The 144,179-nt window shown below is 38.4% G+C and overlaps 4 protein-coding genes and 1 pseudogene across 10 annotated transcripts in view; 3 read left to right on the top strand and 2 right to left on the bottom strand.

Moving 5' to 3' along the window:
- Window positions 1–1,511: 1,511 nt before the first annotated feature.
- On the bottom strand, window positions 1,512–35,793 carry ST13 (ST13 Hsp70 interacting protein). Its single transcript, XM_079140814.1, is given in 14 exon segments — window positions 1,512–2,959; window positions 3,420–3,553; window positions 4,834–4,882; window positions 6,521–6,637; window positions 7,862–7,964; window positions 10,329–10,390; window positions 10,392–10,440; window positions 10,578–10,595; window positions 10,597–10,660; window positions 13,733–13,799; window positions 24,622–24,692; window positions 27,370–27,445; window positions 29,531–29,588; window positions 35,566–35,793. Coding segments are annotated over 14 exon segments (1,107 nt in total). The 5' UTR covers window positions 35,676–35,793; the 3' UTR covers window positions 1,512–2,830.
- Window positions 35,794–36,145: 352 nt separating this feature from the next.
- XPNPEP3 (X-prolyl aminopeptidase 3) lies at window positions 36,146–97,032 on the top strand. Of its 3 annotated transcripts, none has more exons than XM_079140791.1 (10): window positions 36,146–36,355; window positions 53,132–53,248; window positions 65,165–65,572; window positions 69,234–69,436; window positions 80,597–80,659; window positions 81,501–81,614; window positions 82,902–82,987; window positions 92,807–92,987; window positions 94,505–94,625; window positions 96,585–97,032. In XM_079140791.1, exons 1-10 carry the CDS (start codon window positions 36,292–36,294, stop codon window positions 96,749–96,751), a joined length of 1,524 nt encoding a protein of 507 aa, XP_078996917.1. In that variant the 5' UTR covers window positions 36,146–36,291; the 3' UTR covers window positions 96,752–97,032. The 3 variants fall into 3 exon arrangements, with proteins under 3 accessions (XP_078996917.1, XP_078996918.1, XP_078996919.1); XM_079140792.1 differs by lacking the exon at window positions 36,146–36,355 and adding an exon at window positions 36,358–36,525; XM_079140793.1 differs by lacking the exons at window positions 36,146–36,355; window positions 53,132–53,248 and adding an exon at window positions 54,385–54,523.
- Window positions 40,277–60,407, bottom strand: DNAJB7 (DnaJ heat shock protein family (Hsp40) member B7). Of its 3 annotated transcripts, none has more exons than XM_079140806.1 (3): window positions 60,273–60,407; window positions 49,733–49,868; window positions 40,277–42,453 (listed from the first exon to the last, which is right to left on the bottom strand). In XM_079140806.1, exon 3 carries the CDS (start codon window positions 42,359–42,361, stop codon window positions 41,426–41,428), a length of 936 nt encoding a protein of 311 aa, XP_078996932.1. In that variant the 5' UTR covers window positions 42,362–42,453; window positions 49,733–49,868; window positions 60,273–60,407; the 3' UTR covers window positions 40,277–41,425. The 3 variants fall into 3 exon arrangements, with proteins under 3 accessions (XP_078996932.1, XP_078996931.1, XP_078996933.1); XM_079140805.1 differs by lacking the exon at window positions 60,273–60,407 and adding an exon at window positions 52,873–53,125 and having other exon boundaries at window positions 49,187–49,868; XM_079140807.1 differs by lacking the exon at window positions 49,733–49,868 and having other exon boundaries at window positions 60,273–60,398.
- Window positions 63,242–65,158, top strand: LOC306661694 (proteasome subunit alpha type-3-like; annotated as a pseudogene). Its single transcript has one exon. The product of its transcript is annotated as a proteasome subunit alpha type-3-like (transcript).
- A 29,929-nt stretch (window positions 97,033–126,961) lies between the features above and the next one.
- RBX1 (ring-box 1) overlaps window positions 126,962–144,179 on the top strand; it is a gene marked incomplete at its 3' end in the record, with an annotated part of 17,675 nt that continues 457 nt past the window's right edge. The window contains exons 1-5 of one of the 2 annotated variants that reach the window (XM_079140808.1): window positions 126,962–127,102; window positions 129,012–129,090; window positions 135,618–135,688; window positions 138,836–138,921; window positions 143,167–144,179. The exon at window positions 143,167–144,179 is cut by the window's right edge and continues 457 nt beyond it. In XM_079140808.1, the coding sequence (XP_078996934.1) occupies window positions 127,025–127,102; window positions 129,012–129,090; window positions 135,618–135,688; window positions 138,836–138,921; window positions 143,167–143,179 (327 nt within the window). In that variant the 5' untranslated portion in view covers window positions 126,962–127,024. Of the gene's footprint in view, window positions 127,103–129,011; window positions 129,091–135,617; window positions 135,689–138,835; window positions 138,926–143,166 lie in introns of those variants that run through there. The other variant, XM_079140809.1, reaches the window with a different exon arrangement.

Here is a 144,179-nt window from a genome sequence, read left to right on the forward strand (position 1 = left end):
TCACCAAGTTGCTGCTATGGCCACTGAGAATACACAGGGTGTGCACCACCATGCCTGGCTTTGTTTTCAATTTCTGGGGGAAATAAACAATTCTGTTAAGAACTGTTAACTTTGCACACTGGAGCAGCAGAGTAGAGAATTTAAAAGGAACATGTCCGAAATTACAAGACGGTATTATTTGAGAATCCCAGCTTCACAAGCAAGCATGGGTATTATCCTCAGTAATTAAATGCTTGTTTCCTTATCTATAAAATGGTAAAGAGAAAAGTGAAAGTACTTAACTATGCTCAGTATCAGAGCTGAGCCAATATGGACAAACGGATTACAAGAGTGCCTGGTACAGAGTACAATCAATACTTACCTAATGTGTGTCTAATTCGGAGAGATTAATTTTAGGTGTTATTGAATTCTGAAATGAACAATGCTTCTCTTTTCCCCTACCAAGTTAGTGTTCCCCAGTGTGGCAAAAGGCAAGTTGGCATCAAGCCTTTCCCGTATCTTCTGTAATTTGTTGCTGTTAGCTATATAAACCACACAGCTATGGGCTACACACGTTCCATCTTTCTGCAGTTAAATATGGCCTAAACTAGCAAAATATACCCAACCAATGATATGTGAGGTATGACACTAATTCCTTTTGTTAACTTCAGCATCTCAGTGTGAATTTCTCTGACCACCCCTCCCCATTTCCTCAGGGTGTTAGATGATCACCAAGGCAACCCTACTGGACCACAAACAGAAGCTACCTGCCCAAGTACAAAGCTGCTGATCTGATCTGGACAGCTACCAGAAAAAACATACACCGCTGCACAACTTTGGTGAATGTATTTTTTAAAGTTCTAATTAACAGCATTTAATGATCTACACCCTATTATGCCCAGCAAATAACTTCAGATGATGAGAGACAAAATATGTGCTCACAAAGGTAGTGGGGAGTCAATATTCAGTTTGAAACCATATTTTATTTTTAACATTGCTAGAAATATCCAATAACTATATATTTTTAAGCAGAAAACCTTCTTTTCCTTCTTATAGCATCATTAGCAGAAAAAAAGAACTTTTCAGGTTTTGAAATTAAGAAAATGAAGACTATTTGTTATATTTGTGGAACTTAAAAAGTCTAAAAGCACAAGACACATTTTCAGAAGAGCGATTTACTTTTACCCATTTATGGTAATATTCGTAATATTTGAGTACAGTTAGGTCATGTATAATTAAAGTCAATCAAATAAGGAATCCAAGAAGAAAATGTTCTTGAGTTAAGCACAGCACACATGAGATTTTTGAGAACACACATGAACAAAAAGAACACTGGCAAGCCCAAATCTAAGTATAAATGGTGTGTCTTTTTCAAGGATTTCAAAAGCATGCTCTATTAGCATACGACTTTTTCTCATTTTTATAACGGATGCATTTCTGTCTACTCACATACAGCAAAGGGTTAGAACCTGTATAAATATATGATATCAGAAATATGCTACTTTATAAATGTATTTCAAGGAATTTTACCATTTCCTTTATCTTTGCAGGGACAAGAGGGAAAGAAACGTGGGGGCATGGTTGTCGTATTTAAGGAAGAGCTGAATACAATAATGACTCTTCATGGTGCCAGCAACTCCATAATGCATAACCATGGCTCTCATCTATTTTATAATTCATGTTAGATCAAACAGTTAGTTCCTTGTATGGTTATCAATTAACAAACCATTTACTCTTCAAAGTACAAAGATCAATAGGTGTAGAACACGAAACACTAAAAGGAATTCCCTCCTTCCAATGTTTTTTAATATTACAAAATTTCACCAGTGGAAGTCTAATAACATTTAAATAAGCAATCTCATGGCTAAGAAAGAATGGGTATTATTATTATGGGTATTATTCCACAGTTAGGATATGTATTACATTTTAAATTAAGCCCAGCATTAAATATGCTTGCACAATTATGCTATAAATGATGATAGCAATGATGATGCTAGAGAGAAAAGATTATCTTTAGTTCAAGAAGGGGGGATACAACAAGCAGAAAGCAGACACAGTTGGTCATTTTCTGATGAGGAAAGGTAAATTTTAAACATAGAAATATAAAAAGAAAACTACTCCCTTATTTCCCCATGGTGGAAATAATATGAAACATTTATTTGAAATATTGAACAACAACAGAGCTAAGTAATCCAACTCTACTGCGGCATAACAAAAAAACCATCCCTCAACACAGTTTAAGATTTAAATGCAACCTGCATAAAGGTGCATGTCATATAAAATAGTAAGACTGCTGCTGCCTTACCAAATACTTCCAGTCCCTACCCAGGTTTAGAGTGAAATACTGGTGGTCCCAATAGTTTTATTGAAATAAATCACTTAAAAAATATTTTAAAAGAAATCAAAACGCCTCAGTAACCATATATTCAACTGAAATTTTATCTATGTAAATGAGATTTATTTACTTCCCACTAGTAAGTATTTCACTCACACTAGGGCTATGTATTTTCCATACTTAGTATCTGCCTTGCCCAATATCAAAGAAAAAATTCAAAATGATTAGTAAAGAAAAATGTAGGAAATAACACCCCCTTTTGTTTTAAATATTTTTAAGGTTTAAAAAGTGTTTAAAGTTTGTAATTCCTAGTAGGAAAACATTATCTGAATGAATACCCTAATGGCAAACCATTGTAAAATGCTTCAATTGCATTTGCTGCAGAGGGGTAAGGATTATCTTCAAAGCACCCCAGCTCTCCTGATGAGGTCAGAGGTACACTGGTTTGTATTATTGCGACATCCATTAAATGATCTAGGTTGCTTTTCCTTCAGCAAGGGTTTTGTCAGGTGGGCATTATGCTTGACCTCCAAATTTGGCTGACAATTTACTGATAAGATTCATAACCTTCGGGTTGCTTTGATATTTTGACATATTTGCTGGGTTCTGGGCCACATCCTGGAAAGCCACCATAACTTCTGGATCCTGCAAAGAAAGGGTTTGGTTTATTTATTTATGTATGTATGCAGGTACATATGTATTTAATAAGTGTCCTATTTTATCAGCAACTTTAGTATCTTAAATCTCATCTACTTATTAGACCTATAATTCTGCCATGGTCAAATTAATTGTGGATAAGTCCCTGAAATAAAATATTAACGTGCAACCTCCTCTAAGTCAAGCTCAACCATGTTGAGCTTAAAAAAAAAAAAAACAAAAAAAAAAACCCACCCAACTTTAAGGGAAAAAGAAGACATGCTATTAATTGTCAACTACTACAAAGTATTTCCTATAACCAATTCTTAAAAACATACTCACTTCAAATGTCCAACTACAAAATTAGCTCTTTGCTAACTAAGATAAATGGCTAAGAGTAACCTTATCACCACACAGAATTAAAGAAATGCCTCAATGATTAAAGTCCAATTTTCCTCTTAAGTCTTACCTGCATGGCTGCAAGAACCTCTGGATCACTAAGAATTTCATTGAGCCCAGGCATCCCTGCCATTCCAGGCATGCCCCCTCCCATTCCAGGCATTCCTCCAGGAAAATTACCAGGCATTCCCCCAGGAAAGCCACCTGTAAGAATAAAGCAAATAATTTTACAGACACCAAGTATACTACCAACAAGTCTTAAAAAAAACTTTCAACTGAAAAATAACACAAAAGTATGCATATAAAAACCAAGGTTACCACTAAACACAAAGCAATGTCAACATTCTAATCTGAACAAGACATAAATTGCAACTTCTAATTTTCTCTTAAACTTAAAGCTGAAGTTAGGTGTGGTGACTCCAAGACTTTGAGAACTTAGCTCTTACCCATAAAAAAATTAAAGGTCGAAGGCTTGTCAAATTTAGAAAATAAAATGCATGTAACAAAATTATATCTTATAATAGTTCACATCAGCAGTCATTTTCCCTTTGTTCTCAACTTCGGTAATCTTCTAAGATGAAGGTACATGACATTAAATAATGACCTAAAACTGAATTTTTAAAAAATTGTTTTTAAAATTTGTTGAGCACACCACCTTTCAAAATTAAAGATTTTATTTTCTAGCGGTGAACCAAATAACTAAGTTCCAGTCAGTGCTACACTGATTATAGACAGACTTTACAAATCTTTCCTAAAATAAAACTAGTTAACATAAAACGGTTTTAAAATAAAAAATTTCCAAGTATCCACCTGGTCTTTAAATAAATTTCATACCACCTCATGCAGGAAGCATTTGATAATTACTTTGTAAGCATCATTTCTCACTCTTTTATCTGCATTTTTGGTCTTTGGGTATCATTCAAAACTTTGCCTTGTTTCTGATCATATAAAATTTGCAAGAAAAAGAAGAGTTTGTTATTTTTATGGCAGTACCCAGGACTGACTACCCCAACTCGTTACTTTATTTTCAGACAAGGTCTTGGTAAGTTGTACAGGCTAGCCTAAAATTGTGTTCACCTGCCTCAGCCTTCCCAGTAGCTAGGATTACAAGTGTGTACCACCGTACCCAGCTCAAATATTTCTGTGCCAAATAATTCCACAGTGTTTTTACTAGTATCCTCATGAGTACTACTGTATAATAACACAGTACTACTGTATAACAAAATCCCATTATGGCAATTTAAAAATATTTAATTATGTCATGATAAATTAATAAAGTATAATACTCGAAGTCCAATATATGCTAGTCATTTTTAAAAAGTATACTACTCAAACTGTGAGGAAATACACTATTTCTAATGTAAAAATTTTAAATATATTTAGCACATGTCAATCTCATTCTACACACACACACACTGAACACTCCAAATCAGAACATGTCTCAATTATTTACAGTATTAGTTTCAATTTTTCTCCAAATATACCTGGAAAAGAACCAAACTGAGCTCCTGCTTGTCGTCTGGCTTCTTCCTCCTTCAAATACAAAAAGGAAATAAATATATAACAGGAGTAGGGAGTATACAGCCTGCCCCAACATTATTAATACATGTAAATTTCCCACACAAAAAAATTATAAAATAAGCCATTAGCAGATTTAAAAAAACTGACAAATTTAAATGGCAATACTGGATTTAAAGGATACACTCCATCCCTCTTTTAAAACAAATTTTCCAACTCAATTATCATTAAGCATCATTATATTATTATTCTGTGGTACTGAGTATTGAACCCAGAGTCGCACTTGCAAGGCAAGTTGATTATTATTTTTGTAATGATTTTAATAGAATGTTTTACTTCTCTGAAAAACAACCCAGAAAAGCAATTGCTTATAAAAACTACAAATTCTTAACTGTTTTTAAAACTCCCAGATAAAAGGTATGACTAGATCAGTAAGATTGCCACAACACTTGTTTCCCAAGTCCACTTTCTTCATATTCTTCCTACAAAATTGATCACTACAAATAGATGTTTATGGCTATGTCATTTTATAAAGACAAAATGAAAAGATACATAAATTTTCCCTTATACCAGGTTAAAAAAAAAAAAAAATCAGATATAAGAATGTGAAAATTACGTTTAAAGATTATGTACTATGAGACTAAAAATCAATCATTACCTTAATATTAAATGACAAAAAATTAGGATTGTATTATGTAATTACACTATATAGCTTTATATCCTTTCATTCAACAATATCATAAGTGAAAATTGACAGAACCAATACAAAAGCTACAGAAAAAAATGATCCCACACACCCCCCAACCCAGGAGAAACCTAAAGAAAAGCTCAATAATACTGTGGATAAATTATGATTTTTCTTTTTTCGAAAACTTCCATGGCTTTATAACCTAAAATAAACAATCACCCCTGGCCCTGCCCCAGTTATTAACTCAATGTCGAACCGGATGAATCATGTAATAAGAAACAAGGGCAAGCACGTTCAAACAAACGAAACAAAAATATTGCCAAATTTTAATCATTTGATCATGAAAAATTTCTGACTTAAAAATTGGGGATGAGGGCTGGGGCTATATCTCAGTGGTCCAGTGCCTGCCTCACACATATGAGGCACTGGATTCATTCCTCAGCATCACATAAAAATGTACTGTATCCATTTACAACTTAAAAAAAAAAATTTGGGGATAGGGAGTTAAGCAAGGAGCGCTGGGTGTAGTACTCAGGCCCAGTGCATGACAGATAAGTGATCTACCACTGAGCTATACCTCCAGCCTAAAATTTTTGATTTTAGAAAAACATAAAAAAGAACACAACCTGGTGAAATACAAGCTAACTTAAAATTTCTTTTTTGATCTTTTTTTAAAATTTATTTTTATTGTAAACAAATGGGATACATCTTGTTTCTCTGTACATGAAGTAGAGGCATACCATTTGTATAATCATATATTTACCGAGGGTAACAGTTTTTTAACTTAAAATTTTTAAATATTCCCATGCATTGGACACAATGAAAGGAAAGGAGACTCCTTATTAAGTAATACCACTTCTATAGAACTGCAGCCAGCATCAAATAAAGTGGCTAGGAGTTAAAATGGTATCTCAAAATTCTGATCTACAGTATCTTCTGCTCAGGTTTAGCTATAAAAACTTTACCCTCTGGGCTCTCTCGTGCTCTTCTCGAGCCTTCTTAACCCTTTCTATTCTTTCTTTGATCTCTCGCTCTTCCCGTTTTCGCTCATATTTTCTCCGATGTTCAGCAATTTTCTGGGCCTAGAAATAAAAAGCCATAGGTAAATAAGTGTGCTCCAAATTTTGGCTAAGGGCAACACAGATTTGTTATTTTTCACTGTGGAGAGTTGTTTAATTCAATAGGTAGTTCACAAAAATGACACATTTACCTTATAGGAAAAGAGAACAAATTCAAGCTTTAACAAGACCAACCTCAACTGTACAAGACACTATGAAATTGAGGAGTCTGGAATGTATGATTAGAGAAAAATGTAATAATCTCAAACAATTAAATGATTATGCTCAAGGACAACAAATGGATTCAAATGTTAGAACTGTTCTTGCTTGATAATTTCTAACAGGTACACAGTGCTCAAAAGTTACACCTCAGTTAAGTAGAAAAATGTCTGTCATGGGAAAGCAAACACTGAAAACTCAAACCACAAGCGGGCCAATCTGTAAGTTTTTTCATTTATAAAATGGGGGAGGGGCCCAAAAACATTTAGTCTTGGGGCCAGGGATATAACTCAGTAGTAGAGCATATGCTTAATTAGGTCCTGGATTTGATTCCCAACACCATGAAAAAGGGAAAAAAAAAATTTTTTTAAGTCTTCCATCTCATCAAATTGCTTTGAGGATTAAGAAAAAAGAAAATCAAATGAAGTTTGGTTCTAGGTAAGTCAAATTCAATAAAACCTCTATTATCTTAAAACCTTTGGGAGTAAATTCTTAGAAGTGTACTTTCTTACAAAGTTGATAAGATATACCACATAAAATACATTAAATTTAACTAACAATTTTAAATAAGATAAAACTAACAATGTTTTTAGATTTTGGACTCAATATTCTTATTTAATAAAGGTGAAATTTTTCTTAACATCAACAACGACCTTCCTGCTTTGTTAAAGTGGCTATATACACCTATGATTATGTAAGGACAGATCAGACGTGATCCCAGGTCTCACACGTAGGCTTTCTATTTCTTGTCTCATTGTAAACTTGCTTTTTTTCCATTTCTGATTTTCCGGTTTTAATTCTATTGGTATTACAAACATGTTAATAGAGCTTATTCTAACAACGATGAGGAATGAAAAGCATTAAAACCTAATGAGATTTCCAGAGTTAAGTACGAACTTCAATGATTACAGATTATAACTTCCAAACATTTCTGTGCATCTATTTTTCAGGTAAATTATGGCTGCCTGGCCTAAGTACTACAGGCACAGAGTCTTACAGTAATAACTTTCCCTTTCTACTTTAACATACCCTTGGTTGAACTTCTTTCAGCATTGCACTAGCATCATCATCATAATCCAGTTTACAGGCAAGGGCAAGATCATGGGCTGCTTCTTCCCAGTGGCCCAGAAGTCTGAAATAAGTTTAAACTCATTACAAAGAACCTTTTATACATATTTGCTCTATATAGCACAGTATCTGTCTTCCTTATAGGAAAGGGATTTTCCTATAGAAGGCTTACGTTTTATTAATTTTCATCACCCAATTCAATAGTTTCACAGTTGTGTTAACTCCATAAATGTTTAGAGTTTAAAGTTCCTCCATGATAACTGTGAAGCTGCTCTATTAAAAAAAAAAGTTTAAAAACTAAATAAAAAATTAACTTCTTAATTCAGAATCACAAAGACATTTAAAAAAGTATGTAGAACAGAATCTTTCAACACATCAGAGGATTAACTTGATATATATTACTTAGCATGCTACCTTCTAGATGAAAATAAAAGGCACAACCATGAGTGTCTGCTTAAAACGATAAAACTGAAATAAGGTTGGTAAGGGTAGTTAAGAATGGGATGCAGGGGTTAGCAATGGAAATGAATGTCCTCTGGGTATAAATTTTAACAGACTTGGTTGGTTGGTTGTTTTGGGTACTGGGGATTTAACCCAGGGTCCTGTACTGCCTAGCTCTTTTTATTTTGAGACGAGTCTCACCAAATTGTCCAGGTAGCCCTCAAACTTGTGATTCTCCTGCTTCAGCCTCCCAAAACTGGTGGGATTACAGGAGTACAACACCATATCCAGCTAAGCCAGTTTTGACTCTTTGAACATGTAAATATTTTAAAGACTAAAATAAAACAAAGCCAGGTGCACTAGTGCACACCTGTGATCCCAACTCTTGGGAAACTCAGGCAGGAGGATCACAAGTTCAAGGCTAACCTAGGCAACTTATCAAGACCCTGTCTCACAATAAGATAAAAAAAATATAACACTAATTTTATAAAAAAGGTTGGGGATGTAGCTCAGCGGTAGAGGTGCTTGCCTGCATGTGGAAAACCTTTGGTAAGTCTCTATGGTACTACAAATCAATCAACCAGATTAGAAATAAAGCAAATTCTAAACCCGAATACAAACAGAAAAAGCTACGTGTGTATCATACTGAAAACACAGAAAAAATGAATTCAAGTAACTAACAGTTATTAGGGACTACTTATTTTAAGTAAGATGTATTTGAAGGATAAAGGAGGAACTACCAAAAATATTTTCAAACTTAACTTACAGGGTATATTGTTTTTAAGGCATATTATAAAACAATTTTACTTTAAATTATAAAATTACATCAATAAATATATATTAGGTACAAAAATTTTCAGTGTGGAGAAAAATGTCAAAAAACAAAATAAAAGGCAAAGGAAAACATTTAATGTTGAATTTTAAATGAACCTATCAGCAAAGAGGAATTTCATGAATTTTTCATTAGTTCCTAATTATGTTCTGTGAAATGCAGTTAATAACATACCAAAAGCAAGAATACTATTGCCTGAAACCATTCTACTAAAATGAACCATGATTTCTTGGAGAATGACTGATTCCAAGTCTGCAACAAGCAAAGTTCAAATCCATGTTATCTTGTACCAGAAATCAAATAAAAAGCATGAAGACTAGTGGGATTTCAAAAAGATCAACTGTAATGTATGAGCTTTTCCAAAACCAATCAATCTAACTGGTTCATTTCAACTTTTTACTTTTCTCTTTGACCTGTCTTCATAAAAATCACTAGAAGCCAGGAGCAGTGGTGCATGCCCATAATAATCCCAGCTACTCGGAGGCTTGAGGTAGGAGGATTAAAGTTTAGGGCAGCCTGAGCAATTTGCGCAAGGCCCTATCTCAAAATAAAAAACAAGATGGACTGGGGATGCAACAAAGTTATCACAAGAACATTCACCTCCATCTCCATCCATATTGAGGTACAGCAGCTTTTCAATCCAGTAAGATGCAAATTACATCCCCAAGACACAAATACTCATTTAACGTAGAATTACATTTTGCTACCACTAATTGTGAGTAGTAATCCAGGGTAATTCACCTTTTTATTTCCCTAACTTTTCAGGGGGCCTAAGTGAATAAAGTAGTTTCAGGCTAATATATAATATAGTCTTTCTTTCAGAATATAGAAGCTGCTAAGTTAAGTTGCAAAGTCTGAAATAGAAAATATGTATAAAGGACACAAAAAGTCACTCTTTTCCTGGAATCAATTTGAGAAAAAAGTCCAAACTTTATATGAGCCTATGTGGTCAATAATTATTAACAGTAGTTTTCTTTGAATGGAAGGAGTGAAAAAATATTTTATTTGCATTTGTTCTTTACTATATTCTCTTAATTCTTCATATTGAGCTCATTTTTACTTGGAAATTGAAGCACTTACACATTTTTTAAACAAAACACGTTAAACACAACTTTTTAATTTAGGAGTTCTGAAAATAATTATTCCATTATTTACCTGTGTGCTTTCCCCTCGCCACTTATAGGCTGAGCTGAATCAGGATTTATTTCAATGGCTCTGGTCACAGTCTCGAATGGCAGCATTTGGCTTCTGTAACTTGATAAAGACACTAAAAAATAAAGAGTGGTATTAAAAAAAAATTCATTTCAAACAATAAGACTTTTGGCATCACCACAGGAGCAATTCTATTTAAACATACAAGAAGAAATTATTCACTAAGGGGTGCTTTACTATTTCATATTCCACCTGGCTCTCTGGCATACAGATGGCCAAGAGAGGATTTAGCTTGATAGCATCTGTGAACAAGTCAATGGCTTTCTGTAGCTCACCTAAAGAAAAATAAAAGTTGAGAAATATTCAGAAGATAAAAATATTTTTAAAAGACTAGTGTTGGGGGGAAAGGAGCACTTCCTACCAACTGTGAGGCCCTACATTCAAACCCCAGATCCACAAAATACAATAAATATACACATACATAAATGACTATAGTGTCTATATTATATAAAAAACTGGCTGTTGAAAGCAAACTTTACCATACCTCTATGGTAACTCATTCAATACTGAAAATATGAGAATATACAAGAATGTAAGACCCCCAACAAAGAGTAGAATGCCACATTCTTAAATAATTCTTAAATAAGACCCTTAATTTTTTAATTACAAAAGGCAGATGGATAATATCAATTTTAAGGATAAAGCTAATTTTTTTCATTAATTTAATTTTCTTTTGTTAAATTAAAAGGATAAAACCAGATTGAAAGAGGAAAAGTGTCCAAACTGACTTCAAAGCATTGGAAGTATAGCTCAGTGTAGAACTGGCCTAGCATGTTCAAGATCCTGCATTCAATTAACAGCACCACAAAAAAAAAAAAAAAAAAAAACAACAACAAAGTATTTGAATTCAATTGAATTCAGATACAGGTACAAAAATTCAAGATAACCAGAACTCATACAAGACCATAATTCACATTTTAAATTATTCACTGGATTCCATTTTCATAGTTAGCTTCTTTATAATCTCTTCAGTGAGCTATTCAACAAATAAAACTATACCACAGAATTAGAACAGTTCTCTGCACAAGTCTAACTCTTGGGGAGGCAAGATAATTTAAAACAAATGTCACAATTCACTGAGAACAGTATTACAGTTAGTGAATGTATAAAGAACTTTAACAGAACTCATAAAAACAACAGAAACTTTCAATCATATTTTTATTACTACATTTATCTATGACAGGTATTGTATCTGAAAATCTAGTATACAACTCAGACCTACCAAGTTCAAAAGTGAGCTCTTACTTTCTATTCCAACTCCAAATCTACTCCCAATCCCTATTTTCCCAAGCATAAATGGCTCATCTAGTTCAGGACTTGATAAACTTCCTGGAAGGGCCATATGATATTATTTTATACTTTGCAGACCAATAGATCTGTTATAACTACTCAAAAATGACGATGCATTAGGAAGGCAATCACTGCTAAGTACCAGACCTGGATTCAAATCAGGGAATTCTGGTGTATGGTAGTCTTTTACAATACCAGCCTCTTCAAATCAAGTATCTTGCCATTGTGAGGTATGAACTCAAAATGCTTGAATCAGAATTCGAGTGTTCAGCATTTAGAATATACTATAAACTGCACAAAAACTAAAAGAACTGGGTCAATTTATACGACAGGGAGCATGGAAATAAAATGAAAACGTGACTTATTAGGCAGTGCTTCATTTTCATTGTTAAAAACTGCTGAGACAAATATGGAAAGAAAAAAAAAGGCAACTGATCAAACGAATGACAACAATAAACATATTAGGTGACAGTATGGCAAAGATCCTGGGTAAATCACAACTTCTGAGTCCCCCAGGTTTTACTCTGTAAAACAGGTGAGTATGAGGTTTAAATGAAATAATATACACAAAACAAAATAAAAGTTTCAGGCATGCAGGGTATTAACTGTTAAGTAGAAATCCCAGGTGGCAGGGAAAATTAAGATTATCATGGAACAGAAATGGTTAGGAAAGCACTGTTTAGGAACAACCGATGGGTATGGATTAAAGGTTGAAACAGGTAGTAGTAAAGCACATGTAAACGGAGACAGGTCTGACTAGAATGGAAAATTAATATTCAAAGAGGAGAAAACAAAATCAGGGAGGTAAAATATGGAATCTGATTCTATCTATTGATAGGCTATCACAAATCTTTAATACATACATAAGAAAAGTCACAGGTAACAAGCAGAAGAATAATATAATAGAAAGCAATTCTTAAGAATAACCTAGGGGCTGTGAACAGAAAGCAGTAAAGAAAACAATATTTCAGGTGGACAAACTTAACGCAGCCGCTGTACAAATTCTATGAGCATATACAGGAATCTACACCACAACCAGTGACAGGATTATTCTACCCAAAACAAAAACAATAAATAAGTTAAAAACCTGAATATATCTGCAAACTTGGAACAATATTGCACTCATTCTAAAAAATAAATAAAATTTTACTCATTATTTTAAATTTGCATGAAGTTCAAAATTCAAATGTACATCAGCACTGTAAGAGCATCTATTAACTACAACCTTGGGACACTCTATCACTCTTACAAAGAGGTTTCTATGACATATTACTGATAGTAGCCAGGCACAGTGGTGCACACCTGTAGTCCCAGAAATTCAGGAGACTGAAACAGGAGGACTGCAAGTTCAAGGTCAGTCTCAGCAATCTAGGTACCCTAAGAAACTTAGACTCTATTTGAAAATTAAAAAATAAAAAGGGCTGAGGATATAGCACAGTGATAGAACACCTGAGTTTTACTGGGTTCAATCAGCAGTATACAGGGGGAAAAAAACAAACACACACATGAATGCGGATATTTTAAAAAGTATATTTATATATAATATATAGCATTCACAGTACCCGAGTTGGTACTGACTTACTCTTACAAATTATACCTGATTGAGCATCACACTAAATACTATCAACCCTCTTTCATTTTGAGAGGAATTTTTCAAATGTGCAAGGATTTAAAACAAGTCATACACCTATGAACATCTACCAAGGGTGCTACTATATGAAATGATAAAGTGGTAAGGGTTTACCACTACTTTTTTTTTTTTGGGGGGGGGGGGGGGGGCGTCGGGGGAGACAGGGGTTCTTTCCTTTTTTAAAGCTTCTCATAAAATAAACACATGATACCCTCAAGAAAGCAGAGGCTGTGGCATACAATCAGGATGTGTCATGCTTCCAAGCACCATCTCTGACACTGAGTGTTTCTAGCATCTATCAATGAAGAAGGGTTGGATCTTCTCCAGTATAATAAATGTAAGTTCCCTTCAACTTTTCCACTATTTACAGTATGCAGTAGAAAATTCACACTTATTACAAAATATAGCAAGACTAAAAAGCACTTACCATCATTCAGGGCTTCAATGGCAGCCCCTTTCTTTTCATTTGCTTGATCCATCATCTCCTCGGTTATCTGAGGAAATGAAATGTTATCTTAGAAGTAGTAGAAGGAAAGCAAAAGGAGGAATCAAAATTTTTGGGAGATCTAAGATGGCGGACAGAGGGAGGCTGCATTCCTTGTCGCTCCTAACTCCGGTTTCAAGCAGAGGATATCTGTTTTTGCCGTTTACCCCTTTTGTCTGCTGTGACGACCTGCAGTCTGCCAGCATATCGACACCTTTTTTGAGTGCAGATTACTCACTGTCAGGTGCCTATAATCCACCATTTGCCTGCCTCTCACCTGTCCGTCGCCTGCCTTACACCTATCCATCATCCAACTCATGAAGTTCACCTCCCGATTGCCCTACAAGAGTCAGCAAACTGATCGCGGACCAACAGTGGAGCACCAGCTGCCTGCTGTTGCCTGGAAGTTCTCTGTCAAGTACCTGCCACCATTTTGAGACAACAGCCAGGCCCAGGAGGAACCCTGGCCAGACTGACTGAGCCCCGTCTCCAGGATCCTCCTGCAACCACACCAAACACACCCGACCTCCAGGACCTCCAGCTGACCACGGCCACACCCTGACCTGCAGCTCCCCATTTGCCAACACATTTGGAAGCCAGAGCGGCCATCTTGAATAATCCTGGAAGGCGGAGCTCAGATCTTTAGGTGGAGCAAATCCCATTCTGAGACCCCTGCTGGAAACTAGAAGCTCATTGTCAGGTACCTCTCATGCATCAGGCTATTGAACACTGGGAGGTTTCATTACTATATGACTTTTATACTGTAGATTTTGTTGTTTCTCCTTATTGAAAAAATTTAAGTTTTTATTTCTTTACTTTTCTTGCTTTCTTTTCCTTTTGTTTACCTATTCCCTCAGAGTCTCTTTCTCCCTTTTCCCATGCTAACAACCAACATCTTTGATTACACTCTCACCCTTTCTATTATGTAGAACTTCTGTATATTCTTTTCTTATTCCATTAACAGCCACATTCTACATCCCTCTGCATCCTCTTTGTCCTCCATTAGAAGCTGCAGACCTTATTGCAAATCTGTTTGTTTTACTGAAGATAATAATTGAACTCATTCTGTTTATTATGACAATTTTGTTATTGTCCTCATAGGGGCTAGTTGGTCTAGGATTGCATAGTGTCTGAATTGGGCACTGCTAATATTGATCTCCCCTTAAAGAAAGGGTTTTGGGGGCTGGGGATATAGCTCAATTGGTAGAGTGCTTGCCTCACAAGCACAAGGCCCTGGGTTCAAATCCCTAGCACCGCAAAAAAAAAAAAAAAAAAAAAAAAAAAGAAAGAAAGGGTTTTGGAGACCTATAGGGCCACTATAAGCCTATAGGGGGAAATCTGCAATACCCCAGATCTGCACTGCTAGAGAGGAAGATATATGAACAACATGAAAAAACAAGGAAAGAAAATGATCCAAACAAATCTAGATCCTATAATAATAGAATCCAATGACAGTATGTCATAAGAAATGTCAGAAAAGGACTAGATTATATATGATTAAGATGATTCCCAAAGCAAAGGATAAGATAATAGAGCAAATGTAGGCAATGAATGATAATACCAATAAGCTGAAAGAGCAACTGCAGGAAGCAAAAGATCATTTCAACAAAGAAATAGAGATTCTCAAAAAAAAAAAAAAAAAAAAAAAAAAACACAAATGGAAATCGTTGAAATGAAGGAAACAATAAACCAAACCAAATAAACTCAATGGAAAGCATCACCAACAGACTAGACCACTTGGAAGACAGAACCTCAGACATGAAGACAAAATATTTAATCTTGAAAATAAAGTCGCCCAAACAGAGAAGATGGTAACAAATCATGAACAGTATCTCCAGGAACTATGGGACACCATGCAAAGACCAAATTTAAGAATTACTGGGATTGAGGAAGACACAGAGATACAAACCAAAGGAATGAACAACCTAGTCAATGAAATAATATCAGAAAATTTTCCAAACCTGAAGAATGAAATGGAAAATCGTAAATAAAAGAGGCTTACAGAACACCAAATGCACAGAATCACAACAGATCCACACCAAGGCACATTATAATGAAAATGCCTAACATTCAAAATAAAGATAGGATTTTGAAGGCTGTAAGTAAAAAGTCTCAGATTACATATAGGGGGAGACCAATACAGATAGCAGCCAACTTCTCCATCCAGACTCTAAAAGCTAGAAGGGCCTGGACCAACATATTTCAAGCTCTGAAAGTACATGGTTGCCAACCAAGAATCTAATACCCAGCAAAACTAACCTTCAGATTTGAAGATGAAGTAAAATCCTTCCATGATAAACAAAAGTTAAAAGAATTTACAAATAGAAAGCCTGTGCTACAGAATGTTCTCAACAAAATATTCCATGAGGAAAAAAAAAAAAAAAAAAAAAAAAAAAAATTCCATGAGGAGGAAATGAAAAACAACAATGGAGGTCAGCATAGGGAGGAACTACCTGAGAGAAAAACCACTCAAAAGAGAAACCAAGCCAACTTAAAAATCAAAAATAAGCCAAATGACTGGGAATACAAATCATATCTCAATAATAACCCTGAACATTAATGGCCTAAACTCATCAATCAAAAGACATAGACTGGCAGAATGAATTAAAAAGAAAGACCCAACAATACGCTGCCTGCAAGAGACTCATCTCATAGAAAAAGATATCCGCAGACTAAAGGTGAAAGGATGGGAAAAAAACCTACCACGCACATGGACTCAAAAAAAAGGCGAGGGTTTCCATCCTTATATCAGATGTGGACTTCAAGCCAAAGTTAGTCAGAAGGGATAAAGAAGGACATTTCATACTGCTTAAGGGAACAAAAAACAAAAAGTTGGTTCTTTGAGAAAGTCAACAAAATAGACAAACCCTTAGGCACACTAACAAAGAGAAGGAGAGAGAAAACTCAAATTACTAAAATTCGTGATGAAAAAGGAAGTATCACGACAGACACCACTGAGATACAGAACATAATGAGAAGCTACTTTGAAAATCTGTATTCCAACAAAATAGAAACTACCGAAGACATTGACAAATTTCTAGAGACATGCTCCTCCCAAACTGAACCAGGAGGACATACACAATTTAAACAGATCAATATCAAGCAATGAAATAGAAGAAGCCATTAAAAACCTACCATCCAAGAAAAGCCCAGGACCAGACGGATTCTCAGCCGAGTTCTACAGACCTTCAAAGAAGAACTCATTCCAATACTTCTCAAAGTATTCCAGGAAATAGAAAAGGAGGGTACCCTACCAAACTCATTCTATGAAGCTAATATCACCCTCATACCCAAACCAGGAAAAGACACATCAAGGAAAGAAAATTTTAGACCAATATCCTTGATGAATATAGATGCAAAGATCCTTAACAAAATATTGGCAAACCGTATCCAAAAACGGTTTAAGAAAATCGTGCACCATGATCAAGTGGGGTTCATTCCTGGAATGCAAGGATGGTTCAACATTCGTAAATCAATAAACATAATCCATCATGTCAATAAACTTAAGGATTAAGAATCATATGGCAATTTCAATTGAGGCAGAAAAAGTGTTCGACAAAATACAACACCCCTTCATGCTCAAAACACTAGACAAAACAGGGATAGCAGGAACATACCTGAACATTTTAACGGCTATTTATGCTAAGCCATGGCCAACATCATTCTTAATGGAGAAAAACTGAAACCATTCCCTTTAAAAACGGGAACAAGACAGGGATGTCCTCTTTCACCACTTCTATTCAACATTGTCCTCGAAACTCTAGCCAGAGCAATTAGGCAGACTAAAGAAATTAAAGGGATACGAATAGGAAAAGAGGAACCTAAGCTGTCACTATTTGTGGATGACATGATTCTATATTTAGAGGATCCAAAAACCTCCTCCAGAAAGCTTCTAGACCTCATCAATGAATTCAGCAAAATAGCAGGCTATAAAATCAACACGCATAAATCTACAGCATTTTTATACGCAAGCGATGAAACAGCTGAAAGGGAAATGAGGAAAACAACTCCATTTGCAATAGCCTCAAAAAAAAATAAAATACTTAGAAATCAATCTAACCAAAGAGGTAAAAGATCTCTACAATGAAAACTACAAAACACTGAAGAAAGAAATTAAGGAAGACCTTAGAAGATGGAAAGATCTCCCATGTTCTTGATAGGCAGAATTAATATTGTCAAAATGGCCATACTACCAAAAGTGCTATACAGATTCAACGCAATTCCAATTAAAATTCCAATGACGTACCTTACAGAAATAGAGCAAGCAATCATGAAATTCATCTGGAAGATTAAGAAATCCAGAATAGCTAAAGCAATCCTTAGTGGAAGAATGAAATAGGGGTTATTGCAATACCAGAACTTCAACTATACTACCAAAGCAATAGTAACAAAAACGGCATGGTATTGGCATCAAAATAGACAGGTAGATCAATGGTACAGAATAGAGGACATGGACACAAACCCAAATAAATACAATTTTCTCATACTAGACAAAGGTGCCAAAAATATGCAATGGAGAAAAGATAGCCTCTTCAACAAATGGTGCTGGGAAAACTGGAAATCCATATGCAACAGAATGAAACTAAACCCTTATCTCTCACCCTGCACAAAAATCAACTCACAATGGATCAAGGACCTTGAAATCAAACCAGAGACCCTGTATCTTATAGAAGAAAAAGTAGGTCCAAATCTTCACCTTGTTAGCTTAGGATCAGACTTCCTTAACAGGACTCCCATAGCACAAGAAATAAAAGCAAGAATCGATAACTGGGACAGATTCAAACTAAACAGCTTTCTCTCAGCAAAGGAAACTATCAGCAATGCGAAGAGAGAGCCTAGAGAGTGGGAGAATATATTTGCCACTCATACTTCAGATAGAGCACTAATTTCCAGAATATATAAAGAACTCAAAAAACTCTACACCAAGAATACAAATAACCCAATCAACAAATGGGCTAAGGAAATGAACAGACACTTCACAGAAGAAGATGTACAAGCAATCAACAGATATATGAAAAAATGTTCAACATCTTTAGTAATAAGAGAAATGCAAATCAAAACTACACTAAGATTCCATCTCACCCCAATTAGAATGGCGATTATCAAGAATACAAGCAACAATAGGTGTTGGAGAGGATGTGGGGAAAAAGGTACATTCATACATTGCTGGTGGGGATGCAAATTAGTGCAGCCACTCTGGAAAGCAGTGTGGAGATTCCTTAGAAAACTTGGAATGGACCCACCATTTGACCCAGCTATCCCACTCCTTGGCCTATACCCAAAGGACTTAAAATCAGCATACTACAGAGATACAGCCACATCAATGTTTATAGCTGCTCAATTCACAATAGCCAGACTGTGGAACCAACCTAGATGCCCTTCAATTGATGAATGGATAAAGAAACTGTGGTATATATATACAATGACTATTACTTGGCTATAAATAATAATAAATTATGGCATTTGCAGGCAAATGGATGAAATTGGAGAATATCATGCTAAGTGAGATAAGCCAATCTCAACCAAAGAACGAATGATCTCACTGATAAGCGGATGATGACACATAATGGGGGGTGGGAGGGGGGCAAGAATGGAGGAAGGAGGGACTGTATAGAGGGAAAAGGGGTGGAGGGAAGGAAAAAAATTTTTTTGGACTTTCTTGGTGATAAGGATGTTACAAACCATATTTTCATTCATTCTTCTCTAGTCTCCAGCACGCAAAGAGAATAATCACATTACGTGATTAGTAAGAAATTACAAAGAATGTATAATTTGTATATGAGGTGTTCCACAAAAGCTCCTCTGTTAATGAAGGATATTCAGAGGTGAAATAATTAACCTGTGAGAGCTGGAAGCCTGTCCTAGGTTAAAAGAACTGGGTGGTGATTGAAGACAGGTGGGGCACAGCTGTAGGAAGTAGTTCTGTGATGGTGTGCCCTGGAAGGGGATGTCTTTCCTGTAGCCCCTTTCTCCCTGTCTCTCCTTCCTAAGCCTTTCTGGCTGTCATGAAGTGTGCAGCTGTCCTCTAATGTGCCCTTCAGACATAATGTTCTGCCTCAATTTGGGCCCAGAGCAATGGAGTCAGCTGTCTGTGGACTGAGATCTTTGAAGCTGAGAGTCCCAAATAAATTCCTTCCACTAATTTGTTCTCAGGTATTTTGGTCACAGTGACACACAACTAACACAGTTTATGAGCTTTAAAACATTTTTTGGGGGGTGCGGGGAGTGGAGGGATTGAACCCAGAGGTACTTAACACTTGAGGGACATCCCCAGCCTGTTTACCTGAGCTATATCCCCAGCCCTGTTTTTTGTTTTTTGTTTTAATTTTTAATTGTAGGTAGACATAATACCTTTATTTTTATGTGGTGCTGAGGATCCAACCCAGGGCCTCAGGCATGCTAAGTGAGCACTTTACCACTAAGTCCAACCCCAGCACACTGCAAACCTTTTATACTAAATACATTTCACTTTCTACACTCTGCTCTAGACATGACCTGTTCTGCTCCATCCCGACTGAAGCATGTTGTTCTGCCCTCATTTCACCACCTCCTACATAACTACACATAAATATTAAACTTAATCTCTTCACAAAGAGATATAACTAGTTCCCTTTACACATGAATCCTCATGCTTCATTTATTGCCATAAAAATATATTGAGCACCTACACTAAGTAGAATAAAAGATGTTGTCAGTACAAAGGTTAAAAGAACAAAACTTAAATAATCCAAAGAAACTGACTCATTATTAGATATAGTAAGACAATTCAATTGCAGGTTCAAGAGCAATATAAAAAAAACAAAAGTCAGAGTTCCTCCATACCTGCAAAAGTCATTTATAAAATGTTACAGAACAAGATAATGGGGCTGAGGATGTGGCTGAGTGGTAGAGTACCTGCCTGGTGTGAGTGAGGCCCTGAATTTCATAGGCAGCACAGCCCCCAAAAAGTAACAAACAAGATAATCATCACAATATAAACTAAATCTAGGAAACAGAGTTTATAAGATCACACAAAAAGTTCCAGAAGAGGAAAAAATAAAATTCTATTAAAAAACGTGAAAGAACTAAGAAACTTTGATGGTGTTCACTGAATGATGATTCTGAATATTTCAATCTACCTCCAAGTTACTTAATAAATTCAAAGTAATTCCAACAAAAATTCCTTTGACTATTAAAAAAAAAAAAAGTTGTTGGGCTGGAGATGTGGCACAATGGTAGAGCACTTATGTAGCATGCACAAGGTCCTGGGTTTAATCCTCAGTACCCGCCCCCCACACACACACAAAAGTAAAGAAAAAAATATAATAAACACTTCACTAAATAATCCTACACAAATCCAGAGTAATTTTATTTTTGCAGTACTAGGGATTGAACACAGGGCACTTTACCACTAAGCTACATCTCGAGCCCTTTTTATTATTTTGAGACATGGGTCTCACTCCCAAATTGCAAAAGGTGGCCTTGAACTTGCAAACCTCCTGCTTCAGTCTCCCCAAGTCACTGGGATCACTAGGCTGTGCCACCACACCCAGCTATGCCTGAGTAATTTCACAAAAATCATTAGCAAAAAAGAAAAAATTCAGTTCATGACAATATGGTAAACACAGTATCCTAAGAAAGTCTAAAATCAACCAAGCTTTGTCCCAAGAATGTAAAAAGCCTAAATGAAGGCTGGACTTCAGTGATATAACCAAATATTCAATCTGTTTTCACCCTTGTGGCAGGTGTCAATCCTGGTACATTCCAATAACACTGTTTCTGATGGTAATACAGGACACCAGATGATGAGAATATATGTCATCCGACTAGACAATGCCCAAAATAAACCTCGAACTCCAAATATCTACACAGGTAGGCATAATGGTAAACCAAAAATAAACCTGTCCCACACAAAGGGACATTCAAGTAGAGACAGGAGAGGAAAACAAACAAACAAACAAAAAACCCTCTCCTGAGAAGTCAAAAGTAAAAGCTGGTCTGGTCTGGAATTCCACATTACCTGTGTAGTTAAAACAAACATGTTTATAGTGCCGAGTCAGAGCCATTTTTTTTTGTTGTTGTTGTCGTTGCAGTACTGGGGATTGAACCCAGGGCCTTGTGCTTATGAGGCAAGCACTCTACCAACTGAGCTACATCCCCAGCCCGAAGTCAGAGGTTTAATGGAAGCAAATATACTCTTCTATAGAGGAACACACCTTCTACCCAGGCCTCAAAATTTTTCCAAAGGCAAGGCCCAAAAAAACCAAAGAACTCATGGTCAAAATAAAACGCACACACAAACACCAACACACAGGGCACAAGTAAACAAGTCACCTCAATAAGTAAGAACCCGAAAAAATAAGAGAATAAGACCAACGAAAGTTCCTCAGAACTTAATGTGTTTAATAAAAGCAAAAGACTTATCAAAAACCAAGTGGACTTTAAAAAGAAGCAAAGTGGGGCTAGGGATATAGCTCAGTTGGTAGAGTGCTTGCCTTGCATGTACTAAGGCCCTGCGTTCAATCCCCAGCACCAAAAAAAATCAGAAGAATCAAAGAGAAAGTAAAGTATCAAAATGAAAAACATTCCCCCAACACACACACTGGAGACTGAACCCAGGGGCACTTTATCACTGAGAAACACCCTAGACCGTTTTTATAAATTTGAGACCGGAATCTTGCTAAAATGCAAAGGCTGGCCTCAAACTTGTGATGCTCCTATGTCAGCCTCCCAGGTAACTGGGATTACATGCATGTGCTACCACACTCAGCTGCAAACAGAACATCAACAGGAGGCTAGGGCTGTAGGTCAGTGGCAGAGTGCTTGCCTAGCACATGTGAGGCACTGGATTCAATCCTTAGCACTACATAAAAAAATAAAATAAAATAAAGGTATGATATACAACTACAAAAAAATTAAAATCAACAGAACTGATTAGACTAGAAAATAAACATAATTCATAATAAAAAGATGAAGCTTAATAGTGAAAAAACCTTACATACATATCTAATCAGTTTCCAGAATAAGGGAGAAGAGAGGTGGAGGACTCAATATTTTAAAGAAATAAGTGGAAGATGTTCCAGTGCTAAAAAACATTAACAACCTTAGAATTTAAGATGCCCCATGTATCCCAAAGAGAAGACAAAAAGTTACTAAAAACCTAGACACACTGAAGTCGAAGAATCCCATCAATAAATAGGTCATACAATTTTTAAGGATTTCAAATGGTGACAAAAAGTGCTTGCATCTGTTTTTGACAAACATGCATGTGACTTATAGGAAAATGTTAGGAGTTACTGAAAGACATTTTAAAAAGAATTAAAAGTTAGATAAAACATTCACAGATAGTTAATCTCAAGAGAGGAGATATGTTCTCTCTCTAACTTTATTTCGACTTAATGTAATTCTAATGGGAGAAGCCTAATCTAGAGGAAAGGGAGACTTCACCACCTGATTCTGAAATTTATATGGAAAAACAAAGGGCCAAAACCAGCCAAAATACTACTGAAGGTTTGGGGGTTCCTGTCCTACCAAGTGACAAAGCGTAAAAGAAAGCTATATTAAAGACAATGTGGCATCAGTGCACAGAAAAAATTAGGCAAATACAACAAAAGACCACTGACCCAGACACATATGGAATAAGTATTATTTTATCATTAGTGAGAAAAGGAATTCTTCAATAGTGACACTGACAGGTAAACTAATTGCTAGTATCCAAAAATACTAAAATGAGCTAGAAATTAGTAAAAACAAGAGAGGAACAACCTAGTAGAAAAATTGGGAAAGGGTCTGGACAGAATTTACAAATAACTGAATAAATGAAAGACATTAGAATGTACAACCTTGTAAGAAATCAGGAAAATGCAAATTAAAAACTAGGAGGGGGGCTGGAGTTGTAGCTCAGAGGTAGAGCGCTTGCCTGGCATGTGTGAGGCCCTGGGTTTGAAACTCAGCACTGCATATAAATAAATAAAATAAAAGATCCATTGACAATTAAAAAAAAAATTTTTTTAAATAAAAAATAAATAAAAACAAGGACATATTAGTTCACATAAGACTGGCAAAGATGAACTCTGACAGTATCAAGTGTTGAGGATATAAACCAATATTTTAAGTTGCTATACTTGAGTGCTTCTAAGCATTTCCTCCCTCATCAGTCACCAGGAAGCTTTTTTACAGTTTTTCCTAATTTCTACTCCTTACTACAAAGATAATAAATGCTCAGGTGCTAAAACCTTTTGGAACACCACAAATCTAAAACTTTTTCAAGTCATCCTTTCAGGAATTAAATCTCCTGATCTTTGAGGACTCCTTAGACAAAAGCATTTTGGAAAACAATGTGGCATTAGATATCCCACTAAGACACAATTCTATTTCTTTTTTTTTTTTTAATTTATCTTTTAATTTTTTACAGAGTGTATTTTGATTTATTGTACACAAATGGGGTACATCATTTCGTTTCTATGGTTGTACACGATGTAGATTCATACCATTCATGTAATCCTACATATACATAGGGTAATGATGTCTGTCTCATTCCACCATTTTTCATACCCCCCTCCCTCTCGTTTCCTTCTACATAATCTAAAGTTCACAATTCTATTTCTAAGTACATACTTTAGGTGAATGTTATTAACTTTACAGAGTAATTAAACCAGATACAAACTTAGAGACCAAGTAAGCAGGAGCTTTTCACAAATCAGGTATATAAGTAGTAAAATAAAATGCCTGGCTAAATGCCTTAAGCAAAAGATTTATGAAATGCTTTTCTCCAAGTCATATCATAAAATAATTCCAACAGTGAGGAAACTTCACATTCCTTATAATAGCAGAGAATGAGATAGTGAACTTACCTCTGCATTTTCATCTCCCATTTCTTGAGGGGCATCAGTGTCTGGTTCAATTACACCTTCATTGTCAATTTCTGCCAAACATGAGAAAACAGTATTAAGACCTGTATTGTACAATGTAGATTCACTATTCTTATTGAAGTATTAAAAATGGATGAACTATGGCCAACATAACTGAGTTATTTGTATATTCAGTTTGTATTCATAGTTGCATATTCATATTGGTATATTCAGTTATGGCCAGCATCACTGAGTTGAGCATTTTAATTCTAATACCTGTTAATACCTGTCTAATAATTTTACTGTTTTACTTCAACTGCTATATCATACTAGATAGTTATAATTGGATTTGTAGTGGGAATGCTGGTGTGTACAGTTTCTAGTATTATACATAAACGATAATGATTTACTCGTGTCAAAGCAATGCAGATCAAATTTTTTCTACACAATGATTTACTACAATATATTTTATTTAATTTATTGATTTGCTTGTGGTGCTGGGGGATTGAAGCCAGGGCCTTGTGCATGTGAAGCAAGCACTCTACCAACTGAGCTCTCTCCCCAGCCCATAAAATGTATTTTTAAAAAATAAGTCAGGCACGTGGTCTACACCTATAATTCCAGCAACTCTGGAAGCTGAGACAGGAGTATCACAAGTTCATGATCAGAATCAGCAATTTAGCCAGAACGTAAGCAATTTAGCAAGACTGTCTCAAAAAAAAAGGACTGGGGATGTAGTTCAGTGGTACAGCACCCCTGGGTTCAATCTCCAGTACCGAAAAATAGATATTTTAAGCCAGGTATAGTGGTATACACCTATAATTCCAGCAACTTGGGAGGCTGAAGCAGGAGGATTGCAAATTCAAGGGCAGTCTCAGCAACTTAGTTTAAGAGACCCGCCCCCTCCCCAAAAACAATTGGGGTTGTAGCTCATTGGTAATGTGCTCTAGAGTTCAATACTCAGCAACCCCCCCCAATTAAAAAATATTTATGCAGATAACACTAGTAAATAGTGATATAGGAATTTCCAAAAATGAAATGCTAATTACCTTTACTGTAATTATTATACTGAAATATAGTATGGACAAATTTCAATTTTAACATAGACTATTTTTACATACTATTTTATTTTAAAATAAAATTTTATTAAATTTATTTAAAAATAGCATTTTAACATACTATTTTTACAGAATCAAGTCCTAAGGCTAGTACTGTAACCAAAACAGTAAAACATAAAAAGAGGCATGACAAATTTTGGGTGGAAGGACAAGTACCACTTATACCAACAGAGCAAAACAACAACTTACATACAAAACATTTTCAAGTTACAAAGTGGCTGAGTGTGGTTGCATATGCCTATAATCCAGTAGTTGGGAGGCTGAGGCAGGAAGATCACAAGTTTGAGTCCAGCCTCAGCAACTAGTGAAGTCCTGAGCCCTATCTCAAAATAAAATATATAAAAGAGCTGGGAATGTGGCTCAGTTTTACACACCCCGGGTTCAATTCCCACCCCCCAAAAAATCGATGACATTGAAATTAGTCACCTGAAATCAGAATTAGCAATTCTCCAAAAATACTTTAAAACTGAGGTATGATTGACAATTAACACTGTATATATTTAAGGTTTACAAAACTTTGTTGGGGGAGGGGATAGATAGTTTCAGGGATAGATAGGCACACATGCTCTACCACTGCTACATCCCCAGCTGCCAATGTGGTATTTAATGACAGTATAGATGTGCATATAAAATGCTTTGGGGGGGAGGATTAATAAAAACTATTGTAGTGATCAAAATTGAGAAAGACTAAAAAAGACCCTTTATAATAAAGACTTTCAATTAAGCCACCAAACTGCACATAAAAGACAAGAAAATCTTTAACAGTATTGAATATCAACTGATTCAAAAGTTGAAAAACTGTATTTTTCTTTAGCTTTTAGATAGGTTCTGTGACATAAAAGACTGCCCAATTAATAATTGGAGTATATTTATAGTCTCAAAAGTTTTTGTCTGTGGCCTTAAAAACAAAACCAAAAAACACCCTCATGGCATGGATATTAATTCTTCTAATTATGAACCAGTTTTATCAACATGAATTCAAGTACTAAAGGAAAATTTGTTACTCAATTCAGTTACTGGAAAACTTTTAAACCATGTTAAATACAAAATTGAGTATGTGATCCAACTTTTCAAATACAAACATCAGAAGTCTGAATTATTTAATGAAAATGCAACATCTACACTGAGATGCTTCATGTGTAAAATAAACTATGGACTTTGACAATTTAGGAAAATAACTCAAAGTATTTTTTATATCACTATGTAGTTGTTCATTTTTTCTTTTTTTTCAATGGGCAGTCCTGGGACTGAACCCAGGAGCACTCTACTACTGAGCTACAATCCACTGCCATTTTGTTTATTTTTGACACAAGTTCCTGCTAATTTCCCAGAATGGCCTTGAACTCGCAATCCCTCCTACCTCTGCCTCCCAAGTAGCTGGGATTACAGATGTGTGCCACCATATTCAGCTTAGGCATTATTATTTTAACCAATACATCACTGGTTTAAGTAGAATTATATTTTGAGGATTTATTTAATCCCTTTCCTTTCACCTTTCAAAATATGGCTACTAGAAGACTTCTGAGTTTCATTTGTAGCTCATTAACAACCATTTCTATTAGTGCGGGTTTTGTTACTCCACTAGAAGTTGACTCAGAATCATAAGATTATCAAATACACACTGTCTCCTCACCCAGATCACTTTCCTCACTTGATGGCTCATCTCTCTTGATGTTTTCCTCCGTCTTCTTGCTATCTGTTTTTTCTTCCTAGCAAAGGGAATGAAAACGGTGCCATGTGAGTATTTAATAACACACCATGTATGTGATATATATGCACACCCACTTATAAAAATTAACATATACACTGTCCACATACATTGTATCTTAGTTACTAATGTTCCTTTATTTTGGCAACCTTCAGTTTTGTGTTTGTCCTTTTTAATTAACTATAGGTCCAGTCCCTCATTCAAACCTTTCAGGATAATGTGTTTGTGAACGTAAAAATTCTGGGATGCTAGAAATTGAATTCAATGCTTATACAATATATTATGTAATGCACTTAAAGGGTACCATAGCCTAAAACTCCCCACAATCAAATAATTATTACTTTTGCAAAATAAAGTTCAAATATTCATAATTCGTGGTATAAAGACTGTAATAGCCAGGCACAGTGGAATGCCTGAAGGCCCAGTTACTTGAGACTGAAGCAGGAGGATCACGAAAGTCCAAGAGTTTGAGGTCAGCCTGGACAACCTATCAAGAATCTGCCTTCAAAACAAAATGAGACTATGAACAGTCCATTCAGATAATATTTTACTACCAAATTTACTAAAACTTTTACTTTTCAATGGTCTTTCAGTTTGAGAATTGCAAATAAGGGCTTACAAAACTGTAAAGAACAATTAAAAATCAAAGAATTTAAACGTGTACAAGATGGAAACCAAATTTCCATTCCATTCTGTAACCAGTGTGATTTCTTGTACATCACATATAAAATACATTCTATGTGTATGATAACTCTGCACTTTGCCTTTTCCATTTAATAATGCTGTATATCTTAAGAGAATACACTGCAAGCAGCCCACTGCATCTATTCATTCATCTGTGTTAGTATGTCAGAATTATCTAAGTTCCTTCTGCCTTTGCTTTTTAAAAATTAAAATCAAAATCCCAGCATCATACAAAATATTTTTTGAGTCTCTACCAAACATGAAAATCTGCTAAACACATTAGTTAGCATATACTTAAGACCAGTTATTAAGTCTAAATTAGATAATTTTGTTTCCATACATTTTTATCAAATGCAAAGTACCAAGGGCTCTGAAAATACCAAACTGGTAAAAGGACACCTAAAAAGGGTTAACGACTTTTTGAGTTTTTGCTTATTAACCTTTCTCATTACAAGGTTCATATCAGAAGTTCACAGATAAAAATTTCTTTTTCCACATCTAAATAGATAAAAACCATATTAATGGTTCTAAATAAAATAGCAAATTAATTTAAGATACCTAATCAAGGCCGGACACACAGTGTCACATGCCTGTAACCCAGTAGCTCAGAAGAGTGGGAAGGAGGATCAAAAGTTCAGGCCAGCCTCAGCAACCTGGCAAGGCCCTAATAACTTGGTGAGACCCTGTCTCAAAAAAGGGCTGAGGATGTGGCTCAGAGGTTAAGTACCCCTGGGTAAAGAAAAAATAACAATTTAAAAATCAAATTAAAAAAAGATAGCTAATCAGAAAACTTGGGAAAAAATCTTTCAAACATGAAGGCACAAAATAGGAGGAAAAAAATACTGAAGCGAGTGTTTTAAAAAATACTGCAGAGTACATTTACTCCCTCATTTTCAAACTTTAGCTACTGGAAATCCCACCTGATCTTACGCATCTTTTTGAAGAATATGCCAAATAAGCACACTGATTCATACTCAGAAACACCCTCAGGTAATAAGAAAAAATTTAAAAATTACTGATTTGCGATCCTTGTTCATTTATTTTGCAAATAAAGGACCTACAATGCATAACACAGTAAGCGAGGTATTAAACAGACAATTATGAAGACTGCAGATACACACCATCTCAGAGCTTACCACTTACAGGCCATGAATACAACATATGAATAACATTAATTTTAAAACCGAGTGATTATTCAACCTCAAATTCTCAGTTTTAAATCAACTTTCATAGATTTGGTCTAAAAACAAATTTTATAAAGACAAACAAATGTCTTAAAGATCTTATTTCCAAGTGATCTTGGGGAAAATTGGGAATGCTAACTTGAAAGCAGTAGTTAAAAAACACTCCCTAAGAAATTTTACATTTTACCATTAAACACATGAATAAAATTAAAACTTACCTTGATATTTTCTTCTGATTTAGGTTTATGAGTAGCAGGTGGTACTTTACCCCCCATGCTTGAAGATGAGGAAAAAAAATTTAGAAAATTAAATTTCACTAAGTCAAGCAACATGTCTATGCCTAAAAGATGTTTAGATGGCTACCCTTTCAAAACTAAGGAGTGTTTTCAATTATTTTGAATACCTTGGTATTATTATGATCAATTTTTTTTCAGTTTCAAATTTTATTAGTATCCTGGTTAATGAAACCCTTTCCCTGTCTCTATAAATTTAATAAACCTAACTATATAACTTCTCTGTGCCTAATCCCAGAGGAAAAATAAGAGAAGTCAACATGCAATGACAAAATCATTCATACAAGTTGATAGCTTAAAATTCAGTAGGTAATTATAAACTCAAATCTTAGACTAACATTTAGCAAGTATTTCAATTCAAACAGGCAACTTATGAAATAATTATGTAGTCACAATTATTCAAAATGTTTGTTTCACCTCAGTCCTACAAGGATCTTTCTTATATATATTCACATGTTCCTCACATTACACATTTTCTCCTCCTTATCACCTCTAAACTTCACCCATTAAGACTTCCTCTAAGGCCTTGTAAATCCTCCTTCCCCAAAGAATCCAGAGCAACACTATGAATTACATGCACACAACAAAAACAAAGAAAAATGACCAAAGAATGTTCTATGCTCCATTTGATATAGACCCTAGAGCACGTGGGCTGCATGCCAACAGCACAGTGACTAAAATGTTTGATGAATTTAAGGTCAAAAACAAACAACAAAGCAGGTACAATTAAAAAAAGAAGTTATTAACTTCTACATAAAAAAGGATTCATTAATTTGGAAAACAGGCACCTATTCCAAGATACCACACTAAAGTGCTGATTTTAACTAGACTGAGGTTTCTACGGTTACATTCATTTCGGTTGGGTAGAATCTGTGGACACAGGATAGGCTGAATTTAAGTGGATATCAGTTTTCTAAAAAAACTTGTTTTTGGAAACAGGGATTTAAACCAGAGGTACAATATCACTGAGCTACATTCCCACTGCTTTATTTTGAGACAGGGTCTTGCTAAATTGCTAAGGCTAGCCTTGAACTTCTGTAATCCCAGCTACTCAGCACACTGAGGCAGGAGGATTGTACATTTGAGGCCAGCCTGGACAATTTAGTGAGACCCTATCTCAAAATTGAAAAGAAATAAAGGGCTAAGCATACACCTCAGTGGCAGAGCACCCCTGAGTTTAATTCTCAGTACCAAAAAACAAAAACAGAAAAGGGAGAGCATTCCAGCTGTTCTAAATCTTGTACAACACTTGGCTTAGCCTTCTAGCCAGGTGTGGTGACACATGCCCATAATCCTAGATACTTGGAAGTCTGAGGCAGGAGGATCACTCATTCAAGGCCCATCTACACAATTTAGCAAGACTTTGTCTCAAAATTGAGAATAGAGTAAGGCTGAGACATAGATTACTAGTATAGCACTTGCTTCATTATGTGTGCAGCTGAGTTTAATCTCCAGTGCAGCGAATAATTTTTAGCCTTTTTTTTTTTTTTTTTTTAACACTGGGAATTGAACCCAGGGGGTGCTTAACCATTGAGTCACATCCCCAGCCCTTTATATTTTGAGACTGAGTCTCACTAAGTTGCTTAGGTCCTTGCTAAATTGCTGAGGCTGGTTTTGAACTTGGGATTCTCCTGCCTCAGCCTCCCAAGCCACTGGGATTACAGGTATGCACCACCAACCTGGCATGTTTTAGCCTTTCTGATAAGTGTGTAGTAGCATCTCATTGTGTTGCATCCATTTTAAATATTTATTGACTGTTCAAATATAGTCTTTTTGTGAAGTTCAACTCAAACCCAGCCTTCCTTTAGGCTATCTTTATTCGTAGGCATTCTTTTTATATTCTGCACATGAGCCCTTTGTCAGTTGTATGTGTTGCAAGTATCTTCTCACTTGTAGTTTGCCTTTCTACTATCTTAATCTCTTGATGAACCCAACGTGAAACAAAAGTAAAAATGCAAAGTAGCAAATGGAACAGAAACAAAAATTGGAATTTCTTATAAGCATCAGTCACTCAAGAAAAATTGCACTTTTTCTGTTTAATGTGATAGTTACAAAAAAAATCAATTACTCAGCACCCTTAAAAAGGAATGCTTCCTGAATGACAAAAATAAGTAACATCTTAATCCAAGACATTTATATTTTTAGTTCAGCAACATAAAATGATTCAGTGGTAAGGAGCAGGCATATAAACACCACTAACTTATTTCTATAGGAAAAGCTACTTTTCAAAAGGGCACAGTAATCAAACACTAGCTCTTTGTAGTTGAATTTTAACCAAGTCACAGGCTTCTTAGCTGTTTTTTTTCCTAAGTTTCAAAATGCAGCTCAGGAATGTATTTAGGGTAACATTCAAACAGTCTCAGCACTGTAACTCTGGGAAGTGATATTCCTGCCAAGAAATGTATTAAGTTAAATCTAATTCTAAGAAAAATAATCAGGCAAATTCACATTGAGGAAAATCTACAAAAATAACTGAGTTGTAATATTCAAACTTCAACATCAATATTCATGGTCATTAGAGTCGAGGTAAGATGGAAAAACTGTTTCACAATGAAGGAGATAAGAGACATGACAACTAAGTTTAACACTGTAATTCTGAGATTTAGATAGTATTAATGTATCCATCTTAGTTTCCTGAGTTTGATGGTTTTATTTTCAAGACTATTCTTGTTTACAGGAAACAAAAATTCTATGGTATTGAGGGGCATATGCTGAAAGCTTACTCTCACATCACTTGGCAAAAAATACTTCTTTGTAATGTTTTTCTATTCTTCTTTCAGTCAGAAATTGTTCAGAAATATTTTAAAAATTAAGCAAAAGAAAGTATATTCATAAACTAGGTTGAGAGTTTCTCACATTCCAAGTTCTAGTTCCTTACTGGAAGTTAACACCAATTTATAGCTACAAAGAGTTCAATTAATGCAGCGGAAATCTAGAACAAATTAGTTTCCAGCAAAATATTGCCATGTGGACTTTGCTGGTATAGGATTTTATGTCATAGCCTTAATTAGGTAGGGCTAGTACAAAGGCATTCCTCAAATAGGGTCACACAAGATAATTCATAATTCTCTTACATGAATTAAAATCTTCAATCCATGCTATAGGCAGATGTTAAAAAAATGGGGTGTTATATTTTAAATTCTACATTTAAGATAGAAATGCATTATTTGCTACTCTTTAAAATATTTACGGGGCTGGGGAGATAGCTCAGTTGGTAGAGTGCTTGCCTGTCAAGCACAAGGCCCTGGGTTCGATCCCCAGCACCGCAAAAAAAAAAAAAATTTACGAAAAGTCATGTACCATGCTCTGTGCCAGGAGTGGGGATGGATACAAAGACACTCCCCTTAATTAAATTACCATGAAATAAACTAATAAAAACACAAGATATAAAATTATTATTAAATGGGAGAAACAGGGTCAGACAACACCTCCCCCTCAATAAAGAGTAAAATGAAAATACCTCAAAATATACTTGGTGAAAAGAACAGTCTTCCTGGATTCCCACTGACCACTAGTTCAGATTTTTCTCATTTTATGTGTTACATGAGAATTTCTATTGTGTTCTCTCTGTATAATTTAAGAGGTTAAGCTAATAAATTTCTTACATCAAATAAAATTGTAAGCTATAAACTGAGAGCAATCATAGCAGATAAAATGTTCTTCAACATCTAGAAAAGCACCTGAGAGAGAACTCTGGCAAGGTTTCAACTCAAGGAATCCTAGTAGTACAATTGATATTCCTGGATTTGGAAGTCTCCACATTCAGTCTAATTTGCTAAAATACTGGACTGCTTTATGACTAATATGAATGCAAAGAAGGAAACTGATACAAACCCAATAGTCTTAAAAGCCTATAAAAATGAAAGTTTAAATTAAGACAGCAAAAGCTTCTGTTAAAATTCCAATTTAAGTTCAAAGAACTCTACACATGCCAAGATATTTCACCCCATATTCAAAACATACAATTTAGAATTCCACAAGAAAAATATACGTGGAATCAAAAAAGAAAAACGGAATTACCCATGGAATTACCTATAAGAAATATTAAAGAAAAATGCATGATTATTTTGGGGAACAGTAATGCTAAGCAAATATCTTGCAGACCTCAAATTGGGACTCTCTAACATAGTCATAATCTAATTTCTCCAGCACAAGTTTCAACATTGGTCTTAGGTATGTTTTAACTTTTCTTCATGGTCCTCTCCTCCTCTCTAGTGATAAACAAACAAAAAAACAGTGTTCACTCAGTAAAATGTTCACTCTTGGTGCCAGTCATTTCTTCCCATGGTGTACCTGTTTTACCTGGAATTTTAGGAACAATTTATTAATTAAAGTACAGAAATATCTTAAGTGAGGCTTTTGGAACAAGTTTTTCAACAGAGAAAAGGATTAAAATTTAGTCAATTCCTACTCCTTGCATTTATCCAACAGCAACTTGTGAGTTGGTTTTGTTTTTGAGGAGGAATTTAGAAAATAGGATTCTTCTTAACCATTAATAATAGCTATAAAGTTAGTATAATAATTTTAAATGTTCTGAGTAAAAATCAGGGCTAGAAAACTGTTGGCGAGAAAAAACTGAAAAACTTCTTAAAGGAAAAAAATCAAACCCTCATACCCGGCAATGATAGATTTTTAACATAGTTTCTCCCTTATAACAAGACTGCTCAAAGAAATGCTCATCCAAATATTTGATAATCATGAGTTCACTTTCCCCTATAAAAAGATTACTAAAACAGATTAACGTTTATGCTATTATGATAGTTACCTCTTAGGAGTCACAGTGCTTTGCAGAGTTGTTATTCATTCTAGTGAAATGCAATTGCATGTTATCTCTCTCCCTTCTTTTTTAAGAAGTGGTCTTGCTACACTGCCAGGCTGGCCTCCGCTTCCTGAGCTCAAGTGATCTTCCTGCCTCAGCCTCCTGAGAAGTTGGGACTACAGGCATGCGCCACTCCTCGCAGGCTGTTTATCGCTTTTAAATTCCCCACTACTAGTGATTTTTTTTTTCCTGGGGATTGAACACAGGGCCTCTCGCTAGTAGTGATTCCCCCCCCCCCCCCCAATCACCGCCCAGGGGAAGGTTTCCCTCTTTTCCTTCAAGTAGTACTCCAACACACAGACAGCTAATCTCTACTATAGAGTAAACCTTAAAACTAGTTTTTGTATTTGTCTGTATCCCTAAATAGGCACTACTCATACAGTTTCCCAGCAGCTGGCAAAACGCCTGTTAATACGTAAGTCCTTGCACGTAAGAAGGTACTCCAGAGATAAAGAGAACAAGACCACATGCTGGAAACACACTGGTTCTTGAAAAATCACTTTCCTTCAAATGTTTGGAGAGAAAGTACTACTAAGAACTGAGGTATGCTAAGAGATTTCCAAGATAACGGATTCTACGCAGTTAGAATAGCTGTAAGGTAAAGTAAAAATAACCCAACGGAGTTACTCTCATAGTAAAACTTACAACCTTACCTAAAAGAATAGTGAATAAAGGAGCTCACATGTTAACGCGACCAAAGCGGGCCGCCAGAGAAAGAAAAACAACCCCACTCGAGGGCGAGGAGTTGCGCCTTCTCGTGCCTCTCCCTTCGCTCTTTAAGGCTCGGGGCCCCAGTCCCTGCAGTCGGCTGCGTGCACCTCTCCAGCACACAGCGTGGGACTTCAGGCGGCGGGGACCCCGGCTCGGCCCCCCAAATAACTCCCGGCCCCTGCACTATCGAAGGCTCCTGATCCTCCATTAACCCCTACAGGTCGCTTCCCTTCCCGCCAGGGAGCGATGCCACCCAGGGGCCCCGAGCCCGAGCCCGAGCCCGAGCCCGAGCCCGAGCCCGAGCCCGAGCCCGAGCCCGAGCCCGAGCCCGAGCCCGCGCCCGCGCCCGCGCCCGCGCCCGCCGCCCCGCGCCAGCTGCGGCCCGGCTCCCCCTCTTCCCGCCCCCAACGGTCCGGGGCGCGGGTCTCACCTCTCCACCCACTCTCTCAGGAAGCGCATCTCCTCGGTGTGCAGGACGCTCGGATCCTGCTTACACATTTTCACGAAGGCCCGGAGCTCGCTCACTTTGCGGGGGTCCATGGTGGCGGAGAGGCAGGCGGAGGCGGCTGCGGCCCGTTCCCAGGCCCGGGCGCTGGCTCAGCGTGACCGCGCAGAAGGGGGCGGATGCCGCGAGGCCGAACAGACTAGAACCTCCCCGGCCGCTGGCTCCTCCCCCCAACGGCCTCGTGACCCCGGGTCCTTCGCTGGCTCAGTCCGTCTCCCTCTACCCGTGCTCCTGCGCGCTGCCTAGAATCTTCTAGAAGTGTGGCTGTTCGCGCTATTGCCTGCCTCTCTACGCCAACATTCTTAAATGTATCCCACACTCTGAAGCAGTTCCCCGGATGGGTCAAGCCCTGTACATGGGCGCTTTCAAGCGGGCCGGAAACAGCCCCTCCAGTGAACCACTGGAATCGGACATTCTGGGAAGGTGGGCGTTAAAGTGGTACGCGAAGCCCTAGTGAAAAAGGGCCCTGCGGCCTGATCGCCGGGCGCGGGCGTGACGTCAGCCTTCTGCGCCGCCGCGGGAGGAAAGACCGCGAGCGGCGCCCGCCGGAAGGGGAGGGGCGGTTGGTCGGGTTTCCTGGCGACGCGGCTGTGCCGGCGGCTCCTTCGCGGCCTGTTTGCCTTTCTCTTCCTGACGTGTGAGCTGGCAGTCATGCTTTGGCTACTCTCTACTCTCAAGCTAGTTCCTGTCGTAGCCAGCGCCCGCGGCCTTTCAGGTTAGACTCTCCTCCCACGGTGTCCCCTCCAGGGCTTGCTCTCTGAGAAACCTGAGGCGCCCCAGAGAGGTCTAAGTTGGTCTCAGGCGATCCCTGGTTCTGGTTCTGCGGACCCTTCTCCTTCGGGGGCTTCCGCGGATTTCTTCTTTATCGGCTGCTCCTGGAAAAGGGTGGGCCCTGTGTTTTCTCTACCGTTGAGGTATTCTGGGAAGCTGACATGACTGCAAAGAGAACCGTGTGCCACCCCCCCGGAGGGACTGTCTTCAAAGTTACTCGGACGCAGAAGTTTGTCAGTTATCGTCACACTCGCTTAGGTGACAGTGTCTTTCACATCAAGTAGTTCTTGCTTCTGTTAGGTCATCCAAAAATCCTATCTCCTTGTTTTAAAAGAGCTGATTCCAGATCTGGCTCCAGAATATATAAGACACATGTTTGGTAACAAGTCTTTTGAGCAATTTCTCTCAGAAAAGCTGCAGGGGTTTGTAAATTTTGTTTGTAATGACAAGATGAAGGAGCCCAGGAACAAGGGGAACCATGTTTTGTCGGGTGTCCTCTAACGGGAAAATTAATCTGATGAACCTAAAGTTTAAAAGTGAAAACTGAATCATCTGCTTTGTGGACAAATCTGCCATTGGATCATATTTCAGTTTGGGGGACCAATATGTGAACCAGATGATACTGGACATCAAAGCTGTATCTTGGCATTTGTTTATGATGTTTTACTTGGATTCATTGAAAATGGAATGTAATATTACCAACTTAATTTTTTTCCTACAAAAATCACCATCCAGTGCACAGAATTACTTTTCAGTTCTAATAGTAAAGCTGTATGCTGAAAGTTGGTGGGAGGAAGTGAAAAGATAGATTGTACAATTTATCAGTCTTAAATCACAGAGGACAGTCCATGATTTTTGAGCTGAAACCATCCTTTGCTTGTGACCTTTTGTTTTTCTTGAGGCTTTGTAAACCTGGTTAATCAAAAATAGGACTAGATACTACATTATACATACCAAGATTGTTTCAAAATTAATTCATTATGCTTCAGTTTGCTTCCATAGAATAAGCAAGTTGAACCTCTTATTATTAAATATGTATTGGCCTTTTTACTCAGTGAATGATCTGAGGGGTTTCATGAGGAACTGAAACACAGGATGAAGATTTACAAATCAGGGATTTTACATCAGGTAGCTCTTGTATTAATTGTATCTAGTCCTTTTTCTGTTATACCACCAATAGATAAGATCCTGGCTTGGTAGGGTCCTTTTGGAACTTTTTATTCATTGAGTAAGCCAGAAAGAATGCATTTTAATGCAATAAGTAAACTTTTTCTTGGAGGGTAGGGGATTGAATCCAGGGCTTTACACATGCCAGGCAAGCATTCTATGTCTGAGCTATATCCCCAACTCCTCATTCAGTAACTTTTGAGTTAGTAGTCATTGTGGATGAATTGCCACTTCCCTGGAGTTGTTCATTCTGGTCAAAGGGAGATAGACAAACAATAAATGACATTGTAGCCAAGTGTTATAATAGAGTCTTGACCAAAAAATAAATGACACTGCAGCCAAGTGTGATAACAGAGTCTTGACTCAAGTGACATGGAACTCAGGAAAGTAGTCATGAATTGTAAATACTGTGTTATCCTGAAATTTTGTTAAGTTTTAGAATTTGAAAATTCCATGCCTGAGGTACTCACAGATAAACCTTTGAATATCTGTAGTAGTTCTTCCTTAGAAAGGCTTTGCATGCAGAGCGTTGAATACTATGGAAGACTTTCTCTTCTGTGAAAGTCATGCACTGCTGCCAGGCATGTAGTCTCATGCCTATAATCAGGAGGCCGAGGCAATAGGAGCATGAGTTTAAAGGCAACCTCAGCAACTTAATGAGGCCCTAAGCAACTTAAAATAATCCCTAATACTCTGAAAAAGAAAGGCATGCATACCTAAAGTGAATTTATTGTATTTTTCACTTTGTGTGTGTGTGCGTGTGCATGCACTGGTAATTGAACCCAGGACCTCATGCAAGCCAAACACTGGCTCTACCACTGAGCTACACCCCCAATCCCAAATGTGCAAACCTAATTAAGAGATTTCATTAGATGAACTACGCTGTTAGCACCATCCAGTCATCTAAGGACAAAATAAGGCACTAGTGATGCATAAATTTGTTATATTTTAAAAGAGTAAATCATTTAAAATATATCTTTAAGTCTAACATGGGAAAGGCAAATACTGAAAATATTGAAGACAGTATTTTGAAAATTTTTTTTTAGTTATCAGTGGACCTTTGTTTTATTTATTTTTGTGTGGTAGTGAGAATTGAACTCAGTGCCTCACATGTGCTAGGGAATCACTCTACCACTGAGCCACAACCCCAGCCCAAGAAGACAGTATTTTTAAAAACCTGTTTGCAGATAATAACTCACTCAACAAACATTGAGCACCAAATATGAACCCTGAGTGAAAAAAACAGCTGCTTTCACAGGAGATGGCTTAGGCAAATAATTGTAATACAATTACAATGCAGGAAATTCTTTCCAGTGCTTATTAAATTCAAGCATCTCAAATGTAGCATATCCAAAACTTAACAACTTGCAATCCTATCTCAGCGAATGACAATTCCATTCTTCCACTTGCTGCATTGTGCCAAAAACCCTGTCATCCTCTTCTATCATGTCCCCAAATTGTTGGCATATTACTGTTTGACTCTACCTATTGAACATCCCAAATTTTTATCATTCTTTGCCACCAACCTGGATCAAACCACTATAATTTCTTACTTAGGGCAATAGTGTGATTTCCATGCTTACTTTGAGTTTATATTCAACAGCGGCCAGAGGGGTCTTATTAAAATATGTCACATTATGTCACTCTTTTTCTCAAAACCTCCAGTGGCTTCCTATCCTGTGTATGGTAGCCATTGTGCACACTGTGATCTAGAGGTCTCTGCATTATCTAACTTCCTTTCAACCTTTCTGCCTTTCTAACTTCATCTGTTTGCTGTTTTAATCTGACACATTCATCTTCTCTAATGCATCTTATGGAGCTGCCTTAGGAATATTGCACTTACTACTTCCTTTTGTCTGGAATTCTCTTTAACCAGATACCCTGACTTCCTTTGCATGTTGAATGTAACCACTTTCCCTGGCTACTTTAGCTAAAATTACAATTCATATATCCCAAATTTTTAGACCTAAAAAAAGTTGTGAATTGGGTGCAGTAGCCCAGTCTGACGATTTTTTTTTGTGGGGGTGGGTATCAGGTATTGAACCCAGAGGTGCTTTAACACTAGGCTACATCCCCACAACTTTTTATTTCTTATTTTGAAATGGGATCTCACTAGGATGTTGAGGGCCTCACAGAATTATTGAAGCTGGCTTTGAATTTGTGATCCTCCTGCCTCAGCCTTCCAAGTCCCTGGGATTACAGACATGTGTCACCACACCCAAGCAGACTGTATTTTAATATTTGTTTATTGTTTGTAACTGTAAAAGCTGAGATTTTTGTTGTTTGTTCACTGTTATACCCCAAGAACCTAGCACACTGTCTGACAAATAGCAGGTACTCAAAAAATGCTGCTGGGGGAAAAAAAAAAAGATTGAGAAACAATATATTTTGAAAATGAAGTCATTATAGAAAGCTACAAATAGTGTTGAAATCAAAGTTAACTCATTTAGAAGGAAGCAAATATATGCAAATAATTACCTCACACTGCTTGCTTGATATCTGATATATTTGTGACTCATCTGTTTTCTCCCAGCATGACCCTAAATTAAAAGGCTGTAGGTAGTATTTTAGAGTAATGAGTTTGTTGATTCTATGTACACACTTCAAATGAAAATAGAAGTGAATGAATGATAGGTTGCCATATATGATTCAGCCAGATTGTAAATACTGTGGAAAGAAACCTTGGGCTTATAAAAAAAAATTGTGGCCAGGTGCAGTGGTGCATGCCTGTAATCCCAGTGGCTCAGGAGACTGAGGCATGAGGATCACAAGTTCAAAGCCAGCTGCAACAACTTAGCAAAACAATGTCTCAAAATTTTAAGAAGCTATCTGGGGATGTGGCTCAATGGTTGAAGGCACCTAGGTTCAATCCTGGGTACCAAAAAAAAAGGAAAAAAAAAATTGATTAAAATACATTTTACATAAGATTTACTGTATTAACCGCTTTTAAATATCCTCTTTAGTTATATAAGTATATTCACATTGTTGTGAAACGTCTTCAGAATATTTTTATCTGGCAAATCTGAAATTCCATGACCATAAACTCCTCTTTTTCCCTTTCCTCCCAATCCCTGGTAACCAACATCCTACTTTCTTTATGAATTGTACTACCTTAGATATGTTATCTAAGTGAATCATACAGTATTTATCTTTGAGTGACTGACTTATTTCAGTTAACATAATGTCCTGAAAACTCATCCAAGTTGTAGCATATGACACATTTTCTTTCTAAGGCTGAATGTTATTTGCATGTACACACCATATTTTATCCATTCATCTGTGATGGATATTTGGGTTACTGCCTCCTCTTGGTTATTGTGAATAATACAGGTGTGAACGTGTGTACAAATATAAATGACTATTTCAACCCCTAAGAAGATACTGTTATACTTTAATTTGTAGTTATCTTTGTTATGTATAAAATGCACTGTCTCCCCTGGAAAAAAGGCATTTCATGAATAAGTATATAGTCTGAACCTATGTATCTTAATACATTTTTATCCCCTAATGCTATACGTGTTTCAGAAGTTTGTATAGTGGTTTTAATTAGATAAAAGGAGTGAAATAGGTTATAAACTCTAGTGAAGAGAAATTCTATATGCAAACAGCTCAAATAAAAAATAAATGTTTTTGATTTTCCAAAGTTTTATCATCACCATGTTACCATAAGCTCATCTTTTTCTGACATACCTAATCCAAACTACAGACCAAATGTTCGTAAACCTGCTTAAAAGGTTAAAAACCTTGGATAGTATTAAACAAATGTTATCTATAAACCTCTGTAATTAACCAAAACACACAGAGTCATGTTCAAATGTTATATGAACATAATGTGTCTAAAGTCAGTTTAGAGATTCCTTTTGGTTGACTTCTTTTTCTGCACTTCTTTGTGCTTCTTTTTTTTCCTCTTACCATCTTCTTTGAATCCTGCTGAGAAAATAGAGGGATCCCAGTTGCTGGTAATGCAAGGTATACCTTGCTCATCATTGTCCACAAAAGTATATTGAGATGCATGTTTCGTGCTATAGAAATTAGGTGAGTAATTGTTAAATGACTGTCTACTGCAGCTGCATTCTTCTGGAAAGCTTTCTTCATCTGCTACACCATTTACAAAGAAGGATTTCAACTCACTATCATCTTGTATGTCTTCTATTCCTTGATCGTTCTCAAAAATTTTGTTTGTATTAATGTTTCTGCCATTAATTCTTTTGCCTGAAGTTGTAACAGATATATAGCTGCCCATCCCACTATCATCAAATGCCATGGAAGAGAATGAAGGAAGGCCCTCAGGCCCCAGTAAATTATATGGTGTATATCCTGCATCATAGAAAGAAAATCTCTCAGAAATTGGATGTTCACTGGCAGTAGAGAAAAAGCATTCTGCACCTCTTCTGCTCCCATAGAAACTTCTTGGACTATTTAAAAGGTCCTCCAGTGAGTCTTCAAAGAAGTGAAATGAAAATGGGTCCCTTTCCCCAAAAATTTCTTTAAAGACATCATCTGGCTTACGGAATATGAAGCCATACTCATATTCATCATCAAAATGACTTCCACCTTCACCATTTAATCCTTCCTTGCCATATTTATCATAAATGTCCCGTTTTTCATCATTTGATAATACCTCGTATGCCTCCGCTACTTCTTTGAATTTTCTCTCTGCTTCTTCTTTATTTTCTGGATTTTTATCAGGGTGCCATTTAAGTGCCACTTTACGATAAGCTTTTTTAATGTCCTCGGGTGAAGCATATCTCTGTACTCCGAGAACTTCATAGTAGTCCACCATGTTTTAACAGATTATTGGAAACAAAACACTGGATAGTGAGCACTGTTGTTTCCTCGAAGCCCAGGCTCTGTTGTTGGTGGTAGAGGCAGTGACTGCAAAAAGGCACATTTTACATTAAAGGCAATATTACTACCATGGGCCACTCCTAGGAGACATTAGGAGTCTGATTATGTGGCAAGCAGAGTTATAAGTTTATGTCAGAGAGGGCTGCATTATGGTGTCATTCTGGGGTAGGAGTAGGGACTGGAACTTCCAAATTGAGCTAGGTTAGAGACATGCCAGACCATCCTGAAGCTTCTGCACTGTTTCTGCTGTATTTCCCCAGAGGCCCCAAACAATGTGTCATAAACCAATAGGACCTTTTTCTAATGACCATAGCATTATGTAATATGACCTCTGGATTACTGAGCCTTACTTTCTGTTTCTTCCATGTTTTGGTTTAGAAAAAAATCAATTAATGAACTATGTGAAAAAAAGATTTCAAGTAGTTGACATTTATTTTAGTTGAGATTTACAGTTCAGTAGAAGATATAAACAGGTGATTCAGTTACAATATAATAAAGGCGATGATGGAAGAAGCACTGGCTAATAAACAACTGAGTAAGAGACATGGATCCCAGACTAGGATGTTAAGGAAGACTCCTGGAGAAAGTGCATGTCAATGGTGCGTCTTTTGAGATGGTATCTTTACCCATTTAAAGTTTACTATGGTGGTACAGACCTGTAATCCCATTGGCATGGGAGGCTGAGGCAGGAGGATTGGAAGTTCAAAGCCAGCCTCAGCAACTTAGCGAGACCCTGTCTCAAAATAAAAAGGGCTGGGGATGTGACTCAGTGGTTAAGCACACCCCTGGGTTCAATCCCTGGTATAAAAAAAAAAAAAAAAAAAAGTTTAATACTATGAAATATGTAGTTAAAGATTTTGGAAGTTAGTTGTTTATGTATTCAATATAATTTATATATTCAGTATAACACCTACTTTGTTCAAGGCAAAAAAAAATTTAGCCATTGTTGATAACAGTATTGAACAAAAGGCACCAACTTTCATGGTACTTACAATAGAGGGTATTTTAGTCAGCTTTTGCCTAAAAGGACTGCCCAGAACAACTGTAGACAAGGAGGGCTCAGGGTTCCAGAGGTCTTAGTCCATTGAAGGCTAGCTCCATTCCTCAGCGCTCAAGGTGAGGCTGAACATCATGGCAGAAGTATGCGATGGAGGGAAGCGGCCTTTGTGGTGATTAGGAATCAGAGAGAGAGACTCTGCTCTCCAGATACAAAATATATACCCCATAGCCAGGCCCTCAATCAACCACTTCTTCCAGCCTGCCTTCAGTTACTACTCAGTTGATCCTATCAGGGATTGATTCACTGATTAGGTTAAAGCTATAACCCAATCATTTCTCCTCCAAATCTTGAGCTTTTGGGGGATATCTCCCATCCAGATCATAACAATACAATTAATAAGTAAACCTCATAACTTGAGCCGTACGTGGTGGCATACACCTGTGATCAGCAGCTTGGAGACTGAGACAGGGATTGCAAGTTTAAAGCCTCAGCAAAGCAAGGTGCTAAGCAACTCAGTGAGACCCTGTCTCTAAATAAAATACAAAATAGGGCTGGGGATGTGGCTCAGTAGGCCCATGAGTTCAATCCCCGGTACCCACCTCCAAAAAAAATGTTGAGATAATGTGAAATATACTACCAAAGAAATAAAAGGCAATATGATGGGGGCAGAGAACTACTTTAGAAGGCTTCTGAGGCAATGACAATAGGACTGAGTGGCAAAGTGCCACTGGATATGCTGGTATACATCTGTAATCCCAGGAACTCAGGAAACTGAGACAGGTGGATCACGAGTGCAAGGCCAGCCTCAGCAACTTAGTGAGACCTTGTCTCAAAAGAAGAAAATAAAAAGGCCAAGAATATAGTTCAGTGGTAAAGTGCCTCTACATTTAAAAAAAAAAAAAAAAAAAAGAGTCAGCCAATGAACATTTTAGGTTTTTGTACTTTGGGGCTATTTCAATACCCTGGAAGTATTGAAGGAGGGTTGGATATTCAGGCTTAATGTTTGATTTTCTCCCCCACTTCCCACATTTGAACCCAGAGCCTCACATATCCTAGGCAAGGGCTCTAACCACTGAGCTACATCCCCAGCCCTGATTTGCTTTTTTAATGGATCAGTGGCATGTGGGAAAATGGAATTAGAGAGCCCAGTTAGAAGCAAATTAGACCAAAGTTGATTTTCTTTTGGGACAATTTAAATTAACAAACTAGACCTGAATTAAAAAGACTTTCTATTCTTGCCCATTTTATTGTCCCAGAAAATTCTCCATAGCGATCTTTCTTTCCTTCTCTGTTTTTATGTTTTCCTTTCCATTACATTTATAAGCAGCTCAGTTAAACTATACTCTAATAAAATAGAAAAATGTAGTGTGTTTCTAGGCAGTTTTTCTCAGCTTTTTGCCAGATCTGAATATATTTTTGCTCTACATTTTTTTTTTTCTTTGCTGGTTGTCAAGAAGCATTGTGAAATGCTTAAAACTCAAGTAATTTGAATTCTCTCCAGCGTGTGTTCTTACATGTATTTTTGTATAGCACATATGTGATTATATTTGCCTGCCTTTGAAAACAATAATATTGAACACCATTTGAGCACCTGCTTATACTGCTCCAAATGATTTTCATGCAGTTTCTCATTTAACTGATGTAGCATTTCAGCAAAATAAATATTTTGTACCCATAAGCCAAGTTTCTGAGAGATAATTTGCCTAAAGCTATGTAATTTGTTAGTGAAAACTGATATTTAAACTTCAATGTTATTTCCAAATGCTGCTATTTCTACTCTACTGCATTTCTTCTTTTTTTTTTTTTTTTTTTTTTTTTTTTTTTTGATACCAGGGGTTTGACACAGAGGTGCTCAACCACTGAGCCATATCCCCAGCTCTTTTTTTATTTTGAGACAGGATCTTGATAAGTAGCTTAGGGCCTCACTAAATTGCTTGAGGCTCGCTTTTGAACTTGCAATTCTACTGCCTCAGCCTCCCAAGTTGCTGGGATTACAGGCATGCAGCACCTTGCCTTCTGCATTTCTTAGATCAAGACTTAAGAGTTTAGGTTTTCGACATCCACAAACAAATTGAGAACCACTGGTATGGAGCATAGTTAGAAAATTGAAAATTCTTTCAGGCACAGTGGCACACACCTCGTTATAATCCCAGGAGCTTGGGAGGCTGATGCTGGAGGATCAAAAGTTTAAGACTTAAAAGATAAAGTGCCCTTGGTTTCAATCCACAGTACCGTCCCCACCCAAAATAGAAAGAAAATGGAAAATTCTGCTCTTAAGGAACTCATACTTCAAACCAAAGGCCAAATGTTTTCTCTGATGAGCGGATGCTGGATGCTGATCCATAGTCGGGAATGGGTAGGGAAGAATGAAGGAACTTTGGATTGCACTGAGGGGAGTGAGGGAAGGGGTGGGGTGGGTGGGAATGGGAAGAGTGGTAGATTGAGACACATGTTATTACCCTATATACATGTATGAAAAGAATTTAAAAAAAAAAAACACTTATCACTGTCCAAAAACAGTCCTTTTGGCTTTCTCATATTTTGACGTGCTTGCCACAGTTTAAGCCCTTCCTCTTTTTAAACATACCTTTGTTTCTTTAACTTTCTAAATACCATAGTCTTCTAATTTTCTTCCTTAAAATTTTATAGTGCCAAACTTCACTCAGTCTCCCTAAGTAGTATCTAGTCCCAGGGCTCAGATACCACCTATGTGCTTCTGACACCTTAGTTTATTTATTATCTAGCCTGTCACTCTTCCTTCTGAAGTAAAGACTTTCTATTTGACACTTGTATCGTGATATACTTTCCTGCTTCATTTAATGGTGCACTTTGTACCCACTGTTCAGGCCCAAATTCTAGGAATCGTCCTCTTTTGTCTTTATTTCCTGCACCTAATCAGAAGCCAGGCTGATTGGCTTTTTACCTTCAAAATAAATGCATTTTAAATCCAATTATAGGAAAACAAAGTCAAATAATAGGTGATAACTGCCTTCCAAAAATTTAAAGTAGGCCCGCAAACTAGGAATTATGTGCAAAGTGGTAGGCATTACAATAGAAATAAGCATATATAAGCATCTCAGGACAACATCTGCATCAATAGCAGTAAGGTTGGGAGTATAAGAGAAGGCTTCCTGCCTAAGTGATGTTTGATCTGAATTTTAGAAGTTGTGTAGTAAAAGAAGCAGGCAAAGTCCATTTTAGACCTCGACAACTGTGTGTATGTGTGTGTGTGTGTGTGTGTGTGTGTGTTTTTTGCTGGGGATTGAACCCAGGGCCTTGTGGATGTGAGACAAGCATTCCAACAACTGAGCTATATCGCCAACCCAACAACTGTATTTTTGAAGCTAAATGCCAGCTAAATGCTATTATGATACAGAATGATTTGCTGGGCATCTTCATGTAGCTTAGTGCAACTTCAGTGATGTTTTAGTCTCATCTAGTATCCGGACCATGAAAGGAACTAAGCTAAAGAGTTTGAAGCTTTTTCTGAAAGGTAGAAGGATTTAAGCTTATACTATTGATATGAGCTATACTGTTAGAAAGCTTATACTGTTAGAGAATTTAAAGACATCCTGGAATTTAAACATGAATTGACTGGCAAACCTTTAAAGAGTTTGAGGCAAAGAACTACAGTGCTCTACTGCTAAACTATACCTTCAGCCCAAAGCAAAGGACTAGAAAGATCACTTTGGAAATAGTGTAACGTATAGAAGATGAACTTGAAGAGGCAAGACTAAGACAGGCAGACCAGTGAGGAGAGTATTGCCTCAGTCCAGGCAAACTAAGGAGGGCCCAAAGAAATAGTGTCAAGAATTAATTGCATGTTTCTGTGCAGGCCATATAGCCCATGAGAATTAATTGCATGTTTTAGAAGTAGAATGTGACATATTTTTTGCTACTATTTATATGCCCTTGGGTAAAAGATCTGCTTACTTGAATATAAGTAAAAGATTATCAGGACTTCAGTTTACTGGGAATAAACTATGTCTCACTCTAAAGTATTATGTGTTTGCTTTGAATTTAAGAGTTAAGCTTCCTCAGCTTGGGGTAGTTGGCCCAAATAGAAGTTTTGGGTAGCCAGGCGTGGTGGTGCACACCTGTCATCCCAGTGGCTCAGGTGACTGAGGCAGGACGATCGTGAGTTCAGCAAAATCCAGGAGCTGGGCTGGGGAGATAGCTCAGTTGGTAGAGTGCTTGCCTTGCACACACAAGGCCCTGGGTTCAATCCCCAGCACCACAAAAAAAAAAAAAAAATCCAGGAGCTACGCAACTCAGTGAGACCCTGTCTCTAAATAAAAATGGCTGGAGATATGTCTCAGTGGTTAAGTGCCTCTGGGTTCAATCCCTGGTACCAAAAAAAGAAAAGAAAGAAAAGGTTTGGTAAGCTAGTGTCATTTCATCTGAGCACAGAAGGAAGAGAGGGTGGGAATGGGTTAACTTTTTATATTCACTTACTTTACTGATGAAATGATAATGGAGACTGTGTAGACTAGTGGTAGCTAGTAGAAATAGATTGTTGTTCAAATCCATTTTCCAGTTTAGTAGTTCAGTCTAAAGCAGGATACTCGACCTTTCTGTGTTTTCTTTCTCCTCTTTAAAGGGAAAATTCTGTAATCATTTCTACCTCAAACATGGAATACTGTGATTATTTAAAGAAAAGGATATCAGGGCTGGGGTGATAGCTCAGTTGGTAGAGTGCTTGCCTCGCAAGCATAAGGCCCTGGGTTCAATCCCCAGCACCGGGAAAAAAAAAAAAAAAAAATGAAAAAAGAAAGGAATATCAGTAGGTAGCTTTAGTTTCATGTGGATAAATTAGTTTGGGAAGTATAACAGAAAAAAATGATAATCCTGGCTGCTTCTAGGGAAGGGAATGGGGTATCTTGGGGATTGGTGTGAGAGGAAGACTTTGCCCCATAAATCCTTTCTGCCTCTTCTAAATTTTGACATACATGAAAGTGTTACTAGTTCAAAAATTGGTTTAAAAATAGTACTTACATAACTATAAGAATTAAGTAAATTAATACATTCAGAATGCTTTGAACACTTTATGGAATATAATAAAAAACTGAATAGATTTTAGGAATTATCAGGTCACTGTTATGGATAATAATTGGCCTACTGTGCTTTGAAAGCATCAGGTATCCCGTGCCTCTACTATTTGTTTTAATAAGGGAAAGTGAAGCTGTATCCCAGATGGTGTGAGTTGTGATTCAAACAAGACTTTGTTTGCATTGGGCATGTGGGCAGATACCTGTAATCCTAGCAACTTGGGAGACTGAGGTAGGAGGCTTTCAAGTTTGAGGCCAGCCTCAGCAACTTAGCAAGACCCTGTCTCAAAAAATAAAAAGAACTGAGGATGTGGCTCCGTGGTGGAGCACTCCTGAGTTCAATACCTAGTGCCAGAAGAAAAAAAAGTTTACTGAGGCGGTTCTGCTAAATCTCTAATGGCACCCCGTTCTTCATAACTTCTCCATTCCTGTCACTCCACCAACACGCTCTTATGCATGCACAAACCACTATGTCTCTTCCCTGTGCTCTCTCTTCTTTCCAGAAATACAAATGCCAAGGGGCAGATGATTTAAAAATTAAGTGGGCCAAAGGCTGCCATGCTTTCAAGAAGGTTATTTCTTTGGGTGTTTGCCAGCAGAAATGTAAAGAACCTCATGTTTGGTGGGGCAGGAATTGGTCTGGGCATCCTTTAATACTCTTAAAATTATTGAGAATCGGGCTGGGGTTGTGGCTCAGTGGTAGAGTGCTTACCTAGCACACGTGAGACCCTGGGTTTCATCCTCAGCACCACATAAAAAATAAGATAAAGGTATAAAAAAATTATTGAATTATTTAAAAATAGTACTTACATAACTATAAGGATTAAGTAAATTAATCCTCTGCTCCCTCTCCCCATAATATAAAGACATAGTCTTACAGTGCCATGTTTTTCAAACTGCAAGTTGTAATCTTACTAGGTCATGAATTAGTTCCCTGAGGCTGCCATAACAAATTACCACAAACTTGGCAGCTTAAAGCAATAGAAATTTATTCTCTTATAGTTCTGGAGGCCAGAAGTCCCAAACCAGGGTGTCAGCAAGACTGTACAGCTCCCCCCGCAACCACAGACTCTAGGGGACAATGTGTTCTTGGCCTCTCCAGTTTCTGATGACTGTGTATGTTCTTTGGCATGTTGGCTACATCACTTCAGTCTCTGGTCAGTGTTGCTTCCTCCTCTTCTATCCCATCCTCTTCTATGTTTCAAATCTCCCTCTCCTTTATCTTGTAAGGATATTTGTCATTGGGTTCAAGGCCTACCTTAATAATCCAGGGTGATCTTCTCACCTGAAGATCCTTAAATGCACCTGTAAAGACTCCAAGTAAGTCTGGGGTTGTAGCTCAGTGGTAGAGTGTTTGCCTAGCATCTGTGAGGCCCTGGGTTTGATTCTCAGCACTGCAAATAAATAAATAAAATAAAGATCCATTGACAACTAAAAAAATTTAATAAAAATAAATACTCGAAATAAACAGTCACTGATTCTGAGGACCATGACTCATATATCTTTTTAGAGCTACCATTCAAGCCTTTGCAGAAGTAAAATCATGTGGGAGCATTAAGACAATTTTTTTTTGTAATGGAATAGGTGCATTAATCAAAGGAAGGATAGTATTTAGTGCAAATAAATTTTATTTTCAGTACTGGAGATGTTACCCAGGGGTGCTCCACAACTGAGCTACATCCCTAACCCTTTTTAGTTTGTTTTTTATTATTGTTTCCTTTTTTGTTTGTTTCTTTTTTGAGATAGGATCTCGATAAGTTGTCCAGGCTGGCCTCAAATTTGCAATCCTGCCTCAGCCTCCTGAGTTGCTGGGATCACAGGTGTGCACCACTGTGCCTGGCTTTGGTATTCTTAATTGTATTTTCATTCTGCCAGGAAATCTGTACCATTTTCTTTTATCATTCAACAAGTTACCATTTTTCTTAATAATCTTCAAATAATTTAACTTTTTTTTTAATTGTAAACAAATGGGGGATACATGTTGTTTCTGTTTGTACATGGAGTAACAGCATACCATTTGCATATTCATACATTTACATAGAGTAATGATGTTTGATTCATTCTGTTATTTTTTTTTCTTCCCCCCACCCCTCCCACCTCTCTTTTCCCTCTATACAGTCTCTCCTTCCTCCATTCTTGTCCCCCTCCCACCCCCCATTAAGTGTCATCATCCACTTATCAGTGAGATCATTCCTCTTTTGGATTTTTGAGATTGGCTTATCTCACTTAACATGATATTCTCCAATTTCATCCATTTGCCTGCAAATGCCATAATTTTATTATTCTTTATAGCTGAGTAATATTCCATTGTATATATTATACCACAGTTTCTTTATCCATTCATCAATTGAAGGGCATCTAGGTTGGTTCCACAGTCTGGCTATTGTGAATTGAGCCGCTATGAACATTGGTGTGGCTGTATCTCTGTAGTGTGCTGATTTTAAGTCCTTTGGATATAGGCCGAGGAGTGGGATAGCTGGGTCAAATGGTGGGTCCATTCCAAGTTTTCTAAGGAATCTCCACACTGCTTTCCAGAGTGGCTGCACTAATTTGCATCCCCACCAGCAATGTACGAGTGTACCTTTTTCCCCACATCCTCTTCAACACCTATTGTTGCTTGTGTTCTTGATAATCGCCATTCTAATTGTGGTGAGATGGAATCTTAGTGTAGTTTTGATTTGCATTTCTCTTATTACTAAAGATGTTGAACATTTTTTCATATATCTGTTGATTGCTTGTACATCTTCTTCTGTGAAGTGTCTGTTCATTTCCTTAGCCCATTTGTTGATTGGGTTATTTGTATTCTTGGTGTAGAGTTTTTTGAGTTCTTTATATATTCTGGAAATTAGTGCTCTATCTGAAGTATGAGTGGCAAATATATTCTCCCACTCTCTAGGCTCTCTCTTCGCATTGCTGATAGTTTCCTTTGCTGAGAGAAAGCTATTTAGTTGAATCTATCCCAGTTATTGATTCTTCTTTTTAATTTAATTCTTAATGAACATTTAAAATTCCTAACTTTCTCCCAAATACATATAACATCTTTCATACTTCATGGCTCCTACAGAAATCTTCCACTTGATCCATACTTAACCATGTTCTGCCTGTGTGCTGATTGTATGCTCCAGGGAGATTGTACAGTACTGATTGTGTTATTGGGATTAAAATAGAAGATCTACTGAACAGTTGAGCAGAGGGAAGAATGCAGAAATTATGAGCTAAGTAAACCTGGGTTTGAACCTCAGGTCCCCCAGTACTGCGTGACCTCTTCAAATTATTCCCAAGTCAGATTCCTCTTTTATAAAATAACAATAATAATGCCTACTTCATGTGGAACTTAAAAAGTCTGATTCCTTAATTTACCATACAAAAACCTTTAAAGATCTGGGCCTACCTTCCTGATCTTTTCATCTTCCTCTAGCAGCCCTGACCTGCCCTGGAGTAGATGCTGTTGCACTAGTGCATTCTTCCATCTTCTCTTTCCGTCGTCCTACCCTTTCACATTCAAGCACCTGTGCACACACAGTGCCTTCTGTAATCTCATTTGTGATGCCTTCTCACTCCTTCAGAGTAGGCATTGCCTTTTCTGCAGTTCTGCACAAATACCTTTTGTGTGTTTTTCCGTGTTCCCCAGAGCACCTGTACCTTTCGTCATTGCACCCAAATCTAGGCACTGTATAGCTTTGTGTTCTTAAAAACCTTGTATATGGCCACGTGGGCTGGTCCACACAAAAAAATCAAAAGGGGCTAGGAATTTGGCTCAGTGGTGGAGTATCTTCCTGGCATGCATGAGGCCCTGGGTTTGAGCCCCAGCACCAAAATGAATGAATAAATAAATAAATAAATAAAGTATTGAAAAAAATCAAAAAGAGCTGGAGGTGTAGTTCAGTGGTTAAGCGCTTCTGTGTTCAGTCGCCAGTATCCACCCCCCCGCCAAAAAAAAAAAAAAAAACCTTGTATCTGAATCTACTTCTTCACTCATCATGTCGTATTATGGTGCTGTTTCTGCTCACCTTGTCTCACCTCTACTTATAGACTGTACATTCTTTTGTCATTTGAAGACCCTGGTCTTTTTTTTTTCTTTATACTGGGGGTTAAACTCATGTCTTCCCAGCATATGTTCCGGTTGTGCTCAATAAGTTTTTGTTCAGTTAATGTTAAAGTTTATTGTCTGCTATATGATTAAGCATTTTTCATACATTATCTTATCTGGCTATAATGTCCCAAGATTAAATGTGATAGCATGTATATATTTTCTCATACTTAACAATATTCTCAGTTTAAAAAAATGTTAATTATCTTTTCCTAAATTTTAGGACACAGCCTGAAGCTACTTATGTGAACGCCTTCCTAACCCCTTTCTTGCTTTTTATTTGTTCCCTTCCTTCACCTTGTTCCTACCTTTATCTTACATACATACACGTGTGTGTGTGTGTGTATATCTGTCTCCATGAGGTCCAGTAGAGGTGACCTCATTTCTGCTTTCCTAGGGCCCAACACAGGCTCTCACATGGAGGAAGAGCCATATACACACTAGAGAAGAGAAAGAAATGCTAACGTGCATTTTATAATCATCCAAAGTGCTGGTAATAAACACACGAATACCATGAAGCCTGTCTAGATCTGTTGTTCTATTTTATCCTCTTTATTCTTTCTTCAGGATGCATGTCATGTTTACAGCGAAGGTACTCCCTCCAGCCTGTGCCAGAAAGGAGGATTCCAAACCGATATTTAGGCCAGCCTACCCCCTTTACACATCCACACCTCCTCAGACCAGGTAAGGCCTTTTAACTTTAACAAACTGTCTCTTTATTTCTGTGCTTCATCTAGAATAATGCTGTGCATTAAGATTTTTTGCAGTGATACAAATACTCTAGATCTGTGCTGTTCTGTAAAATATCTGCTAGCCATATGTGGCTATTATACATTGATAATGTTGCTAAGATGACTGAGAAACTGAAGTTTTTATTGTATTTTAACTAATATAAACTTATCAATAGTCACTCTAACAATAAATACAATAAACCTTATAATTCAAAATAACTAGTGAAAGTATGTATTTCAGGATGTTTTTATTTTATTTTATTCTTCATATTTTTAGTCCTAGGGAATACCCAGGGTTACTTCACCATTGAGCTACGTCCCTACCCTTTTTATTTTTTGTTTTGACACAGGGTCTCACTCACCAAGTTGCCAAGACTGGCCTTGAACTTTCAATTCTCCTACCTCAGCCTCCTGAGTCACTGGGCTTATAGGAATGTGCCAAGTCAAAGTTTTTAGAACTTTGGTCTGATATTGATTATTTGTGAACTACTGTGTTAAAAGACATTTTAAAGAGCTGGGAATATAACTCAGTGATAAACTGTTTGCTTACCATGTGTGAGGCCCTATTTCAATCTCCAGAACCACACATACATAGACATTTTAGAAAACATGTTTTTCTCAAAAGCCTTAATTCATTCCAAAATTTTGTTTAAAAGAAATGTTTCTGTATATGTGAAGCAATATTTCCAAATTTTTTTGTCAGTACTCGAAGAGGTAGTCAATTCCAGTTGACAAAGGTGATGCAAAAAATTGATCAGTTATTTCATTAATTTTTTTTTCTGCTTTGAGATCTCAGTATCACTACTAGAAGGTTCATCATTACTAGTGCTCAAAATTAAAAGGTGTTTTTTTGTTTTTTAAAAAAGCATTTAAGGGATCAGCTATGGTGAATGAATATCAGTGCAAAGAGGTAGGCACATTAAAACACAGTAGAATAAAACCAAATGCTTTGTAGAAAAAGCAGTTTTTCAAGGAAAGTTCCTTCCACCTTGAGGAGTTAAATTCGTATTTACTATGTTAGCATATAAGTTAATAACGTAAGTTGCCTTTAGAAACATGTTACTCTTTCACTGTCTCCACTCAGTGAATGATACCAGTATGTCTCAGTGAGGGCTTCCTTTTGCTGATTCTTCATCAAACTGGAATTCCTGCTGGGAAGTTGGCTGAGACTCAGGAAATGCAGCTCACCACTGAAACACAAGAAATCAGAGTTTTTCAAAGCTGTAAGGTAAGCTTAATAGCAGTCCAATTGGTATTTAAGTACTTCTTTACCCTATCAACCTACCTGTAGTCTTTATTAAGGAAAAAAGTACAATTGATATTAAGATTTATCAGCTTTGAAGAGTATTGATTTCTTGTGGTGAAATACTTTTATTTGGTGAGCTGCATTTTCCAGGCCTTGAACCTGGTAATAATATTGTCAACATATTGTTTTCTGTGTCTAAACTGTTCTGCTCTGTACATTATGTGAGTGTTAACTATATTTTTTAAATGCATATAAATAGATATGCACACATACATGTTCATTTATATACATATGATTATTTTGCTATATGTGACAAGGGATGCCTATCCTGATTTTATTCTTCTGAAAGTAGGATTTTGAACATTGGGATAAATGATAAAAGATAGAAGTGGATGGAGTTTTTGGTTTCATTTTGTTCTCCATGTGAATATCCTTGTATCATCAAAGATATTCTGCCTCAGTTCTTAAATCTCTTCCAAACTCCTATATACAAAATTTACATGGGGGACCAGGGGAAGAGCCTAGAATGAAAAACAAGAGAAATCTCTGGTAAGCAAGCAATTTAAAGGTTGAAAAAAGATTCAGCTTCATGAGTATACCTTTGTTGTTAAATATTTAAGAGTCAGGGCAGAAAAGCTCTAAGCCAAAAAGTAGAAAATAGAGGAGATAAGGTGTTAAAACAGAACTTTCAGTGTTTTAAATTTTAAAGGAACCATCAGGTATACCATTAGGTATACAGATTTTGCAGGAAAAAAAATTATATCCAAAGTATTTATCATTTGTTTTTCTCCATATGGAGCTATAAAACTGGTAGAAGTGTTAAAATTATTGTGAGGTGGAAAAAGTACATTTAAATTCTAAGAAAAATTAAAAGGCATATGATACATTTTTAAAAATCTCAAAAGTCAGGCAGTTTGGCATATAAAATTATGCCATCTGTTACTTGGTTTGCTTCAAAAGGTTTCACATTTGGCATAATTATTTTCCCAATATACGGTAGTACTTATAACTTTTGGAAAACATCACTATGTTGATTATCACGTGAGTGATAGCATATTTTTCTATTTTCAGTGCTGCAGATTGAATCCAGGACCTTGTGCATGCTAGGCAAACTGTCAACCACTGATTCACATTCCCAGACCCCAGTCCTTTTTTAAAAAAATATTTGATTTTTTTACTTTATTTTAATTTTTATTTTGAGTCAGGATCTTGCTAAATTACTTAGGCTGACCTTGAATTTGCAATCTTCTAGCCTCAGCCTCCCAAGTTGCTGGGATTACAGATGTGTATCACCATGCCTGGCTTTTAGTTTTTATTTGAGACAGTTACTAAGTTGCTTAGGCTGGCCTCGAATTTATAATCCTTCTGCCTCATCCTCCTAAGTACCTGGGATTACAGGCATATACCACTATGCCTGGCTAAACTTATATAGGAGAGAGAGAGAGTGTAAATATAGGTATATACTCTTTGTATATTGCTCAAGTATTTCCTTAAATTCTTAGCACAGAAATTCCTGGATTAGCTCCTCTGAATTTAGGGGAGCCATTTCCCTTGGATTTTTCTTTGCCATATCTACCCAAGCTTCCTGAAGCAACAATGGAAAATATTCTGCAGGATGGCATAGGAAATAAAGGAATAATGCTATAACTGTATTGTCTCTGCTTTATCTGGAACTACAATCACACTGACTCCCCCCAGTTCCCATAGAGGTTTTTCCAAACTTGTCCTTTACTTAGAGATATCTGAGCACTATAAACCATTTCTGCAATGCTAAGGACTGTGTATCTAGAGACAGAAAATATCAGTCAATCTCCTATCGTTATCATGTCCTCTATTTGCCACCCAAACAAAAAAATACACACACACACACACACACACATATACCGTTTCATGTAGGAAAGTGAGTGTCATTTTGAGATATATCATATTATGAACTGTGAATCTTATTCTGGCATGTATAGAAGACACTTCTGTGTTCTATGACATTGCCACAGATGTGGTGATGTCATTAGCAGAGCAGCAAGGCGTTCAGCTCAGGGAAACAGAAACTTAACCAGGTAATGAATGGGAAGAATCTGTAAGATGACTAGGGAAGCATTATTTTCAAAAACATATAGCTAATATTTTTATATTACTAGGCAAAACTAATTTTGGAATATGTGGTGTAGTTTGGAATACTAGCTTTAAGAAGGTTCTGCTCAGGGAGATGGACTTGTATCACATATCTAGAAACACTTCTTGCTTTCTTTCAATTATAGCAGTGAACAAATTCTTTGTGAAGTAATCAGAGTACAACTGTATGGCAACAACTTAATCCTTTCTCCATTTACCTTTTTGTCTATGTCATGAAATATAATGGCAGAGACAATACCATTTTTGTCAAATGTAATATAATCATGTCTCTTAATGTCATGGCCAGTTTTTGAGAAATGTGTGATTAGATAGTTTCTTATTGTGCAAACATCATATGCTTATCACTTCAGTAAGTGATATACTCTTATGGGACCACCGTGGTATATGTAGTCCGCCATTGACTAAAACATCGCTGTGCAGCATGTGATTGTATTTAAAATGATGAGTACTGGTGTTAAAGCTCAGTGGTAATGTTCTTGCTTAATATGTCCAAGCGGGGACTGGGGTTGTGGCTCAGTGGTAGAGCACTCGCCTAGGATACGTGAGGCCCTGGGTTCGATCCTCAGCACCACATAAAAAGAAAATAAAGGTATTATGTCCACTTACAACTAAAACAAAATATTTTTTAAAAATAAAATTTAAAAAAAAAAAAGATAATGTCTAAGGGCCTGGGTTTGATCCTCAGAACCTCAAAAGGTAAATGAATAAAATAAAGACTGGTTCTAGAGTAAGTTGTAGATAATAATTCCAAGTCATCCTGAAAGTCTCAAAATTAGTTGAGTGCCTATCTTTCTATGATAGTTTATTTATAGTTCTCCCTTGAAAAGTAGTCACATTTTTTAGAAAATAGGCTGTTAATAAGCATGGTCAGCTTTAATAATATTTAAAAGTTTAAGGATATTATTTTGGTGGTGGTGAAATTTTTATACTGTTTATAAAGCATTAAAATATATATCCAAGAATGACAGAAATTGAAAGTGGCAGAAATCTGCACAGACCATTGAGTGAGCTTTGTCAAAGGAAAACGCACTCGAGGACACTGTAGACCTGCTGCATCAGAATCTCAGGGGGGCTTACAACATGTGTTTTTTTCTTTTTTTATTTTTATTTTTATTTTTTTATTTTTTTTAATGAGACACAGTTCCTGAGCCTGACCTCAAAGTTATGATCCTCCTGCCTCAGCCTTCCAAGTCTCTGGGATTATAGGCCCGCGCGACCATGCCCAACCACATGTGTTTTGAAGAGCTCCCTTACTGCTGCTCTTGCACACTTTTCAAATTTCTTCTTATAGATCATACTTGATAGGCAGAGTAGTAGATTAAAAGTTCTGTAGTTTTTAAATTTGCTTAAGGTCTACTTTTTGTTTTATTTCACTATATTTTTGTATTAAGAGTTCACAAATGGTGTAACTCTACATCGTGTACAGCCATACAAATGAAAAGTTGTGTACAATCGAAATGCAATCTGTAAAAATAAATAAATAAAAATTTTAAAATAAAAAACAATATTTCACTCTAAAGTCTACCTGTCTTTATAATTTAATATATTTTCTCTTCTCATCCCTGATATAACTATGTAATTTTCAAATCACTGTATATTTGTATTGATTATATGTTTTCATCACCTGAATTAGAAATTAATGCAGAAAAAAGAACACATGTAAGATTCTTACATATGTTTATAGATGAATAAACTTTTTAAATTTTTTTTTAGTTGTCAATGGACCTTTGTTTTATTTTATTTATTTATTTATTTATCTATCTATCTATCTATCTATTTATTTATTTATTTATTTAGATGAGGATCAAACCCAGGGCCTCACATGCCAGGCAAGTGCTCCACCACTGAGCCACAACCCCAGCCCCAAGATGAATAAACTTATACCTTTTGCTTGTTTATCTTGTACATGTTGACTACCCATTTCAATGTATCATAATACTGACAAATTCTATACACTGCCACCTAGAGCACAGAATTATAGAGGATTTCTCTGTTTTTAAATACCCAGTGAAAATAGAAAATCTTGAAAGATAATGTTTTCAGATGGTTTGAATGCTGATTTAGTAAGTGACAAATTTATCTTTTTAACCTTTGTGTATGTTTGTCATTAATACTTAGAAATTCTTTGAGGCAAAAATTAAGAAGAATCAGCTCCAGACATGAGTCAGGAACCTTCTAAAGAACTAAATGATAATTAAAAAGTTCATGAGTAGTCACTTGAGACTCACTCTTGTATGAGAAAGCCAAAGATTTTCCAGGGCTTCTGTGCAGATAATTACTTTAAATGAATAGTGCTCGTCCATGAAAATTTTACTCTTTTAAAAGTCTTGCCTGAAAAAAAAAAAAAGTCTTGCCTGGCTTTGGGATTACCAAGATGACAGTCTCTCAAGTATAAATTCGTTATTTTGGTAATAATAATAATAGCTAATACTTATGTAGTGCTTACTATTCTAAGTCCTTATGTAGTCCTCCTGACAACTTCATTAAGCAGGTGCTATTATCTCCATTTTATGGATTAGGAACCTGGGTCACTGAGAACTTTGATATTCCCAAGTAACTCAGTAAGAGGCTATGGTAGGATTCTAACTCATCAAAGTCTGACTCAGCGTTCATACTCTCTTTCTTTCCTTGGTATAGAACCCAGGGCCTCAAGCATGCTAGGCAAGCACTCAACCATTGAGCTACATAACCCCAGAGTACACACTTTTAACTACAAAATAATGCTAGTACATATACTAAAGAATAATAACCTAGGACTTTTTCAAGTCTCTGCATTATAAGAAGAAATCCAACTGAGAGAAGCCTTAGTGTAAAGTTATTTCAGTTTTGGAGAGGGGTATACTTTTTCAGTATGGAAAGTTTATGTGTAGTAATTTTCACAGATCTGAAATGAATAATTCAACAAGTTTTGATAAAAATATACACCAATATAACCTAAAACTCAGTTAAGATATAGAACATTTTCATCACACCAGAAGATTCCCTGATGCCCACTGCAATCAATCCCCACTTCCATATTCAACCACTCCTCTGATTTCTACAGTGATTCATTGTTCTGCCTTTTTTTTTTTTTTTTTTTTTTTTTTTTTTGTGCCAGGAATTGAATCCAGAGTCCTCTAACCCTGACCCACATCCCCAGCCCTTTTTTATTTTTCATTTTGAGACAGCATCTCAGTGAGTGGCTGAGGCTGGCTTTGAACTTTCGATCCTTCTGTCTCAGCTTCCCAAGTTCCTGGGATTAACAGATGTGCACCATTGCACCCAGCTGTTTTGTATGTTCCTAATGTCCTATGAGTGAATATATAGAATCATATAGTTTGTGCCCTATCTGGCTTGTTTTGCTCAATATATGCAAATAAAATCTAATTAGAGTATTATAATTTTGTTATTTCGTTTTTTCAGAGAGATGTTTTACCTTTTAAAGGAATCACTGGTTTTTTCCTTCACCCCATTCTCCAACTACATAGTAGTAAATCCGTTCACAAACTACTTCTTTATTTACAGTAGAAACTACCTGGTATTAAGCAGAATTGTTTTCAGAATCAGACCATGTTAATTTCTAATCTAGTTAGTTTCAGGAAATAATTAAGATACATACCTAGATTGTAGTAAAACCTTGCATCTTTGTATCCATTTTTAGTCTTTATTTCACTTTCTTCTCTGGTTTTCTGCTTGGCCAAGGAAATATGAAAAACATTCTTCTTGCTCTCTTGAGAGTCCCAATCCTAAATGCCTTGGAAGAACTTTCCTTCTTGGCTGCAGAGTCTTAAAACTAATTGTGAGACTTTGCTATTTGCAAAGTCCAGTTCTAATGACATTCAGACTTCTGATTGGTTAAATAAACTTGTTAGAAAAACCTGTCCATCTATAATTGATTTCACATGATAGAATAATGACTTTGTTTCTTAATACTTTACAATTTGACAAAGTGCCAGAATGTCTATTCAGAAACAGCTTTATCAGAAGTAGTTCAGGTCAGATTGACTATAATACTTAGTTCTGTGATCAAAGGCCACTGCAACTGCCAAGTTGACTTCTAAGGCTTAAAGTTCATTGCTTTATCACACCTTTCCCCCCCTCCTTCAAATGAAAAGAAAAGATGTCTTATCCTGGACAATTTTTCTGTTGTCACAGAGTTCTTTATTACTTGGAGATTTTGAAAGTTTGGAAACATTTAGTTAATAATCACTCCATAGTGTTGATAATTAGTAGACTTGGGAAAGTATAGCCAGTGTTTTAAACATTTCTCATGCAGTCATTTGTATGGACTTGGCAAAGAAAGGAATGCTTTAAGGTGTCTAAAAGATTGTTTTTCCAATCCTTCTTCGATTTCAAAATAATTATATATTTTTCAGAAGTTTTCTTGATAACTGTTAATGTGTACTGTTGTTAATGAAAATGAGATAATGATTTATCAAAGTTTTTAAAATTATGAATTTTTCTTCTGAATTATTTCGTGGGGGATGAACCCAGGGCTATGCACATGCTCTTCCACTGAAACGTTTTTTTTTTTAATCACAAAATGAATTAATTTTTTTATCTTTTGATTTCATGGGCTATAATTAGGAAATAACAAAAAGCAAATTTTAGGAAAGGGAGAAAGTGAAAAGGCAAAAAAGGAAAGGTCAAATAATCTACCAATTGTAGTCAGACTCTGCTTTTATTAAAAAAGTACTTAACAACTTGAGTAAATTAAGAAATTTTCAATGTTGGGTAATAGTAGCAGGCTTAATATGAATAGTTATCAGAGACTGAGTATGTTCTTCGGCTCCAGTACAAAGTTCAATATTCTGCCTGAGAGTCCCAGAGAACTCCTAGCCAGCTCAGTCTTAAAAAAAAAATTTTTTTATATGAGCTCTTTTCCAGTATTTTCCTAATTCAGATTGGCCTGTAAGGCCCTGAGTTATAGCTCTTCTGTTTCTTGTCAGTTTCATCAATAAAAATGTAAACTTTTTTCTGTTGAACATGTCTAGAAATTTAAGATTATTTTATTAAATGCAGAATTTGATCACATTTCCTGTTTTGCATAGGTAAAACAACTAGACAGTTCCAAAGTAATCATAAACATTGAGTTGGATGTGCTGAACATGATTTCTAAGAAAATTCAAAGGTCTTTGATTCAGCAATTTCTCTCCTGGAACTATCCCAGAAGAATAAAGTACTAGTACATAGGGCATGAAATTACAAGAATATAATTACAAAAATGTTTATTATAGCAGCAGAAAGCTAAAAACAATATGAATTCCTACCAGTATAGAAATTGCTCTCAAAGTTGTGCTATATCCACTCTAAAATGTTATGGAGACATCAAGCAGATGGATTGCAGCTGTACCAGATAACTCAGAGGGAGGGAATATAAATTGATATTGTGTTATATTAGAAAAGCAAAATACAGAAAGGAGTGTACAATATTGCATTTTGGTAAAACAATAGTGATTTAAAAAAAAAACAAATCCATGTGTATTTAATTTACAAATATGGGTGGGGTGCTGTGTAGTTAGTATAGGGAAGAAAGAGCCAATGAAGGAATGGAGGAAGATATTTAATGAAAGATCAGTAAGATGTGATTACATTTATGTGTAACTGTAGGATATGTAGAGAGAGATATAGACATATATAGAAATAATTGCCTTTTTAAAAATAAAGAATAGAAGTGATTACATTTTTACTTAACTACAGTATACATATATATAGACATGTATTATATATAATTTATAAGTATACAAATTATAAATTTCTATATATAAATGTGTGTATATTTGTGTAAAAGTTAAAGTAGTTCCTTTTTAAAAAATAATTTGGAGGGATAAATCAACATGATCTAGGCTGATCAAGAAAACCTTTTAATGAGAACAATCTAAAAACAAGCTTATTGCAAACGTTTTAATTCAAGATCTTGGAATTAGTATGGAGGGAGATAAAATTTCAGAAAGGGGATACATTGTGAACAAGGTATCAGTGGAAGACTTGTCTAAGAGATAAGGAGTTAGTAGAATAACTGGAGAAATGATAAGAATAAAGTTGACTGAGTCACCATATATTGTAGAGTATCCTTTATATGAAATCTCTGAGAAAAGGCAAATCCAAGTACAAAAATAAATTAGTCATTTCCAGTCAATTAATGGAGGGATTTGGAAAGAATGGGGAAAAACTGCTCTTGGACATGGAATTCCTTTTGGATTGATGTAATATTCTAAAATTAACTACATGGTAACTATGGTTAACAATATATTGTATTATTGGAAGATGCTGAAAGTGGATATAAAGTGTTCTTACTACAAAAACTGATAACTATGTGAAGTAATGTTATGTTAATTAGCTGGATTTTGTCATTCCATAATGTACATATACTTAAAACATCATGTTATACACAGAAAATTTATATATTTCTCTCGATTTAAAAAATAAATAAATTGTTATGCATCCTGGTGGCTTCAGCACCATGAGCTTCATTGGCACCGGGTACAGCTATTGGGATCAAATGTAAAGATGATGTTGTCTTTGGGGTAGAAAAATTAGTGCTATCTAAACTTTATGAAGAAGTTTCCAATAAATGACTTAATATTGATTGACATGTTGGAATGGCTGTAGCAGGTTCATTTCAGATGCTCATTCTTTAGCAGACATGGCAAGAGAAGAAACTTCCAAGTTTAGATCCAACTTCAGCTACATTCCACTAAAACATCTTGCAGACAAAGTGGCCATGTACACACATGCTTATACACTCTATAGTGCTGTTAGACCTTTTGGCTGCAGTTTCATGTTAGGGTCTTACAGTGTGAATGAGTGCACAGCTCTACATGATTTACCCATTGGGTATTTCTTATGGTTATCGGGGCCGTGTCATTGGCAAAGCCAATAGAAAAACTTCAGATGAAAGAAATGACCTGCTGTGATGTTGTTAAAGATGTTGCAAAAATAATTTACATAGTACATGATGAAGTTAAAGGTTTTGAACTAGAGCTCAGCTGGTTTGGTGAATTAACTAAAGGAAGACATGAAATTTTTCCAAAAGATATAAAGGAGGAAGCAGAGAAATATGCTAAGGAATCTTTAAAGGAAGAAGATGAATCAGATGATGATAACATGTAACATTTACTTCAGCATCTTTTCTGTTATAAATTTCTATAACAGTCCTTGTAATTTTAGCCCCATGGGTTATACATAGTCACCAATTTTCATTAAATTTTTATCTTGTAGCTACTGGAAAAAATAAAAATAAATAAGTTAAAAATTTATTGTGGTGATGGTTGCATGATTCTGTAAATATACTAAAAACTATTGAACTATTGGATTATATACTTAAATAGGTAAATTGTATGATATGTGAAATACCTCAATAAAGATATATTTTTTTTAATTAGCAGATAATTTTGAGCTATGTGGTAGAGAACATTAAAACATAGGCCTAAGAGCAGCTGGTAGTGCAAGCCTGTAATCCCAGCAACTCAGGAAACTGAGGCAGGAGGATCACAGGTTCAAAGCCAGCCTCAACAACTTAGCAAGACTATAAGCAACCTAGTGAGACCCTGTCTAAAAATTTTAAAATAAAGAAATTAAATAAATAAATAAATAAAAATATAAGCATAAGAGTTTGAATTGAATCTATTGGGCAACAAAAATTTACGATTTATTTTTATGGTCTGAGGATCAAACCCAGGGTCTCATGAATGTGAGGCAAGCAAACCTCAGCCCTCTGTTTAGGATTTTAATTTTTAAAGTGTATGCCTCATTGAAACAAAATCAAATAATATAAAAACATGTTAAATACAAATTTTCAGTCTTCTCTAATCTTATTCAGCATAGATCACTCACAGTAAAAGTGATTCTTCTATAAAATTTTTTTTCTTTACCTCATTCTCTTTTTCATACAGCATAGTTTCACAGTCATCTATTATTCTAATCTCTAGAAATATAATTCTGGGCAAACAGACCAAAAAAAAAAAAAATCCATGTCCTTATGGACATAGATTCTTTTGGGGAAGTCATACATAGGTAATGTCATCTTTCTATCCAGGGCAACTTTGACTATATGCCTAACAATGCTTTCCACACAATAATGTTCAATAAATGTTTTATTAGATTAATAAAAGAATGAACCAAATATCTGGAAGAGATCTTAAGGCCATGATCCCAGTTTTTAGGCATGAATACTTTTAACTGTAATTTCTTTCATATTTTTGCACAGAGAGAAATTTGAAACCTGGGGTATTGGTTTTGTTGTTGTTGTTATTGTTGTTGTTGTATGGGTCTTTGTGGGTGGGGGAGGCTGGTGATTGAACCCAGGGCTTCTAGCATGCCAGGCAAGCAATCTACCTCTGAGCCACAATCCCACCCCAACCTGACTTATCTTTTTAATACCCTGTGTGCTATAAGGATATGTAGCAAAAATTGAAAAAATGAATTTGGGTATCTTCACCTAGTATTAAGCTGCCTTAAATACTTTGGCACTGTAGACATGCAAAGCATCACTTTCGTTTTCATTTCTAGGGGAGGTGACACCAGGACTATCTCAGGTGGAATATGCACTTCGCAGACACAAACTAATGTCTCTGATCCACAAGGAAGCACAGGAGCAGAGTGGGACAGACCAGACGGTGGTTGTACTCTCCAATCCCACATACTACATGAGCAATGACATCCCCTACACTTTTCACCAAGACAACAATTTCCTGTACCTATGTGGATTCCAAGAGCCTGATAGCATTCTGGTCCTTCAGAGCCTGCCTGGCAAGCAGTTACCGTCACATAAGGCCATGCTTTTTGTGCCTCGGAGAGACCCCAGTCGAGAACTTTGGGATGGCCCTCGATCTGGCGCGGATGGAGCAATAGCTCTAACTGGAGTGGATGAAGCCTATACACTACAAGAATTTCAGCATCTAGTACCAAAGCTGAAAGGTAACAAATGGGAGCAGAAGTCAAGTCATAGGCCAGATTGGGATTAAGACCTTCCTTACCTACATAGTTTTTACTTTCCTAAAATAATTTCCATAGCAACATTTCTCTGAGCACTACAAAGGAGACATAAGTCTTCTCCAAGAAACTGAGCTACTCTAAAGACTTCATCCATTTGTTAAATTTCAACCAGGTTATTCTTAACAGAGACTGTTAACCATACTAGTTTGAAACTTCAGAGAGAGAATTTTCTTTTAAAGTGAGGGGGTAAGTTGGGTGCATCGGTGCACATCTATAATCCTAGCAACTTGGAGGACCAGCCTCAACAACTTAGTGAGACTCTATCTCAAAATTTAAAAAATCATAAAAATGGTTGGTAATATAGTTCAGTGGCAGAGTGCCTCTAGGTTCAATCCCAAGGACCCCCACTCAGTTGTTGTTGTTTTTTTAAGGGACTAGGACTGTAGCTAGTGACAGAGCACTTTGCCTCACATGCTTGAGGCCCTGAGTTCAATCCCCAGTAACCCCCACCCAAAAAAAAGAACACTGACCAGCTGATTAGCCTTTGAACACCTGCATCAGAATCACCTCTAATATTGGAATTATAAACACATAACATATATTGGAAATGTAAAGTCTCAGACCCTCACTTCATGCTTTCTGAATCAGAATGTGCATTTTAAAAAGATTCTCAGGAGATTCATATACACAGTTGAGTTCTTGTCCCCTTGAAATAGTTACTTTCTCTATATTTATTCTGATGGAATTTTTTTCCATTAAGGGAGATTGAACCTAGGATGTTCTACTACAGAGCCACGTCCTCAGCCATCTTAAAATGTATTTTATTTTGAGACGGATTCTCTTAAGTTGCCCAGGCTGTCCACAAACTTGCAATCCTCTTGCAACTAAAAGAATTCTTTTAGAAAATGACTTCAAGTAAGATTGGGCATATTCAGAGTGGTATGGCTGTAGACACAGCCACATCAATGTTTATAGCAGCTCAATTCACAATAGCTAAAGTATGAAACCAATCTAAATGCCCATCAACAGATGGATGGAGGACTGGGGTTGTGGCTCAGTGGTAGAATGTTTGCCTAGCACATGTAAGGCAATGGGTTCAATCCCCAGCAGCACATAAAACTAAATAAACCAAATAAAGAAAAAAAAATTTTTAAACAGATGAATGGATAAAGAAATTGTGGTGTATATATACACAATGTAATATTACTGAGTCATAAAGAATGGCAGTATGGCATTTGCTGGTAAATGGATGGAACTGGAGACTGCTAAATGAAATAAGCCAATCTCTCCAAAATCAAAAGTCCAGTTTTTTTGCTGACATGTGGAAGCTAAACCCCAATATAGTGGAGGATGTGGAGAAGAGAAGTTCAGTATATTAGACAAAGGGAAACAAAAGGAAGGGAGGGGAATAGGAATAGGAAAGACAGTAGGATAAATTGAATATAATTTTCCTTTGTACATATATGGAAAATACCTAAGTGAATCCCAACAACATGCCCACCCACAAGAATGGGATCCTAATTAGAATAAGCTTTATTTCATGCTTGTATAATTTTATCAAAATGGATTCTACTGTCATAAGAAGAATCAATAAAAAAATGAAAAGACTTCAGAAATGATTTACAAGCAGTATAAGAAAGTCAGACTAAAATTTTAGATCGCATATTATCATGGACTAAAATCACTATTTCCTAACTTGACTATCTATTTTAGTTTCTAAATTTGACTCTGAGTAGTTTTGTTTGTATGTATGTGTGGCACTGGGAATTGGAATGCAGGGTCTTGCACATGCTAGGCAAGTGCTGTACCACTGAGCTATATCTCCATCCCTTTTTTAAAATTTTATTTTGTGGCTGAGAGCAGTGGCACACATCAGTAATCCCAGCAACTCAGGAGACTGAGGCAGGAGGATTGCAAGTTCAAAGCCATCCTCAGCAACTTTGCAAAGCACTGTCTTAAAAAATAAAATGGCTGGGGATGTGGCTCACTGGTTAAGGACCCTTGGACTCAATCCTTGGTAACCAAAATTTTTTTTTTTTTTTTTTTTTTTTAATTTTGAGACAGGTTCTCACTAAGTTGCCCACACTGGCCTCAAACTTACAATTCTCCTGCCTCAGCCTCTTGAATAGCTGCAGTTATAAGTGTGCTCCACCATGCCCAGCTCTAAGTGACTTTTGGATACTTCAAGAATAAAATGTTTCTCAGAGCTGAAGATTTATAATGTTTATAATGCAGTGCAGGTTCTAGAAGAAGTTCCAGAAGAAGAATCTCGAACATTCTGAGTGATAAAAATTTCACCAGAATAGCCAGGCACAGTGGTGCTCACCTGTAATCCCAGCTACTCAGGAGGCTGAGGCAAGAAGATCACAAGTTCAGGGTCATCCAAGGCAACTTAAGAGACCCTGTCTCAAAATACATTTTAAATCTTTTTTTGTAGATGGACACAATCAATACCTTTATTTTATTTACTTATTTATATGTGGTGCTGAGGATCAAATCCAGTACGTCACATGTGCTGTGCAAGCACTCTACCACTGAGCTCAAGCCCAGCCCTTAAATTTTACTTTGAGATAGGCTCTTGCCAAGTTGCCCAAACTGGCCTTGAACTTGTGATCCTCCTGCCTCAGCTTCCTGGGTAGCTGGGTTAACAGGAGTACGCCACCATACATGGCATTGAAATCATATTTATTTAAAATTTTTAAAACCTGGAGCTGAGGTAGCTCTGTCATGAGTAAGATAAGGTATTTCCCACAATGTACATGTAAAATCATTTTTATTTGAAAATGTTTAAGATATAGTATCACTAATATATATCCAAAGTTTTCTATATACTTTCCCTTTTCTATCCCAAGGTACTTTTCCATCATATAAAACATATAATCCTTCAGACTTAGATTTATGAATACCATTCATAAATTCCATTGTCAGAAAAAATAAATACATAAAAATGCATATATGGTGTTAAGTAAAAATCATTTTCATAGTGAGCCTTCATATCATGTATCTCAGATATATATATATATACCATTTCCTTAGGTCTGTAATCCTCAGGAGTCTGAGGCAGGAGAATCACAAGTTCAAGCCCAGCCTCAGGAACTTAGTAAGACCCTGTCTCAAAATAAGAAAGAGCTAGGAATGTAGCTCAGTGGAAAAGTGCCCCTGGGTTCAATCCTCAGTACCCCATAAAAATAGTATTGTTTACAACAAGAGTAGATAGCAGTTACAAAGGGAGAGGTGCACATATTATCACCTGGAGTCTATAACAAGGAATAATTGCCCCAAAATGAGGAAACTTGTTCTGGTAGTACTGAAGTCATTTTGTGAAAGGATGGGACACTTTCACATGAAGTCATGATCTGAGCACTTTCTTCTGATCTATTTTGTGTGCAGTTATTCAATAATACTCTGGATCAATAATGGTCATGGAGAACAATTGTTAATAATTGTTCCTTAACAACTAATAAATAATAAAGATAAAGCTTTAGTCCCATCTATCATTTTTATGGCATTTCTTCTTGTTTGTTTTATTTTTTGTTTGATTCTGGCCTCATAAGTGCTAAGCATGTGTTCTGTCTTGAGCTCTCCCCATCCCCCATCCCGTTAGTTTTATTTTCTAATTTCTTTTGTGACTTCTCATTCTAAGCTGAGTCGAACATCATTTGGTATGACTGGATGAAGCCTTCTCATGCACAGCTTCACTCTGACTACATGCAGAGTGTGACTGAGGCCAAAGCCAGAAGCAAGAACAAAGTTCGGGGTGTCCAGCATCTGGTGCAACGCCTCAGGCTGATCAAATCTTCTGCAGAAATTGATAGAATGCAGATTGCTGGGAAGCTGACATCACAGGTATGGTTCCTATTGAAAAGGTTTTTCTTTTTGGTACCAGGGATTGAACCTAGGGGCACCCTACCACTAAGCTACATCCCCAAGACTTTTTTAATTTTGAGACAGGGTCTCGGTAAATTGCAAAGCTGCCCTTCAACTTGTAATCCTTCTGCTTCAGCCTCCTGAGTAGCTGAGATTTCAGGCTTGGACTTGTTTTTTCCAAGTTACAAAAATCACAAGTTCTAAGGGTTCATTAGGCCTCTTCAGGTTATATACTTAATGTAGTAACCTCACAGAGAACTGAACATCTAGCTTCTACTTCATTATGTTCAGTGAACTTATCTAGAGACCTGCTCGGTACCTTGCAAGTAAATCTACCTGTTCTTTTTTTTTTTCTCTTCGTGATACTGGGGGTTGAACCAAGGGGCTCTGTAATGCTATAATGATAAGCCAAATCCCCAACCCTCTTAATTTTTTATTTTGAAACAGTATCTTGTTATATTGAGCAGACTGGCCTCAAACTTGCAATCCTCCTGCCTCAGCCCCCTGAGTCACTGGGATTGCAGATATGTGCCATCATACCCAGCCATAAGTCTGCCTTTCTTTTAATGGGAATAAGCATGCCATAGTTGAAGGGGCATCTTTTACTCTTCCATGTTAGTTGTTCCTCCTCTTGCCATGGTGGTTTGGTGTCTTAGTGTATGTTTTAATTGTGAGACTCATTTTGTTGGCTCTCTACTTGCCACTGTTGTCCTTACTCTTGGAATCAGATGCATTCCAGGCACCCTGTTTATGTTAGTAGGTCTTTTTCATCTGTGTGCCTTTCCTTATTAAAAGAAAATATCCAAAGTGGGTGTGGTGGCTATAGTCCCAGCTACCAGGGAGAATTGTTTGAGCCCAGGAGATCAAGACCAACTTGGCAAAATAATGAGATCCATTTCTAAAAAGAAAACAAAAACTCCCAAACCTACCTAGCCTATTATTGCTAACCCAGCTCCTAATTCCACTAAATCTCTTCCTTTGAGTAAGGTGATACCAGACCTTATTTAAGAGTCCCTTAGGTGTGAGTGATAGTCACTTGCATGGATAGATTGACTTAAATGTACTGTAGCAATTCCCATTATTATACACCTGGAAATTTGAAATATCAGGAACATTGAGTTATATCTAGTTCTTTCCCTTTGTCAGTAAGCCAAGTATCCTGATTGTCCCACCATCTTCTTATGCCTGTTTATCCGTAATAACAAAGCAGATAGCTAATTTTTACACATATTATGACAGATGGGACAGGGAAGTAGATAACTTTCTACCATAACATTTTAGTATGTTTTAAAAACATTTATCATCACAATAAAAGCGGCTATACAGTGTTCATTTACGTTATTATTAGTATTTTTCTGATAGTCCTACAAGTCACTTCCCAACACATGTCCTTCGTAAGATATATCCTATAAAACAAGCATCAAAAGACAAAGCCTCACCAGGCACACTGGCGCACTCCTGTAATTCCAGCAACTAGGGAGGCTGAGGCAGGAAGAACTCGAATTCAAAACCAGCCTCAGCAACAGCATATAGTCATAGAAAATACGCCTATCTTTTCTGCCATTTTAAAGTACATGTCACTCTTAAAAGTGTTTTGTGGGGCTAGGGATATAGCTCAGTTGGTAGAGTGCTTGCCTTGCAAACACAAGGCCCTGGCTTCAATCCCCAGCACCACAAAAAATAAATAAATAAACAAACAAAAAAAGTGTTTTTGTTAGGTTGGCTATTGTCCACATCTTTTGAGCTCTCCAGAAGAGAGGAGATTTTATAAGATACCTTCACTCCAAGGAGCATCTGAGTCAAAACCAAGAGAGAATATTATTGTCATGCATTTAGCATCTCTTGCACTCAAAGCGTCTCTTGAGCTTTTGAAATACCCCTTAACTGGCTCCCTTCCCTGTAACAACAATCTAACCTTTCTTCCATATATTGTTAATTTTTCATTTATTTTTATTGTCCATATTTTAAATGAATGACATGATTTGTGGTATGTATAGTGTCAACCTCAATAACAGATTCTCTGAAGAATTTTATTTGAGAACAGTAGTTCATTGCATTGGGAATGTACATGCCATAGTTGAACTATGAGTATATTCAAAGAGGTTGCAGCAAGGGGAAGTTTTTAAAGGAAAAAATGTGGAGGATTACATCAGATATTTTGAAACACTAATCCTTGGCCACAGGGATGAATAATAAGGGTGGTACCAGACTAAAGTTGAACAGTTTCACGGAAGTATTCTTATGCAATGGTCTTTGTGCATGGTTGCAGTTCTGGCAATCTTTTGTGATAATTATCAGGCAAATTATGTAGGAACCCTCCCTTCATATTCTTTCAGTTTTACTTATTTGTTAGAATTGATACAAGCAACTTCATTTTCTGACAACTTTCACAATATGCATAAGGAAATGATTACTACAGTAGTCAAATTTATCATTAATTTTAACCCACACTCTTTCCACCGAAATACACTTTTCTAGTTCAACTGCTGAACTGAGCTGTCCATTCTTATCATAAGAGGAAAGATTGAGGGGCTGGGGTTGTAGCTCAGTGGTAGAGCGCTTGCCTAGCACATGTGAGGCACTGAGTTCAATCCTCAGCACCACATAAAAACAAGTCAACAAAATAAAGGCATTGTGTCTGTCTACATGTAAAAACATTTAAAAAAAAAAAAAAAAAAAAAAGAGGAGAGATTGATTACAGAAAAATGGGACTATAGTGTTGGCAACCAGGGCAGTATTAGTAATTAGAGCTTCATTGAGCCCAGTGATATCTTAATATTCAGCACATTGCTGCCACCGCCTTTTTTTCACTCATTTCATACTGCTATAGGTTTATATTCCCTAGCTTTCCTGTGCCAGGCCCTGGGATGATTTAGGATATCAGTTAGTGTCCTGAACTCTAGGAACCTGATAAAAGGAGTCTGGGGGTTATGGATTAAGGGTTAGTTTTGTATATCAAATGTGTGCTGTAGGCAAGGCTGTTTTTTCTCTGTAGGAAATGTCTAGCTGGGACGAGCAGATAACAGAGCAATAAGAATAACAAAAATGAGGCGTGGTGGCACACAACCTGTAATCCCAGCACTTTGGTAGGCCAAGACAGGAGAATCAAAAGTTCGAGGCCAGACTCAGCAATTTAGTGAGACCCTGTTTTAGTCAGCTTTTTCGCTGTGACTAAATGATCTGACCAGCACAATTATAGAGGAGGAAGAGGTTATTTGAGGGCTCATAGTTTCAGAGGTCTTAGTCTATAGAAGGCCGGCTCCATTCCTCAGGGCTCTAGGTGAGTAGAACATCATGGTGGAAAAGCATGACAAAGGGAAGCAGCTCACATCACGGTGATCAGGAAGCAGAGAGAGATTCCACACTCCAGATACAAAATATATATCCTGTAGCCACACCCCAATTCCCACCTCCTCCAGCCACACCCTACCACTTCAATCAATCCCATCTGGGATTAATTTGTTGATTGGGTTAAGACGCTTACAACCCGATCATTTCTACTCTGAACCTTCCTGCATTGTCTCACATGTGAGCTTTTGGGGGACACCTCACATCCAAACCATAACAGGCCCTGTCTCAAAATGAAAAACAGGAAAGGGACTGGGAAAGTGACTCAGGGTTGAGGTGTCTCTGGGTTCAATCCCTGGTACCAAAAAAAAAATAGCCAGGCAAAATTGGTGCACACCTGTCTACTCTGGAGCCTGAGGCAGAAAGATCTCACATTCCAGCCCAACCTGAGTAACACAGCAAGACCCCATTTAAAAAAATAATAAATAAGGTAAAATAAAATTTAAAAATAAGAAAATGTAGTTAATATACTATTAATATTAGGTTTAGGCCCCCTGTCTTACCTAGGCCTAATATGGTAAGACAGGTCTATAGTACTGTACACAGGAACTGTACAGAGGAGAGTTTAGATTTTTGTTGTTGCTGGGGAATTGAACCCAGGGCCTTGTGGATGTGCTCTACCTCTCAGGTACACCTCCAGTGTCTCAGTTGGGCTTTTTATTTAAGTTATATATCCTTCACCTAATAACAACCCCTTGCTCAAAGGTTTTTCATCCTCCAATGTTAGTATGTCACTTGAATTATTTTAGTTGTTAGTGTGTCATAAGCTTAACTGAGTCATCAAAAATTACAGTGGTGTGGGTTCTTTTGGTTAGATTGCCATCTGTTGACCAAAGAGAGAAGCACATAAAGGATCCAGAGCTTCCTTTCAGCACACCACTGAAAATTTTAGCAGACCTTCCATCAGTTTGCATTTCCCTTCCAAATCCTCTTTTCTAGCTTCTAAAGCTTCCAGATTCCACTGATTTCAAAACATGTGATACTTCAAACCAAGAATGACCAGGCTCATTCTTTTATTATTATCTCTATTTTTCTTTGAAAATAAAACTTTATCTACATTTTAGTTCAGAATGAGTCAGGTGTGAAAAAGATGAAGAACAAACACCAAAAGAGAAAAAGAATGAGTCAGATGTGCTGGAACAACTGGATATCCACGTATGAAAGAATAAAATTTTATCTCCACCTCTTGTCACATAAAAAACAACTCAAAATGGATTAGTTCCTAAACATAAGAGAAAAAACTATAAAACTTGTAGAAGAAAACATAAAGTAAATCTTTATGAATTTTTTTTGGTTGCCATTGGATTCTTAGATTTGATACCAAAAGCAACGTCCACAGAAGAAGAAATAGACTTCATCAAAATTTGAAAATTTGTGTATGAAAAGATAATATGAATAAAGTGACAAAACCTACAGGATGGGAGAAAATATTACAAATAATTATATGATAGAGTCTAGTACCCAGAATATATAAAAAACTCATATAATTCAACCACAGAAACAAATAACTTGATTTTTTAAATGGATATTTCTCTAAAGAAGATATGCATATGGCCAATAAATGCATGAAAAATGCTCAGCATCTTTAGCCATTAGGAAACTAAAACCACAATGAGATACCATTTCATACCCACTAAAATAGCTGTTATATTAAGAAAGCAGAAAACAGCTTGTATTGTTGAGGATGCAGAGAAATTGTACTTTGCTAGTTGGAAAGTGAAATGTACAGCCAAAAGGTGCAGACAGCCCATATACCCACCAGTAAACAGACTGTGTCCTGTGCAATAGAATGCTAGACGCCATGAAAAGGAGTGAACACTATTGTGCATGGACCTTGAAAACTAAACATGTGAAATTAAAGAAGATACCCAAAGCTCACATATTCTATTGCTCCATTTATATGTAACATCCAGAACAAGTACATCCATAGGGACAGAAAGCAGCTTAGAGGATATTAGAGGTTGGGATGATAGGAGAGTGGAAATTAAATATTCTGATAGACGGGGGTAATGAAAAGGTTTTGAAATAAAGATAGATGGTAGTTGCAAAACGTAAATTTACTAAAAATACCATTGAATTGTTCACTTTTATTGGTTAATTTTATGTAATATGAATTTCAATTCAGTGAAAATGTGTTAGGTGTCTCCTAAGCATTCCTGCTTCTAAAGCCAACTGTACTAATAGTAGCAGTTCAACAACACTCAGTTGTTAAAGAAGATTCACAAAGCTTACCAATTTGCAATTATTACAAGAAAAGGGTTTAATATAGCAACAGCATTAAAGTGAAGATATGTATCATAGCCAATGGCAATTTTGCAGTAAGGGGCCCAGAATACCAAGTACAGGCTCCTACTACCCTTGCTAGGTAAGGACCAAGCAGGATGTATTTTCTTTCACAGATCAGGAGCCATCAATGTGTGCACAGAACACCTCAGAACCAGAGAACCTAAAATGGGATCTCGGGGTTTTGTTTTTTGTTCCATAGGTATTTTTCTCCTTGAATGATAGCAAAGCACTTCAGAGAGTTCACCAATGCTTTGAGACCAAGTTCAAAGCATTTATCTGTTACCAGTACTGACAAGCTGATACAAACTACTCTGGAGCCAGGCAGGGTGACGCATTCCTAATCCTAGTGGTTTTGGAGTCTGAGGCATAAGGATTGCAAGTTCAAGGCCAACCTCAGCAACTTAGCAAAGCCCTAAGCAACTTAGTGAGACCTTGTATCAAAAAAAAATTTTTAAGTGTTACCAAATTTTTATACCTTTTTATTCTATTTTTAATTTATTTTTTACAGTGGTGCTGAGGATCAAACCCAGTGCCTCACATGTGCTTTCTACCACTGAGCTACATACATTCCCAACCCTCGTCTCAAAATTTAAAAAAATAGAAAAGGACTGGTGATCTTGCTCAGTGATTAAGCACCCCTGGGTTCAATCCTCAGTACCAAAGGAAGGAAGAAAAGGAAAAAAAAAAAAAAAAACCTGCTCTGAAACTCCTTACAGAACTACTAATCAGTGTGCTTCTGACCTTAACCAGGATCAGTGCCATGCAAGAACTTCAGCAAAACAGTACACACATACATTTCAAGACTGCTTTTCTGTCTTCTGCCTTTAACCTTCCCAAAGTTAAGCATTCTTTTTTTCCCTTAACTATTCCTCACGTGTTGTTTCCGTCATGTTAGTAATCTTCCTCTACACCCTTCAGTGCTGTAGCCACAGCCAGACCAGCAAGACTACTTCCTAATACATGATAAGCATCTATTTGTTTCTTCCTTCAAATCACTGATATTTTTTCCCATCAAATCATTGATTTTTTTTTTTTTTTTAATAAGCTAAGAACAACTCTGAGGTACAATGATAAGGTTCCTCACTGAATTACCTCAGCTCAGTGATCAGATGTCTTTGGATAAGGTGTAAAATCAGGTATAAATCCACAGTATATCTCCACACTTCTTTCACTTGACCATGCTATTATTCCCTGCCCCCAATACCTGTATTTATTTATTTTTAAACATTCTTTAGTTGTAGATGGACACAATACCTTTATATTATTTATTTTTTTATGTTTTGCTGAGAATCGAACCCAGGGCCTCACATATGCTAGGCAAGTGCTGCACCACTGAGTCCTAACCCCAGCCCAGCCATGCTGTTTTAACTGTTGTAAAATAATGTAAGTTGTGGGATTCCCTTTGTCAACCCAGCAGTGAGTTTGGCCTTATTTTCCTTAATAAATAACTTAAAACTGCAAGTCATCATATTCCTTAAACATTCTCAATTCCAATTTAAAATGTTTTGTGAAAAAAAATATTTTTTTTTGGGTGCTTCACATTAGGGCTTCACACATGGTAAGTAAGCACTCTACCACTGATCTATATCCCCGACCCTCTGTAAGATTTTTTGATATCTAGCCAGTGTTGGTCCATGCCTGTAATCCCAGTGATGTGGGAGGCTGAGACAAGAGGATCACAAGTTCAAGGCCAGCCTGGACATTTAAAAATCAAAAAGTTTTTTTGGGTGGTGGGCATCTAGGCAAAATAATTTCCTTAATAATTATACTGTGCTGGACAAATGGTATATAGCTATAGTCCCAGCAACTCAGAAGGCTGAGGTAGGAGGATTACAACTTCAAGGCTAGCCAGCCTGGGCACTTGAGCAAGACCCTTTCTCAAATTAAAATTTTGAAAAGGGGAGGGGTTATAACTTGGTGGTAGAAGGCTTCCCTAGCATGGAAAAGGGCTGGGGTTCAATCCCCAGCACACCCCACCCCCAAACAAGAATAATTATGCTTTATTTAGGGGTACTGGGGATTGAACCCAGTGATACTTTACCACTGAGCCACATCCCCAGCCCTTTTTATATGTTATTTTGAGACAGGGTCTCACTAAATTGCTTAGGGCCTCACTAAGTTGCTGAGCCTGACTTTGAACTCACGTTCCTACTGTCTGCCTCCCTTGCTATTGGGATCACAGGTGTGCACCACTGTACCTAGCCTGTATTCTTTTTATTGTTGATAATATTAACATCTACTCAGTTACTTTGGGTGGAAATATGGAAGTTATTCTAGAAAATTGTTTCTCCCTAACCCTTGCATCTAATTAAATGTCAAATTCACTTTTGGGGATACAGAATGTTATAGTGAAAAACACTTAACAGACTTGGGCTTACCTGCTGACCTTGTCATCTGGGCCAAGTTACTAAACCTCACTGAGCCTGAATTTCTGTGGCCATAATGAGGATAATATTGCCTGTCTCATAGAGTTGTGGAAAGATGGAATGAAATAATGAAAAGTGCCTAGCACAGTAGAGCCCCTCATTCTTATTCTACCCTAGGCAAAGTTGTCTTTTCAATTCTGTCCCTCTCCTAGTTAAAGTTCTTTGGCTGTTGGCTCCCTGTAGTTTCTGGTTTTAAAGTTCAAAATGCTCATGCAAGACTTTTCATGATCTGGTCCCTACTGTCTACGTTTCAGGCTTTATCTCATCTTATTCCTCCATGTGTGCTTAACATTCTAGCCACAGTGAACTCTGGGACGTGCCACAGTCTCATGTCATCTCTCTACCTACCTGCAGTTCCCTCCCCTCTTTTTTTTTTTTTTTTTTTTTCCTTTCTTTTCTTTTTTTCCTTAATGCGATGCTGGGTTATCAAACCCAGGGCCTCACACATGCTAGGCAAGTGCTCTACCACTGAGGTACACACCCAGCCCTCCCCTCCTTTTCAAATGTCACAGTCTCCCTTCTCTCATATTACACACACCTACATTAAAAATATTTATGACTAAAATTTATTTTCTTTCCACTCTCCCTTCTCCATAAGCTATACATTGTTCTTTCATGATGTGTTCTGATTATGACATATTCAGAGAAAAAAGCAAAGAAACCCATTTTACATTTTTCAAGAATCAAAATACAAATATTTAAGTAGCACCTGTTAAAGTAAGAAGGCCAAAGTGTCATTTGGGAGTATGGACTGCTTTGTGACAAGAAAGTACTCATCATTAAGAAGTACTCATCATTAAGTCTGTCCCTTGATCTTTACAGGAAGAATGTCAAGCACATAATAAGGATAGGTGGCATTTGAACCATGTCCCATATATACCTGGAATCATCTGTGAAGACATTGACTCCTAGTAGACATATTCATGACAGAAAGAAGTGAAGTGAGGTCAGGCATCCACCTAGTAAGGAAGAGAGGAACCTTCCCATCCTGATTAGTCTGCATAGCACTGAAAAACACTATGGCCTCTAAGATTCCCAGTGCCATTCAGTAAGAGTTCAAAATCAAATCAGTAAAAAGAAAAATAAAACTAACTAAAACTACCCATAGTTTTTCCTTTTTTTTTTTTTTTTTTTTTAGTCTTCTTGCTAAAAATATAGTGCTAAGGAGTTATCTATTAACATTTGTATATAATTATATATGTGTATCCTTTAGCTAATTGTAATTGCTCATTCATCCATCAGATATTTATTTAGTAACTACTTTGTGCCAGGCACCATTCTAGGTTCTAAGGATACAATGGTGAGCAAAATAGCCTGTCCATATGTCTCTGTCCTGTTAGTTTGCATTCTAGTTGAGGAGAGACAGTAAGCAAACATGATATATAGTCATCTGGAAATAGGTGCTGTGAAGAAAGAGGAAGCAAAAGCAGAGGATAAAGTGAAGGAAGGAGCTAGTTTAGAGAGGATAGTCAGGCAAGGCATCTGCAGAGAAAACACCATTAGGAAAGATTGGAAGGCAGAGAGGGAGCCGCTGTTCAGACATGCCCACTGCTGCCCTACTTGCTGTTCGCCCTGTTGGGCTTTTTATGTTATTTACATCATTGCTGTGAATGTTGTATTTACTCTCGGGTCAGGGTATTAACAGCTTGAGAGAAGAGCTTTCTTGTTATATCATTTGATTATATCCCTATAAAACTGATCTGCTTTTATTCAGCAAGACAGTGGAACTCATAGAGCTGACACAGTTCCCCTTTTCACATTGGCTGCCTAGAAAACCGAAATTCGTGACCCACCCATAATAGCAGTAGTAGTCATGAAGGTTATTATGGTGTGCTTTATTATTTTGAGTTTCATTCGCCCTACACCTTATTTTTTCTAAACAAAATCTTTTTGTGGTGAGGGGATAAGTATATATTCTTATAAAAATAGAAAACACACATATCTATCCCAAAGAATTAATAAAAAGTAGTTATACTACAGGCCAGTGGTTATTGGGGCAAGGGAGGCAAGCGTTTGGTCCCTGAGAGGTTATTTTGGCAGTGTCTGTTCGTCGCAGTTGTAGGATGCTGCTACATCTGACATTGAACAGGACACCACAAAGAATTCTCTGGCCCCAAATGCCAGTCGTCCTAAGGTTGGGAAACCTTGCTGTAGACTAGGCCATTCAATCTATAATTTCATACACTGGAGCTATATAGAAGCATCTTGTTATGTAAATGACAGATGTGTTTCTTAGTCGTTTGTGCTGCTGTAACAAGGTACCTAGGTTGAGTAATTTATAAGCAATAGATTCTTATTTCCTTATGGTTCTGGAGGCTAGGAAGTATAAGATTAAGGTGACAGCAGGTCTACTTTCTGGGCCCATTCTTCATAGATGGTGCCCTCTAGGTGTCTTCATAAGACAGAAGGGACAGAAGGGCAAGAAAGGAGGAATGCTATGTACTTTCATGGTAGGAAAGCAAGAGGGGCTTAACTTCCTCCCTCAAACCCTTTTGTAAGATTGCTAATCCCATCTATGAGGGCACAGTCCTTGTGATTTTATGATTTTAATCACTTCTCAAAAGACCCTAAGCTCTTTTCTTTCTTTCCTTCCTTTTTTTTTTTTTTTTAAGTTGTAGATGGACACAGTACCTTTTTTAAAAATTATTATTTATTTTATTTTTATGTGGTGCTGCAGATCAAATCCAGTGCCTCACATGTGCTAGGCAAGCACTCTACCACTGAGCTACAACCCAGCCCATCCCTAACCTCATAATACCACCACAGTGGGGATGAACTTTCACTGCGAGTTTTGGAGAGGACACAGTCAACCTGAGCAGTCTTTGTGTTGCTCACCGTAGCATGTGGTGTGCACTCAGTGGGAAGGCTGGGTGCCCCACTGTCATCGCTCAGGTGGTGAAAGCCATGTTTTTTCCCTTCAAGAAATCTATATCATGCCCACTTAGTCACAACCTCAGGTTGACAAAACAAAGGGGAAAGGTGTGTTTTATTTGAACTCTAGTGTTTTGAATGTTTGAGGAAACGACATAGTTGAATTAACTATGTGCTGTGCTCCTTTCATCCTCCATTCTCTTTGCAGGCTTTCATAGAAACCATGTTTGCCAGTAAAGCCCCTGTGGAGGAGGCCTTTCTTTATGCCAAGGTGAGCCTCAGATGGTGGGAAAGTCTTGCTGGAGATGACTGTAATTCATTGATTTACAGGTGACATGCATTAGGCTTTCATGGTAGTGCAAAATGTTCTTGGGGAGGGTTTGGTTCTAAATGTTATTGGTTACTTATTAGATGAGTCTAAAACATGCAGTGCTATAATTAAAGGAAGAAAATTGCAAAGTGGAACAGATGAAGAAGGAAACTGTGTAAGATGAGAAAAATAATACTGTTTTGGTAAACATGAAGGAAGAAGGGTGTGAGGTAGCATGTGGGTAGTGGCAGATAGATACCTCCAGTCTACATCTCCATCCAGAGCGCAGTGAAATTGGCAAATTTACCAGTCGCCCAGATCCTTTTTCACTTACCGAGAACATTTAGATTGGTAGCTATTTGAAAGGTTGAAATTAATAATTTTAGAGCTATTGTTAAAAATATAAGCCATATTTTGTTATTTAGATAAATAAGAATAAACATAGTATGATTTATACCATTGTGTCTCTGGCTCACCAGAGGTCTTCTCTGTCCTCTTCTGGACTTATCTTGAAAAGCATAAGAAATTTAGAGAACACTCAGAAGAAAAAAACAGATTTAATAATGAGCTTAAATAATAGGACTCGTGAGAGTAGAAGGGTATGTATAGAGTAAATCATAGTACATGGGGGAGAATCAAAGACTGAAAGCATGAAAAGTTCAGTTAGATGTGTCCACTGGTTTTCTAGGAATCACTTATATATAGTAAGTGCAGGCATGGAGGCGCAGGCTGCTGAAGACAGCCTTGGGCTGGGCAGGCCTGCAGAGATCCTCCAAAAGTCTTGCTATGTTGTTTTTCACAGTTTGAATTTGAATGCCGGGCTCGTGGAGCAGACATCTTAGCCTACCCACCTGTGGTTGCTGGTGGTAATCGGTCAAACACTTTGCATTATGTGAAGAATAATCAACTCATCAAGGTACATAAAATGCCCCCAGTGGCTCCCATGAGGTCCAGATGGCCTAATAGAGAACTCAGTAACCTTCCACTTCCATAGACTGCCATTTAAAAGGCTTTTTGTTGTTTATAAAATGATTTTACAGACATTATCTCATTTGTCCTTGCATTGTCCTTGTTAGATGGGAGCAATTAACATGCCTGCTTGGTAGATAAGGAAAATAAACTTTTAAAAACTTAGCAGCTCATTAGTAGAGAACCAAGTATTGTATTCTAAAGCATCTGCTCTTTTCATTTTTTTAACACTCCTTTTATGATATGGTGACAGCAGTGGGCCAAGCATATTTTAGAGACAGAAGAATTTTAAGAAAACCTTATTGGCTATGAGGAAACATCCTTTATGATTTTCTTCCCATACAACAAGTGAAGAATCATGTATTCCTTTATTAAGTCCACTCCTTGACAGGATGTGTTGGCACATTCCTGTAATGCCAGCAACTGTGGAAGGCTAAGGCAGGAGAATTGCAAGTTCTAGATCAGCCTGTGCGAGTTAGTGAGACCCTGTCTTTAAATAAAAAGTGCTGGGGATGTAGCTCAGTGGTAGAAAAAAAAAAATTATAGCTCTTTAATTCCATCTATAAGAAGTTCTGAAATAGGCATAACTAATTTATGATGATAAAAACCAGGTAAGTGGTTGTTTCTAATAGGGGTATCTGGGAAAGAGCTTACATCAGTTATGCATTTAACAAAACTGATTTAACTCCATTTACTTAAGATCTGTGCAAATTATATCTCAAAATATTGGTTAGGCCAGGCGTTGTCCACACCTGTAATCCCCCAACAACTTGGGAGATTGAGGGCAGGCAGATAACAAGTTCAAGGCCAGACTGGACAACTTAGTGAGACTATCTCAAAATTTAAAAATTGGACGTAGCTCAGCAGTAGAGCGCTTGCCTAGTGTATGCAAGGCCTTGGGTTCAGTCCCCAGTATAGTCAATCAGTCAGTGCTTTCTGTTGTTTCCAGGAATTGAACCCAGGGGTGTTTAACTACTGAGCCATATCCCCAGGCCTTTTTATTTTGAGACGGGGTCTCACTAAGTTGCTTAGGACCTCGCTCAATTACTGAGGCTAGCTTTGAACTTGCAATCCTCCAGCTCAGCCTCCTGAGCTGTTGGGATCACAGGCATGTGCTACCACACCTGACGAGTCAGTGCTTTTTTTAAAATAAAATAAAAGGAATATTTTAGATTGGATGAAAGAGCTTATGATTGTAAGATCACCTTCTTTGACCTTCCTTTCTGCGTTCTAGAATGGGGAACTGGTGCTTCTGGATGGAGGTTGTGAGTCTTCCTGCTATGTGAGTGACATCACCCGTACCTGGCCTGTTAATGGCAGGTAGGGATTTTACAAAGTAACATGTCTTGCTGCTTCTTAGCATGAGTTGGTTAATAGATGTATTTGGAATAAATGACTAAAGAAATAAACAGGGTTCTTGTAGGTCAGGTTAACTGCCTTTGACGAACTCCTGACATATTCTAAGACTTTTTTGTTGTTGCTTATCACATAGCCGAGTCAGGAGCCTAGAAACACTATGTTAACTAGCACACTCACATGTTTTTTACAATTAGTATGAAGTATTTTGATAGGTTTTTTTCCCCCTGATTGCAAAGGTAGTATTTTGGGTATGGCACATTAGGTTGGTTGTATTAATCTTCCAAAAGTAATAATTATGAACAAAATATTAAAACAGCTGCTTGAAAGTACCAGAAAGCTTCCACAGATAGGAACTATATGTCTCTCTTTGAAAGAAAACTATAAATGGGTACATTTAGTGGTTAAGGCTTTTTACCTGAGGATTCCCCAATCCACGTTGCTTTGGCAACATACAGCCACAACCTTATTGCTTAAGTTGATAGATTTAGATTCTTGCAGACTATCTAGAAACATCGGAGGAAATTCCTCAAAAGAAGGAGGCACAGAGTGTGAGCCCCCAAGTCTACATATAAAATATTCAGAAATCTTTAAATGAATTTTGGGGAGGCCTCAGGACATTCAGCAAAATACCAGCAGCTAGAAGCTGAATAAACTGAGCAGAGATTTTAGTTGCTTCCACTGAAAGAAGAGTTTATAGTTTTTTAGCCAAGCTAAAAAAAAAAAAAAAAATCACTCTTCAGGAGAACATAACCCCTAAAGCAGCTACCAAAAAATACTATAAATAGGTATAGCTAAAAAAAAAAAAAAATTAAGTGGAGAAATTAAGATAGAATATTAACACCCATTATGAAAAATTTTATTGACCAAAAAGACAACAAGAAAGGAAAAACAAAAGCAGAAGAACAAAAAGATGTGTGGAAAAAATAGTAAAATGACAGAACTAAATCCACCTGTATTATACCAGGCTTTATACCATTTACCAAAGAAGCACTGTCAAATACAGAAGACATAAACTGGTTGATAATAAAAGGATAAAGACAGACATACTATGCAAATGTCAATCATAAGATAACTGGAAAGGTAATGCCCAGTGCAGTGGTACACTGCTATAATCCCAGTGACTCAGGAGGCTGAGGCAGGAGGATCTCAAGTTTGAAACTAGCCTGGCAGCCAGAGAGACTCTGTCTCTAAGTGAAATTAAAAGGGCTGGGTATGTCCTTCAGTCTTCTGGGTTCAATCCCCGGTACCAAAAAAAAAAAAAAAGGAAAGCTGAAATGGTCATATTAATACAGACAAAATAGATTTGAAGACAAAGGAATATTAGTGGAGGCAAAGAGGAGCATTTTGATGATGATGATGAAAGTGTCAATATGTCAGACAGACATAACAGTTATGAAGTTGTGACTAAAACAGAGCTTAAAAATACATGAAGGACTAGGCTGGAGAGATAGCTCAGTCAGAGTGCTTGCCTTACAAGCACAAGGCCCTGGGTTTGATCCCCAGCACCACAAAAAAAAAAAAAAAAAAAAATACACGAAGGACTAAAAGGAGAAATACACAATCCCACAATCATAGTTGGAAATCTTGACAAATCTTCCTTATTAATTTATAAAACAAGTATAAGAAGGAAGATATTTATAAAATAACATATCCAACAACTACAGATGATACATTCTTTTCAAATAGGCATAAAAGAGCATTCACTAAGACTATCTGATGAGCTATAAAACAAGTCTCAATTTCAGAAAGGTGAAGATTTATATGTTCTCTGACTATAATGGAATTATATTAGAAAATCATAACAAAAAATAATAATAAGGTATATAAGGGCTGGGGTTGTGGCTCAGTGGTTGAGCACTTGCCTAGCATGTGCTGGGTTCAATGCACTGGGTTCAATCCACAGCACCACATAAAAATAAATAAATAAAATAAAGGTATTGTGTCCATCTACAACTAAAACTATCGTAATAAAAGAAAGCTACACACACACACACACACATTTTATCCCCCTTCTACAAGGATTGAACCCAGGGGCGCTTTACCACCTAGCCACATTCTCAACCCTTTTTATTTTTTATTTTGATACAGGGTCTAGTTAAGTTGCTTAGGGTCCCACTGAATTGCTGAGACTGGCTTTGAACTTGAGATCCTCCCACCTCAGTATCCCAAGCTGCCACTAATATTTTTAAACCTCCAAATAGATATAAATTAGTGAATGCATTCTAAATAACCTATGCATCTAATGAGCAGCAAAAAAAAAAAAAAAAATGTATTTTAAGTAGAGTAGAAATTAAAATACTACATATAAAGATGTGTGGGGCAGTACGCCATGGCATACACCTGAAATCCCAGCAGCTCAGGAGGCTGGGGCAGGAGGATCGCAAGTTCAAGACCAACCTCAGCAACTTAGTGAGTCCCTAAGGATGTGTCGAGACCCTGTCTCAAAATAAAAATTTTTAAAAAGGCTGGGGATGTAGCTCAGTGTAACATTTCCCTGGGTTCAATTCCTAGTACCAAAAAAAAGATAAAGAATTAGCAAACCAAAGACTAGAATATGCCAGGTGCCATGGCATAGACCTGTAATCCCAGCAGCTTGGGAGGCTGAAGCAGGAGGATCCCAAGTTCAAAGCCAGCCACAGCAAAAGCCAGGTGTTAAGCAAGTCAGTAAGACCCTGTCTCTAAATAAAATACAAAATAGGGCTACGGATGTGGCTCAGTGGTCGAGTACCCCTGAGTTCAAGCCCGGATACCTGTGACCCACCCTCTTCCCCCCCAAAAAAAGACTAGGACATAAATTTCACTAAATGAAGATTTAAAACAGACACTTGACAAAGGAATATATACAAATGACCTGTACATACTTCAGTGTTAGTCATTGGAGAAATGTAGGTTAAAATGCACAGTGAGAGAATATTACTACTAAAATGGCTAAAATTAAAGACTAAGCATACCAGTGTTTAGCAGTAATGCAATACAGCTAAAACTGTGATGCCTTGCTTTTGGTAGTACATAATGTTTACATTTGGGGGAAAAAATCTTCAGTTTCTTATTCAATTAAATAAATGGTGACCTTTTGATCTAGCAATTCCATTCCTAGGTATTTACCTTAGAGAAATGAAAACATGTCCAGAAAGACGTGTATAAGAATGTTTATAACAGCTTTATTCACAATTGCCAAAACCTGGAAACAATCAAATTATCTATCAACAGGAGAATGAATATGCAATTTGTGGTGTACATTATGCAGTTTTAAGCAGTGAAATACTGCTTAGCCATAAAAATATTCTACAGATTAGATGAATTGTATAACTATTATGCTCAAAGAATAAAGTTGCACACAGAAGAGTACCTATCATATGATGTACTGAATGATCAGAACCAAGGTGCAAATCATCAAGACAGTCTTTGCCTCTGGAAGAAGGGGTATTGATTAGAAATAGAAACAAGGAAAACGCCTGTCATCTCAGCTACTCAAGAGCCTGAGGATCGCATATTGAAGGCCAACAGGAGCAACTTAATGAGACCCTGGCTCAAATTTTCAAAAAGGACTGGGGGTATAGCTCAGTGGGTAAAGCATCCCTAGATTCAATCCCCAATACCATGAAAAGTAAGGAAGGAGGAAGAAAGGAAGGAAAGCTAGTTTTCTGGGAGGTTAAAATTTCTGTATAATGATAGAGATATGGATCTGTTGGTCAAGATTCCCCAGAGAAACAGAACCAGTAGGTACATGTGTATGTATACATAGTTACATATCACTTAACAATGGGGACATGTTCTGAGAAATGCTCCCTAAGATGATTTCATCATTATGTGAACATCATGGGGTACACTTAGGTGGTATAGGTCACTCACTCACTATGGTCTTTTTTTTTAAATGTTTTTATTAGTATATTATAGTTACATAAGAATAGTGTTCATCAAGATGCATATTCATAATGCATGGAATATAACTTGCTCCATTTCGATCCCTAGTACTTCCTCCCCCGCCCCATTCTCCTTCTGCTACACTTCTTCCTTCTGTTATTTATTGTTTTTTTTAAACTGGTGTTTTATAGATATACATAAGGGTGGAATTCGCTGTAGTATATTCATATATGTACATAGTATAATTTGATCAACTTCTTTCTGCAGGTCCTCCCTTTTCCTGTTTCTCCTCTCTCCCGCTCAAACCCTTCCTCTACTCCACTGATCTCCCTTCTATTTTCATGGTGTCCCGTCTACTTTTTTTCCCCCTTATTTCACTCTAGCTTCCAAATATGAGAGAAAACATTCAACCTTTGATTTTTCTGAGTCTGGCTTCTTTCACTCTTTCACTTAGCATGATATTCTCCAGTTCCATCCATTTAGCAGCAAATGCCATAATTTCATTCTTCTTTATGGCTGAGTAAAACTCCATTGTGTTTATATACCACATTTTCTTTATCTATTCATCTGTCGATGGGCACGTGGGCAGGGTCCATAACTTGGCTATTGTGAATTGAGCTGCTATAAACATTGACGTGCCTATATCATTATAATATGCTGATTTTAGTTCTTTTGGATAAATACCAAGGAGTGGGATAGCTGGGTTATATGGTGGTTCTATTCCTAGTCTTTTGAGGAATCTCCATACTGCTTTCTAAATGGTTGTTCTAATTTGTAGACCCAGCACAATGTAAGAGTGTACCTGCTTTCCCACATCTTCATCAGTGTTTATTATTCTTTGTGGGTCCTTTTTTTGCAGGGTTTTCGGGGACAGGTAATCAGGGATTGAACCCAGGAGTACTTAACCACTGAGCCACATCCCCAGCCCTTAGTATTTTTTATCTTGAGACAGGTTCTCCCTAAGTTGCTTAGGGCCTTGCTAAGTTTCTGAGGCTGGCCTTGAACTTGCCATTCTTCTGCCTCAGCCTCCTGAGTTGCTGGGATTACATGAGTGTGCCTTGCCCCTGGCTGTCATTTGTATTCTTGATGATTGCCATTCCAACTGAAATGAGATGAAATCTCACTGTAGTTTTGATTTGCATTGCCCTGATTGCTAAGGAGTTGACATTTTTTCATACATTTTTTGACCACTCTTATTTCTTCTTTTGATAAATATTCATTTAGTTCTTTTGCCCATTTATTGATTTTTTTTGGCATAAAGTTTTTTTTGAGTCCTTTATATATTCTGGATATTGTTTTTTGTTTGTTTGTTTTTGTTTTGTTTTTTTGTTTGTTTGTTTGTTTGTTTTTATGGTGCTGTGGATTGAACCCAGGGCCTTATGCTTGCAGGGCAAGCACTCTACCCACTGAGCTATATCCCCAGCCCTCTATATTCTGGATATTAGTTCCTTGTCCAAGGAATAACTGGTAAAGATTTTCTCCTATTCTGCAGGCTCTGTCTTCATTCTCATTTCCTTTAAAGAAACTTTTTGATTTGATGCCATCCCACTTACTGATTCTTGGTTTTATTTCTTGATCTTTAGGGGTCTTATTAAGAAAGTTGGTGCCTGGGCCAATATGTTTGAGCCTGTGTTTTCTTCTAGCAGTTACAAAGTTTCTCATCTAATTCCTAAGCCTAAGCTTTTGATCATCATTGAGTTGACTTTTGTGCAGAATGGCAAATAGGGATCTAGTTTCATTCTTCTACATATGGCTATTCAGTTTTCCCAGCTCACTGTGGTCATTTGATGTAGTCAAGAGATGCAGTAAACACGGGACATGTAAAACTGCAGCCGGTATAACACAGCAGACTGTTTTACATTCAGTTTTGTGTGTGTGTGTGTGTGTGTGTGTGTGTGTGTGTGTGTGTGTGTGTGCACGCACGCAGTACTGGAGATTTAACCCAGGGGCACACTACCACTAAGCTACATCCCTAGTCCTTTTTATTTTTTTTTTGAGACAGGGTCTCACTAAATTGTCCAGGTTGGCCTCAAACTTGCAATCCTCCTGCCTCAACCTTCTGAGTAGCTGGATTACAGGTGTGCACCACCATGCCTGGCTTACAGTCAACTTTTTTTTTTTTAATTTTTGAAATGAAAATAAACTTAGCATTTTATCATCTTCATGATAACACAATGAAGCTTACTTGGATCACTTGTTCCTTGCTCTTCATATCTCCTCCCAGTTTCAAAATGCTTGCATCTCTTAAAAACCAGCGTTGTCTTAGAGCTGTAGTTAGGCTCAGCACACTTGAGCCTCAGCCCAATCTTCTTTGTAGTTTTAGCCTTTTTCCTGAAAATCAGCTTAGTCTGCCCCCCACAGCCACTCTGTTTTCTGTCATAACAATGCCACTTTCCCTGTGCATACAGAGAATCCTTGCCCCTCTTGTACCATGTCACTTTATGGGGTTAGTTGTTTGTCACACATTTTATACAAAGTCTGGCAGGTTTTAGGAATGTTCACCAGTAGGTTGGGACTGAGACATAAGGATCACCTGAGCCCAGGAGTTCAAGACTGTTCCAGGCAATATAGCAAGACCTGGTCCCAAAAGAAATAAGATTTAAATGAGGGCTGGGGTTGTGAGCACTTGCCTAGCATGTGTGTTGCACTGGGTTCGACTCTTAAAACCACATATAAATAAAACAAAGATTCATTGACAAGTAGAAAAAAAAAATTTAATTAAAAATTTTTAAATAATGATAAGTAAATGTGTGATATGTTAAATACATAAACAAGTAACCATCATTTATAAGCATTAACTAGTATTACATACTGTACATAATTGTATGTGCTGTACTTTCATACAGCTGACCGCACAATAGGTTTGTTTACACTGTCATCACCACACATGAGAAGTGTGTTGCATTGACATTTTGATGGCTGTGATGGCACTCAGGCAGCTCTGTTGTCTTATGAGACCACTCTACATGTGCAGTTCATCACTGACCAAAATGGCATTCATGGCTGTGAATAGATGTGTTTTTATGTATGTTCAGGTAGGTAGACTAAGGAATTGACTCATGCAGTTGGGGGTCTGGCATGTCTGAATTTTGTAGAGCAGGTAGCAGGCCAAAAACTCAAGTAAGAGTTGATGATGCAGCTTTGAGTCCAAAACCTATAGAACAGACTAGAAATTCACGCAGGATTTATATTACAGTTTTGAGACAGAATTCTTTCTCCAGTTCTGGCATTTGAGTTTGTTTATTGTAGGCTACCTTTTGGTCCATGTTTCAGCCATCCAAACTGTTAGAGCTTTTTTGCCCCCTTGAACTACAACACTGAATCCAGAATCTCTTGCTTAGTGAAACCATAATAATAAATTCAGCCTGATCTAATTCTGTGTTCCTTCTGCCATTATGCTACACTGTAAATATCCATCCCCATATATATCCCACATTTTATATATTGGAAAAGTCACAGTTCTTTTTGGAGTATAGTACATCTCCTTGTGGATCACACTTTGTACCTAACCTTTCAGAGACTGTTGGGACTTAAGTCTAGTTTAGGTATAGAAGCAACCAAGGCAATTACTCAGTGGAGTTACCTGTGGGTTCTCAGGAAAAAGAGAGTTAACCTTAGGGGAGAAAAGAAGCTTCACCAGAATTTAGGAGTTCATTGTCCTCAGCTTCATGAGGATTGGTGTATTCATTTGTCAAAATTGTACATCTCAGATTGGTGCATTTCAGGGTAAATTTTAACCAGGAGCTACTCTGTCGGCCAGTAATCCTGGCTGCTCCACAGTCTAAGGTGGAAGGATCACTTGAGTCCAGGAATTCAAGGCCACCCTGAGCAACATAGCAAACAAGACCCTGTTGAGAGAGAGAGAGAGAGAGAGAAGAGAAGAACAGTTTAAAAAATTATTTAGTGGCACACTTCTATAATCCCAGCAACTTCAGAGATTGAAGCAGGAGGATCATGAGTTTGAGACCAGCCTGGGCAATTTAGCAAGACCCTGTCTCAAAATGAAAAGAACTGGGACTGTAGCTCAGTGGTGAAGTGCCCTTGGGTTCAATCCCCAGTAAAAATAAAAGAAATAAAATACTACTATGTGGGGTGAGATCTAGGTGCATTTGTAGATGACATAATTACAAAAATATTGATAATGATTGAGCCTATGGTGTACATAGGTGTTCATTTATACTATTATATTGTTACATTAGCCATTATATTAGAGTTCATCAAATTTTGCAATTATACAAATATTACAAAACCAACATCTTTGTACAGTCAACTTTTTTGAATTTCAATTACTTTCTAACGATGGATTCTTTTTTTAATTTTTTTTATTTTTACAGACTGCATTTTGATTCTTTGTACACAAATGGGGTACATCTTTTCATTTCTGTGGTTGCGCATAATATAGCTTCATACCCCCCTCCCTCTCTCTTCCCTCTACGTAATCTAAAGTTCCTCCATTCTTCCCCCACCTTAATATTTTATTTAGAGACAGGATCTCACTGAGTTGCTAGGGCCTTGCTAAATTGCTGAGGCTGGCATTGAATTAGTGATCGTCCTGCCTCAGCCTTCTAAGCCACCGGGATTACAGGTGTGTGCCACCACACCTGGCTTGAAGGTTGTAAAATGTTGATTTCCAAATTCAATCTCCTTCTGCATTTACTTACTAACTAATTTTCTTCCTCTCCTTTACCCTACTCTACTCTGAATATAATTACAGTCTCATGGGATTTAAAAAATGCAATGTTTTAAAACCAATTTCCATGATTGATCTTTCTTGATACATAGTCTCAAATTTGGCCACCAGGAACCCTTTCAGGACGACTTCTGTGTTCATTTGACATGTGTCTGTCGTCCTTTGATCACTTCTTTTTTCTTTTTAATTAAAATTATTTTATTTTTACAGATTGCATTTTGATTCATTGTACACAAATGAAGTACAACTTTTCATTTCTATCGTTGTACACAATGTAGATTCACACCATTTGTGCAATCATACATGTACATAGGGTAATACTGTGTCTCAGTATCTTGCCTATCCTCCACCCTCTCCTGCTCCATGTCCCTCTACACCATCCAAAGTTCCTCCATTCCTCTCCCCACCACCTCACCCCCCCGCCCCCTTATGTATCATCATCCACTTATCAGAGAAAACATTCGGCCTTTGGTTTTTGGGGCTTGGCTCATTTCACTTAGCATGATATTCTCCAACTCCATCCATTTACCAGCAAATGCCATAATTTTATTCTTCTTTATGACTGAGTAGTATTCCATTGTGTATATATACCACAGTTTCTTTATCCATTCATCAATTGAAGGGTATCTAGGTTGGTTCCACAATCTAGCTATTGTGAATTGAGCTGCTATGAACACTGATGTGGCTGCATCACTGTAGCATGCTGATTTTAAGTCCTTTGGGTATAAACCAAGGAGTGGGATAGCTGGGTCAGATGGTGGGTCCATTCCAAGTTTTTTGAGAAATCTACATACTGTCTTCCAGAGTGGCAGCACCAGTTTGCAACTCCATCAGCAATGTGTGAGTGGGCCTTTAAGGATGGATTCTTTGAGTAGAGTCATAAGTCAAATTATATTATCTTTAAGACCTTTAATTTAATTGACTATACTAATTAATACTCCCATCAAGAATATATGAAAATACATATATTACCACAGCTCATCTCATAAGCACCTAGTAACCATCTGAAGGAGAGGCTGAGTTGCTACCCCAGCTTGAAGGAGTGTCTGTCTTTCTACTGGGCACCTAGGGTATGATTAGGGTTCTGTTAGTAATGACGTTTCAGTTGTTAAGTGTCAACAATGCCTCCGCAGCAGCAGCCTGGAGTTCCTCTAATCAAACAGAAGCCAAGTTCATGCGATATCTGATTATTCTGAATCCAAGGTCTTTGGCATTCCTGTCCACAGGTTCACTGCAGCTCAGGCAGAACTCTACGAAGCTGTTCTAGAGATCCAGAGGGCTTGTCTGTCCCTCTGCTCCCCTGGAACAAGCTTGGAGAACATCTACAGCATGATGTTGACGCTCATAGGACAGAAGCTTAAAGAGTTGGGGATCGTAAAGAACAGTAACGAAAACAATGCTTTCAAGGTACTTCCCTTTTCTTGATCCCAGTTCTCAAGAATGCCAAGATACTGCTCTGTTTTACACCATACAAAGCTAAGTAGATGCTTATAATGCCACTAAGGAGGCTGAGGCTGGAAGATTGCAAGTTCCAAGACCAGCCTGAGCAATTTAGTGAAATCTTGTCTCAAAATAAAAAGGGCTGGGGATGTAGCTCAGTAAGAGTGCTTGCCTAACATACTTGAGGCCCTGGGTTCAATTCTTCCCCTTACCACCAAAAATAAGAAAGAAAAGGTCTTCATGATTGGACTTGGCTTTAACATTGGTCAAAACAAAAGGAATCAGTACTTAACATCTTCCAGAAGATGGCAGCACATTCTGATTCTTGATCTACTGCATAACCAGTTCAATATTCGAAAACAAAATGAAATCTGGTTGGTATTGGATAGGAAAGGACATAAAAAAGAAGAGAGGTTAACTCTCAGTCCTTTTGTGATGATTCTAAAGGTCAGAGGGGACAGTGTTTGTTGTTTGAATGACATTGTTGAGATTTTAACAATGTGTCCAAAAGCCTGTCTTTATTTAATTTTGTCTGCACCCAGATTAAAATTAAGATGCTAAGTGGTCAAGCCAGACAGACCATTAAGCATCTTCTACCTCCAAGTTCAAGCTTCCAGGGCTTCTGTTATCAATAGAAAAGAAGCTATAAAACCAGGTATAGCTATAATCCCAGCTACTCAGGAGGCTTGGGCAGGAGGATTGCAGGCTCAAGGCCAGCCTCGGCAATTTAGCTAGACCCTATCTCAAAATAAAATTTTGTTGTACCCCATTTGTGTACAATGAATCAAAATGCAGTCTGTAAAAATTTTAAAAATGTTTAATTAAAAAAGTAAAAATAAATAAATAAATAAATAAAATTTTTAAAGAGGGCTAGGGATGTAAGTGGTAGGGTGCTTACCTAGTATGCTCAAGACTCTGGGTCCAATCCCTAGTACTGCAAAAAGAGAAGAAAAGAAGCTGTACATTTTCTGTTACTTAGGCTTACACTTCTTTAATTAACTGATAGAAATATTCAAACTAGCAAATAGCTAATAATTATGCCTACTCCACAGGTTGCTGTAACCAATTTAGGGCCTCCAGAGTAGGCTTCCTGAGCGAGTTGTGTGAGTATTGAAAAGATAAGGATCCTAACATGGCCATCCTCCCTTAACCAAGGAAAGAGATTTTCATTTGTCACAGTCATTACTGGGATTCCCCAAGTCAGCAAGTATGTAGCAGATTTAATAGTGAGATGGAAATGTGGATTTATTTAGGATGTCATTAGTAGAATTGCATATAAGCAGTAGCTAAGCACATGCCCTACCTCCCAGCTACATCCCCCAGCCCCAGTATTGGGCCTCTTAAGCAATAGCCCCAGGACGGGTTAGGCGTAAGTGGTAGAACCATTGGGAAAGTATTAATGCAAATCTCACTGATTTAAACATGCACAACTTGCACTTAAAAGGTCCTTGCTCCAGTAAAATGATGGGAATTGTCTTTTGCAGGCTGCTCGAAAATACTGTCCTCACCATGTGGGCCATTACCTTGGAATGGATGTCCATGACACTCCAGACATGCCCCGTTCTCTCCCTCTGCAGCCCGGTATGGTGATCACAATTGAACCAGGTGAGGAACTCTGACCTCTCAGGATAGATAATACTGTGATGTTAGCATTGTTTGTTTTTACCTGACTCAACATAATTATATTAAGGGGGGTGGATCTTTCCGGTGCAGAAGGTGACTTTATTTTAGATTTATCTTTAACTTTCTTGTTAACATCACACAATTTGTTTAATTTCTTTTACCTTCTTTTTTTTTACACAATTTGTTTAATTTTACTTCTCCAATAAACAACAGATGGTGAATACTTTCTATGAGGAGATATTAAAAAATAAATCTGTTTTTAATTCTGTCTTTGCCAGGGCCAATTTGTGCTATTCTCCCAGTTAGTAGAAATGGACTGCTCAAGCTTTCAGAACCCAGTGTTACAGACAGAGAGACATGCAGACTCTCCATGTTCAAATGCAACGTCCCTGCCAGCTACAGTGAACTACCCCACATTATCCCATTGCTTAGTCTCCAACTCCTTTCTTTTCTTTCTGTTTTTTTAGTTGTAGGTGGACACGATACCTTTATTTTATGCATTTATTTTTATGTGGTACTGAGGATGGAACCCAGAGCTTCACACGTGCTAGGCAGGTACTCTACCACTGAGCCACAGTCCCAGCCCTCCAACTCCGTACTTGTAAGTTTCACTCAAATAGGTTACCTGACTGAAGTGGTATCAGGTGTCGGACAGAATGCAGAAGAGGTGTGGAAGATTAATGTTCCAAGAGTTGATTTTTTTTATTTTTTAAATTAGTTTATTATTTAAGTAAATAATAGTTAATAATAGTGTTAGGGATCAAATCTAGGGCCTCATGCATGCTAAGTGAACACTGTACTACTGAGCTCTATACCCAGCTCCCCCAACAGTTAATTTATAAAAAACAGATACGATTTTTCCGAGTGAATAAAGATCACAACTTTTGGGGACAGGGTTGTGGCTCGGTGGTAGAGCACCTGCGTAGCATGTGGAGGCACTGGGTTCAATCCTCAGCACCACATAAAAATAAATAAATAAAGGCAGTGTATCCATCTACAATTAAAAAAAATTTTTTTTTTAAGTTGCAAAGTTAGAGTAAATGTTTTAACCTCTAAATTATAGAAATTATTGCTTGGAAATGTACTTTATACCACCCTTTAGCCCAGATGTTTGTTGTTCTGGGCTTAGATGCTCTTTAGTCAAATTAGTCCAATGTTGCAATGTTGTTAGTGATTGGGAGGTACACCTGGGGCTTTGATTTTTTTTTTTTTTTTTTTCTTTTTTTTGTACCAGGGATTGAACCCAGGGGCACTTAACCACTGAGCCACATTTCCAGCCCTTTTTTTTCCATATTTTCTTTAGAGACAGGGTCCTTGCTGAGTTGCTTAGGGCCTCGCTAAGTTGCGAAGGCTGACCTTGAATTCACAATCCTCCAACCTCAGCCTCCCCAAGCTACTGGGATTACAGGCATGTGCCACCGTGCCTGGCTTGAATCCATTGTTGATCTTTTTACCACAGAGCAATTTCTGAATATAGTAGAAAAAGTACAATTTCTTTACTGTAATGATACCTTGAATCTGAATGACTTCAGGATTAGAAAGAGGGCCTGGGGCTCCTAGAATTTTTCCATGTCACATTAAAGTTTTTCTGTTTCTCTCTTACTTTATCATGTATATCAGTTGAATTTATATCTAATTAAGTAACTAACTTTAGTGGCCTGCATGAACCAGTAGAATATGAGGGAATCATGATCAGCATTGTCATAGTTTTGTAGAACCTGTAGACTAATACACAAAATGACTATAATGATAATTCTATAATGATATCCCACATTATTGATCATTGTGGGCCAGGCTCTTACATATGTTTTCTCATTTAATCCTCACAACTCCGTTAGGCTTAAGATCTAGGCACAAATAAAGAATTGTAACACAAGTTAACTTGCCCACGTTCACCCAGGTACTGCCATGCTGAACAGTACACTCTTCTCTCCTTCTCAGGCATTTATATTCCGGAGGATGACAGAAATGCTCCAGAGAAGTTTCGAGGTCTTGGTGTGCGAATTGAGGATGATGTAGTAGTGACTCAGGACTCACCTCTCATCCTTTCTGCAGATTGTCCCAAAGAGATGAATGATATTGAGCAGATCTGCAGCAGGGCCTCTTGACCCCCACTGCAGCCCACATGTGTCTCAGCTTCGACAGGTGTGCAGGCATCCCTGCTCGCGTGCATCCTGAGTCTCCATGTATATTTATGCACATGTTCCATTTGGGAGTGCAGCAGCTGTACGATATGTATAACATTACATGGGCTTTTCTAAGTAGATGAAAATATGGAAAAGTGAAATTTGGAATGGTTTGTTACCGCAACTTTAGCAACATTAATTCTGTAGGATTAATGATCCAAACAAGTTTAATTTTTAAACATAAAGTAAGGTCTTTTTTATGTTTGTCTGTTTCATTCCAATTGACACATTTAAACAAATAGTAAATTCTCTCTGGGTCCTTTCTTTACTTTCACTGAAATCCACCTGATATCGTAAGATGTATGATGCATATATTTTGAGCTAATCACCAGGTCTCTGCTTGTGCCTTTCCTAACTCCTGCCTCCATATTCCATATTCTACCTACGTACTGGACCCATATGAGCTGGCAGGTGCACTGGCATCCATTCCTTTCAGCCATAGTCCAGATTTCAGCAACACTAGCTATCAAACAAACTAGTTCTGAGTCTTTCTTGCTATTTGGTTGCCTGGGCCCTGGAAAATGTTTAGATTTTTCATAAGGAAGAAAATGAAAGAGAAAGAAAAGCATATACGTGTGCCTACAGATCATTTGTTCGCTTCATTTAAAGATGATTCCTTTCCCCCAGACATCTTTCCTTTTAAGTTTTTTTTTCTAGTTTTGTTTTTTGGTTTTTTTTGAAATGAGGTTGTTACCCAGGCTGCTCTTGAACTTGAGGGCTTAAGTGATCCTCCCACCTCAGCCTCCAGAGTTTCTTCTCTGTTTTTTCTTTTTCTCCCTGTTCCTCCTCCCCGTACTTGAGCCCAGCACCTCAAATATACTAGGCAAGCATTCTACCCCTGAGTTATATCCCCACACCTTTTTATTTTGAGATAGGATCTCAGTCAGTTACCTAGGCTGATTTAGAACTTATAGTCCTCTTGCCCAAGCCTTTGCCTACCTGGGATTAAATTCAAGTGCCAACACACCTGGCCAGATAGGTTTGTAATGTACTGACCTCATAAGTCACTCTTGAAGCTACTGCAGTGGCCAAAGGCAATCTTCCACTTACCTGTTAAAGTCAGAATAGTGGCATTCAGCTTTCAGAGAAATAATCCACCTATTCTGTGATTTCCTCCAGCTCCATTAAAAACAAAATATGGAATCCATTTTGTACCTATAAACATCTTGGAATCCTCTGTCCTTCTGTGATGTTAGCTCTGGGAGGACATTGGCAAAGAGTCACATCTCTAAACACAGCGTCAGATGTAATCTATACAACAACTCAGTTCATGTGATGAACAGAGCTAGACTACCACAGATGGTTTATTCAGAAGCTTCTGTTAGAGGGAATTTCTAAGAACCAGTGTGTTCACCTCCTTCAAACCCAATGTACAAAACATACTGGTTGTTAGAGCAAAATTCAAGGGTTTGTGGTTTTCTTTTTTTCATATTTGTGTTAGGGAAACTCAAACTACTAGGGGATTAGTAATCTCTGCAGTGCTGGAAGTTTGCCCACAATACCAAGCCAAAAACAGAAGACAAAGATACTGTTACAACAAAAGTGTTAGAGCTCACATCCTGACTGCGATCGATCGCTCATCCCCAAATGCCTGGCTTTGCTAACCTTAGCTAAGTGGCAGTGGGAATGGAGGCTGCACAGCTGGAGGCCATATCCCCATTCCTACCCTCCCACCTCCTTCCAATTCTCAGCCCTATGCCGCTTTCTAACAAAAAGGGAGGGAGGTAAACCCACCACTCCAGCTTTTCCCTTACCTGGCCTCTGCACACCCAACAGCTGTTTCCTGGTATTGGGTTTCCTTTATTCTTTTTAAATTCTGGAATAAGGAATTTCCTTTTCTTCCTATAACACATTTTCCATGGTCTTCACCTTTCTAGCTGGAAGCCTCAATAGTGTTTATGTATGAGCACACTGGACATCAAACAAGTTCTACAGACAGTACTGGTGATTGTAGTCCCTGCACCAGGTAGATTGTCCTTTGAGTCCCAGATTAACCATAGCAGCTAGGCATTTGAGTCATACTTTTAGAACATAATGAAGATCTCATAGTTGTCTGATATATATTAGGATTTGTTAAACAGGTTATTTTTCTCAGTGCATTCATGTTTAGCCATGCCACAGATGTACCTCATATTTCCTCCAATTGAAAGTATAATCTGGGCTGGGGATATAGCTCAGTTGGTAGAGTGCTTGTCTTGCTAAGCCCAGGGCCCTGAGTTCGATCCCCTGTACCAAAAAAAAAAAAAAAAAAAAAAAGTATAATATTTAAATATTGTCACAGAACTTTTTCCCCTGAATTTAGAGATGTAGTTGTATCATCAATTATACACTCTAAATGAAAAAGGCATATCTGGATAGCCAGTGTCACATGCTACTATGACTTTATTTCAGAAATTGCTCTTTTTCTCCCATAATTAAGAAACTAGGAACATAGTAGGGGAGTGTTTTTGGTTTTAGTTTTTTTTAGGTAGGGATACAACAGTAGAAATGCTGAAGTTACAAATTCACTTCTTAGCTGGTCATGTTGACGAACACATGTAATCCCAGCAATTTGGGAGGTTGAGAGAGGAGGATTGCAAGTTCAAGACCAACCTCAGTAACTTAGCAAGATCCTGTCTCAAAATAGAAAATAAAAAGGGCTGGGATGTGGCTCGGTGGTTAAGTGCCTCTGGGTTCAATCCCCAGTACCAAAAAAAAGCACTTCTCATAGTCACAGTCTCCAAATTACAAAGGTGCTTCTGGTGGTGACTTAAAATGCTTTATGTACATCTTCTTTTGAACATTCATAATCTTTCTCCTCTTTTTTTTTTTTCTTTTGTTTTTTGGCGGCGCTGAGGATAGAACCTAGGATAGTACATGCCAGGCAGGTGCTCTGCCACCAAGCTGCACCTTTAGCTCCTCTTGTTAATTTGTGTAAGGTCAGGGAAGGAAAACCATAGATAATTCTGTCTTGAAATTAAGATTCAGAAAACAAGTTAAATCTCCAGATAATGACAGTATGTTTCATTAAAACAGAAATTTAACTGTTCTATATTTCCAGATATTCATAACGCACACCTTTTCGGCTTTGTTGTGAATATGGAGACTGCAGCGCTGGAGCATGTGTGCTGCCCTTCTCACCTGTGCCCATCAGATCACAGTGAAGCACAGTCCAGCTGTGATCTCAGGGTCCTGGGTAACGATGTTCCAATAACCTACTGACCTATCTGCCATCCTTCAACTAGTATGACAGTGTTACTTACTTGTGTCTTAGAAATTAAATGAGGGCCCAAGACAGTGGCACCATAAAGGACCCCACATGGAAGAGGCTTTTACAGTATAGTTGGTTTTTTTGTTTTTTTTTGTTTTTTTTTTAATTTAATTTTTTTTTTAATTTTTAATCCTAAAGTTGGATCCATATCCCAAACCTTAAGCAGGAAGGAAAGTTTTAGCCCCCAGAAAATATACTTTAAGCTGAACCTTTTTTCATGTTCTTGGAGTAATGACAAGGTGAAGGTCATTACATTCTAGCATTGTGGCAGAATTCCATGGTCAAACCACACAGGTCTGGTTGCTCTTGTCTCTTCCTGTATGTCACTTGGAATATCATTTGTACTGTTCAGGTCCAGTGGTCCCCACTGGATGCAAAGCCTCTTGGGATGTGCTGTCTCTGTTAGCATTAATGCTTTGTATGACTTCTGTGCAATTATATAAGTTCAGTTTGGACAAAATGCTGTTACTTTTTAAGACTCTATTCATTGAAAATGACATTTGTCATTCCCCAACAAGGGGAAAGCATTGGTTACTGTCATTTTTTAAAATATACTATAAAACAATATAGAATTGTTAGGTTGTGTGTGTTATTTTATAATCTAGAGTTTATAGGTTTAAATGTGAGAACAGTGGGTTTTACAAAATATTTTCTTTTACAACATATTCATTAATGGGTACCACAAAATCATGATAGTAAACTTGAGATGATCTTCAAGTTGCAGATAGAGAAAAAAACAAACAAACTGGATTGATCCAGGCTATTGAAAGTTGACTCTACAACAGGGACCCATAATTTTCCAGGCAGCCCTGTAAGGCCACAAGACCATAGACAGTAGCAGTTTTAGGAAGGATGGATTTTGTGAGAAAGTAGGACCAATTTGCAAAATAGTGAATATGCGAACTTTCTCAGTGAACCATATAATAAATTGCATGCTGCCTCTCCATCGGGAACCATCTGTATTTATTTACTTACTTACTTACTTATTTTTTGCATTGCTGGGAATTGAACGCAGGGCCCTGAGCACACTAGGCAAGTACTCCACCACTGAGCCACATTCCTATTTCTAAGAGCCATCTTTTATGGAATTTCTGTACTCATATACATACATGCACACATTTTTTTTGTTTCAGTATGCATATACATATACATACACATATCTACTTTTGTTTTTTCACAGTAGTGGAAATTGAACTACATTCCAGCCCTTATTTTCTGAGATAGGGTCTCGCTACATTGCTAAGGCTATCCTCAAACTTGTGATCCTCCTACCTCAGTCTCCCAAGTCACTGAGGTTACAGATGTGTGCTGCTGTGCCCCACTATATATATGTTTTATGTCATTATAATATAAAAAAAATGTACTTTTTGTTGTTGTTACCGGGGATTGAACCCAGGGGCACTTAACCACTGAGCCACATTCCCAACCCTTCTTATTTTTTATTTTGAAACAGATCTTGCTAAGTTGCTTAGGGCCCCACTATGTTGCTGAGGTTGGCTTTAAATTTGCAATCCTCCTGCCTCGGCCTCCCCAGCCACTGGGATTATAGGCATGCACCATCACACCCAGCAAATGTACAGATTTCACAGAAATGTTTTAATTTGTATGATGTGTTCCAAAAAAAATAAATTTTTAAAATATTGATAAAAGCCAGACACTTTGCATACTTTATGGGAACTGAATCTTTAAAAATAATTTAATTTATTAAATGGAATTTAAGTTTAAAGAATCCAGCAACTTTTCCTTTCATTGACAAATGAGACATGAAATTTATAATAATGTAAATAGATTGCTAACCTCTTTGTCATCAAATATTTCTAAACAATGTAGCTATAACACACATGAATTGTTTGAACAGTCAACCTGCTTATCACCTGGACTCCACCAAGTGGCACTTCCATCGACGGAGGTCAGAAGTTCCCAGTGTATGTAAAGCAGATCTGGGCTGTCTGCAGCTGCACCTGCAAGGAACCCTGCCCAGTTTTCAGCCTCCCCACCCACGTCCAGTGGCCCCTGTGTATCTGGAACACCACCTGCTCCGGCCAGCCCAGGGCTCCGTTGTCTGCAGTGAGCAATGGTGCATTCAACTGCTGCTCCTGCTGCTGCTGCCCCTCCTTGTCCTATTTCAGTGAGTCCAGGGCTCCTGGTGACCAGTGACAGGTAAAGAGACTCTAGCTGCTCCAAATTGAGTCCATCTGGCTCTCCTGAGGACAAGAGGATTGGTGACTCCCCAAGTACTGATTTCAAACCCCAACACTGAGGGTCTTTAATTTAGAATCATACAATTTAGAATTAGGCTGTTGAGAGTTTACCACAGACATAAAGATTTCCATGAGTACATAAATATTAATACAGATTTCCACCAGTCTTTAAGCCCCAGTGGTTCCTGGGTAGTGGCTATTAAATACTATCTTTTCCTAGGGAACAAAGTTGAGAGTGGGAAACCTTTAAGGGTAGATCAAGAAAAACTATAAAAATATTCATTTCAAGAAATATTATTAAAGATTGCACTGCCCCATGTCTGGTAGTGCTTCTCTGCATGTTACAGAAGTTGAAGTCTCAAACTTAAGCCAACTCCTACACTGATTATCATTTCTATCATCTGTACATGATACTTGTGTGATTCTACTTTACACTAGGGAGCACTATAGGCTATCATATTCAACATTGCATCAATTAGTTAGGCACGGAGTCTAATTGCAGAGGCCTGAAAAAGTCTGCTCTTGACAAAAATAGCAATGTTTGTTCTTCAAAGAAATTAATTACCATATGATCCAACAATTCCATTTCTAGGTATACACCCAAAAGAATTGAAAGCAGAGACTCAAACAGATATTCAGACATCTATCTTCATAGCAACATTATTTGCAATACCAAAAGGTATAAATGTCCATCGATGGATGAATGGATAGACAAAATACATACAATAGAATGTTATTCAACTTTAAAAAGGATATTGCCAAGTACGGGGCAATATCCCAGCTACTCAGAAGGCTGAGGCAGGAAGAGCTTAAGTTCGAGGCTAACAACATAGCAAGACCCTGTCTCAAAAAAGAAACATACAACAACATAAATGAACCTTAATGGTATGAGGTTGAGTGAAATAAGCCAGACATAAAGACAAATAGTGTATGATTCCCCTCGTATGAGGTCCCTAGGGTCATCAAATTCAAATCCCTAGTGACAAAGTACAACTGGTCACCACTGGCTGGGTTAGCAAGCAGGGAGAATGAGGAGTTATCTGATGAGTAGAATTTCAGTTTGGGAAGGTGAAGTTCTGAATATGGATGGTGGTGACAGCAGAACAATGTATTTATGCTTAAAATTATTAAAATTATAAATTTTATGTTCTGTACTACCATAATAAAACAATTTTTAATTAAAAACTATATTAGCATATGACAAGAGGAAGAAGAGGGCTAAATGCAGATTGGAGTTGATGTATTTAATTAATTAAGATGAGAATTAATGAAATGCTAAATCAGATCACCAAATAACAAGTTAGTAATTTCATAGTTCCCTGCAATAGTCACTCTGCATCTGAAGTAAGTACATTTTAGGGGGACTTTTTTTTCTTTGTTGGGGATTAAACCAGGGCCTTGCCAAGGGTTGGTTACCTATCTTTAAAGAGATGTGACCAGCTGAGAGTTACTAGGCAATAGCATCATTTAAAAAGTGGTTGAAAGAACCAGCTATTATGGGTGGATAAGAGAGGGAGGGGAAGCAGGATCGCTCTCTCCAGACTCCCCCTTTTTTTTTTTAAGTATATTTTAGCCGTAGATGGACGCAATACCTTTATTTTATTTATTTATTTGTATGCGGTGCTGAGGATCGAATCCAGGGCCTCACATGTGCTAGGCAAGCGCTCTACCACTGAGCTACAATCCCAGCCCTGTCTCCAGGCTTCTGAAAGGCCACGTGTGAAACCATTCCACCCCATTAGGCACAACTAGAACTGGCAGGGGAATAAGCACTCTCACAGAATCAGAATGCTACAGGCTGGTTGGTTTTTGTTTTGTTTTGGTACTGGGGATTGAACCCGGTTGTGCTACATCCCCAGCTCTTTTTATTTATTTATTTATTTTTATTTTGAAACTGGGTCTCACTAAGTTGCTTAGGGCCTCATTCATTTGCTGAGGCTGACCTTGAACTTGAAATACTCCTGCCTCAGCCTGCTGTCACTGGGATTACAGGCATGCACCACCATGCCCAACTAGAGGCTTTTAAGCAACTGCTTTCGCAACTGTGACCAAAAGAATAATTTTAGAAGAGGAAAAGTTTATCAGTCACTCACAAACTCAACTAAATACATTCCTCTCCCTCTTCAGTAAAAGCGTCGGCTCTCAGAGGCAACTCCCTCCCCTGCACTCCCCTAGGGGTGCACCTACATATTTCCCTCTGTCTCAGTCTTTGCTCCTCTTGGGGCCCATGCCCGCTTCTTTCCATCTCCCCTGTTATCTTGCCTCCTCCCTTATGCTCCTCCTTTTCCCCCAAAGACTTGTTTCACAGCCTTCCCAAATCCACAGTTTGAAGACCTGGGATATGGCATTTACCTCAGAAGCGTGAGATCCTGCATTTAATCCTCAGTGCCTCCAGTCCACTACTGGGTGTGTGTTTCTCTCTCTCTCTCTCTCTCTCAGCACTGAGTATTGAACTCAAAGGTGCTTCACCACTAAGCCACATCCCCAGCACTTTATTTTGAGACAGGGTTTCACTAGGTTGCGCAGGTTGACCTCGAATTTGGCAATCCTCCTGCTTCAGCCTCCCGAGATTAGCTGGGATTACAGGTTTGTATCATTACATCCGGCTGGTTACTCTCTTTTGTAGTCATGTCTCTTGAGTAAATTATTGTACTCATAACTAAACTAGTAACTCCTACTCTGAATTCAACCACAGTAATAAAAAACATTCATTATCATAATACTTAACCTCTAAAGTCTTGCATCAAAAGCCATTTTTTTTGTTTGTTTCATTTTTGTACTGAGGTGCTTTACCACTGAACTACAGTTCTGTTTCTTTTTATTTTATAGTTTGAGAAAGGTTGCTGGGGAGATAGCTCAGTTGGTAGAGTGCTTGCCTCACAAGCACAAGGCCCTGGGTTCAATCCCCAGCACCACCAAAAAGGAAAAAAAAGAGTGGAGAAAGGTCTCTGTAAATTGCTGAGACTAACTTTGAACTTGTAATTCTCTTGCCTCAGCCTCCTGAGTTGCCAGGATTACAGGTATATGCCACCATGACCAACTAGACAGAAGCCTTTTAAAACAGAAAAATGTAATGTCAGGAATTTTTTCACAGTTGCTAAAAGAACAGCCAGATGGAATGGTGAGGCATCCTAAACATTAGCCACAGCAGGAAGCCACTACCAGGCCCAGGCAGGATAGCAAAGGAAGGAAGTGGAGTTTCTCAAGGTCACGAGCCTAGGTCAACTTTAAAGTCAGGCCACAGAAGGCCTGCCTGCTAGTGAGGGTTGAAATCACAGAGACCAAGCTTCTTTCCAGGTTTTGTAATTTTATGAACACACAAATAAGAAAGTTACAGTATATAAACCCTGTTCCAGCAAAATCCAAGAGTCTTTTTTTCTTTTAATGTGCAAGACCAGAGTATGAATTTGAAGATCTTCTGATACAGAATAGCAATATTTGATACCATTTTAACTAAAATTGTTTGATTTAGTTTTTAGTTATCAATGGACCTTTATTTATTTATATGCTGTGCTGAGAATTGAACCCAGTGCCTCAAGTATGCCAAGCAAGTGCTCTACAACCCCCGCCCCCTAACTAAAGTTAACTTTCAAAAACTAACAGCAAGCCAGGTATGATAGTGCACGCCTATAATCAGTGACTCAGGAGGCTGAAGCTACAGGTGAGCCTGTACTACTTAGTGAGACCCTGTCTCAGAATAAAACTTAAAAAGAGTTGAGGATGTAGCTCAGTGGTAAAGCACTCCTGGGTTCAATCCCTATTACTACCAATAATAATAATAATTAAATTAAAAATAAAACAGCATTCCTGACATTTTATTGTTTTATATCACTTTGCAAATCAACACCTTATAAAGGCTCATTTTCAAAAAGTCACACTGAAACTAAATAAGTTCCTGATTGAGTTCCTTTTCCTTCTTTTTCCTCCTCTTTGTTCTAGGATCATTTACACCTGATTCAGTACAACAATATGGTCACTGATCACGTTCACCTAAATCGTTTTGGACAACCAGACACTTCCTGATAAACTAGCACAACCAAAAGATGTCTTCCTGGTGGCTTCAGACTGTCAGAGTGGCTCATAGTAGAGTGCTCCTTAGCATACACGAGACCCAAGTTCTATCCCCAGCACCATCAAAGAAAAATCTTGATGAGTGTTTTTCAGTTGCTTATGTTTATAAATGTGCATAGAGAAGATTGATGACATAAGTAATTCCAAATTTTAAAAAATCCTCAATTCTTTTTTTTTTTTTTCTTTTCTTTTTTCTTTTTTTGGTGCTGGGACTCAAACCCAGGGCCTCCCACATGCAAGGTAAGGACTCTTCTACTGAGCCACACCCCCAGCCCTTACTTCTTCATTTTTAACTTTGGAATTTTTATAGGATAACATCCTTTATGTCAACATTATATTCCAGAAAACTACAAATGATAGCAAAAAGGGGAGGTTTTTTTCCCATAAGAATTAATATAAAAGCTGGGCACTGGTGCACAACAGTGGTCCCAGCTACTTGAGAGTTTAATGCAGGAAGATGCACGTTTCAGTACAGCCTGGTCAGCCTAGTGAGACTGTCTCAAAATAAGATGTTAAAAAAGGGCTGTAGCTTAGTGGTAGAGCACTTGTCTAGCCTGAGCAGGGCCCTGAGTTCCATCCCCAATACAGAAGGAACGAAGGAAAGAAGGAAGGGAGGGAGGGAAGGCGGAAGGGAGGTGGGAGGAAAGGAGGGAGGGAAAAAGGGAGGGGAGAAAAAATATGTATATATTTATTAAAATATATGTGTGTGAATATACATATATGTATTCTAGCTGCATTCCCAGACAGCTACCCAGATGCCATTTAACATAGTATTTATAAAAGCTGTCCCTAAACAATAAACATATAGTTTATATACATGTAGTTTATATATAAATATGTAGTTTAGGAACAATTTTTATAAATACTGAAATATATTTTGTTTTGTTTTTGATACCAAGGGTTGAACCCAGGGGCACTTAACCACTGAGCCACATCCCTAACCCTTTTTATTTTTTATTTTGAGACATGGTCTCAGTTAAGTTGCTGAGAACCTTACTAAATTGCTGTGGCTGGCCTGGAACTTGCAATCCTCCTGTCTCAGCCTCCCCAGCCACCAAGATTACAAGCAGGAGTGTACCACCAGGTCCAACATCCCTAAACTATTTAAATTACAATAAAATGTTGGGGGCTGAAGGTTTAACTCAGTGGTAGAGCACTTGCCTACCATGAGTGAAACTCGGTTCAATCACCAGTACTGTAAACAATAAATATATAAAATAAAATGTTGGTAGGGACTTGAGAGGTTATGTTGATATTATGGTGTAACCTAAAGGAGACTGCCCAAGTGAAGCCCCCAACCACAATGAGCTGGGCAAAGGATAAGGACAGAGCTGAAGAATGAAAGAGAGGCCCTGGGCCCTTGGATTCATATACAGGAGATAGCTCCATAGAGACGATAAGGACACCACCCAAGGCCTGAAGGTTGTCCCTCTTTTCTCAAGATAATAAAAAGTGTCGACTTCTCTGTGCTTCAAGAATCTCACAATAATACACATAAACACAACATAACTATAAAATGCAATCATTTATACCAAAATGCATCCTAAATAAATAAACATGCCTATGTGAAAAGGAATAACATAGAAAGGGTCAACATAGAATTAGAATCCTATAAAGTTTGAAATAGTAAAGTGGTTTTGTATTCTGTGAAGATAACTGGCACAGGAGAGAAGCAGGTGTAGTACCGATGTGTGCTGTTTGTTGGGCAGCAGAAGCAGCTATCTGCCCTTGAACTTGATATGCATGAAAAATGGGAGAATAGCTCAGGGTTAAGTGTGAAGAGCCCCATGAAAGGCCCATACTCCCTGCCAGTATGTCCGCCAAGCAGCAGGGGTACAAAGATGAAGAGGAAGCCGTCCTTCCCTCAAAGAGCTCTCGGTCTGCAGGTAACGACAATACAGTATCCTGTCAGAATAAATGAGTATCCAAGTTAAAGTAACCAGACAAAGAAGGAAGGGATGAGCTACATTTCAGGCAGAAGTCGGGATCACTGATCAGAAAAGAAGCCCTGAGTTTTGGGTTGTTTTTGTTTTTATGTGTGTGTGTGTGTGTGTGTGTGTGTGTGTGTGTGGTGTGTGTGTGGGAGGGTGTGTGTGTGGTGTGTGTGTGTGGTGTGTGTGTGTGTGGGGTGTGTGTGTGTGTGTGTGTGTGTGTGTGTGTGGTGGGGGGGGTGGGGGGGGGTGTATGTGTGGTGTGTGTGTATGTGTATGTGTTCCTTGGCATGGAACCCAGGGCCTCATACATGCTAGGCAAGTACTCTATCACTGAGCTATGTCCCACGTCCTTTTTTTATTTTTTGAGATAGGGCCTCTTTAAGTTGCTGAGGCTGGCCTGAAATTTACAATCCTCCTGCCTCCACCTCCTGAGTAGCTGGGATTACAGTCAACATACCCAGCTGAGTTGTTTTTGTTTCTTTGTTTTTAATATTTTTAGTTATAGATGGACATAATAATACCTTTATTTATTTATTTTTATGTGGTGCTGAGGATCGAACCCAGTGCCTCACATGAGCCAGACAAGCACTCAACCATTGAGCCACAACCCCAACCCTTGTTTTTTTTTTTTATTTTTTATTTTTTTTTTTATGTTTGTTTTGTTTTGTTTTTAACAAAACTGCCATGTTTGCATAGTATAGCACTTCGAGGTACATTGTTATCTCAGTCATCCTTATGATGACCCTGTGAGGCAGGTCAAGACCCTTTTCACACAAACGAGAAAAACAGAGGATATGATGTATTATAGCTAACACTGAGTTCTTGGAGTGTGTGGTGTATTAGCATCTCATTTAATCCTTGTAACAACTATACTTTGCAATTCTTTTTTGGGGGGGAGCATACCAGAGATTGAACTCAGGGGCACTCAACCACTGAGCTACATCCCCAACCCTATTTTTTATTTTATTTAGTGACAGGGTCTCACAGGGTGGCTTAGCACCTCACTTTCGCTGAGGCTGACTTTGAAATCTCCATTCTCCTGCCTCAGTCTCCTAAGCCGCTGGGATAACTGGCATGTGCCACTGCACCTGGCTGCAATCCTCTTTTGATAAATGAGGAAACCAAGATTTATGAAAGTAATAAACTTACCCAAATCAGGATTTTAATTTGGCTATCACTCAGACTCTAAACATAACCCTACTTTACTCAACTGCTTCCCATGCTTATGCAAGTAAATACTTAAATTTTCAAGTAACCAAGCTGGGCAGGTTGGAGCATGCATATAATCCCAGTGACTCAGGAGACTGAAGCAGGAGGATCCCAAGTTCCAGCCAGCTTGGGCAACTGAGCAAAACCTGGTCTCAAAATAAAGAATAAAAAGGGTCGGGGATATAGCTCAGTGATAAAACACCCCCCAAGTTGAATCCCCAGTACCACCATGGTGCAATTGGAAAAGCTTTGATGTTAGGCACAACTCAGAATCTCTCCATGGCTATTTACCAACTCTCTAATCTTATTTTTAATTTATATATTTTTAGTTGTTGATGGATCTTTATTTTATTCATTTATTTATACGCAGTGCTGAGAACCCAGTGCCTCACACATGCTAGGCAAGCGCTCTACCATTGAGCCACGACCCCAACCCCTAATTTTATTTTATTTTGTACTGGGGACTGAACCCAGGGGTACTTTACCACTGAGCCATTTATATCCCCAGCCCTTTTTATTTATTTGTGTGTGTGTTTGTTTGTTTGTTTGTTTGTTTTTTGAGACAAGGCCTCTGTAAATTGCTGAGACTGGCCTTGAAGTTCTGATCCTCCTGCCACAGCTTCCCAAGTCACTGGGATTATAGGTGTGCCTAATCATGCCCAGCCCCAACTTTCTAACCTTAAAACAAGTTAAGATTTCTTACCTTCACTTTTCTCATCCACAGAATAGGACCCGCACATACCTGACTTCCCTGGTTATTTTTGCTCACACATCCACAAGTGCTTCTTTTGTTTTGCATTTAATCCCATTTGTAATTCACTACTGTTGTCTGCATTTACTTGTAGAATATAAGCTCCATGAAGGCTAGGATGATCGACAAGTCTTGTTCTCCTCTGTATCCCTGTCACACAGCAGTTATTTATTTGTTCAATACAGGACTCATCCCAGGAGAAAGAAACAGCATTCCCACTCTTCTTGCTACATGCTATATGACTTCCCTGGAAGGATTCTGATGAGAGTAACCAGGACCATCTCCTGGCAAGGAAAGTGAGACGGCATCAGCAGCCCTACTAGAATCAAGCATGGGACAGTTGCACAGGACCTTGCACTCAGAAGGCAGTTTAAGGGCTGGGGCTGTAGCTCAGCGGTAGAGCACTTGCGTAGCATATGTGAGGCACTGGGGCCGATTCTCAGCACCACCTTAAAAATAAATAAGTAAATAAAATAAAGGCATTGTGTCCACTTACAACTAAGAAAAGTTAAAAAGATAAAAAGAAGCAGACGGTGGTTTAACACTCTGTTGTCACTGTCTTGAAATTCTTAACAGTTTTTGAACACGGGGGCCTTCATTTTCATTTCACAATGGGTCCTGCAAATCATGTCGCAGTCCAGGTCATTTGGAGTGGGAGGTGGAGGAGGAGAAAGGAGAACAGGAGGCAAAATTCCTACCAAAACAAGGTAGGGTAATGCTGGAAAGATCAAGACCACGAATACCGCGTTGAACAATGCAGGTGTGTCCAGCTGCTCACTAGAGTGTGAGCTCCTTGAAGACAAAGCCCATTCTAAGGGGTGAAGCTTAAAAGGGTACCTAATACTTTCTTTCCATTAATGTTATTATTTAGAAATAATTGTAAATTCTATGGGCAATTCTTAAGAAATAATACAAAGAGTTCCATCCTGTGTACCCTTTATTCAGTTTTCTCCATTGCTGACCTCTTGCAAAATCTAGTACAATATCACAACCCAGGTATTGACGTACAATCTAGATCCTAACATTTCCATCCAGACAAGGAGCCCTTGCGCTGCTCTTTTATAGCCACATCCACTTCTCTCCCACCTCCATCCCCACCTTCACTGCTGGCAAGGACTAGTTTTTTCTCTATGATTCTGCCATTTCAAGATGGTAAGGAAATAGAATCATACAGTAAATGACCTTGTAGGTGGCTTCTTTTCATTCTGCATGATTCTCTAGAGATTCATCCAATTGTTGCATATCAATAGTGCACTCCTTTTTATTGCCGAGTGGTATGGATGTATCAGAGGCTAGCCATTCACCCACTGAAGGATAAGCTGTCTGGACTGTTTCCAGTTTGGGGTTATTTTGAATAAAGCTGCTATAAACATTCATGTATGGGTGTTTATGTGACTAGAAGCCTTCATTTCTCTGGAATAAATGCCCAGGAATGCAATGACTGGGTTGTATGGTAGTTGCGTATTTACTTTTATTTATTTATTTTTAGTCATAGATGATGATGGACACGATATCTTTTTTATTTTTATGTGGTGCTAAGGATTGAACCCAGTGCCTCACACGTGCTACACAAGTGTTCCACCACCAAGCTGCAACCCCAACAACTAGTTATTTATTTAATTTTTTAAACATTTTTTTAAGTTGTTGATGGGCCTTTATTTTATTCATTTATTTATATGCAGTGCTGAGAATCGAACCCAGTGCCTCATCCATGCTAGGCAAGTGCTCTACCACTGAGCTACAGCCCCAGCCCTATTTATTAAATCTTTTAAAAAACACTGTTGGGACTGGAGTTGTGGTTCAGTGGTAGAGTGATTGCCTAGCAAGTGTGAGGCACTGGGTTTGATTCTCAGAGCCACATATAAATATATAAAGGTTCATTGACAAATAAAAAAATATATATATTTCTTTAAATACTGTTATGCATCTCTCTGTAATCCCAGCTACTCAGGAAGCTAAAGCAGGGGGATCACAAGTTCTAGACCAGGGTGGGTAATTTAGCTAGGTCTGGGCAAGTGCTAGACAAGTGCTCTCTCTACCACTGAGCTACAGCCCCAGCCCTAGTTGAATTGCTGTTTGACTTCCTTCATCTAGTCTAGAGATTAGTGCTTTGTCAGATGTGTGGCTTACTGTAAATACTTCCACTCTACAGTTGTTTTTTCATCATCTTAACAGGGTCTTGTGATTTTTTTCCTTTTATTCTACACGTTTTAGTTTTACATTTTACATTTAAGTTCACGGAACATATTGAGTTAATTTTCATGTAAGATGCGTGCCATGATTTGGGTATGACTTGAACTTGCAATCCTCCTGCCTCAGCCTCCTGCGTGGCTGGCATTACATGCATACGCCATCTCACACAGTGTAGTTTTCTGGTTTTATGCTGTCGTTGTCTGGTTTTGTTATCAAGATAAAACTAGCTTTGTAAAATTAATTAGAAAGTACTCTTCTTTTTCCTAGAAGAAATTGTGTAAGATTGTATTAGTTCTTAATCATTTGCCAGAATCCTCCAGTGAAATCATCCCAATTTGGAGACTTCTTTTTTGGAAGTTTTAAAATTGCAAATTCAATTTCCTTAATAGTTATAGAGCTTTTAGAATTATTCGTTTCATCTCAGGTGAGTTGTGACAATTTGTGGTTTCTGAAGTAGTCTTTTTTGTCTATTTAGGTCTATAGTGTATGTAATGATATCCTCTGTTTCATTTCAGATATTGGTAATTACTATCTTCTCTCTTCTTTTTCAGCCTTTCTAAAAATTTGTGAATTTTATTGATCTTTTCCCAAAATCCTTTGTTTCATTGATTTTTCTTTGCCGTTTTGGTTTTTGTTGTTCTGAAAACTGAACCCAGCTTTGCCACTAGACAACATCCCAGTCTTTCCTCCCTCTCCCACTTCCTTCCTTCCTTCCATTTCAAGACAGGGTTTCACCAAGTTGCTGAAGATCTCCCTGAATTGCTGAGACTGGCCTGGAACTTGGAATCCTCATGCTTCAGCCTTCAAATCACTGGGATTACAGAAATGTGCCACTGCGCCTGACTTCTGCCCTTTCTTTCATTTTACCTGGTTTGGATTTATTTTGTTCTTCTTTTTCTAAGTAATTTTAAAAGTTTTAATTCAATTTATTTATTTAGAGATGGAGTCTGTTGCTGGTTTGTCTTGAACTCATGGATTCAAGTGATCCTCCTACCTCAGCCTCCTCTAGGAGTGGGACTATAAATGCAAACCAAGTTCTAGTTTGTTTGCATTGCTAGGGACCAAGCCAAAGACCTCCTGCATGGTAGGCAAGCATGGTACCTCTGGGCTACATCCCTAGACCCTTTTCTATGTCCTTGGTATGGGAACTAAATTATCTTTTTCTTTTCTCTAGTATGTACATTTAGTGATACAAATTTCTCAGCACTTCTTTGGTAGGGTCCTGCCCATTTTAATATGTTATGTTTCCATTTTCATTCAGTTCACTTTTTTTTTTTTTAATTTCCCCTGAGACTTTATCTTTGGCCTATGGATTATTTAGAAATGTGTTGTTTAGCTTCCAAATGTTTGGAGAATTTCCTGTTATCTTTCTGTTACAGACTTTAGTTTGAATTCACTGTGGCTAGAAAACACACTGTATAATGTCAATTCTTTGAAATCTGTTAAGATTTTTTTCTCTGGTTCAGGATATGGTCCATCTTGGTATATGTTCCATGGCACTTGAAGAATCATGTGTATGCTGCCGTTGTTAGCTGACGTTTTCTATAAATGTTAATTACAGTCTGTTGGGTGAGGGTGTTGTTGAGTTCTGTCTCCTTCATTTTCTGTCTAGTTGCTCCGTCCGTGTTGAGAGAGAGATGAAGTCTCCAACTACAAATGTCGGTAGGCAAGTGTTGTGCCACTGAGCTACAACCCCAGTTCTTTTTTTATTTTATGTTGAGATAGGGTCTAGCTAAGTTGTCCAGACTAGTCTCAAACTTGTGATCCTCCTGCATCAACTTCCTGAATAACTGGGATTACAGGTACACAACACTGCACCTGAATTAGACCATTAACATTTAAGGTCATAAGTGATTTGTTAGGGCTTTAGTCTGCCAGTTTATTTTTTTTTTTTTATGTTTGTTGTGATTTTCCTGTTTCTTTTTTCCTTTCATCCTGTGGGTTACTTGACTGTTTTTTAGAATTCTATTTGTATTTATCTGTAGTTTTTTCAAGTGTATGTCTTTGAAAAGCTTTTTAAATGTTTGCTCTTTTCCATAACTTATTGCAGTCTCCTGATGTCATCATTTTACAAGTTTGAGTGAAATACAGAAATCTTACCTCCCTCTCTGTCCATTTACCATTCCCAATTTATAATTGTCTTAAATAGTTCTACATGTATTTACAACTATTGAATATTGCTGTAATTTTTATGAAACTGTCAAATATAATTTAGAAAACTCAAGAGGAGCTTATTGTATTCACCATACTTCAGCTTTCTGCATTCTTTTGTCCTGCATAATGTTCCAATATTCCTAATTTTATTGTTTACTTTCAGTTTAGTGAACTTTTGTTAGCCATTTTTTGAGAGTAAGTCTACTGATGACAAATTCTCTTAGTTTTCCTACAACTGAGACCATGCTTTGTTTTGCTTTGTTTTCTTGTACTAGGGATTGACCCAGTGGTGCATAACCACCGAGTCACATCCCCAGCCCTTTTTATATCTTATTTAGAGACATGGTCTCACTGAGTTGCTTTAGGACCTCGATAAATTGCTGAGGCTGGCTTTGAACTCATGATCCTCCTGCCTCAGCCTCCCAAGCTGCTGGGATTGCAGACATGCGCCACCACGCCCATTTGAGACTATCTTGATTGCCACTCCATTCCTGATTTTCTCTGGGTACCAAATTCTAGGTTTGCAGTTTTCTGGGATTGATTGATTTTGCACTGATAAATATTTTGCAACTTCTTTCTGGCCTGTGTAGTTCCTGATAAGAAATCTACAAATTATTTTCCTATATATGTGAAGCATCCTTTCTTCTGGCTGCTTTCAAAATGTCTTGTGCTTGGTTTTCAGAGTTTAATGATGTGTCTTTGCATGGATTTTTTTTAATTTTTAAATTTTATTTGTTCTAATTAGTTGTACATGACAGAATGCATTTATACATTTTGATAGATCATACATAAATGGAGTGTAGTCTCTCATTTTTCTGATTATACATGTTGCAGGATTATATTGGTCATGCGGTCATACATGTACATGAGGTAATAATGTGTTTTACTCTACTATCATTCCTCCCCCCCCTGCCCCTTCCCCTCCCTTCACTTCCCTCTACCTAATATAAAGTAACTCTATTCTTCCCTATCCTCTCCTTATTGTGAATTAGTTTCCACATATTAAAGAAAACATTCGGCCTTTGGTTTTTTGGGTTTGGCTTTTTTCACTTAGCATGATATTCTTTAACTCCATCCATTTACCCACAAATGCCAGAACTTCATTCTTCTTTAAAGCTGAGTAATATTCCATTGTGTGTGTGTGTATTCATTCATCTGTTGAAGGGCATCTAGGTTGGTTCCATAGTTTATAGCTATTGTGAACTGAGATGCTATAAACATTGATGTGGCTGTGTCACTTTAGTGTGTTGATTTTAAGTCCTCTGGGTATAAACCAAGGAGTAGGATAACTGGGTCAAATGGTGGTTCCATTCCAAGTTTTCTGAGGAATCTCCATAGTGCTTTCCATAATGGTTGCACCAATTTGCATTCCTACCAGCAATGTATGATGCATGGATATTCTCAAGTTCACTCTGTCTAGGATTTACTCGGTTCCATGAATCTTTAGGTTTATGTTTCTTGCCAAATCTGGGGAATATCTGGGTATTATTTCAACCTGGACTTCTTTTCCTCTCCTTCTGGAATTAGATGAGACAAATATTAGATCTTTTGGAATAGTCCCACTAATCCCCAAGGCTCTCTGTTTCCTGTCTTTATTCTCTCTCTTGATCATATTGTGTAGTTCCTTCCTATGGTGCTGGGATAGAACGCAGGGCCTCACACATGCTAGCTCTCTCCCACTGAGTTACACCCCCAGTCCCAGATTGGGTAATTTCCACTGTTTTATCTTCTGGTTCAGTGATATTTTTTTTATTCTGTCATATCTAGTCTGTTATTAAGCCTGTTCACTAAGATTTTTTATTTGGTTATTGCATTTTTCAGTTCTAAAACTTCCATTTGATTCTTATTTATATTTTATTGCTTTCTTCTTTTTGTTTCTAACGTGTGTAATTGCTCATTGAGACACATTTATCAAGGCTACTTTATTTTTTTTTCTATTTTATTTTATTTATTTATTTTTATTGTAAACAAATGGGATACATGTTGTTTCTCTGTTTGTACATGGCATAAAGGCATACCATTTGTGTAATCATAAATTTACATAGAGTAATGTTGTTTGATTCATTCTGTTATTTTCCCCTTCCCCCCACCCCTCCCACCCCTCTTTACCCTCTATACAGTGCTTCCTTCCTCCATACTTGCCCCCCTCCCTAACCCTAACTCTAACCCTAACACTAACCCTTCCCTCCCCCCCATTATGTGTCATCCTCCACTTATTAGTGATATAATTCGTCCTTTGGCTTTTTGAGATTGGCTTATCTTACTTAGCATGATATTCTCCAATTTCATCCATTTGCTTGCAAATGTCAAGGCTACTTTAAAATCTTTTGTCAAGTAATTCTAACATCTCTGCCATAGCAGTGCTGACATGTATTGATTGGTTTTTTTCATTTAGTTTGTGATCTAACAGTTGTTAACTTGGGTGATTTTCAATGAAAATTGAGTATCTTTATATTGTAATAAGACTCTGGATCTTATTTTATATTTTAATTGGCTTTCTTTGACACTGCTATGGCAGGGGAGGATGGAGATTCTGCCTCACCTACTGGTAGGTGGAGGGAGAAGTACAGGTTCTTGCATTTAGTTCCCATAATACCTGAGGGTGGAGGTGTTTCTCCTTAGTGCTCAGCAAGGTAGAAGTTCCATTTCTCCATATGACACTCCAGAGGGGGAGACCTCATTTAACACTGGGTGATGGTAAAAGTCCTCACTCTCTTCTAGGCCTCCCATGACACCACCCCAGGAGGGAGGGGAATAGGCATCTCTATTGCTGGGCAAGGTGGAAGTCCAGGCCCTCCTATGGTCCCCACTTACACCAGTGGGTAGGAAAGTTCATTATTGGCTGTAAGAAATCAAAGTTTCAGCTCCCTTACTAGCCTTCTTGTACACCATGATGGTGTGGTGTCTGGACATGTGCTTAACAGACTTGCCAGTTGTGCAGACTAGGCTTCCCAGGCAGTTTTTGCTGGGATGACTGGAGGTGGGGCTGCTTTTTTCCCACCCACCTCCTGTATTGTTTGGATGGAGCAGAGCAGTTATTGTCTAAAGGTTTTCTCTTTGCTAAGCTGACCTTTCCTGGTCCTTTGGCTAAAGAGAGCAGGCTTTTGTTGCAGATTTTTTTTTCTTTTCTTGTCTGAACCCGTTGGCATTTAGAGTTGCCAAGTCTCCTTGAGCCCCAAGTCTGGGATGTATGAGGTAAAAAGAAAACTCAGAACTTATTACCTTGCTATCCCTTATGTCCTAAAGTCCCTAGCTACTCTGTCTTCTTCTCTTCATCTTTCAAAGTTTTCCTATATTTTTAATAAATCTTGTTCAGGGAGTTTTAACTGTACTTAGAAGAATGGGGACAAGTACATCTGCTCCGTCTTCCCAGAAACTGAAGTTCTTCCTAGCATTTTTTAAAAGGCATATATGACCATGTGATTCACCTGGTTAAAATCTCCAATGGCACCCATCAGTAAGGATAATGACCAAATTATGCTGCATTGAAAGGTCTTACACAGCCTGGCCTTTACCATGGTAAGGTACTATTGTGCCCTACCATGCATGGGTGGTGATACATGTTTAACAACCAACATGGGGAGGTAGGGGGAAACTTAATGTGTAACATTTGCTGATTTCTCTGATGTAAATCCTACAATTGTGACTGATTTCAAGCTATCATGATGAAATCATAAAAAACGTAGAAAAATGCTAACAATTGACTCATACATCAATGCTGATTTATATTATTCCGTTCTTTCTCTTCATACTCCAGCCATTCCAGATTTTTTTTTTTTTTAAAGTTAAATTCCTATTTTATTGTCGCAGTCATGGCATAGTGAAATTTTCAGACCCACTTTCAGAGTCTATGTGCTGAACAAAAAAAATTCCAACCACTTCTCATAATCACATACTCTTATCAGCTGAGGCCACAATGACAAAATTTAGCCACTTAAATCACTCCTATTGTTGGCTTAAGAATTTCCCCCAAAGGGGGAAACAAAGTGACTTTGTCACCTTTGAGGCCAAGCCTCCTTTGGGTGTATGAATTAAAACAGCCTCCTTGCTGGATAAGCAGCTTTGTAGATGGGAGTGTGCAGGAGCTACGCAAACAACCAGGAATACTGCAGAACCTGTAGAATTATATCATAAGCAAATCTGACTTTTATGAATTCAAGCTATTAGATTGGAATTTTTTAAAGTGAGACAAATAATACTATATTTTCATCCACTATTCTCTTCCATAGGCTCCTGGAGCAAGCCTGAGATGGCTGAGGCGACTCTATCTTGGGTCCCAAGAGTCTGTTTTTGTGTGAGCATTTCATGATACATAGTGTGATTCTCTTCATATTCTCTCAGTGTGACTATTTTCATATTTTTTCAACTGTCCCAATTCAGGCCTTCCTAGTGGTGGAAGGCATAGACTTGCAATTAACTGTGGTTACAGATACAGGAATCTTGACATGTTATACATCATGGCCCTAAACGAAGCCAACCACTTAATCTCATGCTCAAATTAACCACATTTGGTTCCATCACTGGAGGAAAAACTAGCCATGTTGGATTCCCAAAGAGCCCAGGCCAGTCACCAAATGTAACACTATATTTTTTGGTTTGTTTTTTATTTTTTGATTTTGTTTTGTTTTATTGTTGTTTGTTCGTGTTTGTGGTGCTGGAGATTGGGACCAGGGCACTTTACCACTGAGCTACATCCCCAAACCTTTTAATTTCAATTTTGAGACAGGGTCTCACTAAGTTGCTGAGCTTGGACTAGAACTTATAATCCTCCTGCCTTAGCCTCCTGGGTCACCAGAATTAAAGGCATGTGCCACTGTGCTTGGCAACGTGACACCTTTCAAAGGGGTATTTCCTTGGCAACTTTGACAATGTATGATTTGTGACTTAGAATTCCATTCCCAAGCAAAATGTGACTCCACACAAGAGATCAAGGAAGTCATTCTTGTCTTTAGATAAGACTACTCTTCAGCTGTCTTGGACAATTAGGAACCTAATACACCAAGATAAACCCCACATGTGCCGCCCTCCAGCCCTCCAGTTCCACAGAACTTGTTCAGGCCTCTGAGGGCTTTATTTACATGTTTCTTACCATCCTCTTTATTCTTCATATCTCAGCTCAGGACTTCAGCTCAGCCATGACTGCCTGGGAGGCCTTCCCTGAGCCAGACAGGATGGGGTACCCAGCACACATTCCCCTTTGTTTGTTGATAGGTCTGTTTTCTGCCCCCACCCTCAGCACTGAACCATCATGAGGATGTGGGCCAGGAGTACTGTGATCACTATTTTATCTCCAGTAGTTGGCAGTAAACCCACCTCCTCCACAAGTATTTGTAAAAAGGGAACTGGAATGTTTCGAGAATTCCTTTCAATATGTTAAGACAATTCTTCCCATGTGTAACTTCTCAAAATTCCTACGGCTGCAGTTTAGGCTTACTTCCGGTAATTCAGGTGAAGACAACTATTTGGCATCCCTGTATGCAGTGCACACACCTGAAGCCCACAACTCCCATCATTCTTTTCTCCAAGTTTCAGAAATGCAACCCCTTAAGCTTCAAGGTTCTCTACTTCAAAGTGTTAAAAACTGCCCCAGTTCAGGACTTTCCAGGGATCCCACAGCCTGCAGTAAGTGGTCCCAGGTGACCAGTCAGTAATTCTGATACAAAGGTTAAGGGTCCAGACAACAGGGGACATGGGAGGCTTCAGAATTGTATAGCTCTTGATTTAAATCCTTGGCTCCATCACACATTGACTATATGAACTTCATGGAATCTCTTCACCTCCCAAAACTGGACTGCTAATCTAGAAACAGTAAGAATAAAAACTGCCACACAGAGCTGATGTAAGAATTAAGTGAGGCAGATTGTGTGGGCAGGTAGGCTAGCAAGAGGCTACACGAAGTGGCCCCAATGTGTGGGACAAATCCTGAGAATAAAACATGCATCTGTGGCAGTCTGAGATGGCCACAAGCACCCCAAATCCATTCTGGCTGGTTGCATGCCAGTTTCTCACTGCCCTTCAATCCCAGAAGACAGGACAGAGAATGACACTCAGTCTGAGGCAAGAATCTACTCCAAAGATGGCAGCCAAGGCCAGGTGCAGTGAAGGTTCCAGGGACAGCCTGCTGCATACATCAGGCAAGCGCTGCAACTTTGTGGTACTCACATAGATGGCCCCACCTATCAATCATGAAACCCTGCCCTGCCCCTCCACCTTTCTGGGGCTTCTCAGTCTTGGGTGTCCTCTATTCTCAGCTCTACTACCACAAAGCACCCTGATCTGCAGGTGTCCTCCCAAATCTACTCCCAGAATGTTCTCTGGAGCATGCGCAGTAGAATGCCACCTTTTCCCACAGTCCTCAGCTTGTGTGTGCGGGCGGTTGGGAAGGGAGCACGAGTGCCAGCCTGCACCAGTTCACAAGAGCAATTGTTGAATTTCAGTAATTTTAAATACCGGCTGTTAGAGCTACAAATCAGAACTTGTTTTAAGAGTTAGTTTAGATGCCTGTAATCCCAGCTACTCGGGAGGCTGAGGCAGGAGGATTTCAAGTTCAAGACCAGCCTGGGCAACACAGCAAGACCTTATCTCGAAGAACAACAACAAAAAAAGCTGGTTTGGGGCTGGGGCTGTAGCTCAGTCGCAGTGAGTCACTGGGTTCAATCCTTAGCACCACATAAAAACAAATAAAATGAAGGCATTCTGTCCATCTATGAATACAAAAAAAATTTTTTTAAAGAGCTGGTTTTGAAACATTTACCAGCATACCACCTGACCCATTCTTATTTGTCTCACTGGCTCATTCCTCAGTCCTAAACCATTTCCTCTAAAAGGATTTCTTCTGATCCCCAAATTTGCTTTCTGCTTCAAAATACCCTGTACTTCCCCTTTCCTAAAATTCATTGGAATTATCATTAGTGGGCTGTTGTCTGACTACTACTACACCACATATTCAATGATGAAAAGAGTCTTTTACAAGTAAATACTTAAAATATCAGATGCCTTTTTATCTAGATAAGTATGGTGTAATAGACACACAGCAGGTTCTGTATTTTACAAATATCTCTTGAAGAAATCTGTGCATGCAAGAAATAAAACTAAAATAAGATTATAACCTATTAAATTATAAACTGAGTGAAATTATGAAGGATAGGAATCTGTAGGGAGTCTACAAAATAGCCGTCTTAGGTTTGTGCAGCAGAATCTAGTATAGAGAATGCCATAGCCAATTGCCACAGTAGGCAAATCTCCAAAACAGAGATCCACACCTAGGGTTTTCATAACTCCATGGAACCATTGCTAAAACCACCCATTTCCTCACTATACCATGTAGTTTTACACAGCAAATAACTTGCAACTTCTTGCTGCTTCCTCTCTTGCATCTCTATAATTCCTCCCCACTAAGCAGAAAAACTTTTAAAAACTTAAATAAAATTATGTTAGTCTCCTACCTTAAATCCTCCAATCCTTCCCAGAAGAGCTGTAATGAAATCCTACCTGACCTGGCATCGACCTGCCTCACTGCTATCTCTTATCACTCTTCCCTGGCTCAGTAAGCTACATATTTATTCATTCAACACATACTGGGCACATACAACATACCAGCACTACTCCAGAAATTTTTGTTATCAATAAAAAAATCAAAATTCCTCTATCATGGTGAGGACATACAAAAAACAATAATTCCAATAAATAAATAAATGACAAAATATTTTAGAAGGTAGTCATGTGCTGCAAAGCAATGACATTTTGGTCAGCAGTAGACCCCATGTGACAATGGTCTAAATGATAATGAGACCCCCAAAATGACTATTGCTGAGCAAATGCATAGCAGATGAAAAAACAAGATGAAAAACTGAAAAAGAAAAATAAGAACCCCCCCCAAATTCACAGCCAAGGGGTTAGCTGAAGTTTTGCAGACTTCAACAAGCCCCTTAAAAAGTTTGAAAACATGGTTTGGTGCTGAAAGAAGTGGAAGAAGATGGCACCCAGCGGCTTTTTATCTGAGGACCAACCTGAGGCTGAAGAAAAAGCAAGATCTAAGAGATCACAGCAGACCTCAATGGTCTTTTCCTAAAGAGAACCTCCCTACTATGGATCAGCAAAGGTCAGATACTATTAGCAGATTTTGGAGATGGAGGGAGCTTTTCAAGAGATCCATGGCCCAGTATCACTGGATATGGAATGGCAAAAAAAGTATCAAATGCACTGACCATTCAAGTGGATCCTGAAGGAAAAATTAAATATACCACTGCTAAATTAGGATGGTCAAAAAACAAGATCATTTGGACAGATATGTTAGTGTACACAAATAATCTCAGTGACTTGGGAGGCTGAGGCAGAAGATGGCAACTTGGAGGCCAGTCTAGGCAATTTATCAAGACCCTGCCTCAAAAAAAAGGGGGGGGGGGGCTGGAGATGTAGCTCAGTGGTAGAATGCTTGCCTAGCATTTACAATCCCCAGAATGTGCGGGGGAGGGGAGTCATTTATAGCAAAACATTCAGCTGGCTCCAAAGGAGGTTATGAGTGCTGATTATCTAGACCTGCAAAGAACCAATAAAGGTTCTATTAAAGACATAATAGAGAAGACAATAACTTTAGAAAAAAATTTGTACTGTAGAATGTTGCTGCATCCATGCCAATTCTTGGAGCTGATAAATTGGCTCCTGCTCAGTATATCTGATGCACGGAATCTCAGCAAGGAGTAACTTTCAACTCTGGAGCTAAAGGGAGAGATTTATTTGGATGGCAGAAAGATCCAATGGAGCCTTCATGATTAATAAGAAAATTCCCTGGGGACCTCATTCTCTTTCTGCACCTGTCAAGAATTCTTCTGGCTGAAAGATAATTGTAAGGGAGAGAGAGAAGGGAAGATTCCTTGTGTTTCCCCCTGGAAAAATGAAGTGTTATACAATCCCATGAGACAAATGTCTGGCTGCTGATGGAAAAAGATTACAGACAGTATCCATCAATGAAAAAATTTCCAAACTGGCTAAAGCTCTATACATTGCTTCTGAAGAAGGTTTGTGAAACTGGAAATGCATGCCCACCTAGAGAGGAAAGATGGTTCAAGAAAAGGAGACACGTGGGAAAGAATGGAGAGGCACAAGAGAGGGATGAAATCTGGCATGACGGCAAAAAGAGAAACAGCAATGAATGACTGAAATCCTTCCACAGCAGCTCCTGATAAGAGGTCAAAACTGCAGAGAAATTAAAATCAAGAATTCAGTGAAGAGTTGGTGTTGTACCTCAGTGGTAGTGCACTTGCCTAGCACGTGTGAGGCACTGGGTTTGATCCTCAGCACCACATAAAAAGAAATAAAACAAAGGTATTGTGTCCATCTACAACTAAGGAAAAAAAAAAAAAGAATTCAGCGAAGTTATTGCTCTTGAGCCCAATCATCAGATTTCCAATGAAGTGCAGTGTGATCAAAGGGTCTTCAGCGAATCCAAAGAAATGGGCAGTAGATCTGAAGGTGGACAAGATGACATTTACAATGTTGATGATCCAGCTAGGAGAGGTGGTAAAAATATGGCCCAGAGCATTTATAGGCCCAGTAGAAAAATCTGGACAAGGTGTTGTAGGGTGATAACCTAGAAGCCAGAATAAAAAACAAGAGATTTTTTTCTGATAAGTTTTCTGGCTTAGAAAATAGAGGAGTCAGGAAGGACCAGTTCAGTTTGAGGAAGAGACTTTTGGTTTTGACAAGATTTTGGAAGTCACCACTGTGACTATAATCAGCTCACCACTCACTCACTGAACCAGAGCAACTTCCAGTCCTGAAAACTCCTTTTACAGTAAGTGTCCTATACAGAGATGTACCATGTTTCATCTTTTATGCCTGGTACTGGGGATTGAACCCAGGGCCTTGTGTGTGTGAGGCAAGTGCTCTACCTTGAGCTAGATTCTCTTTTTTTTTTTTTTTTTTCAGTTGTAAATGGACACAATTTTTTTAATGTATTTATTTTTACATTATTTTATGCCTCACATGTGTGAGGCAAGTGTTCTACCACTGAGCTACAGCCCCAGCCCTCCCCAGTGCTTTTATGCTGCATTTTTACAGTACCTTTTCTATGTTTAGATATATAAATACTATTGTTATAATAGCCTACAGTATTCATTCTATACAGGTTTGCAACCTAGGAGCAACAGGCTATACCATCTAGCCTAGGTGTCTATGTAGTAGAACATACTATCTAGGTTTGTGCTAAATACACTCTATGTTCATCCAACAACAAAATTGCCTAATAATGCCTTTCTCAGAATGTATCCATGTTACTCAAGGCATGTCTGTCCATGTAAACAGATTGGGAAGCAGATCACCCAGGGTCTTCGAAGCCACTATATGGACTTCAGCTTGAATGTCACTCTTCATTAGAGACCTTACCTAATCATCCAAATCAATGTCACCACCTCCTTCCCCCAATCTCATTATCTAATTTTATTTTCTTCATAGCATTTATTGATGCTTAAGACTTCCTGATGTATTTATTTGATGACTTGTATATTATTTCTCCAGTAGGAGTTTGACTTCTTCATTGTAGCTTTCCTGTTTTAAAACAGGGCCTAGTACATACTCAAGACAAGAATGATGGATAAGTATGTGTTTAATACTTCAGTTTACTATGGGTTTCTAGTACCCATGTTGGGGTCTGTAGGCACACAATAAATTAGTGACAGTTTTAACACAGAATCATTAAAAGTTGGGTTAAGAAAAACTGTAGGATTCCTATAATCCTTTACGTTCTCAATTTTTTAAAAAAATATTTTTTAGATGTTGATAGACCTTTATTTTATTCATTTATTCATATGTGGTGCTGAGGATTGAACTCAGTGCCTCACGCGTGCTAGGCAAGCGCTTTACCACTGAGCCACAACCCCAGCCCCAGTTCTCAATTTTTTATTTTTTTGGTACCAGAGATTGAACTCAGGGGCACTTAACCACTGAGCTACATCCTCAGCCCTTTATATCTTTTAATTATTTATTTGCTTTTTATTTTGAGACAGGGTCTTGCTAAGTAGCTAAGGGAGTTATTAAGTTGCTGAGGCTGGTTTTGAGCTTGGGGTCCTCCTGTCTCAGTCTCCTGAGTTACTGGGATTACAGATGTCCACCATCATGCCTGGCTCACACAATATTTCTTTCCAAGTTGCGTTAAAGTTGTGATTCTTGGATTTGCTCTTGTTTACGACTAAGAATACTCCATTACCTCCCAATCGTCTTTTAAAAGAGAATATGGGGGCTGGTGTTGTGGACAGCGCTCTTGCCTGGTGTGAGGCACTGGGTTCCATCCTCAGCACCACATAAAAATAAATAAAAGTACTGTGTCCACCTACGACTTAAAAAAAAAAAATAAGAAAAGAGGATATGTAAGATTGCAAGTAGACATTTGAAATTTAAGAATGATCTGCAAGGCTAGAGATGTAAAAGGGAAGCTTGGTCTAGACATGGAAGAGTTGCCATAAAGTACACACGTGCTTTGGCCAAGTGGGAAGAAACAGTAAGAATACATGTCAGAAAGCCTCAGCAGAATTCAAGTTCAGCGACTACAGGTGGCCCACTTTGACTACAGTGCAAGGAGTGGAAAGAGGACAGAAATTAGAGAGGAAGGACCCTTTCCACTTGACCGATGAAGGAATGGGGATGTGCACTCAATATCTTAAATTGGAGTTGTGCATCTTACCAAAGACCATTTGGGATCAACTGATACTATGGGCTGGCGGGAGATGGCACCTCCCATGCTTCTAGGCCTCCTCCGTTTCTGGTAGGAAGGTGAAGGCAGGGCTGCTCAGTTCGGCCTTGGGCAGGCCATTTGGGGGGGGGGGTCTCCTTCCTCACCGCCGAGGCATTTCACGAGCATTTCCTGAACTAAAATCAGGAAACCCGACGGTGCCTAGGCCCTGGCAGGCCCCGGCCTCAGGCCTCGACGGGTGACGGCGCCTCGGGCCTGGTTTGGAAGCGGGTCAGGGCGTGCGGAAGGCCAGAGACCGGCCTACCTCGCCTCTTCCACCGCCCGGGCCTCACAAGCGGCGCTGTGGGCCGGGGCCAGGGCCAGCGCCAGGGCACAGGTCCTGGGCCGAGGCCGAAGAACCAGGCGCCGCCCCAGCCGAGGGAGTGCGGCCGCGAGCTTCCCTTGCCGCGAGCTTCCCAAGGGAGTGCGACGAGCGCGGGCCCTTCCAAACGTTTCCATCCAGCTTGCTCACGTCTCTCAGCTCTGCCTGACCCCGCCTCAGCCACTCGGGCCACCGCCTCCTTTCCAGCCGACGCCAGGCGGGGATCCCGTGCCAGTGCCTTTAAGGGGCGGGACCACATGACCCGCCCCCTCGCGCGCCAGTAAGGGGCGGGGTGTGGGAGGAGGTGCCCGGGCGTGGGGAGGGGAGCGCGGCGTGCGCCGCTGCGCAGGCGCAGTGACCGGGCGACGGACCGTGTGTTTCCAAAATGGCGGCAGCGATGGATGTGGATACCCCGAGCGGCACCAACAGCGGCGCGGGCAAGAAGCGCTTTGAAGTGAAAAAGGTTGGGTCTCGCCAGCGCTTTCCTCAGGGAAGCTAGAGAGGCGCGGATCTGGCTGGCAGGCCCGAGGATGACCGAGGCGCGAAGGAAAAGGCTTCATTTCAGGGCGTTCCTGGGACCGGGTCCCATGAAAGGAAGCCGGGGGGCGGGCCTTAGAGTTGATGGGCATGACGGCGGCCCACTGTTCGGAGCGGTGTTGGTTTCCCTGGGAGGCTGAGGGACCAATCACGTTGGTGCTTATTGAGATGCGTGGGGTTGCGAGTTGGCTGCGGGAGCCAAGCGCCGGAGCTGTCACTGGAGTGCTGAGGGTGGGGGAAGGGCAGGGTGGGGTGGGTGGAATGGGGAGTCCGAGCGACTGCGGCGGGTGGAGGATGGGGCAGTGCGGCGAAGGCCGGGAACCTGAGATCCCACGCACTGGAGGCCTCTGAGAAGCCCGCCGGGTGATCCCTCTGACCCGCCCCTTCTTGGAACTTGGGGTCCTCGGACTCTAAGTAGCCCCGACTTGGTCCTCGCCGAAGGGAGGCCTCCATTAGCGCCCTCTCTGGCCCTCACCCCCACTTAAATTCTCAACTGTAAAGCTTGGCTCTTCTGAGACGTCTACCGATTGTCACTGGGTCCCCCCAGTCCTGTGCTTTTCAGTCACGTCCAGCCAGATCCTCTTCAACAACGACCCCCCCCCAAAAAAAAAAAAAAAAAAAATTTAAGGCATGGTGGAAATTGGTCAAAGGAAAATGCGAGCCAATTTCTTGTGGCATTTAAGAAGGGTTGAGTACTAGTCTCAAGTGACCTGGTAAGAGTGGGAAAGGAAAAATGTGGAACGTGTCTTTTTGCATGAGATCCCTTTTAGTAGGTTGCCAACAGTTTGGGAGAGGAGTGTCGATTCTCGCTCAAGATGAAGTAAATAAGTCTATCAAAATGCAGATCCTGAAGGAGGGAAGATGTTATTCCTGCAGCATCTAGCTAAGCACAAAACAATATTTCCCCTCCTATGGACTTTTTAAATTCTTTTTCTTTTTCTTTTTGGTGACTCATTGTGGTCACTGCTGTAACGTGGTCACTCAGTTACAGCCGGCAGCCATATTGAAGAATAATAGAAGTAGTGATGTGAAAAGTGCTGAAGAAGTTTCTAGACCCTGAGAGCTGGGTTTGAAAGAGATGGAGGTTTGGGAAGTGGCACCAAATTAGTGGAGAATGGGGTGTTTGGAAGTATATATAATTGCAGAAGCGAGAGAGTTATAGTATTTAAATACTACTTTTTGATAAACTCTTACTGGAATTATCTTAACTAAAGGTCCAAAAGTTAAGGATATCGTTTATTTGATAAGCACTAAACAAAATCTAGTAAATTGTACTGATCATTATGAAGTAATCTTGTAAGTTTTAAGTGATGACCTTGTTCTGTGTACTGACACTGGGTAACTGGTTATCCAGCTTATCCCATGATTACCCACTTATGATCCAATCATCATCTTTGTTCATTCTGTTCTGAGCTTTCACTCCCTGCTCATACTTCCAAAGCTGCCTTACCAGCCAGTGTTTGCCTATGCAGATTTTGAGCTCTTGCAACTGCCAGAGAAACTGCACAATAATTTGTTTGTCCTTATTAAACCTAAAACAGACATTTCAAATTATTTCTAATTTGCTTACATTGATGGAGCTAAATTATTTTAAGCTATAGGGGAAAATTAAAACATTACTCATTACTTTCTATGTTCATATACTCAGTCTTTTAGAGAATGTGAAGGCATACAGGTAGCCTACTGTTGTCCTCTGATAAAATAAAAGAACAGTAATATCCAAAAATACCTTTGTTTGGTGGTCCCTGTCCCTATAGCTGCAACTGCAGCGTAAAATCCTAAGAAGCATGTGTGTCATAAGGCGAGTGCATTGTTCCCCCTTTTTCTCTTTGCAGTGGAATGCAGTAGCCCTCTGGGCCTGGGATATTGTGGTTGATAACTGTGCCATCTGCAGGAACCACATTATGGATCTTTGTAAGTAATTGGAGAAGGATGGGAGGAAGTTGAGGAGGTTACAGAGATGTGGCTGTCCTGAAGTGATCAATTTTCTTTTTCACAAGGATATGAACCATAGAGTGCTTGGGGTTTCTGCATCTAGTCTGTTGGTGTGTTCAAAATAAAAGTTTTTTGTTTTTTTGTTTTTTTTTTTTATGATGTCCTAGAAGCATACCCAGCTCTTAGAATAAATTACTAAATCTGAAGATGCCAAGGACACATTTAGAATGAATTGTGGACACAGGCACGGTTGATTCTTCCTGTGTAATTCCCATCTCATACACAGATATGAATGGAAGAAAATAAATTTTAAGCTAAAATATTCTGAGCTAGTTTTCGTTGGACTTGATTTATAGTTAGCCCTTCTTCATGTTCTGTGTTTACAGGTTCAAACAACCAGATTGCAAGTGTGTTATTTTAAATATTGCATCTGACTGGGTGCATTGGTATGCACCTACAGTCCCAACTACTCAAGATGCTGAGGCAGGTGGATGACTTGAGCCCAGGAGTTTGAGGCCAGCCAGGGCAACATCATGATACCCCATCTCAAAAAAAAAAAAAAAACAATTTCCACCAAACTTACACAGACCCTTTCCTTGAAATTATTCCCTAAACAACATGGTGTAACAACCATTTACATAGCATTTACATTCTGTTAGATATTATAAGTAATCTAAAGAACTTAAAGTGTGTGGGGGAAGATGTGCAGAGATTGGATGCAAATACTACACCATTTTATATAAAGGACATTTGATATCTGCAGGGTAGGTTAGGACAGGGCAGTCCTGGAACCAGTTCCCCTCAGATACTGAGTGACAATTGTATGAAGAAAGGTCTCACCAGGAATGGTGGTGCATGCCTGTCATCCCAGTGACTCAGGAAGCTGAGGCAGGAGGACTACAAGTTTGAGGCCAAATTCAACAACTTAGTGAGACCCTATTTCAAAAAAATAAAGGATTAGGGTATAGTTTAGTGATAGAATGTGTGCCTAGCATGTAGGAGGTCTTGGTTTCAGTCCCCAGACCACAAAAAAAAGAAATTGCCAGGCCGGACCTGTAATTGCAGTGGCTTGGGGGGCGCTGAGGCAGGAGGATCACAAGTTCAAAGCCAGCCTCAGCAAAAGCGAGGTGCTAAGCAACTCATTGAGACCCTATCTCTAAATAAAATGCAGAATAGTGCTGGAAACTCAGCCACTGAGTTCAATCCCTCTTACTGCCCCACCCCAAAGGAAGTCCAGGGAGTAAGCTTTTTGGTATTATATCCAAATATAGTAAAAATAGCATCATTGCCAACATCTAAATAGGTAATCATTGAGGTAAAGAAATTTCATTTAAATCTCCATATATTTACAAATAAGTCAACACTTAGATCTGATTATAGTTGTTGATGGACTGTAGAATGGGGCAAGAATATTGGTCATGCTGGGCACAGTGATGCATGCCTGTAATCATAGCAGCTTGGGAGGCTAAGGCAGGAGGATTATGAGTTCAAAGCCAGCCTCATAATTTATTGAGACCCTGTCTCTAAATAAAATATAAAAAGGGGCTGGGAATGTGACTCAGTGGTTAAGTGCCCCTGAGTTCAATCCCCAATACAAAAAAAAAAAAAGAGCATTGGTCACATCAGGAACAATTAAGGTTACTTTTTCACCCGGGTGCTAAAATGCTAAAATGGTTTCTTACTGAGGTGAGAAATGGGGCAAAGAAACTAAGCTTATAGAATTAGAAGTAGAGGCACTTATTGTTTTAGATCACTCTTGTATATTTCCACATCTTGAGCCCTCTTCTGCTCACCAGTAGTTTCTTGGGCCCTCTTTCCATTCCTGAAGAGCCATGTTTTTTTTTTTTTTTTTCCTTCTTCCTTCCTCTTTTTGGTACCAGGAATGACCCAGAGGTACTTAACCACTGAACCACCTTCCCAGCCCATTTTTTATTTTTTATTTTGAGATGGGACTTTGCTAAGTTGCTGAGGCTTTGACTTGTGATCCTCCTGTCTCAGCCTCCTGAGCTACTGAGATTACAGTCATGTGCCACTGTGCCTGGCTGCCATGCCTTTTTTTAGGGTCCTTATATTATCATTGCTTCTGCCTGGAACATTTTACACTTCTTCTCCCTACTTCTGTCTGACACAATAGTATCCAGTGTAAGCCACAAATGTGAGCACATTCAGAATTAAAAGTTTTGTACCCACATTAATAACAAACAGGTAAAATTGATTTTAATATTGTATTTTATTTAACCTGTGGCAACCAAAATATTTTCAACATGTGATCAATGTGAAAAAAATGTAAGATACAGTACCGGTAGTGTAGCTTACTGGTAGAACACCTGCTAAGCATGTGTGAGAACCTGGGTTGAATCCCTAGCACCTCAAAAAAAAAAAAAAGAAAAAAAAGCAGATACACTATTTTACATTCTTTGTTTTTTTGTACCAAGTCTTAGTAATTTAGTGTGTTTTTGTACTTAAGCACATCTCAATTCAGACTAGCCACATTTCAGTTGTTCAAGCCACATGTGGCTAATGCTTACATTATTGGGCAGCATAAGACTAACCCACAGTTGATCTTTGAATTTCACCTTGAACTTTCTTCTTGGTGAGGGTAGTAGATATTGAACCCAGTGGTATTCTACCACTAAGCTATATTTCCAGTCCCCAAGTCATTTATATTTTGAGAGAAAGTTTTTGACGAGTTGCTGAATCTTGCTTTGAATTTATAATTCTGCCTCAGCCACCAGGTTGCTGGGATTATAGGCATGCGTGTGCCACTGTACCTGACTTTGAAGACATTTTCTATATTTTCCTGGCCATGCTTACATAGAGCACTCAGGCTATTGCGGTTCAGTTGAACATTCCCAAGATATCCTGCAGTTTGCCTTCATATTAATGATTTAATTAGGTATTCTCTGTCATGTCCATGTTATGTAGTATTGTATAGCTAGCAAAGTGTCCAGTACATAATAAATTCTCATTAAATATTTGCTAGATAAATAACAAAAACAAAATGGCAGAATAGTTTGATCATTGCAACTTGGAAACATGAATCAACTATTTTATATCAGCAGTCATGACATGTGCTGGTAGTTGACATTTCTTGGCTGCTTTGAGCTTTGACCCTGTTTTCTTTTTCACACCACAATCAAAGCAAGTCAGCCACTACCATAGTGTTTAATAGATGGAAGGAACCCATCACAGACAAAAACACTCCCAGTTTTAAATGTGTTTGGGTGGGTTTTTGATTGTGTGCTTGACAGTTTCTGTGCCTTGCATTTTACAGGTTGTACACAGAAATTTTACTGTCTTGAGACTCTCATCTGAAAATAGTTAATGATTTTATATAGCCCTGATTTTTTCCCCCAGCCTCTACATTAGGTGTGCCTCTCTGGATGCAAGAGAACACTTCTTGGGAAGACCACAAAAGACAAATACCATTTATGTGCGCTCTTCTCTTAGAGTTGAATACTTGTGGGTTCATTGTAAAATTTCATTAGATACCTGTTCTGTTTCGTATTTTAAATGCCCAATGAAGTAGAATATTGAACTCAACAAAATATTATGAGTGTATTTTCTTTTTTAAATCATGTCCTTTTTCATATTAGTGAGTATATCCTGGCATTTTACTAGGTACCAGGTTAAAATGGTAAATGAGACCAAGTCTTCACTCTTAAGAAATGTACGCCTTTGTCTGGCATGGTGGCACACAAGAAAGAAATGTACCCCATTCATATTGACATTGAAGAGAAACCTGGTACTACAACTTTAAAAAATAAATGGATTTCTGATTTTTATAAAAAGACTTTTTGTTAAAGATGAAAACAAGTTTTTGGGTTGTTTATGCTGGGAACTGAACCAGGACCTCATATTCTATCACAGAGCTACACCCCAGTCTGGAAAACTGGAATCTTGATTTAGCAATGGCCATTTTCCAATAAATGTGATCTGGCATTAAAAGGATAATTATATACATAACAGCAAATAAATAAAGAATGGTTATGGCTGTGTCCTACTCAGACTCTCCTACAAAACATTCTTGGTCTGAAGACTTACTCTTTGAGTCTACATTACTACTACAAGCATTCCTATAGTTTTGTATTCATTTTACATTGTCCCATATCTTGGTTGTTTTAAATAGCTGTCGAAATACACATTCTACAAGGTGTTACTTTCTTTTAAATTTAAAATTTTTTTCCTTTAAGTTATACATGACAATAGAATGTACTGTGAATCTTATTCCACATTAAGAGGGCACCTTCATCTTGCACCCGGCCTTCACCCATAAAGACCTTGGCATCTTTGTAAAACTATGAATCCATCATTGTTTTGAAGATGTGAAATCAGTCCACTTTGCAGAGAAGCTCATGGCTTCCCTAGCAGTCCTTTGGTGGTACCATTGTTGTATCAGAGTTTAGAAGTTCCCAAGCTTTATAAATCACATAAGCTCTGCCTTGGCAGGGTGTATGTAGTTGTCTGTTCACTGTAGACAGTGAACAGTTCCTGCCCCTGTTTAAAGTAACTTGACTCAACCCCAATCCTCCCTCTCTTGCACTAAAAGCCTGAAAACAATTTTTGCTTGTTTGTTGTGGTGCTCGGGATTGAACCCAGAAGTGTTCTACCTCTGAACTACATCTCCAGCCCTTTCTTTTTTTTTTCTTTGAATTTTATTTTGAAACAGGGTCTCACTAAGTTGCCACAGGCTGCCATCAAACTTGTGATCCACCTGTCTCAGCACCTCGAGTTGCTGGAATTACAGGCATGCACCACTGTGCCTAATTCATAATGTCATTTGATAAATGTTATAAAAAAATAATAAGTATTATGAGTGCTTGAAGGAAAGGAAAACGACTCAGCAAGGGGGTTAGAAGAAGCTTCAGTCCGGAAGCAGGGATTTAAGTTGGATCTTGAATGACAGGAAGGAGAGTGGTGGAGGGGAGAATGGACCATATCACAAAGGGGGCTTGAGGAATTCCTGAGGTGAATGTGCCATGGCCACAGCCAGAAGAACTTACCTTGAAACTTTGGGTTTTTACTTTAATAGTAATTGAGGCTTTTACTTAGCTTGTTTCATAACACATAGTCTTCACGTTAGAGGATCCAAATTGACATCAGATTTTATTTTCTCTCTCTTATATATCATAGTGTATTCATAGCTCCATTAAATTCTTTTGTGTGTATGTGTGAATTTTAAAATATGGAATGCTGTACAAATTTGCTCTCATCTTGCACAAGGGTCATGCTCTTACTTTCTGTGTCATTCCAGCTTTAGTATATGTGCCACTGAAGCAACCATGCCCTGAGAAATTTTTTTCCTTTTTTTTTAATTAGTGCATTATAGTTATGATGGGATTTGTTGTTACATATTCATACATGCACACAATATAACAATTTGGTCAGTATCACTCCCCAAAACTTCCTCCCCTCCCTCCCCAATAAATTCTTAAATATACATCACAGATCCCAGTCTCTCTGTTCTTCCCAGATGACAAACCAAAGTCACTCTGTAGTGTGAATCAGTGGCAAAAGCAAGTTCTGTGATTTCAGATCCTTTGCCTTTCATAATTTTGAGGGGGGTGCTTATTACGTGATATCTCTTCCCCTAAGATACCCATTAACATCTCAGCATTATCTTTTTACAGTTTTACCATTTTCCATTTGTGATAGTTTGAAGTAATTATACCCTACTAAATCCTGGTCTTCCCCAAAGCTTTTTATTCTTCAGAAGGGAAACTCTTTGGTTATCATCTTCAGAAAAAGCAAACTCTATATTAGTAAATCTTATTCTTTGAATATTTATCCCCAGTGGAGCTTTACCCATCAGTTCTCAATCTCAGATTTTTATTCTCTTTAAATTTTCTTCTCTTCCTTTATAAAATTGATATTTGGGTACATTTGCAGTTATTTGCTTGACTTCAAAGACAACATCACCTCACAGGCAGCTAGCATCACACAGAGGTGGACCTCAAATCTAACCTTTCAGCTTAATAAGTTTGCTTAGCTTGACAGTGATTTGAAGAATTTTGAGTTGATGCTTGTACCCGAAGGTGCACAAGGACCTCTTCACCCCTCCACCTTTTACTATGCTTCTACTGCAGTTCAGGTTCCTTCCTGACCCCTTTAGGGACTGGAGGGTTACCCACTAAGACTTTGGGCTGTAAGGCCTGGGTGCTGGAAGGGCCTAAGAGGAAGCGTTCAGCAAAAATAGGGAAAAGAGCAGCTCTGAGAACAGCAAGTCATCAGGTGACTTAACCAAATTTACCAAATTTGGTGGAAGCACATTTTAACAATTCAGGTTATGCTCAGATTTTAAAAGCAGTTTTCCTATTTTTTAACACAGTTTTAAGCAAGAATAGGAAATCTTGCTGCTAAGTCACATTGCTATCTATTCTACACCCTTTTTCACATTCATTAAAAAACAGTTATGGCTAATTAACCACCTGAGGATTGCTTAGCTGCTCCAGGTTGAAAGGTTGCTGCTCCCAGGTCCAGTGATTCTGCTCCTCTTGTTCCCACAGGCATAGAATGTCAAGCTAACCAGGCATCTGCTACTTCCGAAGAGTGTACCGTTGCGTGGGGAGTCTGTAACGTAAGGAAACGTCTTTACCTATCAGCATGGCTTGTAAACATATTGCCACTTTTCCTGCTTTGCCAGTCTTGAAAATAACTAGGAAAAAAATGACTAGCCCACCTTTCTCCCAAAAGGTATACAAATAGTACAAAAGATTTTAAATCCTCATACTGTTCACCTGTAACAGGATAAACATAATTAGTTATTGCAAAGAAGTATTAGTTTGTCTTAATTATGAAGTACACCTAGTTTTGTTTGCAGTATTTTGAGGATTTGTCTTTGGGACAGACCTTTTTAAGATCAAGTGTCTGTGGAACTAAGATTGGTGGATAAGTTGAGTTTTTAAGTGTGTGTGTGTGTGTGTGTGTGTGTGTTTTAAATGTGGTAAATGAACTGAGTTAGGATTTTTTTTTTTTTTTAATATGGCTCATCAAAAAGAAAAGAGCAGATGTGGTGGCATACACCTGTAATCACAGTGACTCGGGAGGCTGAGGGAGGAGGATCGTGAGGCCAGCCTCAGCAATAATATAAAAATTTTAAAAAGGACTGGGGATGTGATTCAGTGGTTACTGGGTTCAATCCCTGGTACCCCAAAAGAAAGAATTTTTTTAAAAAAAGAAAAATATGGCTCATGCCAGAAATGTTTTGTGTCTGTATGTGCATTGTATGTGTCTGGCCTTCCAGGGTATGACAGCTGTGAAGGGTAACACATCAAGTGTCATTTCTAGCATGTGTTGAAAAGTCATCCTTTGAGCCATATAGTCTTAGTCACGTGAGTTAAAGTTGTCCTATCCAGGCCTCCTGTGCCAAGGGGACAGAGCCCACAGCTCCCAACACGACACAGGGAGTTCCAGGTTCTGGGGACTACCAATCCATGTCTTATTTACTAAGTGACTTCAGGCCAAGGTATTTAACGTCTCTAATCCTGGATCCCTTCATGTAAAATTGGGTGGATAACAGGCCACATAGAACTGTAGTCAAGATTAAGTGGTTTAATGTTAAAAAATGTTTGGAACTTTGGGCACATAGTCAGCATAAGCTTGTGTTAACAACTCTAAGTAAATGGAAATTTAGGGTTGAGGTTGTGGACAGACGATAGTGCTCAGTGCTCTTTTGTGTGATTTGAAACTCCTGTCTCTACCCATGCCTGTGGTGCATATTCTTCATCTTCCGTCAGGACCCTTTTGCCAGTTTCACAGTAGTCCACATTGGCCAAAGGATAACTGTCATCATTTGTGGGGATATAGAGAGTACATTGGGCTGTTTGCTCTCCTTGACATTCAGGCATATCTTGAGGATCATATTCCTTTGTGTGGAAGGAAAAGGGGTGGATTTCCCCATTAGTTTGGCTAAGGAAAGACTCACTTAGAGATCCTGCCATGAAGGAGGACAGGCATAGTGTGCTAGAAGCCAGTCTTGAGTGCTAGTTCTGAGTCTTCTACAAACCGGCTCCATGAATTAGGCAAGTCACTTGTCTGGGTTTCAGTTTCCTGTCTGTAAAGTTCAGATAATACTATCTGTCATGCCTGCTTGCCAGGGTTGCTGTGAGGCTCAACTGAGGTAATACATGTCAGCATCTGCAAACTGTGGAGTACTGTCAAGTCCCCTCTGTGAATTGTACATTGTCTGCTAAATATACCCACTAGTATGTCTTAGATTACTAATGGGAAGAAAGTTGGGATCAGAATGCTTAGGGATGTTGCCACCTGCCCTGAAGTCTCATTTGAAGCCTCACTTGCCCTTGAGCACTTGCTGTCGTCCCAAGGACTTGGGTAAAGGTCCCTGTGCTTCAGCAGAGTGCTTAGTAGGGGAAGTGGGAGATGGAGGTGGGTATCTTGCATGCCCTTGCATGAGCCTTTTCCCAGCACCTGGGGTTGAGAAAAATGTCTCGGCTTTCTGCCTCTTGGAGAATCTGCCTGTTTCCTTTTTCACGTTGAGTTGTATGAGAGTCAGCAGGAGTGGGATCTTCCAGAAGGCTGTCATTCTGTAAGAATGGAATGATGAGAGTCCACAGTGTGCTAGGTGTGGATCCCTTTCTCAATTACTGAATTATATTTTTGTTGCCAATAGACAGTTCACAAAATGATAATCTATGTGGTAAGATTTCTTAGGGTCCGTGAGTATTCTGGGATACATAATCAGATTTCAAAGTTGTTATTAAATCAAGCGTACAAAAGCTTTGGTTTTGTTGGGGTGTGTCTGTATTCCTCTCCTGTGCCCCACCAATCACAGATTAAATGAGGGGGAATCCTTGTTGCTCCTCTTAATGCTCTCCTCATATGAGTGGGGCAGGAGGAAGAAAAGTGTCCATTGCAGTCCCTAACTAGCATTTGCATGTCATCAACTCACACCAAAAGGCTGCACACAGATTCTCCTTTTCCCAAATCCAAGCCAACTCCTAGTCGCCTGTCGGTTACCAGTGTTCTTGGGATTCTTGCCTTTTTACTTCCTGTCTTCGTCATGAAAACAGCCTGTTGATACTCTTTCAGCTGCTTATATATAGCTTGTACCTCAGAGTACTTTTCTTTTTAATCCCAGTTTTCCTTTTTACAACAAAATTCTTCATTAAAGCCTTATTAAGTGCTGAGCTCTTGTGTTATCAGTATTATTTATGAATGAATTTGGAAGTAAAGTTCCTTTGATTAGAGTTGAGCGGGGAGGAACCTATCTTGGTCCTGGGTAGCAGTGGCAGTGTACTCCCTACAGAGGGAGAGGAGCCTCATTCTTCACGGGTAGAGGAGGCTAGAGGCTGGTGGCTGGTGACTGGTGACTGGTGACCAGGATTGGGGAAGTTTGGAATCTGTGTGTGCCCAGATCCTCCTTTCTCAAGGAAAGTAGAAGCATCCCCTAATAAGCTAAATGGAACCAGCAGCCACATTCTATATTCCTTAAAGAGAAGAGAAGAGAGCTCACTGCAAGAACATACTCTGTGCTCCCTAAATAATTGCTTCAGTAATACTGGCATCTCTAACAAATGTGTTTGTTGGAAATATCCTTGTACAAGGGGACCGAGGTATGGTCCTTTGTAGAACTTTTGCCCGTCGTTATTTGCTCTTGTTCTCCAACCTGTGGTATATATCGCTGCACTGTCTGGTGAGAGATATTGTCAATAGATGGTGAAGCTTGCACGGAATTGTTTTTAATAAAATACATCTTTTCTTTCAGCATGCTTTTCACTTCCACTGCATCTCTCGCTGGCTCAAAACACGGCAGGTGTGCCCGTTGGACAACAGAGAGTGGGAATTCCAAAAGTAGGTATCTCTGGCCCTTGGCACTGTTACAGACCTGGGCTTTGTAGTTAGTCCCATTTACTGACTTGCCACAGGCTGAAAAAAGATGGAGACATGGAACATGGCTTGTTTTTTAAACTAACTTTTGGTTAATTAAACAAGAACTTGCGGATTAGCCAACATTAAAAGTTTGCAAGGGCTGGGGAGATAGCTCAGCTGATAGAGTGCCTTCCTCGCAAGCACAGGGCCCTGAGTTTGATCCCCAGTACTGCAAAAAAAAAAAAAAAAAGTTTGCAGCCTGGACTGAGTATAGTGGCACATGCCTGTAATCCCAGTGACTTAGGAGGCTGAGGCAGGAGGATCAGGAATTCATAGCCAGCCTCAGCAAAAGTGAGGTGCTAAGCAACTCAGTGAGACCCTGTCTCTAAATAAAATACAATATAAGGCTGGGGATATGGCTCAGAGATTGAGTACCCCTGAGTTCAATCCCCAGTACCCCCCTGCCCATGGGCCTGGGGTTTCCCAGCCTTCTAGTGTCTGTAAAAGTAGATATATGCACACTCAGTGGCGCACACCTGTAATCCAGTAAACTCAGGAGCCTGAGGCAGGAAAACTGCAAGTTTGAGGACAGCCTGGGTAATTTAGTGAGACCCTATCTCAAAAATCAAAAAAAATTTTTTTAAGAAAAAATAAAGTAGGTAACAGGGATATGGGCTGGGGAGATAGCTCAGTTGGTAGAGTGCTTGTCTTGCAAGCACAAGTCCCTGGGTTCAATCCCCAGCACCGCAAAAAAAAAAAAGATAACAGCGATATGCAAACTATTACATTTATTTATTTATTTATTTATTTATTTATTTATTTATTTTGTACCAGGGATTGAACTCAGGGACCTTAACCACTGAGCCATGTCCCCATTTATTGATTTATTTTTTGGTATCAGGGATTGAACCCAAGGGCGCTGAACCACTGAGCCACATCTCCAGCCCTTTTTATTTTTTATTTTAAGACAGCTCTCACTAGATTGCTTACAGTCTTGATAAGTTGCTGGGGCTGGCTTCAGACCTACAGTCCTCCTGCCTTGGCCTCCTGAGCCACTGGGATTACAGGCATCACATTCCTATTGGTTTAGCTCGTGCTGATTCTGATTAATTCTAGTACAGCTTTTTGACTATCTTGATTTTTTTTTTTTTTTCTTCTTTTTTTAGTATTTTGTGGTACTGGGGATTGAACCTAGGACCTCACAAAAGCTAGACAAGTGCAAGACAGGGTCTTGCTGAGTTGCCTGGACTGAACTGCTTCAGTCTTCTGAGTAGCTGGCACAGGCATGCACCCCCTATGCCCAGCCCCTTGATTAAATTTGTATTACATAAATCATGGCATGGTAAACTTTTAATTCAAGTGATTAAAAGGCTACTGCACAAAAATGAGTCTATCTCCATATATGTACTTGCATATATATGGGTGTTTCTTTTTCTTAACATAAATTTAATCCTATTTTTTTTTCATTTTTTTTATATTTTGAATATATTTATAGCACACTTCTTTCTTTGTGTAGATGTATCATTTTTTTAAATCGGTCCCAGTTGATTGACATTTGGGTTTCCAGTTTCCACTGTTCAAAGCAGTGTGTAGGGATGAGCATCGTTATACATGAGTCTCCGTGTGCGTGTCCAAGTATATGTGTAGCAGTAATTCCTAAAGAGGGATTTCTGGGTGAAGAATATGTGAATTTTTACTTTTGATAAATAGTGTCAGTTTTTCCTTTCCCAAGAATATGTGTCATTCACATTCCCAGTGACAGTGCAGCCGAGTGCCTCTTTCTTCATTTCCTGCCAGTGCTCTGTGTCAAACTTTTCCATCTTAGCCACTCTGACAAGTGAAAATTAGGATTCAATTTACACTTTTTTAAGTTTTTAGTGGGGCTGGGCAAATTTCTTTTTTTTTTTTTAACGTTTCATACAATTTTCTGGAACTGCCTAGGAGTGTGTATGTGTGTCCTGTCTGTTGTTTACCTGTTGAATTATTGATCATTTTCATTGTCATCTATTTATGGAAAGGGGTATTTTCATGTAAATAAAAGTTTCTGGTGGCACTCGGAATTGAACCCAGTGGTGCTCTACTACAGAGCTACATCCCACCCCTTTTTATTTTATTTTGAGACAGGGTGTCACTAAGTTGCTCAGTCTGGCCTTATACTTACCATCCTTCTGCCTCAGCCTCCCAAGTAGATGGAATTACAACTGTGCTGTCATGCCTTGTTGCTAAATATGAGTCTATATAAACAAGATATTACTCAGTTTTTTAAAAACAAAAATATTGGATTATTTAGTTCATGAAATGTTTGGGAATTACTTATTAGTACAGTTGTTTTGCTTTTAGATTCAATAATTTTTAAAAATGTAATACTTGTAGGTGAACAGCATGCCTTTATCTTATTTGTTTGTTTATTTATTTATTTTTGGTACCAGGGATTGAACTCATGGGCATTCAACCACTGAGCCACATCCCCAGCCCTGTTTGCTGAGGCTGGCTTTGAATTCCTGATCCTCCTGCCTCTGCCTCCCAAGCTGCTGGGATTACAGGAGTACACCACAATGCACCTTTTTATTTGTTTATTTTTATGTGGTGCTAAGGATTGAACCCAGTGCCTCACATGCTAGGCTAGCGCTGTGCTACTGAGCTACAGCCCTATATCTCAGTAATTTATTTTGGTAAAGAACTTAAGAGGTATCAAATGCTTAATCATTTTTTAAGATACTTACCAAATATTCACTGTGTCTCAGACTATGTGTGAAGTAATGTAAGCACAAGTAGTGTAAGACATAAAAATGTTTCTGATAGGAATGTTCTTCCCAGGTAGAAGAACTTCCCTAAGTTTTCAAGAGGACTTTGTAATTGGCTCTGCCTTAGAGCCGACCCAAGGCTCCATTTTAGACACACAGTCTTGTGCTGCCCATTACATGCATCCAGGGCTAACCAAGAATTTAGGAAGGTGATGAACTGCTCATGTTGGGTTTGGACACTGCTGCCTTACCTAACCGGTAATTTTCCCCGGTGTTGGTTATCAGTGTTTTGGGAAAACAGTTGAGAGGAACAGATTCTTACTTTTGTTTTTTTCTTTTTGGTGGTGGCGGAGGGGGCGGGTTACTGGGGTTCAACCCAGGAACCTTTTTTCACTGAACCTGGCTGTGCTGGTTCTTTTTGGGCAGTTTGCCTCTGGTCAAAGTTATTTATCATATGGATAGAGACAAGGACACCAGAACTCTGGATCTCAGCTTCCACCATCCAGGACTATCAGATTCGTTAAGTACTTCTCATAAGCAGTCCACTTGAACATCGTCTAAAAAAAAGGCAGTGTGCCAAATTCCACTCAGGTTAGAGCTCCAATGTATGTTAATGGGCTGCAGAAACAACCTAGAAGTTGTCTTATCAGATTAAAGAATGATGAAAGATGGGTGTGGTGGTGGGAAGCGGAGTCAAGAGGGTTATAGGTTCAAGGCCAGCCTCAGGAATTTATTGAGACCCTGTCTCAAAATAAAAAATAAAAAGGGGTTGGAATGTAGCTCAGTGTAAAGTGTCTGGGTTCAGTCCCCAGTGCCATTTAAATAAATAAATAAATAAAGATTCAATAAGTTAAATAACGAAGGGTCTTGTGTTTCAGAAATTTATATGTAGAAAAAATTTTCTGGCCTTATTTATCTTATAATCTTGTTAGGGTCAGACTTGGTTTTCTGGGGAAATCTCAACCCCCTGAAATTCATGCCTTGTTTCCCCACAGTTCTCTGTGAGGTGCTGAGTGGAATCAGCTATAACTGGAGCTGGTGATAGATTTTGAAATTGAAGTCTGTTCCATTGCTGTCCTCGCTGTTTGCCTTACCAAGCTTCCTGAGCACTAGAATCGAGGTGGAAACGGGCTCCGTCGCCAGGGGAGACGGGAAGCTCTCAGGCCGTTTCTGAGCCACTGGTGGGGGAACTGATGGAGTTCCCTTTCACAGCCACCAGCAGCAGCTCCCCCTTCTCACCTCCCTAATAGTGCCCAGCATCTGTGTTCCCTCAGAAAAGCTGTCCTCAGGAGGGGTGACAGGAGGGGGAGGGGCAGTGAAGAATGGGCAAAGGTCGGCTTGGTCCTGGTCTTGGAGCGCCCTTGTGATCACTCACTTCTTCCCGAAGTTCTAACTACGCGGCTTTCACTCATATGCTTAAGGAGGTTTTGTAGTCTCGGGAAATTATTGTGAGATTAAAGATGTGATTTACTTTGTCTTTCAGGTATGGACACTAGAAAAAGATCATTCTTCCATCAAGCTTAACTGTTTTGTTACTCATTTAGTGACTTGCCCTCCTGTTACTTAATTATAAAATAGATAGAACTGTGTCTTTTCTCCTTTGTCTTTTCAGTTTGCTTCCTGCAACCATATTGTATTGTGTGTCTAATAAAGTCCAGTTGAATTCTAGAATGGATGCTGTCTCTTGTGTATGTGGAAAAAATGGACATAAGCAAAAGTTCCCCTCTGCCAGAACTGGAAAGCTAGCTTTTTACTGTGAAGTATGTGTTCATTAGTGCTAGAGCAAGGACGTCCTAGAGTGCGTCACTTGGTCACAAGGAATTTGGCCTAGCAAGGGGCAGTGTGGATCACCTGAAGACTCTGGTCAGCTCTGTGTTCCTCCTCTGCAACATCAGTGGCAGCTGAATGAGGGAAGAACATGGAACTTCGAGTCATCGAACTCAACCAAGTCTGGTTCCATAGCCTGTTCCTGTTGGCAACCTCGGGCGAGTGGATTCTGCTCTGAGTTTTCCTCTCTAATGTGGGCTTCTAAGGACTACATGACATCATGTGGGCACAGTAAGAGGCCTTGTATGACATAAAACTACTGTACAAATGTTAGCTCTGATTGTATAGGACATGTTACTTTCTCTTAGCTTAGAAAAATAAGCTTTAAAAAAATTGTAATGTATAAACTTAACTGACAGTAATTTTGAACTCAAGTTAAAAAAACTTGTCAGACTTGGGTTGAGGCTCAGTGGTAAGGCACTTGCATATGTAAGACCCTAAGTTCAATCTCTAGCACCATAAGAAAAAATGTTTGTTTAGCCAGATACAATGGCATGCACCTATAATGCCAGCTACTTTAGAAGCAGAGACAGAGGATTACTGAGCCCAGATGTTCAAGCTCAGCCTGGGCAATAGAACAAGAACTTAACTTTAGAATGTTTGGGGCTAGAGGTGTAGCTCCGTGATAGGGCACTTGCCTACCATGGAGGAGGCCCTGGGTTCCATCCC

Source organism: Sciurus vulgaris (genome assembly GCF_902686455.1).
Source record: "Sciurus vulgaris genome assembly, chromosome: 5".
NCBI classification, from domain to species: domain Eukaryota; kingdom Metazoa; phylum Chordata; class Mammalia; order Rodentia; family Sciuridae; genus Sciurus; species Sciurus vulgaris.

Bases quoted from the DNA above. Each gene is read 5' to 3' on its own strand.
- DNAJB7 (XM_079140806.1), bottom strand. From the start codon at position 42,361: ATGGTGGACTACTATGAAGTTCTCGGAGTACAGAGATATGCTTCACCC.
- XPNPEP3 (XM_079140791.1), top strand. From the start codon at position 36,292: ATGCTTTGGCTACTCTCTACTCTCAAGCTAGTTCCTGTCGTAGCCAGC. The intron at 36,356-53,131 runs GTTAGACTCTCC...TTCTTTCTTCAG, and splicing joins CAGCGCCCGCGGCCTTTCAG to GATGCATGTCATGTTTACAG. The intron at 82,988-92,806 runs GTAGGGATTTTA...TCCTGTCCACAG, and splicing joins ACCTGGCCTGTTAATGGCAG to GTTCACTGCAGCTCAGGCAG.